At 37.7% G+C, this 144,179-nt stretch overlaps 1 protein-coding gene across 1 annotated transcript; it reads left to right on the forward strand.

Annotated features, from left to right (window-relative positions):
* Nucleotides 1–6,218: 6,218 nt before the first annotated feature.
* TCP-1 (T-complex protein 1 alpha subunit) lies at nt 6,219–88,607 on the forward strand. Its single transcript, XM_089419239.1, has 17 exons — nt 6,219–6,537; nt 6,693–6,757; nt 40,289–40,378; nt 40,570–40,656; nt 40,852–40,911; nt 41,088–41,138; nt 41,464–41,559; nt 43,853–43,918; nt 77,740–77,957; nt 78,310–78,406; nt 78,517–78,603; nt 86,454–86,588; nt 86,774–86,878; nt 87,026–87,154; nt 87,271–87,374; nt 87,919–88,009; nt 88,116–88,607. The coding sequence occupies exons 1-17, from the start codon at nt 6,465–6,467 to the stop codon at nt 88,197–88,199; spliced, it is 1,638 nt and encodes a 545-aa protein (XP_089275365.1). The 5' UTR covers nt 6,219–6,464; the 3' UTR covers nt 88,200–88,607.
* Nucleotides 88,608–144,179: the final 55,572 nt, after the last annotated feature.

Genomic DNA, 144,179 nt, shown 5'->3' on the forward strand with positions numbered 1-144,179 from the left:
GACGGTCATGGTTAGGCCTGGTTAGGTCAAGTTCTTATTCAAGTTTTGTATGAATAACTTTGTCATTATGCCATTTATCTATTTGAGAAGTTATAAACAGTTATGGGCAGTGGTTTGGAGGTTGGCCTTGAAAAGTGGCTTAGATCTTGGGACTGCACCCTTTGAAATGGAGATTTTGGGCTATAACCGCAGGGAAGGAGGCTTGTGCATCTGTTTGGAAGGCTATAACCACACCCTACCTTAGCCTTGTCATGCATGCGGTTATAGCCCCAGGTCAGTGAAAAAGCAATCCAACTTAGATATTGGGCACCTGGAGCATTTATTTAGCTCTTGGGTGGTCTGTAGCCCCTGAGGAAGGTTTAAGTTTGTAGGCTCCACTTCCTTAACTGGAAGTTAGATGTTGGGTCATGTCATAGTGGTGATTTGCTTCACATTTACCCTGAGGGCTTGCAAAAGCAGGTAAATGTGGGGTGGTAGTGTTACAAGAACGTTTTGAAAACTGGCTAGAAGTTGGTGCCTTCTATTGATAGGAAGTGCGCAATGATTTGAAGATGACTAGAAACTGATGAATCTTGGCTTTAAGGCTCGTCAATTCCTATAACATTTCTTGATTTAGCTAGAAGTTGATGTCTTCCACTAATTAGAGGTGCTCACAAATGATGATTTGAATATGATCACACACTGATGTCGATTTGAGGATAACCATAAACTAAATCATTCTCACGACTCTGACTCTGGCTACAACTTTGACTTTGGCTCATGCTTGAGGCTCTAGTTCTGGTTATGGCTTAGGCTCACTTGTGCATTCTTGTTTTATAGGGATTCAAAACTAGAAGCCTCACTGTCAATAACTTATATCATTCTCCCCATGTCACATTCAAGGTGTGAAGATGAATATTTTTCCACAATGTTCACATGGATAAAGATAGAAAAATTATGATCCTCCTTAAGGCAAACTCAATGAGGGTTTTAGCTTATATAAAAAAAATACACCCATTTATAATTCAATACAAGTAATTGAATCAATGGTTCCATAAAGCTATTGTGTCCTTCACACATGAAATTGGATTAGATTCCTTCTGTGATACTTCAAGTGTGAGTGGTTTTCTCCCTACATTCTTTGTAGCTACGTAGGGACTTACAAGTTAATTTGTTCTATCTGTCTTAGAAAAGGGCACTTACATTTGCTAGGTGTAAATACCACCACCTATTGTGCCAAACAGAGCCATGGAGAAACCGACAATGGCTTCAAAAAGACCCTCCCAATCATCTCTATGCTACAAATTGAAAAGGTTAATAACAACACAAAGCACCAACAATCCATTTGCAATAAGCAAAATAAAAGGCCATAACAACACTAGATTGAAATATGATGATAAAAGGTGAGGTTGATACAAATGGTGGCCTCGAGAAAAAGCTTTTATTTCAGTTCTTGGAATCATTCTGCAAGTGTCATGGTTTGGAGGACAAGAGTATCAAGCTAATGGTTCTTAAATCCCTACTTTTTCAAGGTTACATCTATGGCCTTAAGGATGCATGGGAATTTCCTGCTATAAGTTGTAAGGACCTACCATAATGTTTACTTGGGTAGCAAAAGCATGGTTAATTAGACCCCCACCAAGGCCTCTCTTACAAGTTTTTTATTATCATAGTTCATTCTCCTAGAGCCTTGTTGACGGTTCATATTCCACACCATAATCCTACTAGATTAGGTGTCCAACATTCCGCCCCCTTAATTTAAAGGAGTGTATATGAGTCTAAGTAAAGAGATCATGACAATTGCTAATGGTTGAATGTGTTCTTTGAATTTGGTTGTTTAAGGAAGACCAAAAACCAAATGGGCAGCAGAAGTTGAAGTCATCTACTAAATGGTGGTTTAAGGCTAACCAACAACTCTTGAAATCGACTCTAATGCTCGAAAATTCCAAGAACATTTCCAAATTTGGCTAGAAATTGATGTCTTATGTTGATTGGAAGTGCTCACAAATGGTGATTCGAAGATGACCAAAAATAGTTGGAACTCAACTTTAAGGCTTAACAGTTCCTAGAACATTTTTTTATTTACCTGGAAGTTAATGTCTTTTGTGAAGTGGAAGTGCTCACAAATGGTGATTTTAAAGATGACCGCAAATTGAATCATGCTCATTGCTTTGATTATGACTACAACTTTGACTATGGCTTAAGTTTGAGGCTCTCGTTCTAGCTATGGCTTAGGCTCGCATGTGTATTCTTAATTTATAGGGATTCAAAACTAGAAGCCTAATTTCCAATCACTTATATCATCCTCCACCTAACACATACAAGGTGAGAAAATGGATATCTTTCCATAATGCTCACATGGATGAAGATGCAAAATTGTGATCCTCCATGAAGCAAACTCGACGAGGGTGCCAACTTTTACTGAAATTGCACTCATTTGCAATTCAATACAAGTAACTAAGCCAAAGGTCCCACAAAGTTATTGAGACCTCCACACATGAAACCAAATTAGATTCCTTTTATGATACTTCAAGTGTGAGTGTTCCTGCCCCCCCTACATTCTTTGTAGTTGCATAGAGATTTGCGGGTTGATTTGTTTTATCTATCTCATAAAAGGGCAACTACATCTGTTGTTTTTGTGTAAATACCACAACCTACTCTACAAACAAAGCCATGGAGAAGCGAATAATGGCTTAAAAAAGACCCTCCCATTCATCTCCACTATATAAATTGAAATGGTCAATAACAACATAAAACAACAACAATCCATTTACCAAGCATAAAAAATCCCATAACAACACCAGATTGAAATGTGACGATAAAAGGTGAGGTTGATATAGTCGGTGGGCTCGAGAAAAATCTGTTGGCATTATTATACAGGTGTTGTCCTTGATGGCAACTCACATAGATGACAGTTCACAGTGCAACAGGTTAACATCAAAGGATTACAGACCAGACTTCAGAGATTGAAGAAATAGAGGTATACGCTGGTTCATTTTGTCTAAGTAGAGTGTACACGCAGGCACACAAAACAAAAAGAGCGTATACATATACACACACTCTCATAAGAGGAAAAGTGCGTACAGGTTGGAAAAACAAGGAAATTCAAGAGCAAAGAATACCAGGGGTCAATACCATGGTATTAGCCCACAATATTGAGTGGAGTAACGACTATTTGATCCCGTCCAAGAATACCACGGGTTGTAAGTGGTTTTGGTCTGAGGTATTGAGAAGGCCTAGAACTATATAAGGAGGAGAAGATCATTAGGCAAAGTTGTGCAAGTATTGAATATCTTATGAAGAGTTAGATAAAAAATGCAGGTTATGGGTTTCTGATGCTTTGCTTGATTTGAACTAAGGATGCACCTAAGTGGTTGATGATGGATCAGGATCAAAAGGCCTGAAATGAATTATCATTATGTGGTTTGATCATGTATAGTCTAGATCTAAATACTAATGCATGATTTACACTATAAATGTTATGATCTGGGTATGACTGAAGTCTGGAATAGTTGTGATGTTGTAGGTTAGTATTTGCAGATCTGTGCGTTGGTTTGCTTTGGTAAAAATGTGTATACACACCAATTCGGCACATCGAAGTAGCATATACATTATGAAATATGATGTTGCAGTTGGTTTTGGTTGTTGATGTCGAGTTCTGGGTTCTGCTTTGTGTTCTGGTGATTGTGTTTTGGTGACAGTGTTCTGAATGTTCAAAATGATTGATTGTGATTTGCTTCAGTGATAATGGGTTTTCAGTGATTGATTGATTTACTTGTGGTCAATTCAAATATTGACGATTGAGTTTTAGTGATTGGTTAATGCAGATGTATTTGATGGTTGTATTGCAGTGGTGATTAATTTTGAACTTCAATGTCACTGATGGGTCCAGTGTGGAAATTTGATGAAACGAGGCCTTCAGATTGTGGTGTTGTGTTCTAGGAGTATCCAGTCTGAAAATTTATGAAACGTGGTCCCTAGAGGATGCTTAGGGTTGGAGCCTTCAGTGAGGAAGTCAAAGCTTCCTAACAGTAGTGGTTGATGATTTGATCAGGGGGTTGGAGCTCCCTTCTAGTAGCAGCTGGAAAACAAGTGAAGGTTGGAGCCTTCTGTAGGCCAACACTTATGTACTAGTAAATGGATTGGCTAGTACAAGAGCCAGTGGGTTGGAGCTCCCTTCCAGTAGCAACTGGAAAACGAGTGAAGGTTGGAGCCTTTTGTAGGCTGGCGCTTACATACTAGTAAACAGATTGGTTAGTACAAGAGCTAGGGGGCTATAGCTCCCTTCCAATAGAAGCTGGAGAACGAGATAAGGTTGTAGCCTTCTGTAGGTGGGTGCCTGCGTATTGGTATGAGTTTTCACCAGTACAAGATTGTAAACAGGTTTTTCTTATATTAAAAGAAGACAACAACAGGTGGTTTTTGTCCCGCATTGGGTTTCCACCTTAAATCTTGGTGTTCATGTGTGTTGCTTATGTGTGATGGTTTATTTTGTTATTACTGCACATGGTTACTGTTTATATGGTTAATGAAGTACTGATGCACTGATTAAAGATCAACATATGATGAATTAACTTAATCATAAGTTTGATGGATATACGCTGGTTGCTTTAAAGACAGTTGCGTGTACACGTGAGTTACCTTCATTGAAGTAACATATATAAATCTAACTATGAAATGAAAAAGTAATTGATTTGATAATATTGATTCACCCCCCTCTCAATATTATTTCCAACACAATCTACTATTTTGGTTATTGGAATTGGTTGTAAATGCCATGATTTGGGGGACGAGAGTATTGAGCTAATGGTTTTGAAATCCCTACTTTCAGGGTTTACATCTACAACCTTAAGGATTCATGGGAATTGTTTGCTATAGGCTATAAGGACTTGTCCTAGTGTTTACTTGGGTAACTAGACCACCACTGAGGCCTCTCTTACACAAATGGTCATCATAGCTCATTATCCTCGGCAATTGGAATATTAAGAGCACTACAATCACCATTACAATCACCTCGCACAACCATCAATTAACATGTCACAGAACGAGAACGAAAAAGCCATGGATGGGTTAGACATGATGACATTAATAAGTACAAATTCAAAAAGATATGATTTAAAAGAGTTGCAATAGGCTCAAGCTTTGGTGTGTCGAACTTGTGAATGGTCAAACCAACATGTTCCTTCGCTTTATAGCCCAAACCCAAATGTTTCCACTACATTTTTTTCTTAAAAAGTAGCCCCATCATTCTACTTTCTTTACAATATTTGAAGAAAATTGAAAGCGAGGACTATTTTGACTTCTCAAGAGAGAGAAATGAGCAGAGGTGAATTACAAAGTCGAGTACCGAGAGAGAGTAGGAACAATAATAGAGAGATGATCCTATTTTGCATGGTAGAACACCACACTATACCAAAGGGGTTACATACTAGAGCAAGGGCACAAGGGTTTCTATGTGGAGACACCGAGGTTATAACAAAGAGACACAGGATCAAAGGATAATGTAGAGTAAAAAACGTGGTAGGAGGAGATTGCAACAACATGGAAGAGTGCATAGATAAATACCTCAAATGCAAAGACAAAGAAATGACTGAGGAGAAGAAATGCCTGATTTGACGGGGCATAGATTTGATAGGTTATGTGGCAAGGTCCAAGGCCACAAACTCGTGGCTCTGATACCACTGTTGACTACAAGCGAGAGATGAACGAATACTCATGAATTGCCATTTCATTAAGATGATACATATATAAGTACAATGTTCATGACCTAGATTCCTATTCCAAGGTTTCTTGGACTTTCAATGATAATTCATATTCCAAACCATAACCAAAACAGATTACGTGTCCAACACTTGCAATAATACATGTGCCTTTGCTAGATTATTGAGAAGCATTCCGAATTTCCAAACAAATTATCCTTCTAATGTTCTTTTAGGCGAAAAACTACCCCTCTCGCATCTCCCTCCCTTAAGCAACGATGAGCCTCTCTCCCTAATAAAGGTGTAAAATCTCTCCCTTCACGAGGTAGCAATAAAATGCCCGCCCTTATGTTAATATGGTTTATCTGGCGATATTAAGTAACATTTTAGCAATCTCCGTCATAGCCAATAGTATTAGTGAAAATGTTAAAAACTTTTTAATGGCTAGTAATGTTAATTTAGTAAATTCGTATTAATAGTTAAATGGCAAAAGATTATTCAAGGAGGGGTGAATTGGAAATCTACAAAAGCACTCGTTTTGTCACTACACAAAACAGCTTTTGGTAGAAACCCAGAGGCCTTAGGTCAAGCGGACTTTTGTCATTTCTAGATACTTCTTTCCCTCCATTACTGTGTTCTTATTTTCCCTCTTTGCTTTCCGTCGGTGGTGCTTCAGCAAAACTACATAGCAGAGAGCACCTCTGTGTCATAACATCACGCCGAAGCTGGTAAACACCTTTTGTATTTCGCATTTTCTGCCCCTGAAGCACTAAATCGGGGTCAGTAATGGCGGTCTCAGCACAGAATCTGGACCTCATGGGAGAACGCCAGTACGGCCAAGACGTTCGCACTCAAAATGGTTTGTTCTCGGCGATTCAATCATTTTAAGCTAAAATTTTAGGCGTTCTTTACTTTGTAACAGTCCGTGAGCTGCACTTCAAGCTGTATTAGTTTGATTTAGAGGCAAGTCTCGAGGTTGTTCAAGTTAACAACGACGCTTGTTTTTGGACTCAGTGATGGCGTGCCAAGCAGTTGCGAATATCGTCAAGACTTCTCTCGGACCCGTCGGTCTGGACAAGGTGCGTAAAATTAGGTTTATTCTGTGAAGAAGACGAAAATCGCTTTTAATGGGCTCAATATGCCATGCTTTAGCGAAGATCCGAAAGATCATGATCCCTAGTTAGGATGGATTCTCACGGATAGTTATTGTAAGACGAATTTCAATGTTAGTATATCCGAAAAGCTATGGTTTGAACTATTGCAGTAGTTCATTTTGAACATGAATACCTGCAGAAGAGAACATTCATTTGCTCTTAAATTTTTCAGCATTGGCCTTTTACAAGGGGAGTTTCCTACTGTTTTACATTTCAGAATGAAATGATGTAAATTAAACTCTTCAGAGCACCTTGAAATAAAGTAGAATATGATATCTTTTTCTGGGGAAGTAGGGAGGGATATCTTAAAGTAGATAGCGAGTTATAATATTAAAACTCTGGATGTTTCTCTCAAAGTTAATCGTTCGATTTTACTTTAAACAAATTCCCATAACAGAATGCTTTGCAAAACGGGAATAAATCCATCCTAAATTTACCTCAGTTTACCTGCCGGCTTATAACTGCCCTAGTTCAAGCTATTAGTTTTGCAGCACTTTTATTCAACGTCTGGGGCATTAATTCTATGAAATAGGTATTTGGTTCCTATTACGGAATAAATCCATCCTAATTTTACCTCAGTTTACCTGCCGGCTTATAACTGCCCTAGTTCAAGCTATTAGTTTTGCAGCACTTTTATTCAACGTCTGGAGCATTAATTCTATGAAATAGTTATTTGGTTCCTATTACTTCTCAGTGGTGCTTGACCTATGATTATGCCTTTGCAGCAATTTTTTTGCATGTTGTAGTTAGCTGATATGGTGCAAAAGTCCGGACATATTCTTGAATACTCGGGAAAGATTTGCAGGCGTTGAAATTCTCCTCTTTGCTCTTGTGGACAAAACCTCAGTGTGTATCGTTTCTTTGGTTAAAAGATGACTGTATCTGAAGTTTTATCAAACTCGTCTTGCACAAATACTGACATCATCCTTAGATTTCTGGCAGTGAAATGTTTTTGCTTGAATGTGAATATATTTAGTTATTTATTCTAAACATGTTTAGCAATCAAAATTATCCTCAATCAGATTTTGATTAATTTTTGAGGTGCAGGGCACTTCATTCTCCCTCTTGTCTTCAATTAAGAGGATCTACCAGTTTCTTCCAAAGCCACAGATGAGTGAAAACATTGACTACTTTCTTGAAATCGCTGACCTTTTAGTTAAAGCAGAATGGAGAATTTGAAGGGAGTGAGTTAAAGGAAGAATGGAGCTTTCCTTAAGGCTGAAAAAGGTCATAGAATTAAAAAAGATCTTAAGGATCAGTTTTCATGGGTGCATCTTCCGTTTATCCAATGGACCACGGACAAGATTGCAAGGATCCTGAAGAAGCATAAGGTTCCTTCGACATTTAGGCCCTTAAACACTATTCAAAGCTCACTAAGATCAGTGAAGGACCTTGTGAACCCTAAAGATGGGAAAGGTGTTTATGTCATCCCATGCTCTTGAGGGACTTCGTACATTGGTGAAACTGGCCGCTTAGTAAATCAAAGGATTTATGAGCACGTAGTTGACATTAAACATGGAATATCTCGCTTCTATGCTTTGGCAGAACATGCGGAAAAGACCAAAGTCATTGCAAGAATTGATCATTTTCATCACTGTAAGTTTAGGGAGGCCTTGGAAATTGAAAGGAGGCCTATCAATCTGAATAGAGAAGATGGTTGGAGTATTAACAGGTGTTGAATCCCTGCCTTGTCTTCCTAAGTTTTCTTTTATTTTAATCTTTTTTCTTTTTAATACATTTTTATTTAAGAGTTTTATTGTTTGGAACAATTAAGTTTGACCATATTATTCTATTTTAGTTATTTCTATAGGACCTTCCTTTTGATTTAAATATTAATGATAATAACAATAATAAGACTAATTTAATTCATTATTTCTATTTATTTTATTTTATTTTTAATTTTGTCTATATTTTAATTTAATTTTATTAATTTTATTTACTTTATTAGTTTGACCATATTATTATTTAATTTTAGTTATTTCTATATGACCTTCCTTTTGATTAAAATATTAATAATTATAATAATAAAATTAATTTAATTCATTATTTACAACTATTTGTCAATTGTTACTTTATTTATATAAATAAAAAAATTGTTTATTAATAAATAATAATTCTTTAGTCAAAACTAGCTGTTATATTCTAATGGCTAGAAAACATCTCTCTACATCTATTTAATTTGATGCCAAGATTTGGTTCTTCATCTTGTCCTGCAGATGAACCACACTAGATGGTTTGAAACGTGTCGATAAAATTTTCTCTTATGTGATTATCATCGAAAGTTTTCTTAGTATAGAAGTGAGTTAGCCTCAATCAACAAACATGCACTAGCATAATTAGTGCAAACGAAGGTCACTAAACTTGACTGGTACAATATTTGTTTTGTTTTGGTTGACTTGAAAAATAGAAAAATGAACAAAATTCACATAATTTCCAAAAGATTTAAGATTTGCCTTGAAATGAGATATGAAAGATTACATTGAATAGGATGCAAAAATAACACATTTGTAATCCCAATAAATATAAGTGCATCATATATCAAAATCATCATGGACCATTGCATGAAGTTAAGAATTAACTTGATGGGTTTGATTTTGATGCCTTTGATGGGTTTGATTTTGTTGTGCTTGATGTGTTACGTATCTTTGTGCCAAAAGGCAAAATCGGTAATGCAAAACCTTTGTCCAAAATCTATTCAAAGGAATGTGAAAAAGTCAAAGGAAAATGGCTTTTTCAACCTTTATAATAATATCGTTGTTTGATGATGGTTGACCTATAAACTAAATCAAGTTTTATCAAGAGTCTAATGGTTTGTCATAGTCTAGTTAGACTTCAATTGATTTGATTAGGTTAAAATTGTTTCATGGTTTTGACAACTTGGTTGGGTCTTATTTGAACCTACTTTTAAGATGGGTGAGGTCTACCAAACGAGCCTACTTAGAATTGGTTGGTTCTGCTTATTAAGGGGCAAACTCCAAATAAACATAAGGATTACTTAAATACGAGCAAACATGTCTGCCAATGCAAATTACATCTCATAAGATTATATTTACATAAAGGACTTATTATTTTTATTTTATTTCTTAGGGGTGTGGTAGCCATGAAAACTCTTGAACATAATAGCCTCCTTGTTGAATTGTTGGTATTTGTCTTTATAGCAAAGCTTCATTAGTGTGGATGTTGATGCTATACATGTAACCATTGTTGAGGGGGCCATATTCTCCACATGAATTGGTATTTGTCAAGTCGTACAAGAAAATTTAAAATTGCGACAAGGATTCAAATGGAAACATACCGTATTTCAAAGCCTCTAAATAAGAACTTTTAAACTATATAATAAACCAAACCTTCACAACTTTATGTTTGAATTCTATAATATTAATGATTAATTCCAATGATCAACTACTTCAATCAAGCATATGAGAATGTATGTCTCAACATATACTGGAAATTTGAATTACCAAGAACTATGAATAACTCAAGGTTGAATAACTACAAAGCTTTGTTTAAGATTTGTCGTCCATTTCCTTCCTTTCCTATGTTTTTGTTGTATTCTTTGACATAATTTTTATGAGTTTGTTTTACTGTGTTGCATTCGTTTTTAGTTTGATAATGCTTGGAGCAACAGAGTTTAGAGGTTTGTAATTGTATGATTAGGTAGGATTGGGTGGACCATCTAGCTCATAAAAGGCTAAATGTTTAATATAGGCTGGTTGGGAGGATGTTTGAATTAGGCTAGTCAATAAATTTCAATAAAATCAAGTTTTGCTTTATAATTAGATATATTATTTTGGGTTAAACATTTTTCAAGGTGGTTTGCTTTTTGGTTTTCGATCATACTTAAAAAGTATAAATGCAAGACTTTTTAAAGTTGAGAATAACATATTGGCATAACAAACAACTAGCTTAGGATCTTTATTGACATTATTAGGAGGCTTTAATCCACCTCTTGCAACTATTCAAATCAATAAATCTTCGTGAATAACAACCAAACCAAAATAACCATTCAAAGGAGTCTTTCTTTTGAAAAGATAATTTTTTGTCTTCTAATTTATAATGTAAAAAGCATAAGAGGTGAGAGAACTTGGTTTGGCTAAATTTCCCAAGAAATCAATTTATAATGTTGCTCATGAGGTATCTTTTGTTAAGGATATAATGTAGAAAAGGGGATGATACATGTGCAAAGAAAATTGAAGTTTCTTGAAACAAGGAAATGGCAAAAGTGCCCTCTAAAATGTCATTAAAATGAGCATTCTAAAATTTAGGAAATGGAGAAACAATAACACACACTCATATATTTGTATGTGTATGTCCCCAAATAAATATTGATGTGTTGTAATTTTTTTTGGAGGATGCAATTGTAGAGTCATATTAATATGTTGAATAGAATCAAGTACCAAATTTCACATCCACAGCCCACAACAATAATGTCCTTCAAGGTTTGTTCAGTGATCATCCATAGTGGAAATTTAAGGGTTTTGGATGAACAATATAATATTGGAATAAGAAAATACCAATGTTCCCTTAAGTTTTTTGGACACAAGAGGGTGGGGAGTGGGGAAATGCATGTTGGGAATATGTTGAGACACTTCCCAATTTCTGGGGAAATTCATGGTGTAGAGGGGAACGTTGGGGTCTCCATATCTAATATTATAAAAAAATTAACTCCAATGACAATGCATCCTATTCAAAATCATCATTGTGTAGTGTAAATATCAAATTCAAATTTATAAATGATAGAAGCATGATTCATCAATCACCATTATTAGTATCATATTTCACATTGAATCAATGATACTTTCACATCAAAAATTCAAACTTATAACTTATAGCAAAATGAAATACATAGTTTAAAATTTCAAATAAAAAGAAGTAATCACTATATAGTAGATTTTCAATTCCGAAATAGTAAATTAAAATTACTAATAGCATAGAATGACAAGTCTACTACTTGGTCATCAATATATAAAGTCAATTTTACAACTGAATCAGTAGTTACAACTAAAAGTTAGCAATGGATAGTGAAAACTAGAAGTAGCTTAAAGAAATCAACATGAAATGAGCATCAAGAAGTCAATGCCATTGATTGATCCTCGACATGGATCAATTAATCAACTATTGAACGATCATGGTGAGTCATATATTCTCCAAGCCTTATGCCACAGTCTAACAACATTGGCTTTTTGAGGAGTTGGAGCCCTGTTATCTTAGTGCTAGTGGATAAGCGGGTTTTTGCCCCAACTACTAGATGCTTGATCACATCTTCACACTCTGAGCCATTATTGAGGAGGTTTGTCATTGCTCTTCAAAGGTTTGTAATTGTTTTGTAAGCTTTCGGGAAACATTTGACATAGTGTTGAGGGAGGCATTATTCTAGAGACTTTGCGACATTGGCATATACGAGACCTTATTGGTTTGGTAGCCATTATGAGACTTTTTGAGTCAATATTGGGATACCTTAGTATGGGATATTTCCTTTCCGATTTCCTCTAGAGCACCATTGGGGTTAAACAAGGGTGCCCCCTCTCACCTCCCCTCTCGGGGATCTATATTTCTGAGCTAAATTCCTTCCTTCATCAACATATTTGAGATGGCATTGGCCGTCTTCTACATTAGGTGTTGATCTCCTTGTTCTTATTCGCTGATGACTTGGTCTTCTTGACCTTTATTTTGGAGGGCATTGGCCGTCTTCTACATTAGGTGTTGATCTCCTTGTTCCTATTCGCTGATGATTTGGTCTTGTTGACCTTTATTCTCGAGGGCTTTGTTGAGCTTTATGTTGAGGAGTGTAGCAAGAAAGTCTCAGTTTGACTTTGCCTTGGTTAAATTGAGAAAATTTGAATTTCCACATCAGCAGACAACTTGGAGGCAGTTATCTTGTGTGACATGGCTCTTGTGACTTAGTTAGCTCAGTATATTTGAGTTAGAGGGCTTGGAATTCAGTTAAACATGTGTGAGTTCAATTAAGCATGTGTGATTGCTAAGTTTTAGTAATCTAGTTCAGTTATATCAAGTTGTGTTCAGTTAAACTAGTTCTAACTATTGATAAAACTAGTGGAAGGTCAGTTGTGCAGTGGGACAACAATCTAACTCAATGATCATCCAATTAACTGATCAATCAACTCAAAATAGCTAGTGCATGCAAGGAATTCGAGTTCCTCAGCTATGGTGGAGATTCCAAGGCAGTGTAACAAGCAATTGTAAACTAGTTTGAGTGTACATGTGTTGCATGCAATCAAATGATTAATCCTTGGGAATTGTGCAATCAATTGGAGGAAAATTCTTAAAAAATATGGGTTAATTCTTTAGGAATTGCGCAAGGAAATAAGGGCCCAAGCAGAGGTAGAAATTGACTAAGCAGAGGTAGAAATTGATTAAGTCTGGGCCAGAGCTTCTCATTGAGCAGAGAGATAGGTTATTCACTTGTAGGTTGTGCTCAGAGCAAACAAGCAATTGTAATACATTCTCTATTCATTTGATTAATGCAAAGAGGCTTGAGGGTTTTTTCCCAGTTGGGTTCCCCTAGAAAAATACTGTGCATGTGTGGTTTTTCTTATTGCATGTTTGCGAATGTTGTTCTAAATTGTGAATTAAATTCCGCAGATCAATAGAGTAGAATTGTGTCTCTTGATTTTAGATAGAGTAGAATTGTGTCTCTTGATTTTAGATTAAACTTCTTAAGCAATTGCGATTCTATTACCATATTTCTAGATGGTATCAGAGCTGGATTCACATTAGAACAAAATTTTTGAAGTTGTTCCTCAGGAGATTCGAATTTGCAGCTTCAGTGTAATAAGATTTCTTCAGGATCAAGAAAATGACCTTCAATGGATTGAGATTAGAGTATGCCTTGGAAGGCAACTCGACTTTCATTACATGGAAGGATCACATGGAGGCAGTGCTTGTTGACAATGGATTGTTGGATTATGTCAAGACAAATATTCCAAAACGAGGATCAACTGATGCCTAGAACCTAACCCAATGGAAAAAAGATGTAACCAAGGTGAGGAGAATAATCTTGGAGGGAGTGCGAGACTACATTGTCTCAAATCTCCATGAGAAAGAAACTCCTTTTGCAATGTGGCAGGCACTAACACTATTCTGTAGTATCTCACCAGATTTACACAAGTTCGGGATGATCTTGGAGGGGTTGGTGTGAATGTTGCATAAGATGACCTGGTGAGCCTAGGTCTTCTAGGCCTTCCCAAAAGTTGGCAGAATTACCAGGACTCATTGAACAAGAGAGAGAAATTACTGAATTGGGAACGCTTAAGTTTTGATTTGGTACAACAAGAGATCGAGCAGAATACCAGAGATGGAACCTCATCCAAGGGAGAGGATGAAGAAAGTTTTGCATTGGTTGGAAAGGGAAAGAAGGGCAAAGGGAAGAAATCTCAAACCAAACCATAATTTAACCAAGGGGGCAAGAAGAAAGACTTGTCCAAAATAAAAAGCTTCAATTGTCATGAATTCATGCACTATGCGACAAAGTCTCCACACAAAATTTCAACAAAAAGAACTTAGGACGAGCAACAGGTGAAGCTTTGGCTTCACAGTTTGGGCTAAACTTCACCCTTATCACATGCATGGCCAACACTATGATGGGGAGTGTGTGGTACTTGGATTTAGGTGCCTCGTTCCACATGACAGGGTGTAGAGAGTTTTTCAGTGACCTTGAGGGGAAAGATCTCCAGATGCATATTAAGCTTGGGGATGGCAAAAGGTACAATGCTATCGGGTTTTGTACACTAACCTTTAAGAGGGAGTCAAGATCCCCTCTTTGCCTCAAATATGTCATGTTTGTTCTAGGCCTAAAGAAGAACCTCATCTCTGTAGCAGTTTTGGAAGACCGTGGCTATGATGTAATCTTCAGTAAAGGTAAAGCCTTTTTGAGGAACATAACTACTGGACAGGTGCAACAGATCGCAGTTCGTGTGAAGAACTTGTACAAGTTGGATGTGGAAGGTTGCACTGCATTAAGCAGTAAGGCAGAGAAAGTGCAGGGCCGCGATGTTGGTGAACTTTGGCACAGGAGATTGGGCCATTTGCATCATGGCACCTTGAAAATTATGCAGCAAATAACCACTGGCCTCTTGAAAGGAGCACTTGAGCCACAAGGTGTCTGCAAGGGTTGTACCTTGGGGAAGTATGTGAAATCCACATACCATGAACGAGACAACAAAGCACATGTAGTGTTGGAAAGAGTCCACTTTGATGTTTGTGGACCTTTCTCGACAACCTCCACTGTGAGACATAAGTATTTTGTTATTTTTATTGATGATTTCTTAAGGAAGTGCTAGATCTCCTTCATGCGGAAGAAGGATGAGACATTCTTAAAGTTTGTAGAGTTCAAGGCACTAGTTGAGAAAGAGACCGACATTGGAGGTGAGTATGTTTCAAATGACTTCAAGGACTTTTGTGCCAAAGAAAGAATTCGAAGAGAGTTGACAACACCCCATAACCCATAGCAGAATGGGGTAGCTTAGAGGAAGAACCGTAACATTGTGGGAGCTACGAGAGTTATGCTATATGACCAAGGCCTACCACTGCATTTGTGGGTAGAGGCATGTAACACAATAGTCCACTTGCGGAATCAGACTCCTCATCGAATTCTTGGTATGATTACAATGGAGGAGGCTTTCTTGGGGAGAAAGCCGGATGTGTCTCATTTCAGAATTTTGGAGCCTTTGTTTATTGCTATGTCTTCGAAGATTCAAGGAAGAAACTTGAGTCGATAGTAGAGTTGGGAGTTTTTGTGGGTTACACCAAAACTCCACACAATTACTGTGTGTACTTATCTTCCCTCAGAATGACATTTGTGCGAAGGGATGTAAATTTTGATGAGGAGGAAGTGATGCGGTGCTCTCCTGAGAGGGAGCAATCCCACCAGAAGAGGGGAGCTTTAGCTCCAAAGCAGGAGCCTTAGGAGGAGCCTCAAGAAGTTGTGGAGTAGCCACAAATGGAGGAACAAAGAGGAGGCAGAGTGGAGACATCCACTCAAGCATAAACATCCAGAGAAGGGAGAAAACGAACCAGGGAAGTTGATAGATTGGTGTAGGATGCGAGGGAAAATGTGGGAGCTCCTTTGCATAGGCAAAAGAGGTCACTTGAGAGGTACACTAGCTACATGGCTCTAATGACTGAGCTTGTAGAGACTGAGCCATCCTCTTTTGAGGAAGTAGTAGAGCAACCTGTTTGGGTTGATGCAATGGTGGAAGAATACAAATCCATCATGAAAAACAATGTTTGGGAAGTGGTCCCAAGACCAGTAGATAAATCAATTGTGGGTTCGAGATGGATTTTCAAGGTTAAACATGCAGAAGATGGAAGCGTAGAAAAGTATAAGGCTAGATTTGTGGCCAAAGGATTCTCTCAAGTTGAGGGAATTGACTATGAGGAAACCTTTTCTCCTGTAGCAAGGTATTCATCCATTAGATCAATTCTTGCATTGGCTGCGCAGATGGGGTGGAAGATCCACTAGATGGATGTAAAAACAACATTTCTCAATGGTGTTATTGAGGAGGAGGTGTACATAGAGCAACCATAAGGTTTTGAGACATTTGATTGAGAGTCTCATGTGTGCAGACTCAAGCGAGCATTGTACGGTCTCAAACAGGCACCCTGAGCTTGGTACACCAGGATCGACAGTTATCTCACTGGTTTGGGCTTCACCAAAAGTGAAGTAGATGCGAACCTCTATCATATTTTGGTAGAAGGTAAATTGCTTATCATTATTTTATATGTTGATGATTTAATATTGACATGTGATGAGCAACTGATCAGCTCTTGCAAGGAGGACCTTGCAAGGGAATTTGAGATGAAAGACATGGGTCTCATGCACTACTTCCTCGGACTGGAAGTATGGCAAGGCAATGGGGAATTGTTTGTGTCTCAAGGCAAGCATGCCAATGAGATACTGTAGAGATTTCACACGGAGAGTTGTAAGCCTATGGAGGCACCTATAACGACCAACTGGAGGAAGGAGAATGACACTTTAGGTGAAGAGGTTGATGCTACCATTTATCGACAACTAGTGGGTTCACTGATGTATCTTGTGAACACATGACCAAATATGTGCTATGCAGTCAACCAACTAAGCCAAGCTATGGTTAGGCCGACCAAATTGTATTGGAAGGCAGCGAAGCATGTTTTACGGTACCTCAGAGGCACTACCCAGTATGGATTATGGTATAGACAGACAAAGGGAGTGAAGCTGTGTGGCTTCACAGATGCAGATTGGGCAGGGAGTCCATCCGACCGAAAGAGTACATCAGGTGGAATTTTCAGTGTTGGGTAATTAGCAGTTTCCTAGTATAGCAGGAAGCAAAGGTCTGTGGCACTCAGCTCGGCAAAAGAAGAATACATCACTGTAAGTCGAGCAAAATGTGAGGCAATCTGGATGAGAAAAATACTTGTGGGACTATTTGGTCAGATGATGGATCTAATTGTGATCTATTGTGATAATCAGAGTTGCATTAAGCTCTCTGAGAATCTGGTATTTAATGATCAATCCAAGCATATAGATATCTGGTATTATCATTTAACAGATTGTGTGAATAGGAGGATAACGTTACTACAATACATTCTGATAGAGGAACAAGATGCTGACACCTTGACAAAGGCTTTGTTAAGAGGGAAGTTCGAATTCCACAGGTGTAGGATAAGGGTGGTTGATAATCCGTTTCTTGCTATGAGGGAGTGTTGAGAAGTGTAGCAAGAAAGTCTCGATTTGACTCTGCCTTTGTCAAATTGAGAAAATATGATTTTCCACATTAGCAGACAACTTGGAAGCAGTTGTCTTGTGTGACATGGCTCTTATCACTCAGTTAGTTCAGTAAATTCGAGTTAGAGGGCTTGGAGTTCAGTTAAGCATGTGTAATTGCTAAATTTTAGTAATCCAGTTCAGTTATATATAGTTGTGTTAAGTTAAACTAGTTCTAACTGTTTATAGAACTAGTGGAAGGTCAGTTGTGTAGTGGGACAACAGTCTAACTCGGTGATCATTTAGTTAACTGATCAATTAGCACAAAATAGCTAGTTCATGCAAGGAATTCGAGTTCCTCAACCGTGGTGGAGATTGCAAGGCAGTGTAACAAGCAATTGTAAACTAGTTTGAGTGTACATGTGTTGCATGCAGTCAGATGATCAATCCTTGGTAATTGCGCAATAAATTGGAGGAAAATTCCTAAAAAATAGGGGTCTAATTCTTTAGGAATTGTGCAAGGAAATAAGGGCTCAAGTAGAGGCAAAAATCGACTAAGTCTGGATTAGAGCTTCTCATTGGGTAGAGATAGGTTATTCACTTGCAGGTTGTGCTCAAAGCAAGCAAGCAATTGTAATACATTCTCTATTCATTTGATTAATGCAAAGAGGCCTGAGGGATTTTTTCCAGTTGGGTTCCCCTAGAAAAATATTGTGCATGTGTGGTTTTTCTTGTTGCATGTTTGCGAATGTTGTTATAAATTGTGAATTAAACTCTGCAGATCATTAGAGTAGAATTGTGTCTCTTGATTTTAGATTAAATTTCTTGAGCAACTGCATTTCTATCACCATATTTCTACGCTCTATAGCTTGAAAAGTACTTCTAGTCTTGTGTCTTGACTAGAAGGACCTTGATTTGCCTTGTTAGGAGCTTGCATGCGACACACAGAGTGTGCAAGTAAGTTGCACACACGTTGATGTGTTGCTTGTGACATGCATGAGATGTGCATGTAAGGCAAGCTAAATTTATGACTTGTACTTGAGTTAACACAAAGAAAGCTAAAGATAGGATAGTTAACTAAAGTAAAGTCAATTATATTCAGTTAACTTGACGAGTTAATTTTGGTTGCCAATTTTAGCTTAGGAAAGTTATAAATTGAGCCTGAAGTGAGGTCCTAAGGCACAACAATAGCAAAAGATTGAGAGAGGATTCTTAGTGTGCGTGTGCTGGGTTCGAGAGAGTGCAGTGAGTCTGGTGGTCAGTGTTGTATTTTCTCAGCTGGGCCATTATCCTTGGTATGGGAAGTAAGAACTAGTGTTTGGGCATAATTTTGTTTATGTGTGTGTGATTCAGACCAAGTAATTTTTTGCTTCTGCGATATATATTTATTTATTTTTTATGTTAGGAATTTGGCCGTGTATTTGTTCCACTTATTAATCGCTTGGAACCGAATACTAGGGGTTAGGTTCGAAAAATCTAACATGGTATCAAAGCCCCAACTTTGAATCGATCTCAAAATTACAGGTGTTGTGTTCGTGTCAGATTGTCGTGGCCAAGTTAGCTTGGATCATACGAACCAGTTTTTTATTTGTTTATGGCCGTAAGGAATTTTTTTTATGGGCAATTTTTGTTTGTTTGATTGTTTTTTTTGTTTGAGTTGAGAAAAGAAAAATATGATCAAAAAACAAAGTAAAAAATAAGTGCCCAAGTTAAAAAAAAAAAAGTTTCGCTGAGTGGTGGTCGATAGTCGGGCCAGTTGTCATCATGGCAACGTGAGGCTACCAAAAGTCAGGCTTGCATAGGTTAAGCAATTGTAGATAGTAAGAGAGTGCAGAGAGGTGACATGATTGTCGTCAAACAATAGCCAGGAATGGTTGCAGGAGATCGTGTCGCGAGTAGGATGCCATGCTGGGCATGATCGGAGAAACTGCAAGATCCAGTGGCCAACAAGAGTCACTGGGTAGGGGATCTGCTGCAACAGGCATGGGCCAACAATTGCTGGCAGGATTGGTAGTAACGAGCAGTAGGTACAAAGGACAATACCAACAACCAATAGGATTGGCAGAGGTCAAGCCTTAGAGGGAGAGAGGTAGATCGTACTAATCAAAGGATAGAGACAAACCCACAACCATGCTAGAAGGACTTAGCGCAGGGTTATGGCTAGTGAATAGTAGAGCGTCTAGTCATATGACGGGGATGAGGTCAGTGTTATGCAGTATTTTAGATATAGATTTAGACTACCATGTGAGTTGTGGAGTAGCACCATGCATGTAGTGGAGGAGGTTGGATGTGTTAGATTCTAGCTAGAGTTAGGAGGATTTTTTGAGGTAATAAGGATGTTGTTTATTCTAGGGGTGATGGTACATGTGCTCTTAGTATTAGCCTCGGAGGATGTTGGATATAGAGTTTTGTTTCGAGATGGACAGGTGCCTCTATATCCAGAGGGAGCAACCTTGGATGGAATTGTAGTGCTTGGCATCAGATAGGGGCAGTCATATAGGTTGATGGGACAAGCCGTGGGTATATCCAAGGGGATCTTGGATACATGATTAGTGTTAGTTGCGAAGTGGGAGCAACAGGTATGATATGACATTGGGGGATGCTCAAGTGCATGATCTTAAGAGAATGGTTGAATGTGGCAAGTTCTTAGCTCAGGTTTCAAATTAGGTAGCAAGACAGGCTTCAGTGCTTGAGGGAGCAACTATAGATACTGAGGTGGGCTTGGAGACATATTTAGGTGGAGGAGGTTCTTCCAGAAGTATTTCCCTCGCGAAGAGGGAGTGTTGAGCTTTGTAGCTCGAAAGGTACTTCGAGTTTTGTGTCTTGACTGGAAGGACCTTGATTTGTCTTGTTAGGAGCTTGGATGTGACACACAGAGTGTGCAAGTGAGTTGCACACATGTTGATGTGTTGCGTGTGACATGCATGTGATGTGCATGTAAGGCAAGCTTAATTTATGACTTGTACTTGAGTTAAAGTAGAGAAAGCTAAAGATAAGATAGTTAACTAAAGTAAAGTCACTTATATTCAGTTAACTTGAGCTAATTTTGGCCGTCAATCTTAGCTTGGGAAAGTTATAAATTGAGCCTAAAGTGAGGTGCTAAGGCACAAAAATAGCACAAGATTGAAAAAGGATTCTCAGTGAGCGTGTGTTGGGTCTGAGAGAGTGCAATGAAGCTGGTGATTAATATTGTATTTTCTTAGCTGGGCCATTATCCCTCATACAAGAGCTCAAGTAAGTTTCGTGCTTAATTTATTAATGAGGAACTGATATTTGGGCATAAATCTGTTTATACGTGTGTGTGTGATTTAGATTGAGTAATATTTTGCTTTTGCTATATTTTTTTATGTCTTAGGAATCTGGCCATGTATTTGTTCCGCTTATTAATTGTTGGGAATTGAATACCAGGTGCTGGGTTCTAAAATTCTAACAGGTTTTGCAGAAATAGATCGACACATTGGCCAGTTTTTGTGACCTTCAACAACTGATAGTTAACATGGGTAAAACCAAGGTTTTCATCTTCAATGCATTAAAGCATTCTCTTACAAATTTACATTTCTACTATTAAGGGATAGAAATTGAGATCACCACAACTTACACTTACTTCGGAGTACATTTCATGAGGCCTTGTTTTGGTTTGTGGTAGGCCCTTTAGCCTCGGTTAGTAAAGGGTATGGTTCCTTGGCCGTTATTGAGATAAAAGGCTTCTAGCGGTAGTTTCAGGACATCTCAACCAAACTCTATCTCATGGAGGTGATTAGTAGGCCCATAGCTCTCTATGGCTCCAAGATTTGGGGACTAAGCTTGTTGCAGGCAGATTGGATTAGACTAGAGAGAGTATAAGCTTTTCTTCTTAGGTGCATCATATGATGTAAGTGGATGGTTCCATAGCCCATCATTCAGGTAGAGTTTGGCATCTAACCTTTTCACCTTGAGGTCATTTTTTGCTTGCTTTCATTCCTTCATAGATTCCAATCTCTCGAAGACTTTCCCATTGGGGGAGAGAGGTATCCCTACCTTGTACTTTGCTCCTTGGAGGCTCTCGCCTTAGATCCTTTTGTAGGCCAAGCGTCTGTTTGGTTCTTAGAGGCGTCATCCACTTCTTCAAATGATTATTGTCTCCCTATTTCTCCTTTCCTGGTTTGGATTCTCCCTTGATGAGCCATTCCATCTCTCATTGAATAGATGGGTTATTAGAGAGGATATCTACAGATTGTACATTTAGGTCACTTGCATCTCACCCCCTACGAACCTTGGCTTGGAGATGCCTTTCTACATAGATCAATTTTTTGAGTTGTATAATGGCATGATTATTCACCCCGCTGTACACAGTAGACATTGAATGGACTTGCTCTGTTAGTTTTTGTTTGAGGTAACGATGGATGGGTGTTCTAGTCTCTATGGTGTTTAAGAGACTAAGGGACACGAGATCTCCAAAGCCCATAAAAGGTTATGCGAGATAAGACTTAGAGACACCTCAATTAAAATAATTAGCCATAATTAAATATTTCCCAAGTCTAACTTAGGAAAATTGGTTAATTAAAGTGAATTAATTGGAGTCCAAAGGAGATTTCCTCAGTGTTCTTTAGTGTCAGGGAGATAGGAAGAGGAGGCCGCATCAGCTGGTGCGAGTAGCCAGATTTTTCAGTTGCTAGAGGCCAAATCTATATTCTGGAGGCAAAGCAAGTGGGTTTCAGAGGCAGAGGGAGGTAGGATGACTTGCAGGAAGGTGATTCTGCGGTTGAATGAATTTCTAGAAAGCAATAGTGCGCATTTTCCAGAGGCACTCCTAATAGCCTGGGAGAGTGCGAGTTGTTGGGAGAGGGCCAAATCAAGTAGCAGAAGGAGACAATTAGTCTCCAGTAAATTTTGCCAATGATGATTAGTATTTGCCAAAGGTTTGCCAGTGAAAGGAAATCAATTGTAATTTCTCCTAAATCATTGAATAATAATAAAACCCTCATTTACTACACTGGTTTTCCTTTCAGGGTTTTTCCAAGGACAATTGTCCAAAAATAACAGTGTCATAATTTTACGTGTGTGTGCATATTTTTTAGTTCTAGTTTTTATATTTCGCAACATTTTTAATTGTGAAGATTACGATAGTGGTTTAATCATTATTTGCTGAATAATAATTCAGAAGACAAATAATCTACAATAGATAGAAGATTAAACTCTAGTTTATTGCGTTCGTGGAAATTTCACATTCTTAATATCCTTTTCGGGACAATTTTGGTCAACTCCCATCAATTCTAGATAGAGACAGGTCACCATATACCACAATCTAATGGGATTTGAAATGTATGCCACCTTCAAGAGCCAGAGACAAAGATGTACTTCATTTTTTGGTAACCCTTATACAATGATACTAGAGTATGTTATCATTGCCTCTATGGGGTTTCAAGCGGCTCCCACTTTACTATCTTTTGGTACCATGATTAGAGATGCTTGGCCCTCTTCATCAAGGAGATTTCTAGCCACAAATTTTAGCCGTTGCACTCCATGCCCCTCCCTGGGATGACCAAACTGATTACCTCATGCTTCCATGATCCATTAGATCAGAGCAACAAACGATAAGCAAAGTTCTAGAGCATGCCAAATAGCAGGATAGTGAGACCTCTAGTTTCTTTGCAACCTCCCCATATGGGAGATCACCTAATATTATTGAGACCAGTTTGGAGGCATTGGTTCGTACATTAGGCCACACATCCTCAAAGCATTAGAGAGATAATCTCTATACAAATCTAGAGTAGAGAATGCTTCACTTGTTAGAATACCGTCTAGATCGAGAGGAACAACCAAAGATCCATTTAGAGTTTACTTTTTTTGACCTTGAATGTTAGGAGTAACCTTCATTTGTACTTCTCCCCTAGATTGTGCAACCAAGCTCCTTGATGGTTCTAAATGACTTCGAAAGGGAGCTAGTGCCCAGTTCACCCCCCTTGCCGTCAACCATTAGATTCATGAGACGTTAACATCATTTGACCAATTGTCTGATCGCCCTCTTTGGCTTTCTCTCTTGATAGGTTGTTGGGTTGGGTTGTCCACCTTTTTGGCCGTGGGACAAACTCACTTATTGTTTTTTAACACTGTACATTTGTCATGGTTTTATACATATATTTATGTAGTTTTTTTTTGTATTATTTTTGGCATTTTCTAGGAGCTGTGCTGGCACTCCCACATTGTCTTTGTTGAGAAATGTAACTAGTTTCGGTCTTCATAATTGTTGAACTCATTTCAATATGTATCCTATGTAATATACAAGAAAGAAAAAGAAAAAAATATTATTATTAAAGCATGGGTTTCATGCTCATTATTGATGGCCTTCTAGGTAAAAGCATGTTCTTCATGCTTCCAGGGTTTGTTAGGTCTTAGGATTTATTGTCATGAGTCAATGGAGTCAACATAATATTTATAAGACCCCTTCAAACAATTTGTAATTATAAAAGGAATTATTTTTGAGTCTAGAAATTCCTGGAATCTCCAAGAGTACAAGTCGGCCAAAAGGAGGGAATTCAACCCCTTGAGAAGGCTATATAAAGAGTAGCTTGACTTCCTTTGGAGACACACACACACACAAGTTCGATATCTTGAGAAGACATCGATTTGTAGCTAGGAAGCTGGAAAAGGAGAGCGAAGGTCAAGAAGAAAGGAGGACAATATTTCTCTGTTTTTGGCCTTTATCTCGCTCACAAGTCCGAAAATCTAAGGTTTCTGGGTTGCGAGAAGAGGCCAAAGTTGCAGGGCCAAGTTGTAGTAGGATGAAATGCAGAAATTGGTAGCTGGAAGGAAGGAAAATTTGTCCAAATCTCGCTGACCTTAGGAAGAGTTGTCTTGCTCTTGGAAGGTCGCAGAAGGAGATCAAATTAGGGTTTCTTCAAGAGTTGTAGGGCTAAAGTTGCAAGTTGAAGTTGTAGGTCGAGTAGCATTGATGTAGCTGGCAGATTGAGTTGCAGTGTGTAGTAGTCTGGTGCAAATTCAAGAGGGACTTGAGGAAGAGCTGACTTGGTACTAGGTGAAGGACTTGGTTTAGGGATTGGGTCTTTGTATCTCATTTGAAGCAAATTCCAAGAAGAGAAGAGTTTCCGGGTTTTCCCCTTAGAGGGGTTTTGCCTTGGCCGAGAGCCTATATCTGTGTCCACTTTTGTTGTTATTGCTTCTTGATATTGTTTGATGAAACAAATCTAACTAAAAGAACATAAAGAAGATAACTACGATTCACAAGCAAGTATCAAGATCAAAGAAAATAAGTTTAATAAGTTGTCACTTTACATTTTCTAACATGGTATCAGAGCTAAGGTGAGCAAGGTAGGCAACGGAAAGGACACAAGAAAGAATTGTTGATCTAGGGAAAGGAAGCTCTCAAGGCCTAAAAGAAGTTTGTCTCTTGAAGGGATTTGGATAAAGGCTCGTTGGTAGAAGACCCTTCTAATATAGGGTTTCTACATTGAAGAAGATGAAAACTACATCCATCTTGCAATGAGGGTATTGATCTCGCAAAAACGAAAGTCTTTTTGCAAGGCATCAATCTTGGAAGCTATTAGTGGAGGAATCCCGGGGAACATCTTTCAAGGGCATCATCAAGAACTCTTTGAAGGTCTTGAAGTCATCAAGAAGGTTGGAGATATTAGTCAAAGAAGTATCACACTATCTCATAATGGCTGAATCTTCAAGTCATGTAGGTTCTCTCTGCAAGGAGAGCAATAAGCTCATTGGGGCTTCAAATTATTTAGCATGGAAGAAAAGGATTGACTTTGATACTCATAGAGTAAGATGTAATGGGATATGTTATCAGATAAGTTACCGAACCAAAGAAAGATAAGACACAAGAACTAGCAAACTACAAGAAAGGGGAAGTAAGAGCTCAAAGTGTCACATTTGAATCAATCAAGGATTATCGTTCCATTTGTGGCAAACCTGAAGACTTCCAAGGCCATGCACGACAAGCTAGTGAATTTCTACTCCAAGAAGGATTCAACTCCCTTTGATGAGTTGTGGGCACAATGCATACTAGAAGAATCAAGGATTAAGGTCAAGGGTGACACTGGATTAGATGAGCAGTCTCAAGCCTTTCTAGCTCAAGTCAAGAAGATGAAGAAAGGAAAGTTTGGCAAGTCCAAGAAGAAAGATATGTCCAAGGTGTGTTGCTTCAAGTGCAATGAGTTTGGACACTACAAGAGGGACTGTCCAAATCAACAGAGCAATAAGAGAAAGGATAGAAGTGAAGCCCATGTAGTCGAAGCAGTGGGAGAACTTGAGAAGAAGGCAAAGAAGGATGAATTGAAGGTTCTTTACTATTGAAAGAAGGTTCACTGACTTCTAGATTCTTTATGAATGTTGATTTCTCTTTAGATATGTTTTGCATAAGCATCATAGGATAGAAGCATATGACAATAGCATGTTTGTAATTTATTATGTTGCTTAGTAGAAATCATTTAGGATATAATAGTAGACCATTTGGCGTAATGTTCATCCAGACTATGTTAGAGATTGTCATATTGTTGAAATAGATCATTATGATCCGTGAAGGACCATCATCTTGGAAAGTCCTTGGGAAAGCATCATGACAGGGATAATATGTATTCTATGTAATGTGGAAACGTACTGGTAAAAAGAGATGAACGGTTGAAATGGGTTAGGATACAAACTTTTGTGAGATATATGGATATCTAGATGATTGAATGAAAGCATAGGAATGCATGTTGAAAAGTAAACTTTAGAGAAGATTCATATATGCAAGTATCTTACTAAATGAAGTTGGTTATAAAGATATGGTTAAGTACTAATGATGTTGGAAAATAATAGAATGTGACTTACTTAAGAATGTATAGAAGATTGGGACTTTATCTAGAATATGTATTTGATATTGATTAACATCTAGTATAATCTCTAGAAGAAAAGTTGTAACTTGGTAATCAAGTTTGATCCTTGGCCACTCTGATGCATGAAGGAAGTATCAAGTGGAGATGGTCAATGAGGATGTTGATGTTACAAGAAGCTCACCATGGTAAGGTAAGTCTATTTCGTTTATGGTTTGGTTATCTAGCTAACATATTATTTTTGGCTACTGGGAAAATAATGTTGAAGGAAAAATATGATGACAGTTTGGGCAAGTTCAACTGTATGAACGAAGAATGTTGAGAATGTTTGGTCCTTGGCAACTATAAAGTCAAGATGATTCCATCTTTGGATTGAAAGGGTAGCTGTACAAGAAGATAACCAAAAGTTCGAGGAAGTTCAGTTTTCAGATTGAAGATCAAGAAGGCTCAATGCAATGCCTTCATGATTGAAGAAGAAAGTGATGAGTGAGTAAAATGACCTGGATCTTGTCGTAAGAACAAAAGAGTCGAAATAGCTCTATGATACCTCGAAAGAAAACATGTGATGCAAAAGAAAGAGGGAGCCATGTAGCTATAAAAATCAAGTAGCTGTTACTTGTGAAAATTTTTGAATTGAACAAGTCAGAAATCCCACTGCAATAAATTGATTTGCATTACCTACTTTGGTTCTTCATTTGACAAGTTATTTTCAGAAATATTCGGAAAATATCAATGTAAATACACTGCAGCCTACACCAATATACAAATCAGGTACTGAAAAATAAATGAGACAAACACACAAAGGACACACTTATCTTTGGACTAAACGTCCTCGGAAAAACCCAATGCGGTAAAATTGGTGCAGCAGCTCTGAGGGTTTTCTATTATTAAGTAGAAGTTTTGAATACAAATGATGGTTGCCCTCCCGACAAACCAATGATAGAGAAATACAAGGGCGGAAAACCTGAGTGAGTTTTACCTCACTTCACTCGACAGATTCTGGCTGATCTAGTAACAAACTTGGTTGGCCCCGACTACAATTGCGCTGCCCCTTCACAATAACTGCGTGGATCTCTTTGAGGCTCTGAGTTAGCACTTTTTCCCACTGCGTCAGCTTCCCGACTATTCCGATAGTTCCCCGATTTTCTGCATGGAAGGCAACTCTTCCTCTATGCTAGCCCTTTTGGCTCTGCGTCAAGGCTGCGTGGGCCCAGACTGGCCCAATGTTAGCTCTCCTGGCTATTGTGCTACCTCCATAAGCTTCTCTTTGCCTCTCTGTTTGTATTCCCGAACTATCACTACCCCTCAACTGCAAGATCTCCATAATCGATTTCCCTCCTGAGAACTTCTCACCTCAGAAAATCGATTTCCTCAATCTCTTTGTGTGTCTTCTTTAATTGATCCCAAGCCTCCATTTATACTTTTCTTGTTGAGAAATCAACGACTGTGATCTAATCTCTAATCAACGACTAAGATTAAATTAGACTTGATCCATGTCTCTTAGAAGCTTCTCACCCATATTTTCATTTATACCCATTACTATTTTAATTTTCCTAACTAAGTTTAGACTTAGGAACCCCATTAAAAATATTAATTATTTTAATAAAATACAATCCGGGTGGAATTTCACCAAATGATCTCTGGGTCTTGGAGATCTCATGCGTTCTAGCCCCTCCACAATTTCGGAGCTAGAGCACATCCGATGCTACCCAAAAATCAACACTCCCTCTTAGCAAGGAATGTGCTCTAGCAATACTTCTCAGTAGAAGTATCACACTGATCCACGACATCGGTCCTTTGCTCTGCTGATGCTCGGCCTGTTGCCCCTCATCCACTGCGTTGTTGCCCATGACACTGCCACTGTCACTGCTACATCTATACTGCAACTCCCTCTCAATATGTTGCATCATGCTGCCCGTAGCACTGCCATCACTAATTGCTACACTGCAACTCAGTTGCTGAGAAGTAAGCAACTGAAAGATACCCAAAAGTTGACATGTTGGTCAATCTGGATACCCCGTGATGCTGAAGCTACCTCTGCTGCCAATCTTTGCTGACCATTTGATGCTACTGCGCTGTTGTTGTATTTGCTCTATGCCCCCCGCATTGCTGCAACACTCCACTACGTTGCTTCAGACTTTGGCACTCTAGCTTTGCCACTGTCGCTCCATCATCCCTCGCACCAACTGACTCTCGTCAATCTGCTAATGTCATTAAGGGCTCCCGTTGCCGTATGTGATCCAAGAGTTTGGCCACCTCAAGGATCTTGCGCTCACTGTAGTCCTCTCGACTACAACTCAATATCGCCCCACCTCTTCTCTAGAGGTGCATGAGCACTCATGGCGCAATCATCATCGTTGTCCTCTCCGCAAGCTTTTGCTGGGGCACCCTTTGGGTCAGACTTCTCTTCTTTGCCCTTTCGAGTGCACTGTGTGGCGAAATGACCCATTTCTGCACATTTGAAGCATCTGACTTTGGATGTCCTTTTTCTTCCTCTTCAGCTGCCCTTGTTGTCCCGCTGATGCGAGAGCTGCATCCTCCTCTTCCTCGTTCTTGACTCTGATCCCTTTGCTACTGGTTCCTGCTATGGTCAACCGTCTGATCTCTTCCTGTCGAAGAGCTGCCCACATCTCCTCCCAATTGGGAAGAGAAGCCTTGCCCAAGATGCTTTGGACAAAGGTTTCCTAGTCTTCAATTACTGCATTCAGGGCAATCCTGACCATAAATTTAGGATTTGGTGTGGCCCCTAAGGAAGTTAGCTGGTCACGGATCCCTTGCAACCTAAGAAGGAAGGGATTGATTTCTTCTCCCTTCTGCATCTGAATCTGTCTCAACTGACTCTCAAGCAACATCTTCCGCTGAATAGAAGTTCTCTTGTACAAAGTGGTCAAGGCCTCCCGCATTTCCCTCGCTGTGTCTTTCTCAGCAATATGTGGTATCATAGGATCTTTGACCTCGTCCAAGATCATGCACTTTGCTTTAACTTGAGCCTCATTGTACTTCTTGAGAGGATCAACATCAACCGTAACAACAACTGTCTTCAAAGCATAATCCTTGATGCCATTTTTGTCCAAAACTGCAAGGATCTTGGCCTTCCAGATGACGAAGTTGGATGCTCTGGCCAACTTGTCTTGATCCCTCAGTCCGTTAATTGCCATCTCTGCTAAGATGAATGTCGAACTAGTTCTCTTCTCCCTCTTTCGCTGTTGCCCCAACAAAACTCGGATCTGGATTTCTTTGGCGCTAGAAATCCTCTAAGGAACAAGCTCCGTCTGAATTTTGATTTCCCTCACGGAAATCGTTCTGCCAACTACCCCTCTCTGATCTCTCTTTGCTACTGCTCAGCACTAGATCTAGATTTCTTGGCAATAAATCTTTTGAGGAACTGATTCCCTCTACTTTTCTTCTGCCCCACTAGGTATTGTTTTGCACCAACAGAATCAGCGCCCCACCAGCAACTCTAGATGAAGTTTCCGCTGCATCTCTAGCCTCGGCAACCGAAAAAATGAGCCTCAACAGGCTCTGTGCTGCCCTTTGCAGCAACAACGCCACCTAATCAGGATGACGCAGGCTCTGCGTGAGCCTCCCTTGGTGACTGTGTCGCCCCTCCTTTGCTCTCTCGACCAGAAATTGTGCTGTCTCTTGGGACAACTGTCTTCAGCATAGATTTTCCTCTGTCCTTTTGCCGATGGCTTCAGTCCTCCTTGATCTGCAATCGCTCTGATACCATGTGAAAATTTCTGAATCGAACAAGTCAGAAATCCTACTGCAGTAAATTGATTTGCATTACCTACTTGTGTTCTTCATTTAACAAGTTATTTTCAGAAATATTCGGAAAATATTAATGTAAATACATTGCATCCTACACCAATATATAGATCAAGTACTGAAAAATAAATGAGACAAACACACAAAGGACACACTTATTTTTGGACTAAACGTCCCCGAGAAAACCCAATGCGGGAAAACTGGTGCAACAACTCTAAGGGTTTTCTATTATTAAGAAGAAGTTTTGAATACAAATGTTGGTTGCCCTCTCGACAAACCAGTGACAGAGAAATACAGTGGCAGAAAACTTGAGTGAGTTTTACGGTTTACCTCACTTCACCCGGTAGATTCTGGCTAATCCGACAACAAAACTAGCTGGCCCTGGCTACAATTGCGCTGCCCCTTTGCAGTAACTGCGTGGGCTTGCGTGGAGCTCTCTGAGGCTCTGTGTCAACACTTCTGCCCACTGCGTCAACTTTCCTGACTGTTCCGGCAGTTCCCCGACTTTTTGCGTGGAAGGCAACTCTTCCTCTGCGCTAGCCCTTCTGGCTCTACATCAAGGCTGCATGGGGCCAGATTGGCCCAACATCGGCTCTCCTGGCTATTGCGTTGCCTCCACAAGCTTCTTTTTGCTTCTTTGTCTGTATTCCCGAACTATCATTGCCCCTCAGTTGCAAGATCTCCCCAATCGATTTCTCTCCTGAGAACTTCTCACCTCAGAAAAATCGATTTCCTCAATCTCTCTGTGTGTCTTCTCCAATTGACCCCAAGCCTCCATTTATACTTTTCCTGTTGAGAAATCAACGATTGTGATCTAATCTCTAATCAACGGCTTAGATTAAATTAGATTTGATCCTCGTCTCTTAGAAGTTTCTCATCCATATTTTCATTAATACCCAAATCTTCCTAACTAAGTTTAGACTTAGGAACCCCATTAAAAATATGAATTATTTTTAATAAAATACAATCTGGGTGGAATTTCACTAGACGATTTCAGGGTCTTGGAGATCTCATGTGTTCTAGCCCCTCCACAAAATTTCAGAGCTAGAGCACATCCGATGCTACCCAAAAATCAACGTTACTCTCATGAAGACAAACAATGAGGCTTGTGTTGCTGGCTTCCATATTAGAAGGAAGGAATGTGTTGTTGGATTCCATTATTGGAAGGAAGGAATCTCCTCTGGTTTGCGAGGGAGCAAAAAGGAGTCTCCGTGAATAAGGAGCAAGGTTCTATTCTCAAGATTAAGAGAGAATATGAATGTACTCTCTGGTTGGGAGGGAGTGATGATGGACATCACATGTGCATTCTCCTCTTCAGGTGATGAAGATAAGATACGATAATTTTATTAATGTCCAACAAATGACTATAATAGGTCAACGGGACTGTCGGTTACAATGATTACGACATGCCAAGCCGGTGGGCCAAACGGTCCCCTTTAACATTTCTTTTTAAAGAGCAGAAAATACATCTATAAACTAAGTAAATGTAAATGTAGAAGCTAGAAGCTCTCGGCTTCGAAACAAAGCACTGCGATGAAGCAGAGAAGGAGAAGGAGAAAAAGTGAGTCTCCTGTCCAGTTCCTACTCCTAACATTCGAGGTCGAGAGAAGAACACAGAGAGAAGCTTATCAAAGTTTGCTGTCCTGTGGGCATACTGGGTTGTCGCTGCTTTCGCTTGGAGGTTCTAGGGCGCCTCAGAGAGAATGACAGAGGATTGGATAAACATTTGTGGTTTCCTTGATGATATAACATCCAAGAAAGGAAAGGGACCAACACTCTCTGAGGATGGGACAAGAATCCAAGAGAAGAGTGGTCGAAGAGGATTAATATTCTTTGAGGACTCAGGTATGGAGATCCAAGATAAGAATAGTCCTAAAAGGACATAACTTGTGGACATCCGGATGGGGTATGTACCTTAGAGAGGTAGTGCGATATCACACATAAAGTCTTCCAACTTAATGCTCTTGATTAAAAGTAGAGTTTGTCCAGTTAGGCCTCAAGGATAATGCTGGTTATAATGATGATGCGTACAGTATGGCTTGTCAATTTGACTCTTCTTGAGAACTCTTCAGTTTGAGATATGTTGTATTGGTTGTACAATTATGAATACCTCCCTAGTTACGAGGGAGTGTTCATAAATGTAACTAGTTTCGATCTTCATAATTGTGGTACTCATTTCAATATGTATCCTATGTAACAAGCAAGAAAAAGAAAAGATAAAATATTATTATTAAAGCATGGATTTCATGCTCATTATTGATGGTCTTCTAGGTAAAAGGATTTCATGGGAGCACACTATTAAAATTAGCAACTAGGGCCAAACTTCATGTGGGTCATATTATTCATGGCTGATAATATTTTCATTAGATTCCTCTTGTCGAGAGGTGTAGGATTGATATAAAGATCATCTGATTCCGATAAGTATTCATGGAGATATGAATTTATTTTGATTATGGAATTATTATCAAGCCGACCTACAACTCATGTAGGCTCAGAAGCCCAACAGTCGCATCTATTCAAACACCAACGTTGTGTATAAATACAGGAGGACTTTTCCTCATTTGGACTCACTCATCTCATCACATTTCTCTCCCTTTACTGCGTAGAAAAGAGTCTCCTCTACTGCGCAGAAAAGGGGCTCTCCCTCACACATGTGAAGCTGGAAGCTGCTGAAACTGAAGCTGCAACTGCAGAAGTAAAGTTTGACCTGCGTGGACTAGAAGATCTCCTCATCTGAACTGCGCTGTAGGTTCATTTGAACCTCCTTTGAAAGCCGCAACTTTTGGTGGTGGAATCAAGTCAATCCGACGGACGGTTTGCAAGATATCGACTGCCCTAGTTTGAAGGAAGTTGCTGAAACTCAAGCTGCAACTGCAGAAGTAAAGATTGACCTGAATGGACTAGAAGATCTCCTCATCTGAATTGTGCTATAGGTTCATCTGAACCTCCTCTGAAAGACACAACTTTTAGTGGTGGAATCAAGTCAATCCGACGGACGGTTTGCAAGATATCGACTGCCCTAGTTTGAAGGACGTTGTTGAAACTGAAGCTGCAACTGCAGCAGTAAAGTTTGACCTGCGTGGACTAGAAGATCTCCTCATCTGAACTGCGCTGTTGGTTCATCTGAACCTCCTCTAGAAGCCGCAACTTTTGGTGGTGGAATCAAGCCGATCCGACGGTCGGTTTGTGAAATATCGTCTGCCCTAGTATGATGATGAAGCCGCTAATGTTGATGCTGCTGATCTAGGGTTTGCTACTGCTGATATAAATTAGATTTATTGTACTGTTTCTCTTTGCTGAATTATTGAAGATAAAAGAAGTTTTGATCAAAGGGTTTCCCCACACATTGTGGGGTTTGTCCCTGGCTAGCTGCCACATCTTGTGTTTCTTGTCTTGGCTTGTTCTTTGTTGATCGTTTAATGTTCTATCTGCACTTTACTTTATGTACATGTGATTGCTAATCTGTGGAATATAATAAGAAAAGAAGTAAACTATTATAAGCATAGAACATACCATAACTCAACACACACCAACTCAAGCACACACAAAAGGCAATGTTGAGACACTTAATTTAGCATTTTCTAGTCAAACATTTGTGTTGGTAGACACATTCGACATAGGCCCTATTCACCAACTCACACATGTTTCAAAATGCTTCAAATGTCTTTTAGCATGATTTGCATCTACTCTTTAGTGTGGTCTCTCCACTAATGCACAAAGTAGATCATATAGATGAATAATGACCATTGGGTAAATGCACCCATAGAACTAAGGACTACATAATGACAACTCTATCTGATTGTTTTTTCATGTGAACCTTTACGCCAATCTATCATCATTAGTAACACCATGCTAATTGGAGATAACAACGACGTCATAGCAAAATGGGGATGCTTAGGCAACAACAGAGTATGCCCAAACAACACGGAGAGGATAAGTAATAAGCCTCTGCATATGTATTAAAATGGACATTTATATGTTCAAGAACAAATGCAATCAATTTCTAGGTCTTGGCTTTCAAGTTGAAGGTGTATATTCTCCATGCTTACACTCTCATGCCACATATCACATGAAAAGGATGACTTATTTTGCTGCTATACACCTTGTTTTCTTTCTCTACCACTTGTTAGTCACAACCCCTCCTCATGTTGCTTGGCCATTTCATGACATTTTTTTTGTATTAATTTTATGAGAAACATATTTAAAATGTTAACCTAGTCCATGGAAGGTCTCCTCCTCCTCACCAATGAAGGCCTATTCTTTCTCACTAAGGGAGGCCTCCCATGTTCGTTGAATGACCACAAAAGTGAACCCCTCCTCATGTTGCTTGGCCATTGCATGACATTTTTTTTTATATTAATTTTATGAGAAACATATTTAAAATGTTAACCTAGTCCTTTGAAGGTCTCCTCCTTCTCACCATTGAAGGCCTCTTCTTTCTCACTAAGGGAGGCCTCCTATGTTCGTTGAATGACCACAGAATTGGGTCAATGGGATTGAAGGGTACAATCAATATGAATATAATGTGGAAATGCAAGTACAACTCCTAGAAATGTCAAAAATAATATAAAGAAAGAAACCTAGTTGCAGTCCTTTGAGCCCCTGAGGGGGTTCGACTATATGATCTCGGGGAATGTATGAGGTCAAAAGAAGGAAAATTAAAATGTATATTTGGCTTCTCCTTTGGGTCTAGGAAGTAGTTTGATTGGTGAAAGGTGCACTACTTTGAGTTGTTTAGAGCTGATTTCTCCGGCGCTTTGAGAACATGTGGCCTGATGTATTGATTGATACTGTTGAACCGGTCTTGATAATATTCCCCCTTCCTAAAGGGGGAGGTTGAGGAGAAACTTGAGGTCACCATTTTGTTGTCTAGTCATTGATGCACTTGAGCTTTGTTGGTTGTTTGTTCCTTCGATTTGATGGATCAACATGGAAGTATGAGGTGATTGGTTTGGTCATCCTAGTGCGGGGCTTGGCATGTAAGAGCTAAGAACTACAGTAGAAGATCTCCCTGATGAAGAGGGATATAGAGGTAGTGATAACATCCTTTGATCTCATAGTTTAGGGGATACCAAAACATAAAGCACATCTTTGTCTTTGAATCTTGAAGGTGGCATATGTGGCAGATCCTATAAGATCATGGTATATGGCGATTTGTCTGCATTCAGAGTCGATGGGAGTTGCCTTGAAGCTGTCCCAAAGGGATCTTGAGCAAGTGCATCCAATGCTTGTGTTTGGGGGGGGGGGGTTCGGATGATGATGCCATCTTGCTGCTCCAAAAAGTGCTTTAGGTAGGACATCTACAAGCCTAGGCTCATCGAAGGTGAGGTCCAGGTGACTTGGATGTATAATTAATATATATCCTTTTTGATAGCTTGATTTAGTACTTGTCTAGTTGGCAAGAGATGGCTCGAGGCTTTAAGGGATAATCCGAACAGGGGAAGGCACTTTGGGGAGATAGTAATCGATTGGATAGAGTGGTTGAAGAAACACATGCAAAAATCCTCATTAGTCATAAAGAAGTGACAATATGGGATGGTAAGAAAATGGCATGTTGTTGAACCTTTGGATCTCCATTCCCATGCATCACCCACAAGCGAATGTTGCCTTAGGCTATGGTTTGTTGATCCTCCCTTGACTCTAACGTATTGAAAGAGTCATTGAATCTTATGAATGGCTCATATTGTAATTTGCTATGGATTCCCCTGTACTTGTGCTACAATGACCAACTTCATAACATCTACTTTGAAACAACCATTTAGTTCTAGATTGTTAATTATGGTGCCTCCTAATACTAGTTGGGGTTAATTGCAAAGTTTTCTATATATAAAGGTGCATTCATCTTATCCAACTTGTATGAACTGATGGATCAAATCTTCCTTGTAGAACTTTGACGTGGGATACCTTTCACACATATTGTCTCTTACATTGCCTGATATGCTATATAACATCTTGTATCTCTCCTATATAATATCTCCATATTTGCATAATCGATTATTTCTACTATTGGTGTAGTGGATGCAACTGCATAATTACATTTTCCCCACTAATCACCACTGGGTATCCTTTACTTCAAATTATCCTTTACTGTGAGGCAAAAGTTGATATGGATATGGGGATGGAAATGGACAGTGTTCCACGAGGATGCGTCCGCTAAGGTGGGGTGCACGCACCTCTCACACACCACGCACCTGGGACGTTTGAGGAAACATGGGGAGATGCAGGGGGAACGTTTCCCTAGTGTGGGGGACGCAACTCCCCAAAAAGGGTGCTTTTGGGCGACCTCCCTTAATTTTTCTTGAAAACAATAATTTATGAGTGGGGAAGCTTAATATTCAACCAAAGAGCCCTGATAATGCTTATGCAATTAATGGTAATGTTAAATTCTTAAATTTTTAACATTACCATGAAATGACTTGGGATGTTTGAGAGTGGTTCCAACCTCATTGGACTTCATATGGAGAAAATAGAATTTCATATCCCATTCAATGCTCATTGTCCATTTTTTAATTTTTAGTTTTAACTTTCGAGTCTTGACTCTAGATATCAACGACCTTAGATTGATTCTATGACTTGTCACTCTATATGATTTTTGAGTTTGAGTTATGTCAATTGACTATTCTAGTCATCAGACTTCAGTGTCTACTATAGTCTATTTTGCTTAGTACCAATTAGATTCTAGAATGATGAATTTAAATTTTAAATCGATTTAGAATGATGAATGATTAATTTAATTTTTAAATCAATGTAGATTCTAGAATGATGAATATGGATCAATGTATTTCATTATTGAATCTCATGGTGTATGGATGAATGATATATGCATCAATATGAATGATGATATGGATTAGTGTATTTCATTATTTAATTCAATTATGTATGGAATCTGGATCAATGAATTTATACTTTCATTATTGAATATGAATATATATATATATATATATATATATAAAATGTTGCACGGGTTCGTGAACCTCGGGGGTGGGGTTCTTGTATCCTTCCCCCATATATATATATATATATATATATATATATATATATGTTGCATGGGTTTGCGAACCCAGGGGTGGGGTTCTTGAACCCGTCTCGGGTTCTCGTCCCCAAGTACTAGATTCGGGTACGAGTGCTTATGAGAAGAACCCATAAGAACCGGGTTCTCCATTAAAAAAATTTGGTTTCTTTTGGCTTGACAGGTATGAAGAACCCTGATGATGGGTATTTGGAACCCCAAAATCGGGTTCTTTGGGGTTTATTATAGTTTTTATTTTAAAATTTTAATTAATTTAATGGGCTTCCCCTAATATTCCAATTAGTTAGTTCTTCATCTTGTGAGAGGAATTGGAGTACTTATGCCTTTATCCATTCAATAAAGAGAAATAGGTTGGGCTCAAAGAAGGTAGAGAACTTAGTATACATTCATAGCACACTTCGTCTCAGATCTCGAGAAGAACCTGGGTATAAGGAGGGTACTTTCAAGAGATGGGACCAATACACAAATGATGCTGTGTGTGGACGAGGAGATACAACCAGATGGCCTTATTGAGCTACCTCCAGTTGCTATGGATGAGCAACAACCTCAAGATGAGAGTGATTCCTACCTGGAGAGCATGCTAATTGAAGATCTGAGTGATGCTGATGGCATGGCTTGATGAAGCCATTGTTCACTATTAGCTATTTTTATTTTAGTATTTTAAAATTTCCTAGTTCTTGTTTGGAGTTGTATTAGGGAAAATTTTGATTGTAGTATGACAATGGACATATATCATGATTCTTATTAATATGTAAACTCCAATTTGCACTTGATATCAAACTAGAAATTTTGAAATTTCATTGTGAATGTTGAATGTTCAATGATGTGCATGTTTAAATCATAAATCTTTTAGTTTTCTTGTTTAAAGTTGAAAAATATACAAATTCATATATATTATAATTTATAAAATATAATATTTGTATATAGATTATAATATACCCCTGACGAACCCATGCACCATGTTTCAAAAAATGACATACCCATCCCCGTTCCTGTCCCTGAACCCACGTTTCCTGGCAACATATATATATATTTCTATGTTGCACGAAGCTTCTAGGAACCCGACGTTTTGGGTCATACGCGTACCCGAAACTTCAAAACTCGGCCGAAACTTGACCAAAACTCAACCATTATGGAATCATCTACGGGAGTTAGTATAGACCTGGTTTTCCTTCTAAATTGTCATCTGTAGGTCTTATTCCCTTTTTTCTTGCAAGATAATGTGTTATTCACTTGTTTATAAATTTATTTTTATATATTATTATAAACATATATGGCGTTTCAACCAACATTTCGGCAAACTGTTTCCATTTTTGGGAGGTGACGTTTCTAAACGTACACATTTCGGAAACTCCGAAACGTTTCGGCGTTTCGTGCAACTTATATATACACACACACACACACACACACAACCCGACATCCCCCCGTACCGGGTACTCCCACATGTCCCCCCTATGCGCCTTCCTACACCTGTGTCCCCCTTTTCCCGGAGTCTTGGTGGAACATATGATATGGATATGCACAGGGTAGCTGCCTTAAGCTGCTGTTCTCAGGGAAGAAAGCTGCCTTTATAACATCCCTGTATTCTTATGAATGTCTTTAGTCTTTATGATTGGGAATGAGCTGTCAGTACCATTTTTAATGCTGTCTCTGTTTATACATTGAACAATGAATGTTCAGTGCTGTTACAGTTTGAATTTCTACTTATACTGGAGAATGATTTTTTAACTGTCATGTTTATAACAGGTAGGTCCTCACCACGGGGCTTCACTAGGGGAGCAATACCATACCACGTGTGTTTATATTGGGGGATATATATTGAGGAAAAAATGGCATAATATATTGAGCATATAATAAGGGGTAAAGGGTTTTTATATTGGTGGGTATGAAAATGGAGCTCAAAATTAATGAAAAATATAAAAGGGGTATAAAAAAATGTAAATGAAAAATGGATACTTACAATATCTAGTGAAAGTAGGGGTTTTTTAAATTGGGAATGTGTATTGGGTTCATATTGGTAGGGGGTTAAATAATGTGATTTTTAGAGGTTTTCTTAATATATTGAGCATATAATAAGGGGTAAAGGGTTTTTATATTGGTGGGTATGAAAATGGAGCTCAAAATTAATGAAAAATATAAAGGGGTATAAAAAAATGTAAATGAAAAATGGATACCTACAATATCTAGTGAAAGTAGGGGTTTTTTAAATTGGGAATGTGTATTGGGTTCATATGGTAGGGGGTTAAATAATGTGATTTTTAGAGGTATTTTCCGATATGTAGTCAAAGTAAGCATATTGTTTAATATGCCACGAACGCACGTGATATGTCAGAAGTTCATTGAGTGAAGCCCCCATGGTCCTGACTATCTGACTTCCAAGTAGCATCGGTGAGGTCAACAATCTGTGAATTTTTGGTGGTTAATATTGATCTTCTATGGTTGCCTTTTGACTTGTTAATTTTAGATGAACATGAATTCTTTACAAGGTTCCTCAAATAGGGTGACTGGGGCACTTATATCTCTTCCCTCATTAATATATGTAGTACAATGGGTTGTTTATCATAATTGGATTTAGTATGCTGGGTGGTTCTTGACCTGATGTGACATACTTCAAAGTTCAAACCTAATTATGTTATATGCAAAATTGCAATAATCCGGCCTTTACAATTAGCTGCCATCTTGTGTCATTTGTAGATTATAATGACTGCAAAATGTTGCAACATTGCGTTATATTTCAACTATTCATTGGCCTTGTTTGGTTGCCAACTTGTAGTAGATGTTATGGAATTAGTGCATTTTGGATCCAAATGCTGCAATGTTTCTATTGTTCTGAAGTTGAAACTTTTATGTATTACTGTGGGATATTTCCTTGGTCGTTGTCTGCAGAAGGTATCAATATTGGTTCAGGGTTCCATTATTTATTAGGAAGCTGCCAAAATCTCATGCTAGGACTTTAGGCCATGGATAGTTAGACTTATACAATGGCATGGTATTAATAAATAATAAGTAGAATCTCTTTTGAGTATTTCTTTTAGTTCTGCTTCATGATGGAGGTGTGTAATGGCACAGTCTCTTCTACTACTATATGTAGGACCTTATTACTGGATTAATGCTCTAATTTGGACAAAATATAACAGATGTTGGTTGATGACATTGGAGATGTTACAATCACCAATGATGGAGCAACTATACTGAAGATGTTGGAGGTGGAGCATCCTGCTGCCAAGGTTGGATGAATTATGTTATAGTTAGAATATTAGATGTGTGACTGAAAAATCTATTATTTTGTTATAATTGGGCTTGTAAGTTGTTGTTGGTTTGTTCACTAATTTTCCTGTGCAAGTTTTTGTGTCTTGTGTCTTGTATCCTATTTTTATGTATTCTGGATGCTGCTGATTCTTGTGTATACTTTCTGTAGGTTTTAGTGGAACTTGCAGAATTGCAGGATCGAGAAGTTGGTGATGGCACAACCTCAGTTGTTATTATTGCTGCAGAGCTACTCAAGGTGTTTACTAAATATCAAAGCTGTTATTTATATTGTTTTTTTTGCTTTATTTAATTATGTATGCCATTTAATCTAGTGCTTTTGATTGTCTGATCTTAATCTTGATGAATATGCATCACAATCTGTCACTGACACGGTGTAGCTATGTGCCATTAATTTCCTTTTTGACAAATTTTGTGGCTTTTGTGTTTTCAGCGGGCCAATGACCTTGTTCGGAATAAGATTCACCCTACTTCTATCATCGGCGGTTACAGGGTGAGTCTCCTTATTAAATGCATTCGCATTTACATGATGCAAAATCCTACCAGTGCAAAATCCTAATAGGCATGGCTTGTGATAAATATATTTTGCTGTTTCAGATAATTTAGACTACTGTTTAGGAATTTTATGTTTTCAAACAATATTGATTTGTATTTGATTTCTTTTAACAGCTTGCAATGAGGGAAGCTTGCAAATACATTGATGATAAACTGGCTGTTAAGGTAAGTTCATGATTAGAGTTTTGATGATGACCTGTAAACTCAAATGGTTGCTTGATTGACCCCCTCATGCTTATTGCTTAGGTCCAATGGGTAGTGCGTATGGGATTGTCAGCCCTTGTATTACTCACCTTTTGCCTTGGGAATTTACATTGAATATTTTTGGATTTAATAATTCCAAGCAACATTTGCTATGGAAGCTTGTGTAACGTAATTATAAGTCTAATTCTAGCATGCTACGTTACTTAGATGAAATGCCTTTTTGCTCAATATTATTAAATTACAAGGATGATTGTGAATCTGAGGATGTGAATTTGTTGCATAACAGGTTGAGAAGCTTGGCAAGGATTCTCTTATTAATTGTGCAAAGACAAGCATGTCATCAAAAATCATTGGTACTGAGAATGATTTTTTTGCAAAAATGGTAAATCCAACCAGCTCCAACCAGCACATAAATTGAATGAAGATAATGTTATGTCACAAGGATAAATTTTACTGAGGAGATAACTGTATGCCATCATCTTTAGGTTCATAACTGTATTTAAAAAGAAGAGACTACAATTCACAACATTACTTGTTTTGTTTTCATTCACCTTTTGCTGAGATAACCAATGGAACTAGAAATCTAGAATTTGAAGCCTTTTCTGTTGTGAATATGTTTTTGTTATTGCATCAGCATTGTAATGTTTGATTTAGTCATAATTCTGCTAATTCTCCCTAGGATTTTACATGGATATTGTGGTACTATTTATCCCAAGTTCCTAACCTGTATAATCCTATGTTGGCTGAAACATGCCCCCACCTTGTATCAGTCATGTATCCATACTGAAATACTGAAATGCGACTGAAACACATTTGAAAGTTGAAACACATCTCAATTTTATGAAACGTATTTCACTTGCGGGAAACATGTTTCATATGGACTGAAAAACATTTCAGTGTCTGGACTCTGTACAACACGTTTCCAAAAAAAATTGTGTGATGTTTCCTTAATTTGATTGTTGCGACTGCAATTTTTGGTTTTAATGCTAATTAGTGGTAAATTATGAATTAATGAGAATTAGAGGAAATATCAAATCTTACTTAAATTTTTAACATTACCATTAACTGTTTCAGGATGTTTGAGAGTGGTTCCTACCTCATTGGATTTCATATGGAGAAAATAGAATTCCATATCTAATATGAAATTCAACAGACTTACAATTATCAGGATTTTAGGATTGGTAGGATCGCAACATTTTCATTAGATTCTATCGTGTCTGAGGGTATGTGATAGGCATTTAATCAAGATCAAGCCATTTATTTACCTTTATGTTTGTGAAATTGATTATTGGACTCCTATGTTGCGGCCTTAGCAAGAATCATTGGTTAAGCATGTTAAGCTTTTCCTACCATATTTTAAATCTTGGATTAGGTAGTTTCATAAAAATTGGGTAGTGTTGACTGATGTCCCTAGAGGATCGAGGTAAAGGCAAAGGGTGATACTAATGATGAGGATCCCAATATAGCGATGGATCATGGTGGAAGATTGCTCGACATTTATGACTGTCATTTAAATGTTCTTGCTCATTTATTTATAATTCTTTCTTTCCAAGTTTCAATATAATGTGCTATTTATAAAATAGCACATTATATATATATATATATATATATATATATATATATATATATATATATATATATATATATATATATATATATCATTTTCAAATTTTTTGGCGGTGATGTCTCCAGCACATTTCAGTTTTGGAAATGCGTACCTGTTTCACTGCATAATGCAACTTAGGTATAATATTTATTATGCATTAATAGCAGAGTTACCAGAACTCTTTCGAGTTAACTACCAAGTCTGATACTTCTCTTTGAGGAAGGCAAGCCAAGTCAGCTCATCTGTGTCATACTTGCAAGTTTGACTTGGGAGAGTAACCTGGGATCACAAGTCAAACATGAGTCAAACTCGGTCTTCTGTCTATGAAATACTGAAAAAAACACTTGAATTTTCTTTCTTTTCTGATCTTATTTCACATAAGACAAACAATATACCTGTCAGCCGTCCAGAATCCATGACATTTTATAGTAGGTAGTATCATAAATGTATTTCGAGAGAAAGATTGATTGAAAACTTGCTTTTAATGGGCATTGCAAACATGCATCTAAATCAAAATATCTTTTCCCTAAAATTTAGTGTTAAAAATTCCCCAGATCAACTCTTTTCTTTTTCCCGAGTCCCAGCCAACTCTTAGTTTTCTGCTTCAATGAGTAATTTTCCAAGTTGAGTCTGATTACTTTAATCTCTCAATGCTTACATGGATATTGGTGATGGTTAACATCAGCTGGAACCTTTCTCTCTGTGCCTTTATTTCTCGTGTCTTGAATTCATGACCAGATTTTTATTTCGTAGTCTGCTTCAATGTTTTCTTACTGAAGTGGTGTGTCTGATTCTATTTGTGTTTGGTCTGTGAGTCTGCATGTCTGCTGTCAAAAGCAATTTCCAATATCATTGCACAGTTGTTGCACCATTTGTGGATTGATGTTTGATGCCCTTAAACTGTAGTATGAAAGGTCTATTTCCCGCTATTGTAAAAAGCCTTAATATGAAGTTAGAGACTCTCATTCATGCACTGCTCTTTCTAAATGAACATTTCATTTCAACTGTCATTCACATGTCATCTCAGCATTGTAACGAAGGCTTTGGTTTTGTTGACCTTGATTTATAGGTTGTGGATGCCGTTCAAGCTGTCAAAACTACTAACAACAAGGGTGAAATAAAATATCCAATCAAGGTAGGTGGTTGTTTTGAGAATTGACATGGAGCAAAATAGTTGACAATTATTTGCTATTTTTGTGATACTGCTTACAATTTTTGTTATATTGTGAAGCCCCGGTTTAGCGACATGAAGTAATAGTTCATGAAAAATACCATTTACGTTTTGTAATGATATTTCCAAATTGAACTGAAGAAGTGCTTAACTGTTACTTTAATTATTGCACCTTGTTTTGAAATTTGGGTTATAAAATCCTATGACATTACAGGCAATTTTAGAGTGTAGATCATCATTGCTGAATGGATATCACAGTTTGAGTTGCTACTTCTTGGTAGCACCAAGTGTCTACGATTAATATTTTTAAAATGTTGTTTGTTGTCTCCACCTATACTATTTGCTTAGTCTATAGATAGATAAAACAACACATTAATTGAGTGATTGGCATGCAATCCTTTCAAATAAAGAAGAAATGATAGTTTTCAAGATTCATTTAAGATAGATTAGGTTTTTGATACTATGAGTTTAGTTAATGTTTCAATATCAAATGAGGATCTTGTTTTTTTTCTGTTTGTCATTTATTGAAATGTTGTGTTCTTTTATCCACATTTGTATGTGAATTTATTTTTTTATTGTTGCATGTGGCTCCCGTTGGCCATTTAATATAACTGTTTTATAAGCATCTAATATTCTTGGTACCCAACAACATCAGATTTTTAGTCTTGTTGACCAGCCTTTTTTCTAATATGCTTATGATTTTTGTGGTAAACCAATATGTACAATAAGTATATTACAAAACTATACAAGTGAGCTGTGACAAAACAAATTGACATGGTATTCAATTTTACCCCATAAGCTAAATTTGCAATAATTGTTCACATCATTAAAAATTACAAGCATATTAGAAAACACATGGTCAACAAGATTAAAATTCCAATCACCATTCTTAAAAGAGTGCCTTGGAAACTAAAAACGAGCTCCATAGGCCCTAGGGTGAGTTAGTACACATTGACATGGTATTTAATTGCACCCCATAAGCTAGATTTGCAATAATTGTTCACATCGTAAAAAAAATACTAGCATATTAGAAAAAACATGGTCAATAAGATTAAAACTCCAATCACCATTCTTAAAAGAGTGCCTTGGAAACTAAAACTGAGCTCCATAGGGTGAGTTAGTACATATTTAACTGCCAAATAGCAAAACATTCTAAATACAAATGAGTCAAATAACTTGCTAGCTTAGGAACTGCGTGCCACCATAGCAACATGGGTTGGGAACTCATAATCATTGCCTCTTGTGCACCAAGTTATGTCCTTGGAGTACCCTATCGACACTGTGGAATCTGAATTTGTGTCCAAGTTTTGTTGTGATGACTTGCCTTCGAAAATGTCAAGTTAGTTGCAAGGGAAATTATTATTTGATTGGTGTTGGAAATCATTGCTTTGACCTTATGTCAGTGTGGCTCCCTTAACTATTTTGATTTGATTTTTGTTGACATGGTTGCTTGAACTCCTAATGATGGTTGCCTGAACTCCTAACTAAATTACTTACCATGAAAGGTTGGAAGGTCTAGCAAACTTGATGTATGGCACATGGATCCACACTTGAAAATTTCAAGAGTAAGTGGAGGTGGTGAAGGCCTTTTGCCATCTAAACATTTGCTTAAGTTTTCAAAGACAAGTTCTACAACCATTTTGATGTTTAAGTGAAGTTTGAAATAATATCATTTCTACTAAATCTAGTATCATTGCAATATTTATGGAGACAAAAAGTAAATGCTAAGAATGTCCAATGTTAAATGGTCCAAAGATATTTATGTCTTAGGATGGTAGAGTTTCGAGAGGAAGTGTTGGAGGAAAATTGGTCACAAAAGTGGGTTGCTTTAGCTTTTTTACAATATTAAAAATGGTTTTTCAAGGACTTTGACCTTCCATAGGAGACATAGGCAAGTGTTAGTTCACTAAAATGGGATAGATGATGGACTCGAACTAAACTTATGCAAATTAGGAGCTAAGCAAATGCACCTCTTTTTGGTTCTAGGGTAGCCTTCCATATAGCTTTGGTTTTGAATAACTAGTTTGAAAGGTTGGTTTTGAACCAACCATTTTTGTATAGTCTATTGTGAATGGGGCCTAAGGCTCATCTATTTATAGGCATTATTGGTCTTTTAAAAAACAAGATTGCATAAGTCCAATTTCAATCTTCACCCTAATTGCATGAATGTTCTGTTTGCACAACTTGAATTAAAAGTAATTTGGAAATTGGAACTAGCCTTGATTTTATGCACAATGAAATTGTTTGAAGTGTTTGATGTGATTTTTTCCTTTTAATTATTTCCAAGGGATTTATTTCCTTTGGAAAATAGGATAAATGTCCTAAATTGTGTTGATAGCCTTCTTTAACATCATTAGGGTCAAAATCTATGGGTTGTTTGCTGAAGGTTTTTGATTATATCTATTGATAGGTTGTTACCATTGTAGGGAGTATTCATGAAAAGAGAGGTTGGATTTGAATTGGTCTCCCTTCCATCAAAGGTTAGGGATAACAATGCTTCAATCCTCTCTAGATTGTTGTGTCATTTAAGGAATCTTGATCTTAATTGGAGCTTTAGTATATATATATATATATATATTTTTTTTTTTTTTGTTTTTTGTTTTTTGTTTTTTTTTTCTCTCTCTTCCCCAGGAAAAATCGTAATTTTCATTAATATGTGGATGAAAATTACATGCTGTATATTTCAGTGTCATCAAAGACAAAATTTGCTGATTTTACTATCAGCTGCAAAAATTGCTGATTTTACTATATCAGCTGCTATTTGTCTGTGTCATCCATGATCATATATACGTCTGTAGAGAAAAGCTTTAGATACAAAAATACAGTCTGAGAGTAAAAAAAAAATATAGGAGCGTTTTCTCTGTCTGTGGGAATGTCTGTAATAATCCATAATCATTCCTGTGTAACCGTGGGAACCTGTATATCCTCAATAAAAGGTCGGTGGTAGTATTGAAAATGGTCCGCTTCAGTCACCTCCGTCACATGCCAAGTGCTAAATGATATATATATATATATATATATATATCATCTCAAGACTTCTATGAGATTTTTTTCTTAAAGTGACCTTGAGCTAATATAATTTCTTAGTAGAAATTTTCAAGGTTCAACCCCTCCTAGAAATCTTACATTCATTTGGCACTTATGTTGCACAAAACGTCTAGGAACCCAACGTTCTGTGCCATACTGGTACCCAAAACGTTGAAATGCGTGGGTGGTGTTTCTTGATTTAAAAATGTAGCCGAAACGTTTTGGCGACGTTTCGACCCAAATTCGTCTTGTTTCAGCCCAAATTTGCCCTATTTCCGTGACTTTTTTTCTTATGGGGGCTCACTCAAGCACCCAAGAAGGGTGTGGGGGCCTTCTATGGTAAAAAAAGAGCTAATCTACCACTAAATTTTATCTCTAATCACTCCACAAATTCATTTATCTTTAATCAATCCACACTCTAGTTATGCTTAAAAAACACCTTGTTCTATTTTTGCCAATGAAGATGAGGATGAGGATTATAAGATATGTAATTGTACTTGTCATTAGCTCATGTTTTATTTCTTTTTCAGTACATATAGCTACATATAAAGGCTGATTTTGGATGTAATACCTCATGTATAAAGGCTGATTTTGAATGTAAAGCCTCATGTATAAACACTGGTTTTCGAATCTTGGATGTACAACCTCATATAAAGGATAATTTTGGATTTTGAATCATGTAATCATCTTTGAGGGCTAATATAGACTGGGTTTTCCCTTTTAAAATGTCATTTATGTGTCCCATTCCTTTTTTTCTTGCAAAATAATGCATTATTAACTTGTTTGTAAAGAAAATTACATACATACATATATATTTGACGTTTTGCCCGACATTTAGATCGATGTTTCCATTTTTCGGGGGTCACGTTTCCAGTTATACCCATTTCAGAAACTTCCAGATGTTTTGATGTTTCGTGCAACTTAGTTTGCCACAAAGGGTGTAGCCTTTGGCGTGGACATCTATAATCCACAACCATCTTCTATGTTTGTAAAACACATGCTCTAGTTGAATTTGTGGAGGCCTTTTTCCCCTTTGAAGTTCACCCACATGCTTTTTCTTAGTCTTCTCTAGGCTCTTGTAAGTGGTCGTTGAAGGCACCCAGTATGAGTAATACATGCTAATGGTTGCAAGAATTTTTAAGTGCAAATTTGGTGAGTAGAGATCTTCATCCAAATATTTAAATCGACATCTTGCTAGAGCTCTTCAAGGGGTGTTTGAGTGCCAAATAGTACATTGAGGAAGTTGTAAATTTGGATTTGTAGGATATAAGACCAACCTAATTCAAAGGGTCTAATGTTCCAAATAGTTCAAAGAACTTTAAGACATAACAAATAATAAAATCCAAAGAAAGTGCTTAGAGCATCTCTTCCCTAAATTAAAAATAAAGGAATAAGCGAGATAACTTCATAGAAAATTGTTGGGGAATTCATAATGGATAAAGGTCAAATCCTTTGCAAAATTGCAAAAATGTATAACCATGGTGGTGAAGATGATTCAAATAAGTAATGCCACAAAATAAAGAGAGCTTTGCTAAATCACTAACAAAAATTTGAAACGCAAGAGCTTTCTATATTTGAGTTTGAGGAGGGTAATGTAGATGCATCTATTAATATGAAGTTATGGATTTTAGAATTCCTTATCATCAAAGGAGTGGCCTAAAATAAAAGGAGTTGATTGGGCTACCCTAAGTATTAACTAATAGTCACACCTAGAGCATCTCCTCCTTGAAGTAGAAATACAATAATAAATAACATTCCATTGTAGAAAAATGGAGGTGGATCCATAACAAATAGATGAAATTGCAAAAATCTACTACCATGACAGTGAAGACAATTCAAGCGAGCAATGCCACAAAGTAGGAGCTTTTTTGAATGACCAACAAAAATTTGAAATACAAGAGCTTCCCTTGGTCTATGTTTGAATTTGAGGAGCGTGGGGGGCTTGTAGATGTATCTATCATCGTGAAGTTGCCAATATTGAGATTTGATGCCCTTATAAGAGTGGGGCCTATAGTAAGAGTAGTTGATTAGTCTAGACTCTATAGTAGGTGTTGACTAGGAGTTATCATTGAAGATTGTTGTACTCCTTATAGAGGGAAAAACTGACAACGTGCTCCTATCCTCTAGATAATGGCTAGACGTGAGTAAAATGGGCTACCTTTCTACACCTGAAGTTGGTATTAGTATGATGATTTAGACGTGGGTAAATAAAGCATATTTGATGATGACAATGAAAAATTAAAAGGGGGCTTACTCAAGTATTTTCTGAGACAATGAAATCTCTCTCAGTACAAATAGGGTGCCTAAACATGAAATTCTTTTGAGCCCCAACCTGCTTTGCTGAACACAATATGCAAACCATATATTCCCAAGATTTGTAGTAATTTGTCTTAGCTTGTAGTTGGTGAGTTTACACTTAATTGGCCAAGGGCATCTCAATGCATATTGCTAGCTTCACCAAAAGTAATATGGGTGACAAATATGACCATCAATACTGTAGAAATGGCTTGCATAAAAGGTTAGCTTAAGACTAGGAGGTTAAGAAGGAGAAACCCAAGTAATCAATGGTAAACAATGAATAGTTGTATTCTCAATTGTCTTGTTAATTTCACCTTTAAAATTGAGAAGTTGAGAGGCCTTAAAATGCAAACATTGTCTTCGCTCTAAAGATTTAAGGAAGCAATCCCCATTGAGAAAAAAAATGCCAAGGATCTCTCTTGACCTAAGATTGAGTTTGAAAATGGTGGAAGTTTATGAAGATAAGACATGAGCTTGGATATGTTGTCAAGGTGGATGGGATGGCATCAAAACCTAATTTGCATGAAAAATGGGAATGTTTGGAAGTTTCTGATATGCATATGGCTAGAAATGTGACATCCAACAAAATAGAAATGTCTGCGGAAACATCTACACACAATCCTTTTACAAATAACACATTATCTTGAAAGAAAAAAAATGAGACACATAAATGATATTTTAGAAGGAAAACCATGCCCATTTTAACTCTCATAGATGAAGGGCCGAGGCTATACATTCAGGATTCCAAAATCAACCCTTATACATGATGCTATACATCCAAAATCAACCTTTATACATGAATGAATGAAACTGTAGGCGTTCCAATTCCATTGATGAAGAGCTTGCCGCCTATGATAGATTACAAGTGGCAAGGTTTCGCAAATAAACATCATTTGTGCCATGACAAGTCCATCATTTAACCGGTCCTCCTCTCATCCAAAGCTAATATGTTTGCAAAATATTCTAATCCAACAACAAAGCAAGAAAATTCCTCCCTTACATTATTTTGTAAGGAAGATGGAAAGAACCTGTCAAAGGCTCTCGTCATTTCATTGGCCACCTCCTTGCCCTTATGTGAGGTCTTCCTCTTCCCATTGCTTTGGGCAATGAAATCTGTGTCATAAAGTTTTGGATTTAGAGCACTTGCCAAAGTGTGCAATAGATTGTTAAATTCATTCTACCTCATAACAATGATTGGACCTCACATGCTTTTCAAAATCAATAGCAACAAAAGGAAGAGAATAGTCTCATGTGCAATAATTTCCGCAATTTTCTCAACCATGGTATCCATGCCATCATAAATATTTCCCAATAAACATTTATTTGTGTTTGCATCTCAGAGAAGATCGAATGCAAATAATGTGAACTTGAGCAGGAAACTAGTCTTGCTTCATTAATTTTTATCAATCATCACCCTCTATACCACACTTTCACTCTTGAATCTGCTTGTTCACACTAAGACAAAGTTGCACCCACCAAGATATTCATTAATGCAGATTTGACATCAATAAGGTGGTGCAACATGGTGAAGTTTGAGGCATATCTTGTCTCAACAACTTTGAGCAACTGTGATTTGGAGTATTCTCGATATATTGCTTATGATTGGTGGTGTTTATGATGAATTTTATAATAACCCTATCTTGCCATGTGACCCCCTTACTCCATGTAGTTTGCCTCCTTACACCATGTAGTTTTAGCCTCAATGTCTCTAAAAACAGATTTAGATTATAGAGAATGCAAGGAGTCCAAAATATATGATTATATCTACTCTTAACAATCAATGATGCAACTTTGCAAACATGTGCATTATTTGTGATAACTTGGACCACATTTTTCGGCCCTAATTGTTCAATAGTGACAATTAAAATTTCAGCAATGTAATTACTATCCTTTATCTCACAAGAACAATCTTATGCTTTCATGAACATGCCTCCCTTTGGTGATGATGTGGTGACATTAATTGATGGGCTACACATTGTATCAGTCCATCCATTCGAGATAATAGAGACCCATGTTCTACCCCATGGGCTATGAATTGGACTTGAAACATCTTCAAAAAGTTGCATCTCTTTCCTGAGCAACTATTATGAGTTTTTCATAGTTCGGCCCCTTGAAACCTTGAGGGGCTGTGTTAATTGTTCTCACTAAATTATGCCAATATGGAGACCGAACCACATTGAAAGTGATACCACAAACAAAGATGGCTCTTGCCACTATTGACTTAGCTTGTTCTCTCCCTTGATTGTTGTTCATTTTCGACAATCCACTATCTTTATGTGCATTTGAGGTCTTGGATATCTCTTCTTCTATTGCCATTGCCATCCTCTTCCTTGCTTCTTGAAAAATTCTTGGCTTGTTAGCACCTATGTTGCACTAGTTTTCAGATCCACACTTGGGGGGACGGCTAGGGGATGACAGGTTGGCGATGGCAATAATATATGTATATATATATATATATATATGAAAACTTTAGAATTCACCATAAACATTTGTATTTGCTTAAAGCTTGTAAATATAACAAGCTATACTATATAATATTATGCATGGCCCTTACACTTGCCAATTCTGAAAAGTGTCGAGTGACATTCTATTATTGGCTGTTAGACATGGGCAAATGAAACCTAGCTTTAGGAAACTTAAGTGTTTCCTAAAGGGCCTTCTAAGGTCCAATAAAGCCCATGAAGGGCCTTATGAGATAGAGAATTCTCTCTATAGTAGCTGTTCTTTCTCATATTTCTTATTATTGATGATTATGTTAAACCTTGAAAGGAATTGCCTTCTCAATAGATTTTGTAGACTTTTACAGATGTGTTGAAAACCACTATAAATCACTTTGTTTCTGTAAAGAGATTAAATCCATGTATCAAATTAAGAGTAGGAATCTATTCAAAAGTATAGTGCCCAATTCAAGTCATTACTATGTGATTGTTTTGAGAATGCTTGATGTTAGGATGGTGTTAGTAGTAGACTTTGAATGGCTCCTGGAAACCCATGTACAACATGTAAAAGTTGAGGTGTCCCAAAAAATGTGAAGAACAAGGGAAATAACCACAAGGAGATCAACCCTTTGAAATGTTGCATTTCCTATTTTCTTAATATGGAGGCTTTGTTTGTTGTAATGTTGTTGTCAAAAATACAATATTTATAATTGGCAAGGGTTCAGAAAACCAAAATATCGGAATAATCGGGAAAATATCAGTAAAAACCGGCAAACATCAGCAAAATTAAGATACCACCAAAATATCGTTTAAACTTGACAAACATCGGCTAGGCCAAAAAATTGTGATTTCGGGGGATGTTTGCAACACTGACTCAAATTGAAATCCATCACACAAAACCAATGTTGCAGTAATTGTTATTGGGATAATATCGGCAAGGGAAAAAATCGTAAAATACAAAAATATTCATTTTTTTTCAATTTTTTTAATATCTAAAGCATCTACAACATAAAATAAATACATTGACACATAAATATGATAAAAGAACTAATATATAAGATGTGTAATATCATTTTTAGTGCTACATCACACATAACAATGAATCATGTCCTGAATAGTAAGTCTCGACTCCTGAGTCCCAACTTAGCCTCAAAATATCAACAAAAAATATAATAATGTATCTCATATCATGAGTCATAATGTCATGTACAATGAAATGAACCAAACAACTAAAGTCTAATACTACTGATTTCCTCTGCCCCTCTTGCGAGAAAATGCAATAGATTTCCCTTTCCCTCTAGATGTAGAGGCCGGTGGAGTTGGCAGTGGACTCTGTTGTGCTCTAGAAGCTGAAGAACTAGGAGTACAAGCTACAGGAGGTAGACTACGTCCTCTACTGGTGGTAGGGGTAGCCCAGGTAGGTGGTGTCACCTCCTCCTACTCCCCCTCTACGCCTTCCACTACCTCTTGCTCTAACCAATCATTGGTAGACTCCATGAGAGGCCTCTCGACCTCAACCCTCCGTGCAACAGTGGTGTCAATCCCATCCAATGAGATGGCCTCCATTTCAGGTATCCTCTCAAGTTGCCTCACCCACAATCGAAGATTGTAGTAAACGTAGGCCATGTCATTAAGTTGCTGGGACTCCAACTTGTACAAAGATGATGAAATAATAATTATAAAAAAAATATTGTTTAATGAATTCAAAAAATTAATTGGAAATTTGCAATATTTTAAGTTTTAAGTTTAACTTGTTGCGCTTCTTGTTGTGTATTTTTTCAAATACACTCCAGTTGCGCTCGCATCCTGAGGAGCTACATGTTTGGCTGAGGATTCGAATGGCAAGCTTTTGCAGATGGGGTACCCTGGCACCATACATTCTCCACCATGCATCTACAACAAAATTACAAATAAAATTTTAAATAAACATAAGAAAAAAATAAAATTTGAAAGTTGAAGCAAAGTATGAAGTTATGATTTTGAAGAGACAATGAAATTTGAAACAAACTAAAAAATACCTAGCATTTTAGTCGTCCTATCAGTCACAGCCATCTCAAAGCCAAATGTGCCACCTGCCATCCTGTATGTCTCCATTTCTTTGGAGATTTCTGTACGTTCTGCTAGAGATCGCACCATCCTCTGAACACAGGTTAAGAATCCATCCATGATTTCAACATCAAATACGAACCCACATGGGTAAGAAAATGCGGGGTTCGGGTAGATCCATGCAGCTTCAGTGGGATGATGGAGTGTGTTGTTCCATCGTTCATCAATCACTTCCCATAGGAGGAGTTGTTTCTGAAACCTCTCATCTCCCTTATCATCATAGTAGGGATGAATGGATTCTTTGGCCTTGTCCATGGCCTCATACAAATAGCCCATTGCGGGATTCTCACCATCAACTAATCGAAGAACCTTTACCAAAGGTTCAGTAACGGTGCACACCTCCTGCACTCCCACCCAGAAGTCTTCTTGGTATAAAACTAATCTGCATATGGCCTCTCCCTCTGGTTTGTGGCTCATTGTCAAAGCACACTACTCTTCTGAAAGAAACATTCTCTTCACATATCACATAGAATTCAAGAGGGATTGAAGAGGTATGAAACTGGTGGCAAACCGTGTAATGGCGGGGTGCACCAACTCCTTGTTGTTGGTGAATTTTCTCATCAAGCTAAGCACAGATGTATGATTATATATAAATTTTGTAATGCTTTTTGATGAGTCAACAATATCTTTGACAAAGGAAATTTTTCCTATGTCCTCCAACATCAAATCAATGCAATGTGCAACACAAAGTGTCCAAAATAAAGTAGGATGCCTCTCCATAAGCATCTTGCCAACGACAACATAATTTGCAACATTGTCCGTTATGACTTGGACAACATGTTTTGCACCCACCTCCAAAATAAACACATCCAGCAAATCACATAAAGTTTTTGCATCTTTGATATGCGAAGATGCATCAACAAATTTCATAAACATTGTCCCCTTGGGACAACTAACCAAGAAGTTTATAAGGGTTCTCCCCTTTTGGTCAGTCCAACCATCTGACATCACAGTGCATCCTGTTTGTGCCCATGATGCCCTAAACTCCTCCAATTTTTTGGTGCAGTCAACTTTTTCATTTTGAAGAATCCGGCCTCTAAAGTCATCATAAGAACAGATTTTGTACCCTGGGCCAACATTTGCAATAACATCAATGACAGGCTGAAAAAATAGATTATTCTTTGCAACACTGAAAGGAATATCACTGCAAAGAAGAAATTTGGCCAACAACTTCTCAGCTTGTTCTTTCTCAGTTTTTTAAGCATTGAAGTGATAGATGGTTGTGAACTAGGTGTGGTTCTAGGAACAAAAAATGATGAGGCAGCTACCGGGTTGGTTGTAGATATTGATGCTGAAGTAGAACCAGTGCCACTTCCTTGTTCACCTGAGCCTAACACCCTCTTTGCTAGTTGCTTCTTCATTTCTGCTTTGGCCTCTCTCTCGTGCTCTAATTCTTCCAATGATCTCATGGCTCTTCGGATGATTTCCGGATTTGTATTTGTGCAAGGCCCTACATCAAATCCAGGGATTTGTGCAAGGTGATACTTCAATCTATAAAGCCCCCCTGACATATGATGCCCACACAACTTGCAACTCAAGTTTATTCTATCAAACCCTCCATCAGGTTCACCAAATTCCCACGAAGCGTCCAATTTCCTTGGCATGTTTGTAATTTGATTGAACTCTTGACTCTTGAGTTTTAAATTTTAATGTAAGATGAAGTTTGAATTTTGAAGTTGAACGGTGAATCTATGGCACAATAAGAATTGCAAGTTACAAAAATTTAAAATATTACATACATGAGTAACATGACACAACACATTGAATTTTTTACAATTTAACAAACAAAAACACCATCAAATCAACTCAAAAATATTTGATAAACAATGGGTTATCCAAACCCATGCAAAAAAAAAAAACAAAAACAAAACACATAAATTTGGTGCCCATACCGGTTTGCTAGAGAAATTTGATCCTCTCCTCCTCAACTCTCAATCCACCAGGGTTTTTGAGTCGTTTTTCTCCTCCTTAGCTCCCAATCCACCAAGGTTTTTCTCCTAGGTCACTCCCAATCCATGCCGCTGCCATTGTCTATCCAAATGAATTAAAAAAAAAAAAAACGTAAACCCGCTGTCCGCTGGCCCAACGATAATTACGGTCCGAATCGCGATAACAACGAAAAAATCTCGATTATTTCAATTTATCGCAATTTTTTGCGAAAAAAATCAACGTAAAAATCGGCCGATATTATTGCCAAAGTAAAAAAATTCGCGATTTTCCGGTATTATCGCGATTTTCGCAACACTGCACAAAACTCATGTTCTGAGCTGTAACTTGTAAAACAAAATTTATATTCACTGCAATACAAAAATAATGGATGGGAAAATGGATCATATTGTCCAATTATCAATGTCTATTGATTGTCAAAATGGAAGATACATGCTCAGAAAATCCCTGAAATCTGCCAGAAACATCCATGAAATCTGCCTGGACTGTCTTGGGGATGGCCAACAAGTCCCAGAGGCCTGGATAAAGTCCCTAGCACTTTGTGAACTCCTAATGGTCCCTAAGTCCTCAAAATGTGGGAATCCAGGGTACGTGGGTATTTTTTGGGGGAGGGGGGTATGGTTCCCCATGCAACATAGGTTAGCACCAAAGCCAGGATTGCTAGTGCCACCCCTACCAATTCTCCTTCTTGGATCCTTCAATCTTTGAGCATCGTCTTGGTCTCTCTTAAATGTAGCCGTTACCTCTGAAATTCTAATATGTGAATAAACTTTAACACCCTTTACCTCTTCATGCAAAATGTGAGCCTTAGACTCTTGTGTATGAGCCCTTGAAAGTTCTATTGATTTTACATAAATTGCACCTCCATTGCCATGAATTCCCACCGGGCCACCACCCATTTGATTGAGTTTTGGTAAAGATACTTCTGAAGAAGAAATTATTCTTACTGTTTGTTTGCTTGACAAACTCTAGGGGCACTAGAAATACCATTTTGAGAAGCCATGAATGCTGCAAAAACAGTCAATAAATTTACTTACCAAACATCTGTTGCCAGCACCCTTCATCCTGCTGCCCACAACTCTCCTCTTGCTGAAAATGCTCCAAAGTCTGCTCTCAATGCTCCAAAACACAAGTAAAATGCTTGCTACTGCTGTAGACAGGTCCTCTTGCTTAAGAATCTGTGATGAATGAGGAGGCTGTGCAGTTTTAGGGTTTCTAGAGGTTTTCTGTTTTTTATTTTTGAGATGAATGTAAAATTGGTTTATGGAGTGAATTAAAATAAAATCTAATGATAAATATAGCTGTTTTTGGAGATAGAACGTCCCCAAGCCCTTCTTGGTTGCTTGTAGGCTTGCAAAAACAAAACTGCCCTGGATTTGTGCTGAAATGTGATGGATTTCGGCTGAAACATTGTTGGCTGTACCGAACGGCATTTACAAATTGTGAAACATTATACAGTAGGGTTGGTGGTGTATCACCGTGTTTTTGATACGGATTCTCCGGGTTGGGGGCCGTTTCCTGCAATATAGGGATGTGTAGCTTCATGTTCAAAGGCTGCTTTTGGAATCTTGGATGTAGAGCCTCATCTGTACAACTTGAGTGGGCCTAATGGGTTTCCTTGTAAGAGGTCACAGGTTCAAAATCCAAAGGGGAATAGAGTATTGAAACCTCCGTAGACTCTAGCAGTCAAATCACTGGACAGAGTTGGGACCCTTGTTTAACAAACTAAGGGGTCTCATACACCAATTTGGTGTCTGGCTTGGCTGTGACCTTAACAATAGATTATTGTTATAATTATTATCATGATGATTATTATTATCATCATCATCATCATCATCATCATAGACATGGTTTTCCTTGTCATTTATGTGTAGTCTCTTTTTCTCCTACAAAATAATATGTTATTTGTAAAAGAAATTATATCTATGATATTTATGACGATGAATTTTCAATTTTATTTTTGGCCTTGGGGGGGTGGGGGGGTTCATCTTTTCAGCTGTACCTGTTTTGGAAACTTCCAGGTGTTTCCACGCTTTGTGCAACTTTTTGTTGACATCTCTCATGGATATCACCATGGAAGGTTGGTTTGGCTGCTGACTCGAGGTGCTCTGACTCAAGGATGAAGACCATGACTTTGGATTCCTTGGTGCACCAGCGTAGGATAAGGCTGTGCTTTGCCAGGATGGTGAAATTCATTGGATGAAAGCAGTGTCCATCAGGAATGGACACTGTCCTGCATTGGAAATGCACAAGAGACCATTGTACTTGAGAACTGATGTGCAGGAGACCTTGAAATAATGGATGACGAATCAACCACATACCACTTGTACATGTCATCTGAACCAAATGCAATTTGAGCTGAATAATTCCATCCAATCGAATTATTTCAGTATTTGAGCTGAATAATTCCGTCCAATCGAAAAATGTCAGAATTTGAGAATCATTTGCATGATTCGGCTGAATTTGGTTGCTAAGTAAAATAGCTGCACCCTCCATCCTAAAGGCCAAAACACATAATCTGAGTTTTTCATAGCAGTTAGTGTTTTTGAGTTTGTGAGAGCAATTTGGAGTGAAATGCGTTTGGAGATCTGACTTTTGTGTTTCATCTCCTTGGTGTTTTTTGGTTGTTGTTTCTATTTCTGTTTCTTGTATTCAGATTTTGACATTTTTAAAATTCCAGCAGATCTGCCTCCAGGAGGACACCTGAGTCCCATGTTGTTGCTTGATTTCATCCTTCAGCTCTCTGACCAGGATTCTAAACTTTTTCTTCCTCTCTTAAAGCCTTCAGATTTAACTCTATGCAAGTTGTTCTGTCATGAGGGTCTCAGTCTAGAACTGGGATTATATTACTTTCATGCTCAGGTTTGCTGGTTCTTCTGTGTTTCTGAATTACCATAATGTATCCATGCCCCCACATCCTGAATCCTCCTGGATCAGTTACTCTGACCCGTCTCCCGGATTTGTCAAGAAACTTTATCCGTATGGTATGTGGCACAGGTCTGTATAAGATTCATTTCAAATACTTCCAGGTTGGGATTCCACACAGTGCTAGAGAAAAATAATTTAAGGAGGAGTGAAAGAATGCCCCGAAACTAGAAATTAATTCCCAAAGTATCTTCATTGTTGAATAGCAACTTTATATATCGTGTTATTTTGTCACTAGTGAGATTTGACAGCCCAGCAGGATGGCATTCTTCAGACAGGGAGGATGATTAACTCTTGAGATGTTTAACTTTAGAGGACAATAATATTGCAGGATTTTTTTTTTTCTTAAATATAGCATTTTCCAGTTTTTGAGCGGAGGTCCCAACTTTCAACATTGGCTGGAATGTTTTTGTTGTTTTTGAAGACTGGCCCAGGACCAGGGACGAAATTTCTTTTTGGAAGAAGTGGACCCTTTTTTTCATTTCTGGACTCTCGTTTTTTGGACAGTGTAATGACAAGTGAGAACAGTGGTATTTTATTTGTTTTGTGGTTTTGCATGTGTGCTTGTGTGCATCTTTCTATATGGTAATCCATTTTAGATTTTTAAATAGACACATTAATATCTGTTCCTTTTTTCCAAAGGTAAAAGAAGAGAACTTAAAAAGTGCTATTTCTATTCATAGTATGAATTGAAATTATATTCTTTATGTGCCTTCAGCACTTGCATTCAAAAAGCACTGTTCTGTTGATAACTTTCAATAGGATCTGGACTACAAAATCTACAAGATCCTATTTCTTTAAATCTGGCGTATCACTACCAAAGTTTTGCCACCAAAGACCTAGAAAGTGGCAAGGGTCGTGAATAGTAAGTACAAAGTACATATTAAAGATGATAAATACTAAAAAGACAACAAAATTTAATAAAACATTTAACAAACAAAATAAACAATTTTAATGAATTGATGAAGCCTTCAAGCCTCGACGCGTACATGGCAACATCTTAGTTCTTTCACGTATAACACTGGTATAGGCAAATAATTTGGCTGGCGCCCTAAAATCATGTAGTTGGACAAAGACAGGGCTTTGAACTTCTTTATTAGGGAAGCACCTTTCAATGCATGTCGTAAGTCCTCTGCCAACTTGTAATGATCTAGTTAAATTTCGCCCTAGGATTTCTTGGAACACTAGGGTTTTACCAATAAAATTCTTTTGCAAATTTGGGAAGGAAATGAACAATCCAAGCAATAACACAATGTAATAATATTGCTATTTACTCAATAGTAAGTTACTGTTCATTCAACAACAATGCAACGGATCATAATTCAACCAACTGTATTAAAATTCATTAATCTAGTACCTAGTTCCAGGTTCAACAAGTGTACAACTACTGAATGATTTACAACTACTTGAATTGTATACAGACTAAGCAATTCACGTCTAATATATCCTTGAAATTGCCAACCCAAAACCCTACTAAACAGATTCAAAGAACTCCGACAGGAAGAATGTCTATTCTGTTTGGAACTTCAGATTTCTTCAGTAGATGAGGAGATGCCCCACCACCGAAGGGGTTTTGCACAAGGGGACAGGGAATTTGGCCCTATCCTCAACCTACAGTTCCAGTTGCTCAGATATGTCTCAAACCCGCGCACAAAATTTCAGAAATTCGGCCTGTGATGGACTTTTGCATCAGGAAACTCGTTCCGCTACTTTGGATGGCACTGGTCGATTTCAAGGAATCCTCGCACTGGGTCAATTTCCGATGATTCGACTTCTGTCACAGAAGATTTTCGGTGCTTCAGAGAACTCTGTTGCCAGCTACAGGAACTAGAACTTCAGAAATTATTCGATTTTTTCCCACAAGGAATCTGCTACTTGAAATGGCCTCGTTCCTGCCTTCAGACATCAATCATAGAACTCGATTCCTTCAAAAGATAACTTCTCTATTACAAGGCTGTCCGTGAGCCCAAATAAGCTTCAAAATGCATTCCATGATTGGTAGATGATTGAATGCTTCAGATAGAACTCCATTCCTTCAAAAGATAACTTCTCTATTACAAGGCTGTCCGTGAGCCCAAATAAGCTTCAAAATGCAATCCATGATTGGTAGATGATCGAATGCTTCAGAAATCAGTCCCAGATTCATGGTAATTACTCTAGGAAATTCGGGCCTGTTTCTAATCTTCTTTTATATACTTATGTTCATGCTTAATTCGGTGACGACAGAGCGGGTCCAACCACACTTGACCACAAATTATTAATGAGAAGTTAATATTACAGATTTTGACAGGTTTCGTTATGCCAGAATTGATCTCACAGGGAATCTGCTCAGCTGGAAAAACTTGCTCTGTCCAAAACTACTCTCAGAGAGGATCTGCTTAGCTGGTATATGATTCGATTTTCCTTTGTCTTAGGCTGTTCCCACAATTACTTCACTGTGCCTTGTAGAGAGACCGCTGTTGCTAGAACACATAAACAAAGGAAAATGGGACTAACTAGGGTGGAATCTTTCACCATCGAAGTTAATAGAAGGGAAGGGGTCTTGAAACCCTCAGAATCTCAGGGTCAAAGAAAAACAGAGACAAAATAATCCAATCAATGATGCTTCTAAATGAATTCAATCCTATTGTATTTATAGATTTCCTAGAGGGGTCTCTTCTTTTGAATTGATTGAGTAAATTTTATTGCAAACCCCAATTTTGGGTTTCTTTGCCCAACAGCCTCAAAACTTGCCTAACATAGGATAGGATATTTTGGGGTTTTTCCCCCTTTATTGAGGACTATAGCGTACGAGAGTTGATAGGGTATTTTTTCCAGGCGATTAATTTCTCGGGTACATTACAGTCCCCCTTTTCCGACATTGCTTGTCCTCAAGCAATGGTAAGTTTTGCTGTTGGCCCCTTTGTCTCCCTTCGTTTAATAACTTTCAAAACAGTGCCACCGCTTGTAAATAAATAGTATTTGATATTGTTCAATGCAACTTCATACAAGGTGGGATAAAGGCTTTTAGAAGTCTGAAGGGTATCACCACCTCCAAAGAATTTTGAGCAGAATGATTTTTATCAATGACCTCATCCATTTTGCTTGTACCATGCCAAGAATGTGGCACGAGTCCCATCACAACATTAACAAATATTGTCTTATTAGCTGAGCCCATTGCTTGTTTAACATCATCTCTCTCAAATGAGACAGGGTCAACATCAACACCATACTTATATGTTTGGCCAGGAGCAAAGTCCTTGACATCAATCGCTCTAAATTTCCCTTCAAATCTACCGTCTAGATTATCAATTTCAACCAGAATCTGCAACTCAAGAATTTTTGTGTGCACCTTATCCTGTTCTACCAGCTCTTTTGCAAGTTTAATATCTGATCCCTCATCACCAACAATTTTAAGTACTTATTTAGCACATGGATAAGTATTGTAAATGAGACCACCTAGAACTGACTTATCATCTTTCTTGTATATCTATTTTATTGGACCAATCTTAGTATCATACTTTGCACCAATAACAATTGCAACAAATGGCTTGCTAGGATTCAAGAAAGATTGCACATGATAAAGTTCGCCTTGCATGCATAGTCGTGCATATGAGGGAAGTTATTTCACAATATGATATGTGGAACCATGAGGTTGCCATAAGCCAAATGCATAATTAACATATACATCAGCAAGGGCAGAGAGTTGAATGACAAATCTGTTAAGCTTCTCTCCTTTGTCTTTCTCCCTTGCAAACCACCGAGTATTTGGCAGGTAGATTTCACCAATCTCCCGACTCTTAAGGTCATGGATTAGCCAGTTGATGGAGGTTTCAATATCCAGAATTCCATTTTTCTCCGTTGTATTGAGGCGGGGAACTGCAAATTTGATGGACAGAGTTGCCTTCACAGGGCGGAGTAAAGTTTCTTCTTCATAACGTTGATTTACAAAGGACCAGTGAAGGCAATGTCGCATGGGTGCATGACCTTCATCCTTATGTTTAAGGCAACTTATCATACCAAAGCCGACAACTCGGAAGCTTGATCCCAATTTTTCCTCCAACTTTTTGCCTTTGATTCATCATCCTCTTTATATGCATTATTTTCCCTGCTGGCTTGATCATCATCTTTAATTCCATCCACTTCATGATGATGAGAAGCACGAATAACATCAGCTAGACCTCTAGAGGCATCCGTCACTGAATCAACAAGCTGTTGCATGCCATCATTCACTGTAACCCGCTTTTCAAGAGACAGTTGATCAGGACACAAAGTCATTGCGTTCTGTGGGAGAATGTTTGGCATTGAATCAATTTCATCATGACTTGTTTCTTGTACTGTCTTCTTCCCAGCCGTCTGATCTAAAATGGGCACAGATTGAGTAGTTGGGAAAACATCCATCATTGTTTCATTTGCAGATGTTAAAGCAATTTCGGTAGCTACATTGATTTTGCTTCCTGTAGCACTTTCAGTAGTTTCAAATATTCCTCCAGGGAACCTGTTTCAGAAACTATGTGAATATTTCCAGCACCTTCATGTGTCCTTGGAATGCATTTATCAACATGATGCAGACCAAAATGTCCTTCAACATGATCGCCTTAAGATATTTTGTACATCTCCATTTTTGCTTGAACTAGTGATGCCTTCGTCCTTTTTGAGAAGATTCACATTGGCATTCATTGATGCATGTCTGGGATAGCTGTCTATTCCCTGACCCTCTACAACAACAACTGTTGTAGGAATTTCCAGCTCATCTAAACAAGTTTTGGCTTTGAGACTTAAGTAACCCTCATGATTTGGATGCAAATCTTCAAGCTGAGAATCATATTGCCATTTAGGAAGCCTCAATGTGGCAGTTTCATCCACTCTTTGAATATGCATACCTAGCAGTACTTCACTTTCACCTTGAGATTTGGTATCGGATATCTTCACTCTCTCTTTCCATTGCTTCAATGCATCACCATTACCGTGCAAAGGATTTGCATTCATTCTTTTTAATGTTTGCAATTCTTTGGCAGATGAAGAGGACAATTTAGGATTAGAACTAGGATTTGTTTCTATGCCATCATAATGCATTGTCAGTGGCTGAGAAATACTTTCACTAAATGCACTTTTCATAAAATCACGCCCTATTTATGATCATTTCCAAGGATAATATCATCCTGCATATCCAAAATAACACAATCTGCTAAGGCCTGGTTCACTGGATTTAGATTTTCATAGCTTTTATCTGAATTTGGAGCATATTGAGGATATGGTAGTGTATGATTAATATCCACTTGTGAGGCTATTTCATCAGATTCAATTGAGTGGTGATCTCCTCCACATGGATCTTCATAAATAGGTTCCTCTTGTTGTAGCTCTCCACCAGACTCTTGCTCACCAACGTCCCTATCAATTCTTCTAAAACTGAATATTCCTTGTTTTCTTTGTTAGTATCCTCAGTAGTCTTATCATCCAGATTAGAGCCCAAGTTCAGAAATTCAACATCCATATTTTCTTGATGTTTTTCTCCATTCAGTGGTCCATCCTCTGATCCAACAGAAGATTCACTTGCAACTGTACCACTTTAACTGTCAAGATACTTTATATTTTCACAATCAAGGGGTGCACTAGCTGTGACAGCTAAAGTTGGCATTCCATCTTTCAGTTGACGATTGGACAATCCGTCACAAACACTATCTTCATTTTTTTTTCAAATAATTCTGGCTGATCGCTTACCTTCTCTTTAGGGGGATACAACCATGTCCATGCTTTTGGCTTTGCTTCAACTTTTCTTACACTTTGTCTTTCAGGCTTGGGCTTATGATCAGTATAGCTCAATTTGTTTTTTCTTGTAGCTAGCCCAAAAATCATTCTATTTACTTGCTTTTTGATGTGTGCCCTCATTCTTTAATTTTGATGTTTGATCAATCTTGAAAGTCACAGTTATGGTAGCCATTATATTCTGCTGAGTGGGTTGCCCAATGGTGCCTTGCCCTAAAACTGGAATTGATATGCCATCGAAACCACTAGAAGCAACTTCTTGTGCCTGATTAAAATTGCCAAAAGCAAATACACCTTGTGTCTAGGCATGATTTGGTGATTGAAGGCCATTGAACATGGAAGGAGTTGATTGTGCAAGGCTTGCTAGCTTTCTTTGCGAAAACATTGTTGGCGTGCTGCTAGAGAACAAGTTGCTCTCAAAAGTAGGAGTGCTTCCGCCAAATTTTGGTGTTGAAGATTGATTCATTCCAAATTATTGAGTACTTCTAAGGGGCGTGCTCTTATCATTAGGTTCAGAAGATTGATCTCTTTTATTCTTTGCCTCCAACTTTTTTAATGCTTCAAAATCCCATCTATTCTAGGATTGCAATGCTTTCATGGCTCTTGCTTGTTGCTTTTCCAACTTCCGCCAAGGTTCTACATACTCCTTACTGAGTATTGTTTCCCTTGGTTTCATCTTTAAACACCCCCCATGTTGGTAGGAGAGCCAACTCTGATACCACTGTAATCATCTAGGACAATTTTGCCCTAGGATTTCTTGGAACACTAGGGTTTTACTAGTAAAATTCTTTTGCAAATTTAGGAAGGAAATGAACAATCCAATCAATGACACAATGTAATAATATTTCTATTTACTCAATAGTAAGTGACTGTTCATTCAATAACAATGCCACTGATCATAATTCAACCCACTGTATTAAAATTTAGTGATCCAATTCCTAGTTCCAATTTCAACAAGTATACAACTACTGAACAATTTACACATACTAAACAATGCATGCTCTATATCTGCTTGAAATTGTTGACCTGGAACCCTACCAAATAGATTCAAAGAACTACGATGTGAAGAATGTTTATTCTGTTCAGAACCTTGAATTTCTTTAGCAAATGAGGAGTTGTCTTGCCATAGAGGGGGTTTCACACAAGGGGACAGGGAATTCGACCCTATCCTCAACCTACAGCTCTAGTTGCTCATTCTGACTCAAACCCACACAATTTCCAAAATTTGGCCTATTATGGACATCGGTGCCTCAGGCAACTTATTTGGCTACTTTGGATGGCACTAGTTAATTTCGAGGGATCCTCCCATTGGGTCAACCTTTGATGACTCTACTTATGTCACAAAAGATTCTCGGTGCTTCAAAGATCTCTTTTGCTAGCTACAAGAACTAGAACTTCAAAAATTCTTTGATTTTTGCCCACAAGGAATCTGCTGCTTCAGATGGTGTCGATCTTGCCTTCAAACTTCAATCATAGATCTCGATTCCTTCAGAAGATAACTTCTCTACTACAAGGTTGTCCGTGAGTCCAATTAAGCTTCAAAATGCAATTTGTGATTGGTAGATGATTGAATGCTTCAAAAACTGATCCCAAATCCGCGATATTTACTCTAGGAAATTCGGGCTTGTTCCTAATCGTTGTCTATATACTTTTGTTCATGCTTCATTCAGTGACCACAAAGTGGGTTTGACCACACTTGACCACAAATTATTAATGAGAAGCTGACGTTACGAATTTTGACAAGCTTTGTTCTGTGAGAATTGATCGCGCAGGGAATCCACTCAATTGGAATATGATTCAATCTTCCTTGTCATAGGTTGTTCGCGCAATTACTTCACTATGGCTTGTAGAGAGAACCTTGTTGCTTGAACATAGAAACAAAGGAAAATAGGACTAACTAGGGTGGAATCTTTAACCATCAAAATCAATAGAAGAGAAGGGGTCGTAAAAGTTAGAACCCTCAGAGCCTTAGGCTCAAAGAAAAAACAAGGATAAAATAATCCAATCAATGATGCTCCTAAAATGAATTCAATCCTATTGTATGTATAGATTTCCTAGAGGGGTCTCTTCTTCTGAATTGATTGAGTAAATTTTAGTCCAAATCCCAATTTTGGGTTTCTTTGCCCAACAGCCCCAAAACTTGTCCAACATCGAATATTTTGGGTTTTTCCCCTTTATTGAGGACTATTGCCTACAAGGATTGATAGTGTATTTCATCCCTTAGGCAATTAATTTCCGGTAACATTACACAACTTCCCCATCCTCGTTAAATTTGTTCTTATCATAAAATTACTGTGGGTTTAAGAAGTACCCAACAACATGTAAGGGGGAATGCAATTGCCTACCCCAACGTGCATTAATAATGTCCCAAAGAGGCATATACTTGGCCTCCTGATACCCATATCTTCTTTTAATGGCCTCTTTTGCGAGATCCATCACCTCATAAATGTAACCCATAGCGAGTTTGTCACCATCAACCATCCTGAAAGTTGAAAATTTCAAATTCAATGAAATATGAAACTTTGAAAATGAAATGAAATTTAAAAAATGAAAAAGTTAAAAGCCTTAAAGTACTTGAGAACTCTGGCAAGGGACTTTGTCATAGTAATAATCTCTTTAGCATCTTTCTAGAAATTGTCATTAAACACAAGTGGAATAATTTCAATGCCTTCGAGGGCTTTGGAATGTTTAAATGCCATCCACTCACGTCCCAAGAACATACTCTTTCAGATTTATCTTTTGCTCAACCACAGATTGCAAAGATATGAAATCTGTTGCAAATTTGGTCACTGCAGGTTGAACAATTTCTTTACCTTTAGTGTATTTTCTCATGGTGTTTAGGACAATAGTGTGATTGCATAGGGATTTGGTTATGGATTGTGCCTTCTCGACAACCTCATGTATCTAAGGAAGTTTACCACTGTTCTCAAGCATTAAATCTATGCTATGGGCAGCACAAGAGGTCTAGAATATAGTGGGGTGCCTAAGCTCAAAAAGTCTACAAGCAACCATATAATTAGCTGCATTTTTAGTGACAATTTGTACAACATGTTCTTATCCCACTGCTTGAACGACTTCCTCCATCATTTCACAAATAAGTTGGGCAGTCTTAACCTTGTCTGAGGCATCCACCGATTTTAGAAACACTGTGCCTGCAGGACAAGATACAAGGAAATTTATCAAAGTTTTATTCCTCCAATTTGTCCACCCATCACTCATGATGGTGCACCCTATTTCTACCAATGATGAATGAAACTCAGATAACACAAGCATGACAACTTCAACACTCTTTAACAACAAATTTGTCCTAAGGTTCTCACATGAAGGGGCTTTGAACCCTGGACCTGCGATAGCAACTGCATCAATCATAATTTGCCAATAATAATTTCTGGCATAGTGGAAAGGTACGTTGGAATAGTACCAAAAGTTAGCAATGGCCTTTCTTGCCTGACTATGGACATTTTTTTTCCAACTAGTGGCACCCAAGGTAGGTTGGGAACCTTGGAGGAAATAGTCCCAATATGCAAGACCCATCGTGACATATACTGACGAATTAGAGAAAGAACTCAGCATGATGCTCTGAGAGCAACGCCGTTATGAGATAAATGAAAAGGAAAGGGAATTGAACCTGTACCAAAGTGGAAGTGTGCGACCAACAGTGTTAGGATTGCTCGTTGTGGTTGTGGGCCTCTTCAATCGTAATGGCGTCCTTGAATCCACAGCTTCTGAGAACAACATATATTAGGATATCACGACTTCATGTATCTATGGCTCCTAAACCCTAGACTCCCCCCTCCAATACTCTCCAAGGTAGATTATGCAAACTCCAGATTCCAGGCGCGACGACAAGTGAAATGATGATCATTCTTGTAGATGAAAAACATCTGTGCGCATTGTGAACCCGTTTAAACTAAAAATCAGAGTGCTTGCCGAGTTGAGATCTAAAAATTGCAGGAATCACGTTTAATCTCAAAGTCGCAAGTTAAACTTGTTAGATAATCAGAAAGGAAAAAAGATTCTCTTATATTGATATTTACTTGTGATATTCTTGTAGTCTTATTCTCTTCTCTTTATGTTCTTTTATCTTTGTTTCATCAAGCAATCATAAAAAACAAAACATGAAGATCAGCGATGCCAGATGTAAGCACTTAGCCAGGACTAAAACCCCTCTCTAGGGGAAAACCCAGTCAAACTCTTCCACTAATCAAATTGAGATAGACCAAGACCTTATACTTGACCAAAAGACCTTCCTCCTCCACCAAGTGGGCTTTCTAATGCGATTCAACAAACTTCAATAGTCTCTTCTAGTCCAATAGCTATAGAGCAACAACAATCCAAAATTTCGGCCCAACTACTCCAAAATTTCATCCTAACAACTCTAGAATTTTGGCCTAGCTACAATATTGCAATTCCAACCCTTTCAACAACCCAATAACTTCGCATGTGTGAGATGAAGAGAGAGAAAATTCGACTTCTTATGCTTGAGAAAGCTTTCCTTTTCCTTCGCTAGGGTTTCCTTCCTCTTCCTTGAATTTCACACCCTTTTTTGCCTCCAACAACTGTAGATCGAACTTGTTGTGAATATGCTCCAAATATGGTCGAGTTGCCACCTTTATATAGTGAATCTGTGAGGTCAAATTCCCTTGATGAGGCAGACTTCATGGAGGAGACCTAAAAGAGCTATTTTACATTAAAATAAATTTCTTTCTTGATAGATGAAGCCCAAGAAGGGCCTTTTACATGATGACAAGGACTAGGACTTTTGACATATACCCTAGAAAAGCCTACAATGGAGGCTTTGAACTAAGAACCATTGACCCAAGCATGAAACCCATGTTTTAATAAGTCAATTTCTTTTATAATAAAATTTCTTTTACTTTCTTTTGACAAATACATTACATCATGATTCAAATACAATTATGACGACCGAGACTAGTTACATTTTTCAACACTCCCTCTTAACTAGGGAAGTATTCATAATTACATATATACGAAGGTACATGGAAGATCTCAAAGTGATATACTCTATGAAGACTCACAACACACGCAATGCTAAAGATTAGATACCTGACCTGGGTACTCTAATCGAGTGGAACTAAGGTGTACTCAAGCTTTAGCCATTTTAGGTACCATCAGGCTTTTAAGCTCTAACACCAACCCAAGGATCTGGGTGCATATCTAAGGTTGGAGCTTCATGACCAATGCCACCCTCCCTACTTCAGGATCTAGACATCAACACATAGGCCACAAGATGTCCTCCCAAACATCTTGTTGCCACAAGATGCTTCATCTCTCCTTATCAACTAAATTAGAAATATATCTACCACTGCAAGCATGCTTCAATCGCTCAATCTTTTTACGGAGATATCCTGCACAATCGCAACGCCAATCAGTGATAAACCTTTAAATATATGCAAGTAAATACAAACATTCAGGCGCGACGACAAGTGAAATGATGATCATTCTTGTAGATGAAAAACATCTGTGCGCATTGTGAACCCGTTTAACCTAAAAATCAGAGTGCTTGCCGAGTTGAGATCTAAAAATTGCAGGAATCACGTTTAATCTCAAAGTCGCAAGTTAAACTTGTTAGATAATCAGAAAGGAAAAAAGATTCTCTTATATTGATATTTACTTGTGATATTCTTGTAGTCTTATTCTCTTCTCTTTATGTTCTTTTATCTTTGTTTCATCAAGCAATCATAAAAAACAAAACATGAAGATCAGCGACGCCAGATGTAAGCACTTAGCCAGGGCTAAAACCCCTCTCTAGGGGAAAACCCAGTTAAACTCTTCCACTAATCAAATTGAGATAGACCAAGACCTTATACTTGACCAAAAGACCTTCCTCCTCCACCAAGTGGGCTTTCTAACGCGATTCAACAAACTTCAATAGTCTCTTCTAGTCCAATAGCTATAGAGAAACAACAATCCAAGATTTCGGCCCAACTACTCCAAAATTTCATCCTAACAACTCTAGAATTTTGGCCTAGCTACAATATTGCAATTCCAACCCTTTCAACAACCCAATAACTTCGCATGTGTGAGATGAAGAGAGAGAAAATTCGACTTATGCTTGAGAAAGCTTTCTTTTTCCTTCGCTAGGGTTTCCTTCCTCTTCCTTGAATTTCACACCCTTTTTTGCCTCCAACAACTGTAGATCGAACTTGTTGTGAATATGCTCCAAATATGGTCGAGTTGCCACCTTTATATAGTGAATCTGTGAGGTCAAATTCCCTTGATGAGGCCGACTTCATGGAGGAGACCTAAAAGAGCTATTTTACATTAAAATAAATTTCTTTCTTGATAGATGAAGCCCAAGAAGGGCCTTTTACATGATGACAAGGACTAGGATTTTTGACATATACCCTAGAAGCCTACAATGGAGGCTTTGAACTAAGAACCATTGACCCAAGCATGAAACCCATGTTTTAATAAGTCAATTTCTTTTATAATAAAATTTCTTTTACTTTCTTTTGACAAATACATTACATCATGATTCAAATACAATTATGAAGACCGAGACTAGTTACATTTTTCAACACTCCCTCTTAACTAGGGAAGTATTCATAATTACATATATACGAAGGTACATGGAAGATCTCAAAGTGATATACTCTATGAAGACTCACAACACACGCAATGCTAAAGATTAGATACCTGACCTGGGTACTCTAATCGAGTGGAACTTAGGTGTACTCAAGCTTTAGCCATTTTAGGTACCATCAGGCTTTTAAGCTCTAACACCAACCCAAGGATCTGGGTGCATATCTAAGGTTGGAGCTTCATGACCAATGCCACCCTCCCTACTTCAGGATCTAGACATCAACACATAGGCCACAAGATGTCCTCCCAAACATCTTGTTGCCACAAGATGCTTCATCTCTCCTTATCAACTAAATTAGAAATATATCTACCACTGCAAGCATGCTTCAATCGCTCAATCTTTTTACGGAGATATCCTGCACAATCGCAACGCCAATCAGTGATAAACCTTTAAATATATGCAAGTAAACACAAACATTCAGGGTCCTCAATTATTTTGATGCTGTTTATATCATCATCAAGTTATCTAGATATAACTTTGTCAAAAGCTTTCTTCTCTCATTTCTTTAGTAGCACCAAATACACCCTCAGAACTTCACAAGTATTTTGTTTACAAATCCATCTGTAGTGCTTTCATTCATTCCTCGGTTTCTTTCTTTCTTCAAGGCATTTGCTATGACTGTGATATTATGCCCTCCCTCTCAACTTAGGGAGATCAACAACTATCTTCTTTTATAACATTGAAGAAACTTCAACCTTTCAAGGCTTCATTCTTTCTCATGGCATCAAGGTCATCTTGATCATCATCATTCTTATAGCTTCCTTCATCATGCTCATCATTATTATCATCTTCAATTATGAACATTTTCAACATCTTGAAGATAATGTACCTGCAAAACTTTAATAGCAAGTACAATCAAATACAAATATATAGAAGCATGAAGTTAACTATATCAAAATCATATTATTACAATGGGATCATCAAAACATTCTAATTTTAGACATCAAATACCTAAACCTAGTTACGTTAACAATGGTCACATTTATTATATTCTAAACTTCAACAACTTGCTAGGGTTTTGTCATAAACCCTAGACTCCATATTTTGAGACACAAAGCCTTCGATATTAGCAAATCAAATAAAAATCCAATAATAGTACTATACATCTAAGGTTTTAACAATATACTTTTAGAATTACATGTCAGACTCTACTAGGGTTTGTTGCAAACCCTATATTTTATCATGAAAGCTAAATCATATCAATAATTGAAAACTTTACAAGCCCTAGATTTCACAAACTAAAACCCGAGTACCAACAATTAAGTTAGCATGCTCGCATATACATATTTAGGATGCACTAGCATTTCACATCAATATCTACTAGATAAACCCAAGATCAATACATTGAACAATTTTGACTAGGCTAGGGTTTCGATTATATGAATATATACCTAGGGTTTCATTCCTAGGATATTACTTTAGTTATTAGAAGGGTTTGTTCATAAACCCTAATTCACCAAACCCTAAAAATCAAGGGTTTCATTATATAATATAGACATTAACAACAAACCCTAAGGGACTAAGGTTTTTACCACGATATTATCAAAACCCAAACTTCAAAAGAATAGGATTTCTAGACTTTATCAACAACCCTAAGTAGACTAGGGTTTCATTATTAACATTGTCATACCCTTAGCTTTGAAAGGCTAGGGTTTTATAGTGAACCCTAAGGGTTAGGGTTTCACAAGAATGGTCAACTAACAAGAGACAATATAACAAGGGTAGATTCAATCTAATGATTAATCACCCTAACAAGAATCTTTGTAATTCAAAACCCTAGACATAAAGATGTTAGTTATCATAAGAAGAAGAATGATCATACCTTTTGCATGACGAGAGCCTTGTAACAAAACTTGTAGTCTAAGACATACCTTGCAGGACTTAAGTTCTTGAATGGCTTCCTTTGCAACAGGATTTCTTTCATGTTTCAAGTCTTTTGTTTGAAGTCTCCTCCATAAGCTTTGTGCATTTTGCAAGCTTTCCTGACCAAGGAAAATATAAGGGAAAGGTTATTAGTATACAATACAAATAAATCTCGATGTGAGAAGGAAATGAAACATAAAAGAGGAAACAAGGAACAAGATAATTATCTTTTGGTAAAATGGTGAAGGCTCCCTCTTAATTTAATCTTTCTGATTATTCCTACAACTTATCAAAACAATTCAAAAATTTCTAAAAGGATATATTAGATCTACAAACTCCAAAGATCAAAACATAAAAGAAAACATTGCAAAACTTAAAGTAGAAGGATATGCAAGGGATAATATCCCTAAGAGTCTCTAGAAAATAGATCTTTGACTTCAACTTCTTTTGTCTTGTTCTTCTTGGGTGGAGCTTCATCAACAACATTTGCACGTTCTCTTTCTATCTTCTTGTTTCTTGGATTTTTAGGATATTGGCTTTTGTAGTTTCCCATCTTATGACAATTGTAGCATTCGATCTTTGATAGATCAACCTTTTTTTCTTTGTTACCTTCTTCTTGTGATGAACAAAGCATTAAAAGTGTTGTCCTTTTCGTCCTCCTTGTTACTTACTAATGATAAGTGAGCTTCTTCTTGAATATATGCATTCCACATTTTTTTCAAAGGTTGGAGTATCTTTCCAATTGCTAATTCCTGATGCAAAATAACTCCAAGACTTTGATAGACCTAGTAGTGTAGCAATCACGAGTTCTTTCTCAGGTATAACTTCATCAATCGCTTGGAGTTCATCTCTTATTCTAGAGATCCTTAAAAAGTATGATGAACGATATCATCTTTTGTCATCTTTATTGTTTTTAGTTCATTCTTGAGACTAGCTATCTGATCAATATTCTTAATGGTGAACAACTTGGAGAGGGCTTCATACATTTCTTGAGCAAAATCTATGTTGGATATGTATGGGTTTAGATTGTATTTTACTCCATGTACTGTCAAATTCATGGCCAAGATTTCAGCTTCTCCGAATTTCTCCTTTCTTGCATCATCTGTAGGTTTCTTGACTTTTCCTTGAACAAGATCCAAAACTTTATGCTTAGCGAGAATAAGATCTATCCTCTTTTTCCATGCCATGTAGTTGAAGCCTCCTTCTAGCTTGTTTTCAAACTTTATTGTCATCTCGCCTTTTCTTGATATAATAGTAGACCTTTCTCTTATATGATTATTTCTTTTGACCATTTCAGTAGATCTTCAAGCTTCCTTTCTCTTCCTTCTTCACCTTAGCTCTGATACCATGTTAGAAAATCAGAAAGGCAGAAAGATTCTTTTATATTGATAATTGCTTGTGATATTCTTGTACTCTTATTATCTTCCCTTTATGTTCTTCTTTTATCTTTGTTTGATCAAGCAATCATCAAAAACAAAACATGAAGATCAACGACACCAGATGTAGGCATTTAGCTCGGGCTAAAACCTCTCTTTAAGGGAAAACTTAGTCAAACTCTTCCACTAATGAAATTGAGATAAACCAAGACCTTAGTCTTGAGCAAAAAACCTTCCTCTTCCACCAAGTCAACCTTCCAATATGATTCAACAAACTCCAGTAGTTTCTTCTGTCCAACAGCTACAACCCAACAACAATCCAGAATTTCGGCCCAACAACTCCAGAATTTTGGCCCAGCTATAGTACTGCAATTTCGGCCCTTCCGGCAACCCACCAACTTGGCATGTGTGAGACATAGAGAGAGAATTCGACTTCTTATGGTTGACAAAGACATGCTTCTCCTTCACTATGGTTTCCTTCCTCTTCCTTGAATTTCACACATTTTTCTGCCTCCAACAACTGCTTGTGAATGTGCTCCAAATGGGGTCGAGTTGTTGCATTTATATAGTGAATTTGTGAGGTCAAATTCCCTTGCTGAGGCCGACTTGTCCTTATTGAGGCCAACTTGGTGGAGGAAACTTAAAATACCTGTTTTACATTAAAATAAATTTCTTTCTTGATAGATGAAGCCCAAGAAGGGTCTTTGACTCTTTTACATGATGACAAGGACTAGGGCTATTGACATAAATCCCAAAAGCCTACAATGGAGGCTTTGACCTAAGAACCATTGACCCAAGCATGCTTTAATGAAACCCATGCTTTAATAAGTCAATTTCTTTTATAATAAAGTCTCTTTCTTTCTTTTGACAAATACATTACATCATGATTCAAATACAATTATGAAGACCGACACTAGTTACATTTTTCAACAAAACTTGTGTTGACCACTAGTCAAACTTGGTCAACGCTAGTTTGACTCACCCATATTTGAATCTGATCGTTTGTTGGCTGAGCTGACTTGGACTAGCGAGTGCTTGTTGAGTCTGCTAACACTGATTTCAACTTCCTTAAGATTTCAACACTCTATTGAAACAACTTATAACATCGTTGCCTAGAGATTTCTCATACACACTATGGATATGCTTCATCTATGCTAGTATATTTAATGCTGGTCTTATTTTCTTTTGGCAATCTTGGTTCCCAGATTGAGTACTTCTAAATTTAGATTTTGTGTAATGCAGAGGTCCAGAGACAGTTCGATGCCATGAATTATAGTTGCGGTTTAAACAATATTACTAGTGATCTCGTCTAGGCTTATTTTGTAGGGCAGAGAATAACTTGGTCTTTGTGATTATCTGCTTCTGCTTATCTGGCTTTTCTCAGATTCTCTATGAGGTCCACTCACCTTTATGTACATGGCCTTGGTGCGTATGGTCTCTAGGCTTGATGTTGGTTTGTCTTCTTGGAGTTTGTCCTTTTAATTATATAAAAGAGTAAGCTATATAAGGATCCAAAGGGCTGCAGAATTAAATGTTGATTTGTTGTTACTTCAAGGTTTTTACAAGGATTCAGAGTGATACCTAGAAATTCACTTATAGGATTGGAGTCTATAGTGTTGAGTGGTATAGGATATGATATTGTGGTGGAAACATATTTTCAGCTCATTTTACATTTTGGATATTTACTATACAAACCTATATGAACTGTGTCCAGGCATGGTCATACGTGCATATGGATAGTTGCAATGTTCCATGGGGACATGTCCCCCAGGGTAGCGGGCGTGCTCCCCACGTTTCCCGTGCTCTTCTGGGATGGGGGAATGCCTGGGAAACATTTTCCCATGTCTCCCTTTTGTGGAACATGGGAAATGTTTCTCGAACGTGGGGATGCATTTCCCCAAAAGGGGTGTGTGTGGGCATCCACGCTTAAAAGGGGATGCTTGTGGGCATTCCCCTTCAAAATGGGGGGCTCCGGGGCATCTCTCCTCTCAAATTTTTAACATTACCATTAATTGTTTCAGGGTGTTTGAGATGGATTTTTTTTTATTTTTTTTTGTTTTTATTTTTTAATTTTATTGTTGGTTGTAAAATGCAACTCAAAATACAACAGACTTAACAGTTTTCAGGATTCCAGGAATGGGGTAATTGCAGCGTTTCCATTGGATTCTATCCTATATGATGGAACTAGCATTTAATCGAGAGCACCAAGCCCTCTATGTACCTCGATGTTGAACTCCTCTGTCATGGCCCTTGTAAAAATGTACCCATCACTCAGACAAAATCTCTAGTTGACATGTTAAGCTTTTCTTTTTATTTTAATGCATAGAGGGTGATATTGAATCTTGGTAATGAGAATCCCAATATGGGCATTGATTTTGATGATATGTTGGTATTTGTTGTAGCATGAATTTTTTAGGACTATAGAGGCCATCTAGAGCCTCTTTGTTGATGTATTTTTTTCTTTTTCAAAGATGGATTGCACTTGGTGCTATTTTGGTTATATTCACCCTTGATATATATGTATATATATGAGAATTTTTCATATTTGTGTATAATGACTTGGATTCATATGGATGTACATGAATATTTATGTATTTTTTGGTCTTTTTTTTTGGTTCCCGGTTTTGGGGTCAATGAGTTTGATGACCAGTCCGGTTTTGATGACATTGATTCATTGTTTATTATTCATTTTCAGTTTTAACTTTTGAGTCCTGAGTCTAGATATTGATGACCTCAGACCGAGTATCTGACCCATCACTCTACTATTTTGAGTTTGAGTAATTTCAATTTACTATTCCAGTCTTCAAACTTTAGTCTCTACTATTTTGCTTAGTTCTGTACAGATTTTAGAATAACAAATGATGAATTATAATCATTGTATACAATATTTTACTATTTCTATTTCATCGAATCATATATGATGTATGAATCAATATATTTTATTATTGAATTTAAATTTGAATCGTATTTACATACATACCCCAAATTTCCCTAAAATTTGTGTATGCTCCCACACATGCCCTCCTGTGTGACTCCCCGTTCCTGTGTCCCCTTGTCCTGGAAACTTGGTGGAACATTGGATAGATGTGAGCCATTGAGGAGCAAGTTCATGTATTATACTTTTCCATTGCATCCTGCACCATAATAAAGAAATATACACAGAAATGAGTTTGGATGTCTGTGTGGTTGGCAAGCACTGTTTCTGGAAACTTTACAGAAAAAAATATGGGAGTGCATTATTCTGGATTGATGTGGTTGAGACTGCACTGTTTGCCTAAGCTTTTTCATGGCTCTTATAGTTTTATATTATTGTCAATGCAAGGAAATTTATATCAGTGGAAACAATCTGGCAGTTGGTTTGACCTCATGAGAAACTAATGGATAGATTTTTTTATTGCATAGGACAAATGGTAATACTGTTAAGGATATGATGCTTTGATTTTTATTACTCAGGGCGTCAATATTTTGAAGGCACACGGGCAAAGTTCAAAAGATAGTTATCTATTGAATGGGTATGCTTTAAATACTGGTCGTGCAGCTCAAGGAATGCCTACAAGAGTGGCACCGGCAAAAATTGCATGTTTGGATTTCAATCTTCAGAGGACTAAATTGCAGATGGGAGTGCAGGTTCTTGTGAGTGATCCAAGGGAGCTTGATAAAATTCGTGAAAGGTAGTAGACATAAACTAACTAATATATAACTTTTTTTGCTCCACTTGCATGTGAAGCCACTCATACAGCTAGACCTTTAACTTCTGCAAAATATTATATGCAAATATTTGTGAATGATATTAGAAAGGTGTGAAATATCATGGTTTTCAATGGCAATGCTTTGATTAGCCTTGCTTTTGGGGAGCTAGGGTATAAATTGGTTGTTTTCAGACCAGAGTGCTATGCATGGATTTCAATGGTGCAACCTTAGCCTGGTTTAGATGTTTGCAGATCAGTAGGCCACATTCTACACCTGTTGAGATAGGCTCTTTATGGTTATTATTGACATACCATAGTGAACATTTTTTTACAGAGAATCGGATATAACAAAGGAACGTATTGAGAAGCTCTTGAAAGCTGGTGCAAATGTCATATTGACAACAAAAGGAATAGATGACATGGCTCTTAAGGTGCATTTTTCTGTTGTGTACGTTTATAGTGTTTGCAATAAAGAAATTTGAAACTATCACTAATATCTGGATCAGTGAGCTAATTCATTTTTCTGACTATCCATGTGCAGTACTTTGTAGAAGCTGGGGCTATTGCTGTTCGCCGTGTACGCAAGGAAGACTTGCGTCATGTAGCCAAGGCAACTGGTGCTACTCAGGTACGGTTATTGCACAATGGTGCCAGTAGGGACAAGGGAAAGTGATGTTAAAAGTATTCTGAAAAGTGTTGGAAAGGTAACTAGTTTCGGTCTTCATAACTGTCTTTGTACTCGTGTCATTATGTATATCTTTTGTAATAAGCAAAAGAAGAAGAAGAAATATTATTTTCAAGCATGGGTTTCATGCTTCTTTTTGGTCAACTAGGCTAAGCATATTCTTCATGCTTTTAGGGTTTGTCATGTCATAAGAATAAGTGTCATGAGTCAAGAGAGTCAATATTAATTGTATAAGACCCATTTGGGCAAATTGTAACATGTAAAAGAATTTATTTTTGAGTCTAGAAAGTCAAGGAGACCTCCAAGACCAAGTCGGCTCAAGTCAAGATCAAGTCGGCCTAAGAAAAGGAATATTTGACCTATTGTGAAGACTATATAAAGAAAGAAAGGTTCGATTCATTTGGAGAGAAAGTAAGTTCGATCTGCACCAAGAACGTAAGTAAAAACAAGAGTGAGGGCAAGGAAACGAGAAGAGAATCCAAGTGAAGAAGTAGAAGTCTGAAATCTGATCTAATTTAGCTCACATGTGCGAGGGTTTGTCATGTCATAAGAATAATTGTCATGAGTCCTGTAACAAGTGGCTGAGACTTTGACTTGTACTGTTTGGAAGGACTTTGACTCTAGTTGACCTTGGTGGACTTGGACTCTTTTGGAGGATATATTTTGTGAGGGTTGACTTGGTGCTTGGAGGAGGTTTGACTTTAGTCTTTGGGTCTTGAAGGTTTCATTTTGATATGATTCTATAAGAAGAGGATTGTTCGGGGTTTCCCCAAGTTGTGGGGTTTTGCCCTGGTGTGGAGCTTGTATCTTGCGTTCTTTGTGTTTTGTGATCTTCATGTTTTGATAATTGCTTCATGAAGAAGAAAAATAAAAATTAATAAAATGCCAACAACTATCACAAGTAATTATCATGAAAGGAAAATTAATTCTAATCTACAAACTCTTTGATTTTCCAACAAAAAGTAGCTAAAATATAAGGTCTGGTCAATATTTTTTGGTCAATAATTTCATGGATGGGTATTGACCTTTGATTACTTTATATATGTTTTCATTTTTCTGTACTTGAGGCATTATATTGAATGCCTACAACACTTGTTTTCCCCTCTAAGTTGTAGGGTGAAATGTATTTGAATAATTTGAGGGCCCTAGTTTTTTCAGACACTGAAATAATTCCCAAGTAGCTGCTTGGTTGCAACTAGTGGTTTATTTTCAAGGGTTGCCCATGTTACTTGTACTTGTACCAATGTCTATGGTGTTGCAATTAGTTTCTAACTGGTGTGAATTAGACAATAATTGTTGTGGCAGTGGTAGTTGTTGAAAAGTGTAATTAGGTTCGGTCTTCATAATGACATGTGTAATTGTGATTTTGCAAAGAAGGAAGAGGATTTTTGCTGCAGAAAGAATCCAGAGAAATTACAGTCCTCTTAGGCAGCTGAGTTGGATGTAGGACAAGTCTAAGAGGAAGCCGAGGCAAGCTAGAAGGAGTCCCTATACAAAGAAGGCCTAATTCTAGAAGGCCGAAACTAGTGAAGATCTGAAGTAGAAGGTAGCCAAAGTTGAAGGGAAGTTGAGAAGAAGGAAGAAGCAGAATGTTAACTATCATTGACTAAAGTTCTCATCAAGGAGGCTTTGTGTCTTGGTCTTGGAGTGGCAAATAGGTCAAGGGTCTTGGTCTTGGTATTCGTCAATTGAAGTCTCTATAAGAAGAAGAATTTGTTCGGGCTTTCCTCTCAAGAAGGAGTGGTTTTGGCCCTGGTTGATATCCTATATTCCGTGTCTCTTGTCTCTTTATGGTTTATGCATTGGTCGCTGTTTGATGAAAAAGAACACTAATAATCTAAGTAAAGGAAGATCCTAATCTAAGAAAGTAAAAAGCATTCACAAGTAGTTACTAATAGAAGACAAATCACTTGATTTCAATGCCCTAGATTTCTCAACATGGTATTAGAGCTAAGGTGACTAAGTCAAGGAAGGGCATCTTATCAAGGGACACTCAAGGATCAAATCTGAAGGAAGACATCAAAGCGAAGATAATCTTGAAGTCAAGATCTACAAAGAAAGCATCAAAAATCCTAGATTCCTACCATTGAAGACATCATCAAGAAGTCTTTGTTCTTCATCAACAAGACTTCACTACAAAAGGGATCTCCCTCTTTGTGAGATCAAGGATCATTATTGAAGAAAACTACCTTCATCATGGAGAAATTTTCTATTCTTTATATCATTATCAACATCAAGGAAGTAGAAAGGAGAAGGAGCATCCTATCAAGTAAGTATATTTATGTCCACATTTGAATATGTCAAAATGTCTTTTTGCAAGGAAAGTAACAAATTGGTTGGGGCTTCAAACTATATTGCATGGAAGAAAATGACAGATGCAAATCTCATTGAAAACGAGGTTATGGAACATGTTAAAGGATCTATCACTAAACCAAGAGAGGAAGATGCTCAAGCTCTTGCCAAGTATATGAAGGGGGAGTTAGGGCTCAAAGGATTCTCATAGAATCCATCAAGGATCCCCTCATCCCATATGTATCTAAACTTGAAACTTCAAAAGAAATCTATGACAAACTGGTAAAGTTGTATTCCGTAAGCACTACTGGAGAAGTCATCTCATTAAGGTAAGAACTCTACAAGATGATGTCAAGAGAAGAAATAATAACCTCATACTTTATGAGGATATCTAAAATCTGGGATCAACTACAAGATCTGGGAGAAGTCATGTTTGATAGAGAAATGACTACAATTGTACTAAATGCACTACTGGAGGAGTGGGGTAACTTTACTTCAAGTATTTATGGGAAGAAAGAAGCTACTCCATTCCAAGATCTATGGTCACTGTGCAAGATTGAAGAATCTAGACTAAAGGCCAAATTTGATGTGGGAGCAGGTGAGCAAAATCAAGCTTATGCTACAATGACAAGGAGAAAGGGTGGAAAGTTTGGTTCTTGGAAAAAGAAAAGGGACATGGCTAAGATTCAATGCTATGGGTGTCAAGAATATGGACACTACAAAAGAGATTGTCCTAAGACCAAGAAGGACAATAACAAAAGAGGAAGAGAAGAAGCCCATATCACCAAAGAAGTAGAGGAAGTTGAAAAGAAGAAGTCCAAGAAAGAGGAAGTAAGAGATCTCTATTACTGAGATAGTCTTCCTCACATAAGATCTTTTCAAGTTCCTAAGTCTTCTGTTGAAATATATGACTATTATGATTCACTAAGAAAATGATGGGATGCATCAAGGCATCATAAAAGCATTAAAAGCAAGAGCTCGTGACATCAACATAGAAAAGGCATGAAAGATGGTTGAAGTATGGCAGTCAACTATGGAAGGATATAGCTCTTGGAAACCTCATTTGTAACATAGGTGGCACTTATGGAAGAGAAGGAAAAAGGTCATCTAGTACAAGGCTCATCATACATCTATCAAAAGGAAACATTTGCTGGATGGGGATACTCTAGATCCTTAAGATTCTTTGATGGAATCTTCATTGAAAGGTTCACCGATCAAGAGAGGAAGCAAGTGTTTCATCAAGAATTCCAAACTTGTGGATTTCATGGGATGATGGTATGACATAAAAGGTGAAGTAAATCAAGGGATTGAAGCTCTTTCAATCAAGGATGCTTTGTAGGAAGTCTGGATGACCCAAAGGAAAATGAGGTATGTATGCTTACATTCGATATTGTAGAATCATCTCATATGGTTGCAGGTAACAAGGATCAATGCTCTATCTTGAGAGCATAATCAAAAGGAAGGATCTCCTCCCTCGAAGGGATGCAAGAATGCATGGGTCACACATTCATTAGATGAAATCAACATAATATGTCCTCATATGTAAATATGTAATATGAGGTGGTTGACATTAATTGGAGGAATTCTGATTGGAAATTCCTAGGAATGAAATGTATGAAGAAAGGAAGGAAGAGATTGTGGGATATGCAACCATGGAAAAAGGCAATCAACATCCAAAGACCAAGAGATCTGATTAGGATATTTCCAAGAAAGATATGTAGACTTTGATGAAGTTTGAAAAGGAAAGAGACCCTTGACAATATATATATATATCTTTGGGAGACGTGTCGATATGTATGGAGGATGTTGATGCAAACTAGAAGATGTCATGATGAAAGACCATCACAAAGGTAATTTTGATTAAATGTTCATTTCTTATTTTTGAACAAATATTTGGATGGGCTTATGCAGGGTTGCCAAGGGAAGAGCTATGGATATCTTCCACCACCAATGCCCATGTAGTAGGATGAAAGATCCTTAAGGAAATATGGCATGAAGAAGGCAACATGGCATGAAGGAAGCCAAATATAGGCTGACGAATCACTTTCTGATGATGACATGACGGACTCATGGATGAAAGTGATGGTTGGTCTATGTCCTATGAAAAAGTCCCAAAACATGAACACTCATGAATAACGAAAAGAAGTTAATGACATCGTGAGGAGTTTTTCACGCAGGTGATTGCCCCATCATCTCCATTTGAGGAGTTGCTGTAGGTCCCTAATTAAGAGGGAGCTTGGAAACAAGTTCTCTTGGAAGAAATTTGGCAACAAAAGTTCCTAAGCCAGGAGGGAGCTTAGGTACATTTCTTCTGTAAGAATGAGTACATTCCTTTATTGGAATATATACGTCCTCCCTAATTAAGATGGAGAGATAGACACATCATTCTTGTCTTCGCTTTGGAAGACATAATGGAGGATTGGGTGAACATCTGACATCCGATGCTCTTTGAGGATGTGTTAGGGCATCCAAGATAAGAGTGGTAGTAGAGGACCAATATTCTTTGAGGACTCGAAATCCAAGATAAGAATAGTCTTGGTGGAACACACCCTAAGAACCCGGGTGGGGTATGTTTTGAGAGAGACAATGATGAGGGTGTCTATACATCATTGGTCTCGCCAACATTGTGCTCAGATCTCGTGGAGAGATAGAGCTATTAGTCAAGGCCTTGCTATGTGACAATGTTGGTTGATATGATGCTAAACAGATGGGTTACCAATCCGACTCTTCTTATGAGAAATTCTTCAGATTGAGAATGACCAAGTACCATTATGAATACCTCCCTAGTTAAGAGGGAGTGTTGAAAAGTGTAACTAGGTTTGGTCTTCATAATGACACGTGTAATTGTGATTTTATGTAATTGATGAAAAGAAGAAAAATAAAATTATTATTGTAATGCTTGTCTCATGGGTTTCATGAGCAAGGAATTTTATTTTTAGTGATGGCTCCCATTGTGAGCCTTTAGGATTTGTCATCTAGTCATAAAAGTCAATTTGAGTCTATGTCATGTATGAAAGACCCTTCTTGGGCATGCTACATTTTGTATGAGTCATTAGAGAAGTGTAAATAGCGCTCCAAGACAAGCACACGCATCTCCCTTCAAGTCGGGTTCAAAAGGAATAATAATATCCCTCCAAAGGACATGTTGGCTTATCTCCAAGTCATGTCGGCTCATCTCCAAGTCATGTCGGCTTATTATCATGGCAAATAACTATAAATAGGCCACTCGGCCTCATTTCAGAGCAAGGATTTTTGGTCAAGTTCTGAAGTTAGTAAGTGGTGCGAAGATCAGTGAAAGGGTCAAGAAAGACAGTCCTATAGCCAATGAAGTGAAGCAAAGGGAGAGCGAGGTCTGTGGTATTATTTGGATCTGTTTTGGGACACGTGCGAAGAAGGAAGAGGATTTTTGCTGCAGAAAGAACCAAGAGGAATTACAGTCCTCTTAGGCAGCCGAGTTGGAAGTAGGACAAGTCTAAGAGGAAGTCGAGGCAACCTAGAAGGAGTCCCTATGCAACGAAGGCCTAATTCTAGAAAGTCGAAATTGGTGAAGATCTGAAGCAAAAGGTAGCCGAAGTTGAAGGGAAGCCGAGAAGAAGGAAGAAGCAGAAGGTTGACTATCGTTGACTAAGGATCTCATCAAGGAGGCTTTGTGTCTTGGTCTTGTAGTGGCAAATAGGTCAAGGGTCTTGGTCTTGGTATTTGTCAATTGAAGTCTCTATAAGAAGAATAATTTGTTCGGGTTTTCCTCTCAAGGAGAGGTTTTGGCTCTGGCTGATAGACTATATTCTGTCTCTTCTCTCTTTATGGTTTATGCATTGGTAGCTCTTTGATGAAAAGGAACACTAATAATCTAAGTAAAGGAAGATCTTAATCTAAGAAAGTAAAAAGTATTCACAAGTAGTTACTAGTAGAAGAGAAATCATGTGATCTCGATGCCCTAGATTTCTCAACAGTTGCAAGATGCCTATATTTATATTTATGGTTTGTATTTCATCGCACAGTTGGCATTTTATCTCTGTTTTGTACCCATTATGCATGATAGGTTGTTCCGCTGTACAATGTTTTTATTTTTTTATTTTTTATTTTCATTTGGTAAATTGGTTTGGATGGTTTGTATTTCATCGCACAGTTGGCATTTTATCTCTGTTTTGTACCCCATTATGCATGATAGCTTGTTCCGCTGTACAATGTTTTTTTTTAATTGGTTTGGTGGGTGGGCGGGGTGGCAGGGTGTGGGGAGGCTTGGGTTGCATAGCAATGAGGAAGCCCTACTCTCCTACCATTTAAGGTTGAAGAAAGGAAACTTTGGATAGAGCCTTGGTTGCTTGATTAAATTTGAAGAATAGTTTGATGTATAACTTGGAATCTCCTTGCTCTAGTATCTGTTTGGAGTTCGTCTATTTGTCACTTTAATGTGTGTTCACATCTCCAAAATAGTATCAAACAGGTTGGTCAGTCAATGAAGGTTAAGGGAGGAGGTCAAGATGACCTTAGGTCTGACGGCTCTGTAATCTAAGAATCTCTGTTGGCTTCTTGTTACTTCGATTTGTTGGGGCAGCATGAAAGTATGAGGTGATTGGACAACATCTGTGATGTGTTGACTGCAAAAACTGGGATATTTCATATTTGGCTAAGTATCTCTCTGATGAAGAAGGCTAGGTATCTTTGGTCACAGTACTGAAAGAAATTAGAGAGGCTGTTGCTTGAGTCTACTGTCTCCGTCTCCTGTATGTGAACATTTGAACCCAAGAGTTAAGGGTTTGTTGCTGTGTCTCACTTTCCTGTTTAAACAGAGTTTTCTGTGATCTTGTCTTTCTTGTAGTTTTTTGATGTTTTGAGGTCTGTAGCCTTCGAATGAAGCTTGCAAGAAATTCCATTTGATCAATTAGTTTTTTAATCTGTGATGTCCAGTGTGGGAATTGCTGCAAGGCTATGCTGGCGGGAGTTTAAATTGATCTCTGTTTGCTGTTATAGCATCTATTGGCCTTTACTTGTTTCTTCTTGTTGTTTTTATCAGTCTTTTGTTGTGTATTGTTGGACGATCCACCTTTAGAGAGGATATGCAAGGTTGGAAAGACTTGGGGATATGGTCGTGTGTGGGTTGGTCGTGGTATCTTGTTATGGGTTGAGTGGTGAGGTTTTATTTTTTAAATAATATAATTTGGTTGTGTTGTGGGGGGTGCGGGGGGGAGGGTGGGGGGTGGTGGTCTGGTATTTGAAGTTAATGTTCATAAATAGATAACGTTTTGCTTGCAAAGCAATTGATTTAAACTAAAGCACTAGGCATTACTATTTAAGTATATATGATGTAGGGTAATGAATTGCTATCATCATAATCTGCCTTGTGATAATTAATCAGAGGGATTTACTTACCATCTTTGTACAGTGTTACAGTTTATTCTTACATTTAGTATATTATTTTCTGGAAGATGCTTCTAGGTAATGCATGCTGTTTTTACTCATTCGCGAGTTTTTTCTCCACTTTTGGATTCGCTTTGTAGGTTCTTACATTTGCTGATATGGAAGGGGGTGAAACATTTGATCCATCATTCCTTGGTTATGCGGATGAGGTTGTAGAGGAACGCATTGCTGATGATGATGCCATTTTGATCAAAGGAGCTAAGAGTTCAAGAGCAGTAAGTAAAGTTGGTTCTGCTCTTAAGCATTGCAGTTGTAATTCTGCACTGGAAAGAGTTGTTATCTGCTTGGTGCTTGCCTTCTCTCTGGTTTTGTGTGAGAGATTTTAAAAGTAGTTCCAACTATATTTAATCAGGTTGGTTCAGAATTGCCTTGAGATCATTTGTTTTGTGTGATGAATCAGGTTTCCATAATATTAAGAGGTGCTAATGATTACATGTTGGATGAGATGGAACGGTCTATGCACGATGCCTTGTCCATTGTGAAAAGGACATTGGAGTCTAACATGGTATACAAGCTTTTATATAGAGTTCTATTTTGGTTTGCTTGGATTTTTGCCTTATTAATTGGCTTGTTATTATATTAATGTGTGGTTTCTTTTTCTTCTTTTGCCTACAAGCTCATCATTTAGGTGGTATCCTTGTTTTCTTGGCAGGTAGTTGCTGGTGGTGGTGCTGTTGAAGCAGCTTTATCAGTCTACTTGGAGAACTTGGCAACCACTTTAGGTTCTAGGGAACAACTTGCTATTGCGGAGTTTGCAGAATCTCTTTTGATCATACCAAAGGTGAGGGCATAATTCCTGAATCTGCTGAATGTTTTTTCAGTTTGGCAACCTTTTTGGTTCAGAGTCTTAATCCTGTTTTTAGTTGTATGGATCTTTATTTTGTTTGTGGAATGCAGGTTCTTGCTGTAAATGCTGCAAAAGATGCTACAGAGCTAGTTGCTAAACTGCGTGCTTACCATCACAGTGCTCAGACAAAGGCTGACAGAAAACATCTCTCGAAGTATGAAGAAAGCCATAATTTGTTTGTCTTAATTATTGTTTTTGTGTTTGCAAGGAAAACTTCTGCTTGTTTAGGTTCCTGGTAACTTTCAAAACTAGTAATGAATTAATGGGCAGGATAACCTTTTATACATCCCTTTTTCTTTTTACATTTAGATTTTTCTCCCAAGATGGCAATGCTATGTTCATTCATAATGAGAGCCAGAACATCGAAGTGTTGAAACCCAAAATCCCTTGAACATAATTACTTTTAAAACTCTGAAAACATTGTTTAGCTGTAGAAATGCATAAAAATGCAAACGAGTTCTATTGAAACCTATGATGGAAAAGTAGAGAGAATAATTGAATGTAATCTAGTGTTTTGAAATTTGGCAATTGTTTTAGCCTATTGCATGAATGATTGTGCATTGCGTTATTACTTTCTTCTAAAACTATCATTGATATATTTTTGTAGCATGGGACTTGATCTTGCAAAAGGAACTGTCAAATGATTGTGCATTGCGTTATTACTTTATTCTAAAACTATCTTTGATATATTTTTGTAGCATGGGACTTGATCTTGCAAAAGGAACTGTCAGGAACAATCTCGAAGCAGGTGTCCTCGAACCAGCCATGAGTAAAGTGAAAATTATACAGGTGTGACTTATAAGACAAAATTTCAGGGCTTGTGTGTTTCTTTGCTTGTTCATATTTATAACGTTTTTTTCTTTTCTTTAATAACTTTCTAACTTTTCTTTAACAGTTTGCGACTGAGGCTGCTATAACAATTATGCGAATTGATGACATGATAAAGCTTTACAAGGAGGACCAAAATGAAGAGGACTAGAGATGTGAGGAATGGAAGTAGTTCCATATCCAGAATTAAGTAGCTACAACTCGGTGAGGAATTCAATTTAGTAAATTGAGGCTGGATTATGTGAGATATCAAAGCTGAGTTTATTTCGCAAATTGCCCTCCTAATATTTATAGCATTTCAAGCATATGTAATGCTTTCAAGTTATGATTTGCAACCGACACCACATGAGCTCTCTTGTGGGTTTTTCTTTTGAATATATACTGTTTAGTGCAGCACTGCCTGCATTGATAGTTTTGTTTCTTTTCTGAGCTAGTTTGGTCAAAAGCTCCTTATCAAAGGTATTTGAAATTGATGGTAGGAATTATTTGGCATTTGTCTTCATATTTCTACCATGTTGTGTATGCTTTGTTTCTTTTCAATTATTGCAATTCCAAACCACACTGAGGAAGATTTTTGTTGCCACCAACAATGCACGTTGGTCTTGGGAGATATTTTGTTGTAGAATTTTGGCATCTATAGATAATCTTGGTTTCTTTTGGCAGCAAGTTTTTGTCAGCCCTTCGAATTTGCGAGTGGTATTTTTTGGGGCTTGCCTTGACAAATTTCGCTGCATCTGGAAAGATTTATTTATATTGGTGTTTTTCTATGCTTCATACCATTAAAACGATGTTGGACTCGTTGCAGATTACTCTCTTGATTAATTTTAGTTATCAGTCTTCAAATTGTAGTATTGGCAATATCATGCAGTCCTATGCATTGTTCATTTCGTAAGGCACATTAAAAACACTATTGTAAGTATCAGTTTCTGTTATGGTGTCTTCGTTCAACAGGATAAGGATTTCGTTATGCGCTATTGACATAAATGTGCTTGATTTTTGAAATTGAGACATACCATTTAAGATCAGTGCCTTAATACAGGACTCACCAAAACTTCAACATTATTTCCGTGTTCGGATAGTATTAGTGTGTCTAGGTGATTAGTTTTGGTTGCAGTTTCTGGTATTGATTTTAACAGACATCTACGAATTTACACTGCACCTCAGTCACTTTAAAACATTCACGTTTCTAAAACATGACCATGTGTTAGTGGTATCATTGTATTATGTCATTTTGAGTTTACATACAAGATATTTTGACAACTCCACAAGTGAAAAAATTGCAATTGGGTTCAAAATTAAAAACTGCTGATTCTGTTTTAAACTTTTGTTAACAATAAATGATATGATGTTCTGGAAAATACCGCAAGAGGTAGAGTAATAGAGAGGGTCAAGTATGATGATAACACTGAAATCAAGTGTCCAAAATCGATATGGTTGTGCCCGTTGGGAATCTCGTCATGCAGGATGTGTAACTGTTAAACCTGAACAGAATTTTTAAATCACCGCTTGAAATTGTTTTGTTCATCTCCTGTTTAATGCTTAAAAAGATTTGCTCCACTGCATTCCTTGAGGTGCTGTTGGACACCACATATTTCTATGTGAACAGACATAAAATGAAATAGTTGGGAACATTTTTTGGTCTGTTACGTTCGTAGATAACTAATTTGTGACCTTACTAATGAGAACAGGAATTTATTGATACATTTGGATGTGTAATTAAAGGGGAGATTACGGAGGTTCACTTGTAATTTATTAAAAAGTTTACTGAGATTTTTAAATAGATGGCTCAAATTACGACTCTTTCAGCTATGTAGGAGTTATACTATGATTCTCTATGAAGGATTGGTCGTTTGTTCACTATATGTAGGAGTTATACTATGATTCTCTATGAAGGATCGGTGGTTTGTTCACTATATGAAGTTTTAAACATATGTAAGGATAAAATAATGATTGAGTCAGTCGTGAAAGGGGACTACCATGATCTCCATGCCAGGGACTATCACAACCGCAACGTCATCTCCTTGGCGGTAGTGTTGCAGGAGAAAAATACTGTTTTCCAGAGAAAAACATTGACAGAAATAATGATGTTTCTTTCTGCATGTCTCTTAGTACCTGCCTCTTATCACAAAGATAATTGATAGTAAAATAATTCTCTGGTGGAAGATAATTGATAGCAAAATAATTCTCGAGAATAATTACAAGATACTCTAAGATAATTGATAGTAAAATAATTCTCGAGAATAATTACAAGATACTCTAATATGGAGGTATTATATTAAGAAAATTGGAATATAAATTAGTCATTTTCTTTTATAGAGTTGACATATTTTGATTTTGAAATGAGTTATGGTTTTTGGGTAAAAGGAGAAGGAAAATATTAAATTAAAAATGTGAAAAAGGAGAAGGAAAATATTAAATTAAAAATGTGAATGGTAAAATATATAAAAAAGTGAATAATAGAAAATAAAATATATATTAAAAAATGATGTATAAAAATGCTATTAGGAAAATTTTAAAATATGAATTAATTTTTATCTAGATAATATTAATGGATATAAAAAGATGAAAGTATGCTTATATCTGAATTCTAATATCTTGAATTGAGAAAATAAAAAATAACACAAAACTAAGAACTAATTCATATAAAAAAATAAAAATAAAGTATTATAAAAATATAAAATAAAAATATGCAAAATAAAGTATCATATTAAATATGTAGAAATATGGAAATAAATATTGAACAATAGTAACATACACGTACTTGTATAATAAATAGTAACATACAAGTACTTGCATAAGAAGAAAAGTTAAATATACAAATAAAATTTTAAATCAATATTTAAAAGCCAGTACTTGTATAAGAAATAGTAACATACAAGTACTTGTATAAGAAGAGAAGTTAAATATAGAAATAAAATTGTAAATCAAAATTTAAAAGTTTTAAAATAAAATATGCACCATAAAATTAATTAAAAAAACAAACAAAACAAATTACACATCAATATTTTATAATATTTTATTTAATACTACTTGTATAATAATAAAATCAATAAAATCATTTAAATATTTAATTATCTTAAAGTGGTCAATAATAAAAACATTTGATTTTAATTTGTTTTTGAGAATTAGTTTAAGGTGTCAAGTACTATCGGTATTCAATACTGTACATTTGATTTTTTTTTTTTTTTTAAAACTAGTTAATGTATTTATCTTAATGTGTTGAGCGCTATCTATGTGTTAAGTATTAAATAATGTACAATAATAAAAACATTTGATTTTTAATTTATTTTTGAGATTTAGTTTAATGTCAGTATTAAATAATGTACAATAATAAAAACATTTGATTTTTAATTTATTTTTGAGATTTAGTTTAATGTGTCAAATACTATCGGTATTCAATAATGTACATTTCATTTTTAAATTTCTTTTGAAACTAGTTAGTGTATTTAGCTTAATGTGTTAAGCACTATCTATGTGTTAAGTATTAAATAATGTAAAATAATAAGAACATTTGATTTTTAATTTATTTTTTGAGATTTAGTTTAATGACATTTGATTTTTAATTTATTTTTGAGATTTAGTTTGTGTCAAATACTATCCGTATTCAATAATGTACATTTGATTTTTAAATTTCTTTTGAAAATTAGTTAATTTCTTTTGAAAATTAGTTAATGTATTTAGCTTAATGTGTTAAGTACTATCTATGTGTTAAGTATTAAATAATGTACAATCTATGAATATGTGGTATGTACTATTTGTATTAAATGTACAATATATGAATAGGTGGTATGTACTATTTGTATTAAATGTACAATATATGAATAGGTGACATTTTCTGTTTTTTTAAAATTTTAAAATTATATATTTTAGGTTTACAATTCCAATTAAGTCTCCATAAAAATTGTCATTTCATGAATTCCATAAGTACAAAATATATTTTTATTTAAAAAAATAGAATTAATATGATAATTTTTAAAAACTTTAGAAAACTTTATTACAAAACAGAAAATTATTAAAAGTCATATTAGTTTGACTAGCAACCATTACAATATAATTAGAAGTCATATTAGTTTGACTAGCAACCAATTACGATGGCAAAAAATGTGGAGGGATTTAAAATGATGTATATGAGAAGCTATGTTTCTTTTGGTGATTGAAACTCTTATAATTTCCGAGAACCGTACGAAATAATATTTATTTGATTTCCAAAAATTGCTTGACATAATAATTATTTGATTTCCAAAAGTGCGAGATAATAATTATTTGATTTCCAAAAATTGTAGGGGATGGATTCTATGTAATATTTAAACTTTTTTCTGAATGTATAATTTCAAAAATCTCAAATTCTTAAAAACACATTTAAAATATGCATGTAAACATTTCACGTTTAATGTGGTTTATTATTTATTATATATTTGCTGTTGATTGGTTTAATGTTTTCTAAATTAAAATGTTGATTAATTCATAAATTAAAATGCACATTGAAATGTCCATTCGTTTCATTTTCTTTGTGGAATTTGTGAAAATGAATTTATAATAATTATAAGGTATGTTAAATAGTCATTTTTGTAAGGAGTTTAATATAAATTGTAAAAAAATAGTAGGATAAGTTAGTGTTTGACAAAATCATTAATATGAACATATATTGTACAAAATTAGTAAGATGCGTTAGTGGTTAAAAAATTATAGATATTAGGGGTGGCATGAGAGGGAAGGGTTGGGGTTTTGTATAGCCTTGATGGTAATTTGAACACAAGGTATGCTTGGGGTCTGGGGTCCATGACAAACAACTAAGTTGAATTGCATGGCCTCTTGTAAGTGAGACATGTGAATATTCAACATAGTCATAATGGGACATTCTCTCCTTGTCATTGTTGAATTTTTGTAGCTATGGTTGGTGCTCATAACTAATATTTTAGCGCTTGATGTATTTGTAACGATAAATATAAAGCATGGTCTTCATGCTATTGTAAAAAGAGAAATTTCAAGGCATGTTTTTGATATGCTTTTTAAAAAGAAAATTTGAATTTTGAAAATTGAATTTTTGGCTCCAACTAGTCCAAGTCGGCCTAGTCAAAAGAGGGGCACCCATTTGACCTCCTCCTCAAGCAAAAAATTTGATCATCTAAGGTAGAAAGAGAAAGACAAATATGACGCAAAAGATAGGACAAATTTGAAGCTTGTTGAAGGATGAATTTGAAGCTCAAATGTAGGACCGAATCTCTAAGGTAACAACTTATCTAAATCTTTGAGGAAGCACTGAATCTTCGAGGACCAAAATTTTATGAAAGGTGGTAGGACCGAGCTTTTTAAGGCACAACATGAGGTTGAAATTTGGCTCTAGTAGGCATAACCAAACTGAGTTAAGTGGGTAGACTTATGACTTGACTAGGAGGCAGTTGGACCAAGTTTGACCAAGTCTTCTTTGTTGGTTAGTTTGACCTTGTGATTGACTAGAGGATCTAGGTGTGTCTCTTGTTGAATTGGAGAATCTCTCTAAGGAAAAGGTTGTTGGTATTTTCCCCCAAGTGGGTTTTCTTAGGGTAAATGTTTGTGTTCTTGTTTGGCTGCTTCTTTACAATTTGAGATCTTTTGTCTTATTCCTTTATGATGAATTTGAATGCATGAAAATACTAAAAGTAAAAAATCATAAGTAATTATTAGTTAGAAGATCCTATGAAAAATCAACATGGTTTCAAAGCTAGGTTATACAAGTAGCCTTGAAGAAGCTAGTTTTTTCAAGCACTACAAATCTTATTCTATTTCTGAGAAGGAAGGAGTATATAAGATTTGTCTCTTTGTTTATGCTCTAGACGAAGGATGGAGAAACCTTCCTCTATGATTAAATCACAGATCACAAGTCTAAATTGTGACAAGAAATTGAATTGCCTTAGTCTTACCACAAGTAGGTCGAAGGGAAGCTTTAGTCTAGTTTCAAGAACGCTGAGAAGGCCTCAGGAAGTCCTCAAGTAGGTCGTAAAGTCTCAACATAACATTCAAAACGAAAAACCTTAGATGCAAGGTCATATAATTGAAGTAGGGATTGCATTTGTCGTTGAATCATACCACAAAGAAATCTTTGTGTGAGCATTTGGAAGAAGAACAAATTGTTGTTACAATGATTCTAAAGAAGTTGAGGTTGTTGAAAGATTCGGTCATTTCCAGAATTGAAGACTATTTTGTCTTAAAAGGCCGAGTCCCTTAAATTCTTGAGGAACCAAGATGGTGTCACATCGAAGTTAGAGGAATTGAGATCATATACTTGGTAGATCTGGTTATCATATTGGAGTCTGAATTCCTATTGTTTGGGTAGCCAAGATCGAGTCATTCTCTCTTAGCGATCTGAGTTTTTTATTATTCCCAGATTGTCTTTTGGGAAGCCTTTAGGTAAGATCAACCAATTGCATTGCAAATACTTGGTTTGAAGAGGTCATTCATAGTTCTAGGTGTTGCAATAGAACTAGGGGATTCTTTATTCCTTAACAAGCACTGATAAAGAGGCCAACAAGATTGAAAGAAGGCTGCTATAGTCTATAAGGTTTGATGCTTCGTTGAATCCTTAATATGCGAGTATGCCTTGAAGGAAAAAGTTTAAAGTTTGTCTCAAATGTTTCATCAAATAACACTAGAGCATGTTCTTTAGTCAGATTAAAGGACCTTGTCAAAATTGTTTGGATTATTGCATTACAAAAGATACAAAGGGAACCTTGAATGGACAACCATCAATGGTTCTCGTGCAAAATGTTACTAAACACTCGTGTATACCTTAAAAGTCATTTTGATATCTTAATAAGGACAATTAAGGGAGATGGATCAAATGAGCTGAAAATATTTTGATGTCTTAATAAGGACAATTAAGGGAGATGGATCAAATGAGCTGAAAATATTCAGACTTCCTGAAGATTGATGTGACTTGAAATTAGTAAGGCAATTTCTTTGATATACAAGCCGCCTTGAAGTTGCAAAGATCGAAGTCTCTAATGCCATCTTGTATGATCAAATAAGGGTTATTATGTAAGAACATGTCACCTCTGTGAAATATCATGTCAAGTACGCAAAAGATGTCTTGCATTATGTATCATTACCTATATGACAAAAAAATGTGGTAATCTAGTCTCTGAAGTTCCTTGCTAGAGTTAATAAGGTCATTTGCAAGAAGTTATTCAACTGTTGAGAAGCTTGGTTATCAATTTTGAAGCAAATCTCTTAAAGACTCTTGTAAGTGTTGATGGCATTGGATCCACCAACATTAAGGGGATCTCCCAAATATGAGGTCCCAATTAGACCTCACATTGTTTGATGTAGGAGTCCCATCCGGTATAATGACCAGGTTGCCAAATACTTAGGGACACACGTGAACTAGGAAGGTCTGTCCAACATCCAACAGAATAGTCCATAATGGATGCGACGATTGTTACAACCAAAGAACAGGGAAAGAGCTGTCTACCATCTAGCAGAGTAGTCCACAACGGATGTGATGGTCGTTACAACCGATGAGTAAGGAAAGATCTATCTAGTATCCTGTGGAATAGTTCACAAGGATGAGACATCAGTGTCAACCATTACAACACATTTCCAACAAGATAAGCACTAAAACAATCGAAATAGTTCAACTAACTTAGTACATGTGGAAGCAAACATGAAATACAAATGCCCACATAATAGTCTTAGAAACATCCATAAGTCATGCATGAAAACGTGCTGGCCTAAAGAGGCTTCTGTATTACGCAAAAGTTCCAAGAGACATATTTACATCATACATCACTAGCCCCAGTAGTGGGACATTGGAGCCACTCCTTTCTCCTCAAAAAACTGACTGAAACTCTCTATGCTTTGTTGGAGGAGCTAAGGTGAAAAGTATTTTACTTATACAATGAGGGGGTATATATAACTAAGGGGTGATGCTTGACCCTTGTGACTCTTTGACTTCCCTCATGACTATTCAACTTCTTATGAATTTTTAATTGACATGACTCTCCATATTCATGTGTGTCCTTTGGATTTCCACTTTACATTACATTTGATTTACAATATACATGGCTCATAATAGCAATGTGGCCTTTGACAACTCATGACACGACTTGACATGACATTGCTGACATGGACTGGCTTGCTGAGGTGGCAATGTCAAGCCGTTGTTGTTGCTGAGTGATGGATGTGTTCTTGGATGTGCTTTCTCTTCTCCTCTGCATAGCTTGATGATGCAGGGTCTTCAATGATATTTTTTCTTGAGAGGTGGTTGCATGCATGTGTTCCCTTTGCTTTTTCTTGATAAGCTCCTTTGCCATCCAGCTGCAAGTGAGTCTTCTAACATGTTCGCTCCTTTTTTTCCTTCTTTATCGTCTCACCATGATCTAACAATGTACCTATTCCTACAATTCACTCATGATGGGACGATATCAATCGAAAAAATCCTTAGTCTAAGATGATACATTGTTATCCATGGATTGGGCCCGAGACAGGGGACATGCTGGGAAAGAGGGCCCAACCCAGTAACTCCGTATTACGCAGTTCAATGTGAAAGGGAGAGAGGTTGGTCACTTACACTGCACAGAGAGGATCTCATGGTTGGCTGGGGAACTTCTGAGCATAATCCTCACCGAGAGGAAAAATTGCGTATGGGCCATTGGGAGATAGGATTGTGCAGTTGAGACAGTGAGTGGCTGATGCATGATGGGACCATGGGAGGCGGGTTTGCACAATTTTCAGGGGCAAGACAGGATAGGGCAGCAGAGGGACCTGGAAGACAGATTTGCGCAGTTCATGAGGTCAGTGAGCTTCGGCTGAGGGAGGACATTGGGGGACACTTTTGCACAGTTCTGGGAGGCAAGGCATGCTGGGTTCTCTGCGCATTGTGGGGTTTTAGTAGGAAAGGGGGAGAAGCTTGAGGATTGATCTTGTGAAATACGTAGTTCAGGTCAGGCTGGGAGGAGTTACTACACATTTTTGGGGATGAAGGGAGGCTAATCAACTTTGGAATTGCACAGAGAAACTGCCTTTGGGGACAGTGACTGCGCACTGCGCAGTTCCAAGCAACAAGGTTGCATCAATGAGGGCTGAGATTGCACAGTGTGCAGTTCAGTCGGGGCCCGGTGAAACTGAGTTGCTCGGTTGGGAGGTTTTTCGAAACAAGGCTAAGTATGAGAAAAGATAAATTTGTGAAGAACTTGAACTTGTGATATCACACAACATACTTCGACAACACGACAACATTGACATCCGGAAAACAAGACAAAGCATTACCCTCTATGTGGCTGTCCTACAACAAAAAGCGACAAGTGCAACACTTGAGATAGGCTTTAGGACAACCATGACGACACTTGTGTGACAATGGTTAAAACTTTGTGTATGAGTGCGACTGATGTTTACATAGCTAGGACCACTTGAATACACAAAGACCAACCTTCAAAACCACTTGAAAAGGTCCGCAAGCACGGTAAAACAATCAAACATGCCAAAAGACGACAGTTGATCAAACAAGAAAAATGAGTGAAAAGACTCTAAGAAAGCTCATGAAATGAGCTCAAGTGTTTGCAACAATAAAGGGAAAGGCCAAGGAAGGCTTCCATTAGGGGAAGTTTGAGGTCTAAAATGGGCCTCTTAAGGAAACTATAAAATAATAGTGGAAATAATAAAATAAGATTAGATTACATCATCAAATTTTAAAGGGAAAAAAGAAAAAAACTAAATTTTCAACTCGTATTTTCAACTTATCTCCCTATGGGTTTACTCAAATTTCAAGCGGAAACACTTGTTGGATGAAAAATTTGATTCCTCATCCAAGGAGTACCCATGTTACATACTTTTGATGGACCCTCCTAGACGAAAAATGAGAAATACATGAAAAATGTGATTACAATAACTTTTTTTCATGTATTTCTCATTTTTCGTGTCGTAAGGTCCATCGAAAGTATGCAACATGGGTGGTCCTTGGATGAGGAATTAAATTTTTCATCCAGCGAGTATTCCCACTTGAAATTTGAGTAAAACCTTAGGGAGACAAATTGAAAATACGAATTGAAAACATAGTTTTATTATTTTTTAATCTTTTTACTTTTTTAATCCAAAAATGGTGAATCATTCCCCATGGTTGACATCATCATATTAAATCCTATTGGTTCTTATAAACTTTATTTTGGTTGTACATTTTTCTTAAGAGGCCCATTTTAGACCTCAAAATTCCCCTAATGAAAATTTGAGTGCAAGCTAAAATTTTGGAGGGTGTTGCAGCCGCTACAACACTTGGCGATACACTAGTTGAATTTCAGCTTCTTTGTCTTGGTTCATTTTTAAGTGCATGACCTTAGTCCTTCAGGAAGTATGCATTCATCGTGCAGATTACATTGGCTTCCCCCCCTACCCCATGTGTAGACATGGTCTCCCTTGTACCTTCTCAGTTGAACACAACACAAGATTCATCCAGATCATAGTGTTTCGAATTGGTAAGGGTAGCTTAGCTCGCGAGCTTATGATTTTCAGAGTATAGTTTTCATCTCTAGTGTTGCTTCGCTGACAGCAGGCCTGAATAGTACCCCGATGGAGTCACGCAGGAACATAAGCATTGCTCCACTGCGAACGAGCCAGGACAGTACCCCGGTGAAGTTTCCTGCTTCACCTCTCTGTGCAGGAAGCCTTTCTCTTCTTTCATCTTTATTTATTTATTTCAAGATAATTGTGCATTGACACTTACTTATTTTTGGGTAGAAGAGGGATCCGGACTTATTGAGTGTAGGAGAGGTTGTTCCTTTAGAGAAGCATATAAGGACCTTTGATATAGATTTGCTCGTTTATATTTCCCCTTCTCCATTTCTACTAGTTGGATAAGCTTGAAAACACCAAAGAAAAAAAATGAATATAGGCATGAGGTTCCCAGACTGGGCACAAGTTCATGGTTGGACCAAAAATCTCTTTACAGACAGATCGTATTTTTCGCCAGAACTTCTTCGGCCAAAAGGTATAACCAATACAAGGAAGACAGACACAAGACTGGCCAAGGGCTGTAGTGTCACAAGACTCTTTGAACTTCAACCACACACACACTTGGAAGCCACAACACAGTAAGGCACAACACTTATTTACATGAGAAAAACAACAAAAAACCAAAGAAAACATAACATTAAACAACAAAAGACTATGTACATAGTGTGGGGCGCAACCCCAGATTTTCATTGAAAATAATATTTTAAGTCTTGGCCATTGACAGGGAGAGAGTCAATCTTCCTATCAAGTGATTGAAGACGATACATGTATTGGCCAAACTTTTCATGGACTGTGTAAGGACCAATCCACAAGGATTGAAACTTAGTGTGCTTGCCTTTGTCCTCGTGGGCTTTGTCCCACTTCAAGACTAAGTCACCCACACTGAAGCTAGTCTTCCCTACAAAATTTCTGTCAAACCATCTCTTGATACAGTTCTGATGGAGTGAAAATTTTTCTTTTGCTTTCAACCTTTCTTCCTGTAGCTTGTGCAAAGTGTCCATCCTATGCTGAACTAAGAGACATGGCTTGCCCTGGGATTCTTGGGAAAATTGGAGAGTAGGCAAGTATATGTTCAGTGGGAGGATGGCTTCCTTTCCGTACACCAGGAAGTAAGGGGAAGTATTCAGGGAAGGTTTAGGTGTGACTCAGTTATCCGATAAAGCATTCACTAAAGCGGAGTGCCAGTTTCACTACTAAGAGAATATTGTATTTTTCATAATATGAATAAGGTTCTTATTATGGATTCGACAAGATTATTCCCTTGTGGATAATAGCTATAAGAATGATTCAAGACAATACCATTTTTCAATGCAAAATCATAAATATTTAACGAAGAAAATTATGTTACATTGTAAAAAAAAGTGACGTAGGAATGCCGAACCTGGAAATGATATTCTGCTGCAGAAAGATGATGACTTCTTGGTCTTTCACTTGTTTCAGCGGAACTACCTCTGTCCACCGCGTGAAATAATATGTAGCAGTCAAAATATAGTGGTGCTGCTTCAGTGAATGAGGGAAAATTTCCCCAATGATATCCAAGCCCCACTGTTGGAACGATTCTTCCATTGCAACGAGCTACAGTGGTGCTGCTAACTTCCGATTTCTGCCGGTGCACCTTTGAAAGAACAAACACTTGCTGGCATAGGCATGGAAATCCTTGAATAATGTAGGCTAGTAGAAACCGACCCGCATGACCTTGGGTGTTGTGGTGTTGCCTGCGAATTGTCCCTTGGCTGGTCCATCGTGGAGATCACGTAGAACCTTGTTTGAATCCTATGCCTCTAGGCACCTGAGCAATATCCCATTGTGGTGATTTCTGTACAACACCTCATGCACCAACTGATATCATATGCTTTGAGTCGGAGTGCCCTCTTCTGCCGCATAAAAAAATGAGAGGGCACGATGCCATGCTCAAGGTACTAACACACGTCTGTGTACCAAGAGTTTCCGTCTAAAGTGGGAGAGGATCGTTCAACATTGTACATTTCGATTTCTTGCTCCTAGCCTGTGAGCTCTTCTTCTTCCTCTTTCATGTTTCCTACTTTTGTTGCTAACTTGAAAATACCATGACCCTTTATGGTGTGAATTGGTTTGATGTCAAAATCCTATTCTTGTAATCTGGTCATCTAGTTTGCCCTTCTCTTACCCAGCTCTTGTTGAACAAGCAATGATCTAACTGTTGGGTGTGGGACAAAGATAATACAATTATTTTTCAATAGGTAGGGTCTAAAGTGCTTCACCACCTTGTATACCGCATAAGCTTGCTTGTCCATGGTGGGGTAGTTGAGCTCTGGTCCTTATAGGCTCGCGCTCATGAAGGAGATAGGTCGTTCATTGTTCAACTCATCCTTCTGAGTGAGCACAACAACAAGAGAAGTGTCAGAAGTGAAAGTGTAGAGCAAGAAGTATTTGCTGAAGTCTGGGTTGTACAACGTTGGTGCTTCTGCTATTGCTTGCTTTATACGAGTGAACACATCCTTTTCCCTTTTGCCCCAGTTATAGACTGCATCCTTCTTGATCATCTCCTGTATAGGTTTGACGATCTGAGCATAGTCAGAGATGAACTTTCTGAGGAAGTTGATCTTCCCCAAGAAAGACTGCATAGCTTTCTTGTTCATTGGGTGGGGAATCTGCATGATGGTCCAAACCCTGTCCAGATCTACCTTGATCCCACTTTTAGCAATAATGTGTCCAAGCAGGTTACCCTCAGACACTGCGAAGATACTCTTCTTGGGATTCAAGGATATCTTGTATTTTCGACATCGCTCAAAATTTTTCTTGAGGTGGTGTAGGTGATCTGACTGTTGTCTTGAAAACACTGTTACATCATCAAGGTAGACCACTACTCTCTATCTGATAAGCCCACGGAAGGCGATGTCAATTGCATTTTGAAACGCTGCACCTGCATTAACCAACCCAAACGACAGTCGGCGAAACGAGAACGTACCTCACTTAGTACGGAACGTAGTATTTAGCCTGTCAGGATCTGCTACCAGAACCTAGTTTTAGCCCAAGAAACCCTCGAACAAAGAAAAAATTTCTGCCCTAGATACTGTTTGCAATATGTGTTCCATGGACGACACTGGGTAATTGTCCTTCTCTGAGGCGCAGTTAAGATTGCATAAATCCACACATAGGTAGAAATCCTCGGACTTCTTCCTTACAAGGACTAAGTTAGACACTCACGTGGAATGTCACACCTTGTCAATGATCTGAGCATTCAAAATTTTTCGTAATTCCTTCTATATGAGGGGCTTAAGTGTTGGATAAACTTTCCTTAATTTCTGCTAAAAAGTCTTGGCCCCTTCCTTGATTGGTATCACGTGTTGAATTATTCAGGTGTCATTTGTCTTGAGATCATCGTACGTCCATGCGAATACATCATGGTACAACTTGAATAGGTGGATGAAAGCTTGCCGCTCTTGTGGTATAAAACAAGTACTGAGATTCATATACTTCTGATCTTTTTCTATTCCCATATTGATCTTCTCATGCGATAATGTAGAGCTGTGGGTCTTAGCATTCACAAGTCCCTGGAAATGGTTCTGAAGGTCATGCAACTTTTCCAGTGATACCACACCCTTGGGGATGAGGTTTCCTTTTCTTGTACTAGCTACGTCCTATAGAGTTTGCTCATTCTCTTCCTCATCTATCGTTGCATCTTTGAATACATCAACGTTGGCTATAAAATGTAATATTTGCTGATCATCATAAAAAACGCGTAAATTAGTGATGTTGTTTGGGACGGATGGTTTATAAATTTTTTTAATAGTAAAACTATCCCTTAATGGTAACCTCCTAGCAACTATGTTTTCTAAGGCATCTGCAACTGCATTACACATTCTTGGTACTAAAATAATATTGAAAGCTTGGAAATGAGAAATGAATCGCTATACTTCTTGTTGATAACTCTTAATATGAGGTGACACACAATGTGTAGTGATATGTACTTGTCACACCATGATTTCAGAGTCACCTATGACTTTTAGGACAACAACATTGAGGTCAATAGCTTTCTGTAAGTCCAAGAAGAGTGCTTCATACTCCGCGGTGTTGTTCGTGCACTCAAATTCTAAGCAACTAGAGATTAAGCATTTTCTCTGCAGCGGGTCTATTAAAACACAACCAACTCCAGAGCCCTCCTGTGTTTTGGATCCGTTGAAGTACATGGTCCACATATCATCTGTATAGGGACCGCTTATTGCACTAGTACTACTACTACTACTACTACTAGTACTTATTGTACAAGGTTAATTTTTGCTAGTTGAACATGGAAGGAAGTCCAACTGTGTGTCTGGTGGGATTGGGGATGGCTTTGTAAGATAACACCCCAACTGTGTCTCTAGAAAGTAATTTCCGAAAACAAGTTCCGCGAAAGCCAATGACTTGTTATGTCCATTCAAGGGAGTTACATTGTGCTTCATGTATCTTTCTGACAGTACTTGAATATGGTTTTTCCTACCCTTATATGGAATCCATAAGTGTGACCAGTCAGTGGAAAAGTATTCTTGCAGCTTGCTTGACCAGTCTCTGCTCAACAATACCCCATATGCTTCCAGGATGTCCACAATTACAATGTTGATGCATTGATGAAATCGTTCGTCAAATGATAGCCAAATGATCACATCCTTGAGTTCACCAATTGCTGGAACACAAGTTCTATCCAATTGGATGATCTGTGCATCCGTCTTACTCCATTGAGCATTAATCTTCTTAGCCACAGAGAGTGGCATGACATTAACCGATGCACTGGAATCAACCAAGCAATTATGAACATTGAAGTTAAAGATTTCAAATGACAACAATAATGGTGGGCAAAGTGAGTTTTCCTCCAGGCGGAGCACATTAAGCACAAATGCGAGAGCGTCAGGAGACTTACTAAATCCCTTGTCTGAAGAGGTGGCATCACCAGTAGAATTTTTCCCAAGTGCTCGTAGAAGAATGTCCTGCTGGTTCGTGATTTTTGTAAGTTCAAATAGAGAAATATTTGCACGAGCCTTCTTCATGTCTTCTACAATGTCATACTCTATTGCAGGAGGACTCACTGAAGTGTCCGAGGATGGAACTAAATTATGGTTTTCGGTGGGATGGTTCTGTCTTTACTGCTTGTGGAAATACTTTTTATTGAAGCTGTCTTACCAGACTTTCTCTGAGTGTTTTGTGTTGAGTTAAGCAGAGGAATCATTTTCCTGAACAAATTTTATCTGAATTTATGTTTTGGTACCTCAACCACAGTGGTGTCCCCTTTACTTCTCAAGTTGTAACGATTATTTTGCTTCTGGGCCGGACCATCACTCGGAGGCTCCTTAACGGTGGTGCTTTTCTGGGCTGCAAGAACATACTGATACATGTTTACTACATGCCCAATGCTTGGAGCTTCATCATATGTAGCAAGTTTTTCTTCTTCATCAGGATCCAGTTGTTCATTAACCATGACCATGTCACACAATTTTGTAACATGACTACTAATTCCATGGTTCCATTCTCGACATGTTTTTTTTCTTTTTTTCTTTTCCGAATGATGTGCGTGGTGGAACCTACAATATGTATCCATGTCGATTTTCTCAATTTTCATAAGCATGTTGGAGCTCTGCAAATATTTGGCTGGCTGATTGCTGCTGCTACTGGAAGCTACATTCTTATTTTGTGGGTTCCTGGGGGGCCTGCTGCTCACAATGGTCTCATTTGTCCTCTGTTTAAGTTAAGCCATTTCGGCGGTCAGGGACTTGACGAGATGAGTAAGACTTTTGATATCATTCATTTCCTTTTCCGTGGCCTTGGTCACGGAGGTCTAAGACCTCTTACCCACGTCTTTGGAGTCCTTAGTGGGTTCATCATCTGTTATGACTCCAATAGCGCGCAGGTACTTCTCTACGATAATAACCTTTTCATAGTTTTCTCTTAAAGTTGGTTTCACAGCTTGCTTGACGAAGTGCACAATACTAGTTGGCAAGCCAAAAGTGTAGTAGTCGATAGTGATGGAGTCATGAGGTTTTGTGTCATCTGAGAACTTGTTCAAAATACGGTTGAACCTCTTATTGAAATATTTGACCTTTTCTTTCTGCTCCATCTTGAGACTACCCAACTCCTTCAGTAACATGGAAGGGGTTTTATCTTCAGCAAATTTCTCAAGAAAGATCCTTTTGAATGCCCTCCAATTCTGGATGGAGTTTGGAGGAAGGCTATGGTACCATACAACTTCTCTACCATCCAAGGTACATGGAAACAATCTACATGCAACGTCATCATAACGTACCTCGAGTGTTTGCAAATGTAGGTAGAAATTGTCTAAGTGATCTTCCACCTTCACTGTCTTATTAGGGTCATATTTCGTTAAGAGCTTTTCCGCGTGTCTTGGCATTTTGTGCAGGACACCCGGAAGTACCAATGGGCCTTGTGTCATCGAATCCAAATTTTGGTCGCCATATTGTCTTCTTCGTTGTCTTCCTCTTCCTCTTTTGAATCTGATGGTTCCTCTTCTGAATCTGTTGGTTCCTCTTCTTCTTCTCCTCCTCCTTCATTTCCTTCCCCTCCGCCTCCTCTGCCAGAACTTGAACCCAAGAGTAAGGGGTTGCCTCCTTCTCCTCCTTGAAAGAGTGGAGGTTCTTCTTCCTTCTCCACAACTTCTGTTAGGTCTTTAAGAGTGGCAAGGATCGTTTCTTCAATAGATGTAACTACTACTATTGTGGGGGTAGTCTTGTTCTTCTTTTGAGAATAGGGAAGAGCGAACACTCCCAGAAGCAATCCAACAACTTTTGCAAATTGACTGGTGATGGGACAAAGTGCTCGGATTTGATGGTACGATATTTCACGTTCAGGCCTGAGAGTTGAGGAATTACCAACTTTAGAATTGCGGGTAGGGGAGAGAGAGTGAGTGTTACTGCCTTGATCAAAATATGGATGAGTGGGGTAGGTGGGACAATCAACCATAAAATACTGGGGACCCTCCTTCTAGCACCTAAAATGTTGACGGTGCTGGATCCGCCAACCTTCATGGGATCTCCCCGATATGAGGTCCCAATTAGATGTCACACCATTTGGTGTAGGAGTCTATTTGGTATAATGGCCTGGTTTCCAAATACTTATAGATTTTCCTTGGCTCTAGTTGTCAGCACATGAGAGTGTTGCAATGGTATCTTTGAAAAACAAGGTGAGTGTGCAACGTAACTATGTCTAGGTTCTCTTACTACAAAAATGGGGGGAGAAAAATGAGCCTCTAAGTGAGAGGTAATAGTACCACCCAGGAAGAGACACACGTGAACCAGGAAAGAATTTCCAACATCTAGCGGAATAGTCCACAACGGATGCAACAATCGTTACAACCAAAGAACAAGGAAAGATCTGTCTACCATCCAACGGAGTAGTCCACAATAGATGTGACGGTTGTTAGAACTGATGAGTAAGGAAAGATTTGTCTAGTATGCCGTGGAATAGTCCACAAGGATGAGATAGCAGTAGCAACCATTATGGCACATTCCCAACACGATAAGCAGTAAAACAACTGAAATAGTTCAACTATCTTAGTACACGTGGAAGAAAACATGAAATAAAAATGCTCACATAATAGTCTTACAAACATCCATAAGTCATGCATGGAAACGTGATGGCCTGAAGAGGCTTCTGTATTAAGAAAAAGTTCCAAGACATATATTTACATCATACATCACTAGCCTCAATAGTGGGGCATTGGAGCCACTCCTTGCTCCTTAAAGAAATGACTAAAACTCTTTATGCTTTGCGGGAGGAGCCAAGGTGAAAAGTCCTTTGCTCATACAATGTGGGGGTATATATAACCAAGGGGTGATGCTTGACCCTTGTGACTCTTTGACTTCCCTCATGACTATTCAACGTCCTATGAATTTTCAACAGACATGACTCTCCATATTCATGTGTGTCCATTGGACTTCCACTTTAAATTACATTTGATTTACAATATACATGGCTCATAATAGTGATGCGGCCTTTAAAAACTCATGACACGACTTGACATGACACTGATCACATGGACTGGCTTACTGAGGTGGCAATGTCAAGTTATTATTACTGCTGAGTGATGGATGTCTTCTTGGATGTGCTTTCTCTTCTCCTCCACATAGCTTGATGATGTGAAGTATTCAATGATCTTTGGTCTTGAGAGGTGGTTGCATGCATGTGTTCCCTTTTCTTGTTCTTGATAAGCACCTTTGCACGTCGAGTTGCAAGTGAGTCTTCTAATATGTTCACTCCTTTTCCTTCTTTATCGTCTCGCCATGATATAACAGTGTACCTGTTCCCGCAATTCATTCATGACGGTATGATATCAATCGCGAAAATCCCTAGTCTAAGATGATAAATTGTTATCCATGGACTGGGCCTGAGATAGGTGACAAGGTGGGAAAGAGGGCCCAGTAACTGTGCATTGCGCAATTCGTGGTGACAGGGAGAGAGGTTGGTCACTTAGACTACACAGAGTGCAACTCAGGATTGGTTGAGGAACTTTTGAGGACAATCCTCTTTGAGGGGAAAAATTGTGTAGGGGCCACTGGGAGACAAGATTACATAATTGAGATAGTCACTAGCTAATGTAAGATGGGACCCTGGGAGGTAATTTTGTGCAGTTTTTAGGGGCAAGGCAGGACTGGGCAGCAAAGGGACCTAGAAGACAGATCTGCGCAGTTCATGAGGTCAGTGAGCTCCGGCTGAGGGAGGAAAATGGGGGAAACTTTTGCACAGTTATAGGAGGCAAGGAAGGCTAGGTTCTCTGCACATTGTGGGGTTCCAACAGGCAAGGGGGAAGATTAAGGACTGATCTTGCAAAATGCGCAGTTCAGGTCAGGTTGGGGGGATTTATTGCATAATTTTGGGGATTAAGGGAGGTTGCTCAACTCTGGAATTGTACAATGCAATTGCCTTGGGGGACAATGACTGCACACTGTGCAGTTCCAGGAAGCAAGGTTGCATCATCGAGGGCTGAGATTGCGCAGTTTATTTGGGGTCTGGTGAAACTGAGTTGCTCGGTTGGGAGGATTTTCGGAGAAATGGCTAAGTGCGGGAAAAGATAAAATTGTGAAGAACTTGAACTTGTGATAGCACACTTAACATACTTCGATGAGACAAAAACATTGACCTATGGAAAAAAAGACAATGCATTACCCTCTATGTGAATGTCCTGTAATAGAAAGTGCCAAGTGCGACAATTATTTAAAATTTGTGTATGAGTGCGAAGAATGTTTACATAGCTAGGACCACTCAAATACACAAATACCAACCTTCGAAGCCACCAGAAAAGGTCCATAAGCATGGTAAGACAATCAAACATGCCAAAAGACGACAATTGATCAAACTAGAAAAAGGGTTTAAAATACTCTAAGAAAGCTCAAGAAATAAGCTCAAGTGTTTGCAACAATAAAGGGAAAGACCAAGGAAGGCTCCAAAATTTGAGTGCATGCCAAAATTTTGGAGGGTGTTGCAGCCGCTACAACATTAAGGTAGAATGCATCTTGGATACACTTGCTTTAAGTGTCATCAATTGATAATACACTTTGATGATTTGAATTTAAATCATGCTAAAGAGCTGATGGTTTTTGAGGAGGTAGAGTTACTTGATTGTAAATAATCAAGGAGGCATTTCATTTATTACCATTAGTTAATTATGACACCATTGTTTTGAAACATAAGATCTAGTCTCTCGAAGGGTTTTCACCACTTATTCTGTACTATATATATTTTCTGCAATAAACTTTAGTGTTAAGGATTTATTCACTTGGAGAAATAATCGACATAGAAAATAGGTGATTTAATGGATTCATTACAATGTTTGAAAGGACCATGACAATTATACATTTTTCAGAATTTTTTCTGATAAGTCTTACAAAAATTAATCATTGATCTAGAATCTACCCCAAAATATAGAATCTCAAAAGAAAAAAAAACATTTTAATTGGAACATGGATAATTGGTATTTTGGTTAAAAAAATCTATTTCTAGTACAATTGATGAGCCTCAATATTGCAACAAGAATTTTGTAACTCCTAAGACTACCAACTTAAATTATCAACTCGAGATTTGTACAAACTTAAAGGTGCTGACACTATATGTGCAACATGCCATGCGTCTTTTCGTTGATCTGATGCAATGAAGTGAATATCATGAAATCAAACATTAGCCTAATTGCAGAATGTAAAAGTTGCATTGAAAAGGAAACCTAATCTATGGAATGGAAATAATAGTACTTGAAATAGAAACCCTAGCTTAAGAATAAAGAAAATAAACTAATCTAACATGCATGGATGAAAGAGAATGGAATCAATCATTGCATTCCAAAGAGGTTAGGTCCATTGACAAAGTTCATTAGATACTTCATGTGGAAATCAAGGAAATCATTATTGTGCTATCCAATTCATAAATCTTTCCATTAACTCAAATTGTTGAGATGTGTTATAGGGGTAAAAAAAAGGGTTCTAAGTGGTTTTTGGTCTTCCTCAACCGTGGATTTAGAACCCAGGGGTCATTATTCAAGCCTAAGAGACAAAAACCAAGCTTTTGGAGCAGATCTGGTCAAGTTTACACGTGCTACAAGAGTGAGATAACTTGTTGAATACCTAAGTAAATCAAATGCAAATGAGATGGGAAAATTTTTGTTATTAAGTAGGATGTCCTAGGACTTTGTTCAAAGTGGAATCACTCCAAAATACCCATGTTAACACGTGCTAAAAATAGCAGAAAATTAATAACAAATTTTTTTTATTTGTTTTATTTTTTTATTTTTATTTTTAAATTTAACTTATATATATATATAGGCCTATTAGCTGCCTTAATGAGGTTTTCAACTAGTAGGTCTGCCTAGGCGCCTCAAAGGATGTTTTAACCTAGGATCTTTTATTTTTCTCCTTTTTTCCAACCCATTAATTGCCTCATGGAGGTTTTCAATCAATGAGCCAATATCAGGTGTCTCAAAGGAGGTTTTCACTTGAGATTTTGTTTTTCTTCTTTTATTTTGTTTTCCTCTTTTTCATTTTTTCTTTTATTCCTCTATCCTATCCTACTTGAAAAAAAATAAGATCTCTTTCAAGTATAGGACTACTTCTAATGGAACCATGTGCATAACAAGATGGTAGATAAACTCATGTGTAGGCTCGGAACATATGCTTTGACATGTACCTGAATATTAGAGATCAACATCTTAGACTTTGATGATATCAGGCACTGTTGAAGAAGAGAGTGATGCTCCATCTTGTTGATTTTTTGGAACCAAACCTCAATATAACTTTGATGCCCTTGGTTCTCTTGTTGATTTAGATCATCCCATATGTCTTCTTCTTCCATGAAATTTAGATATTCTTTTTGTTGATTACTCTCTTAAGCACATGAAGGCTCTGATGGTAAACATGATAGAACTTTCTCAATCTTCGATTATGATGTCTACTCTCCATCAAGTGAAAACCATGATTCATTGGTCTCCTCATTTGAATCTTCTTTTCTCTGAATGTTGTTCAATGGAATCAAGATAATCTCTTTATTGCAATATAATTTCCAATCTAAGGTGAATACTATTCACATCAAGAGGAGTTGTTTGGAAGTATTGTACCTTAACATTGTAAGTGGGTTGAGTTACTTCGTTGTTTGGATTAAAAAATGGTGGTATACGTAGTTTAGTGGGAGTGGATCTTTGAGATGAATTTAGTTGGGGTTGTGGTTGTGGTGAAGGTGGATGGTAGGGATAACATGGAGTTGAGTATGGAGGATATTGAGGATATTGTGGATTTCTCCCATAAGGTCCTTGCCAACCTTGTTGCCAAGATTGGTTTTCAGGTTGAGATGATCAAGGTTGCCAAGGAAAGAGTTTGTTCCAATTACTTTGAGATGGATGTGCATAACCTTGAAATTGTGAATTAGGTTCTTACATCATACCAGGTTGACTAGGCTGCCATGGTCCTCTTCGAGCTACATAACATAGCTACTTTGGTGATTGACCTGCTTCATTGTCTTCTTGGTAAAATTCCTTCAACCTTGGTAATGATGGGAAATATTTACTAGCATGTTATTTTGCATGGATAACACAAATGCCAGTATTAGGCATCCACATAACTAATAATTCAAAAATTATAGCTTAAGATGTGGCATGAGTATTCAGATTAAATCAATGACCTAAATTCATAGCAACCCCCCTCGCCTCTCAACATCAATTAACATATGGTTCTATATCCCTCCTTTTGTCAACATTAGAGAAATTTTGAGGTCTAAAATGGGCCTCCTAAGGAATATTATAAAAGAATAGTGGAAATAATAAAACAAGATTAGATTCCATCATCAAAGTTTAGAAGGAAAAAATAAAAAAACTACTTTTTTCAACTCGTATTTTCAACTTATCTCCTAATGGTTTTACTCAAATTTCGAGCAATAGAACTTGTTGGGTGCAGAATTTAATTGCTCATCCAAGGAGTACCCATTTTTCATACATTTTATGGAACTTACTACACAAAAAATGAGAAATACATGAAAGCATGCAACATGGGTATCACATTTTTCATGTATTTCTCATTTTTCGTGTAGCAGGATCCATCAAAAGTATGAAACATGGCTAGTCCTTGGATGGGGAATTAAATTACACATCCAAAGAGTGTTCCCACTCAAAATTTTTAGTAATACCATAGGGAGATAAGTTGAACATACGAGTTGAAAAAGTAATTTTATGTTTTATTTTTTTAATCTTTTTACTTTTTTACTCCAAAAATGGTGAATCATCCCACATGGTTGACATCATCATCTTGAATCCTATTGGTTCTTATAAATTTTATTTTGGTTTTATATTTTTGTTTTGAGGCCCATTTTAGACTTCAAAATTGCTCTAATTCCATGCTCATATTTAGGGAAGGCTCATTTGTACCTGGCACTAGACGGAAAGCATGAACGAGAACTTTATCATCCTTGAACACCAACTTTGACATCACACTTTCTCTCTATCCCGTCAAGGTGCAAAGGGGAAAACCTTAACACTTTTTGATAAGAATAGGTTTGAGATGACGTGATATAACTTGTGGCACCACCTAGGCATCCACATAGCCACGTAGAGTCCACACAATCTAATTCCATGTCATCCTACCTCCATTGTGTATTGCTAATGTCACATTGATGTCAAGGTGACATCACCCTACAACGTGGAATCCTCTAGTGGTGCCACATGTCACTCAAAAACCAACCCCTTGGATTTCCAAGAAGGCCATTCCTGACTGCCAAATGTTACACTGATAGTGTACCATGTAAGCGGTCTTGCCATGCTATCTGATCCATGTCCTCTTGAATTCTCATGTGGCATCCACGTAACCTTATCTGGTCTTCGTGGAATATTTGACCTCATCTTGAATTAGGCGTTCCACAAGGATGATCCCTTCATTAAAATTGATGATTTTCCATTTATGGATGGAAGGTAATCCCATCATGCTCTTTGGAAACTGTGCTCAAGTTTGGAAAAGGACTCAACCAAAGCCTAATGCTAGATGGAAGGTGTTGTCATAAATTTTCTTGTCTACAAATGCCCATATTGTCTGTTGTGCCTTTTGTCTATCACACCCAGTTTAAGTAATTATCGCTCAACGAAGAGAAATGGACGTGATATTAAGCACTAAACATTTAGGTTGATGACAAAATCCACTATTAAGGATAATCATGGTGATTAGCACTAGTACAAAGTGCCCGACCTGAATATAGTTTTTCTCTACATGAATATGACTTAGAAATTCTAAAGAATTTCTAAGGAATTCACCCTAGCTTTCCTTAAATCCCAGTGTTGTTAAGAAAACTAACATTTATAGTACTAAATCCCCTTATTACAACTCGATCATTTCGAATGTTATAACTCGCCTTGACATAATAAAGGATACTATCAACATGCCTAGTAATAAGCACTGTGAGAAGGTAAACCTTTGTCATTCCACATAATAACCAAATATCAATAACTTCATATTAAGCCACATGATGCATCCCAAATATTCTCCATCAGAACTACTGATGTATCATGCCATACACAACACCAACCACAAAATTCCAATAGTTTGTAAGCAATAGGGATCCATGATATTCATTGCATAACAAAGAATGGGATTTACACACAATAAAAGTTAACCGAGCACATCAAACATTTATTCATACTATGAAAATATCTTTGTAACTCAGTAAAACACCAACAAACCTAGAGGCCTCCCAAACCCTCATAACCATGAGAACATATGAATAAGAATTCATCAGATACAAATAGGAATAGTAGAGCTGAAACATTCACTATTATAACACATAACAATATCATTATGTATTCATAGTGCTACACGTGTACACATATATATACTTATTTGATTCACTTAAGTGACTGGAAATTGAACGAGGGACTTCAACTCTGCAACCAACTATAGGACCACTAAACTATAGTATTTCTTGTAGCTAAACAACCCTAAGCTAGATTTAGAGTCCGAGGAGTTAAGTTCTCAAGGGAATTACACCAATAATAAACCAACATCTAATCAAGGAAAGGAGTCCACTGTCTAGGTGGTTTATCAACTACCACCAAAAGCCAAAACCAGAATGGAATTTTAATCAAACTAAAATGAAATACAGGGATTCACCCAAGGCTCAATGATCTATTATTTAGTTTTAGGAGTATGAATACACTATGTGGGTGGTTTATCAACTGATTTTTGTTTTTAAGGAAAGCATTGAATTAGTTAATATCCCACTATCTAGGTGTTTTATCAACCTATTGAATAAGCACATAAGTGGTTTATAAGCCCCAAGGAAAGATCTTAGTGGTTTATTAGATTCTTTCGGCAAGCACTTGTGTGTCTTGACCTTCCAATTGGTTTATAAGCCCCAACGAAAGCACTGAGTGATTCAACTCCCCTAAAATCTCACTGGCCAGCGAATTCATTGATCTAGGTGGATATTGGTGGCCACCTGCCAAGTCCACCTTGACCCCCACCATTTTTTCTCTCAGCATTTTCAGTTTCCTTAATTGTAGCACAACTTATTTTTAGCAGTTTTTTGGGTCCTGAACTTCTGGAGCCGTTTTGAGGCCCTAAACGACGTTTTTTGGGAAATCTGGGGGCAACATGGGTCCATGGACCGATGTTGCCCTTCCCAAAGTGGTAGTGCTTGGATAGATCTTTCTAAAGAGCTATTGTACGCGTCAAATGGAGATCGTATGCCAAAGTTACGACCCCGGGAAGTTGATGTACCAATTTACCCAAACGGGGCCCACAGTTTGGCGTTTCATCTCCTAGGGTTAGGTTTTGGAATGTTAAGGGTTTTCCATTGTTTCTCAACAATAAATAGGCCTTCGAGCCTCATTGTAAGACAGTTCAGAGGCATGTAGCCACCACATCTCTTCTCAGAGATAAGCTACCATCGCCCTAGCTGGTTTATTTCCATTTCTGGTTGTAAGCATATTTCAGTATTTTCCATTAATGAAATGAAGTATTATTTCCGCTGCATCTTTGTGTATATGGTTATCTCTGTAATTTGTTGCGTTCCTGTTTAAATCCGGATCAGTGGTATCAGAGCGGTCTGCTTTTTCTCTGTTTTTCTTTGCATGTCCCCAACAAGGTCGGGATATAAGGAGTTAGGGCTTGAACTGGTCGAACCTTTGCAAGACGAGCCTCGCAAATCCCGACAGCCTCCCATGGCGGATGAGAAGAAAGACGAGGGGACAGGAGATCCCATCAAAATCTTGCTCGAAGAAGCCCTCGAGCGACAACGGAACGCGATGATGGACAACTTTGCCCAGATCCTTCAGCGGCTACCCAGATGCGACGCACCGACTTCCAGCAGCTACTCTGGAAACGCCACGCCCTTTAAGGTACAAGTTAATTTTGAAATCCCCATATTCGAGGGTCAGATAGACGCAGATGCCGTAGATAAATGGTTAAATCTGCTAGAGGGTTATTTTTCTGTTCATGAATTTTCGAGTCGGGAAAAGATTGTTTTCGCTCTTCTCAAAGCAGCCCCCCACGTCAAGGACTGGTGGGAAACCTACTGCGAGCAGAAGGATGAAAGTACTGGCTCACTATTTTCAGCCGCACCCACCTGGAATTCATTCCGGGATGCCATCAAGGAGCAGTACTACCCTGTCGGAAGCTATGAGGATGAATACATAAAGTGGACCACGCTGCGGCAGGGAAGGGACCAAGACGTGCCGGAGTTCACCAATCTTTTCCATACCCTTCGCACAAAGTTGGGTATCAAGGATTCGGAGCAACATTTGATAATCAAATACCGTGGCTGCCTGCACAAGTACATCCAGGAAGAAATACAATTCCTGAACATCTCCTCGCTCGGCGCAGCATACCAATATGCCGTCAAGGTCGAGCAGAAGTTTAAACAAAAGAAGCGAGACTTTGGATCTGCGAATCCAAAGCAGGGGAAAGGTGCCCCTAAACCACAGAACAAAGGACAAAGCCAAGGCGAGACAACCCAAGACAACCTGCCGAAGCTGCAAGCAAAGAACAACGTCGCGAAGCCGAAAAAGGACACTGGAAAATGGTGTGAGTTCCATAAGAGCTCCACTCACAACACAAGTGAGTGTCGGGCCAAGCAGTCACTGGTGGCTGAGCTAAAGGTTTCAGAATCAGATGCATGTTCCGACTCTGAGTCAGAACCCGATAAGGGGAATGACAAAGGGAAGCAGATCATTGATGCGGATCCCAACGCTACTGTTGCTACCGCCAAGATCCAGAAAAATGAACCCGAAGATCCAGAGGAGGAGGAGCATCTCTTCCACTCCCAGATGTGGGTAAAGGGCTCCCCGATACAGTTCATTGTTGATAGCGGGAGTCAAAAGAACCTCATTTCGGCAGAGGTCGTGAAGCGGTTGGGCTTACCGACCACAGCACATCCACAACCATACACCATTGGGTGGCTTCACCAAGGACGAGATCTTCGCGTGAGCCAGCAGTGTCGCCTTCCATACAACATCAAGCCCTTCACGGATGAGGTATTGTGTGACATTGCTCCCCTTGAAGTTTGTGATGTATTATTAGGACAACCATACTTGTGGAAGCGACATGCTGTGTATGAATCAAGGCCCCGTGCTGTTATTATTACATTGGGAAATAAGTTGTACAGGATACCAGAGGTAGCACCACCTACCGTCATCTCTTTGATTACTACAAAACAATGCAGTAAGATCATTTCCAATACCAGGAAATTTGTTTTCCTGATGATACGCCCTCAAGGAAAGAAGAAGACGGTGGCCGCGGCCTCCAGACGGGGTCCCTCTGCACGACAACTATAGATGGACAAGGTTGTGGAGGAGTATGAGGACATCTTCACCTCCCCTGCAGGGGTTTCTCTGCACTGTCAGGGCAAGCACTCCATCGATCTGACCCCAGATGCGCCGCTACCCAATGGACCAATTTATTGGCGCTCTGTTCTGGAGAACAATGAAATCAAGAGGCAGATTCAGGAGCTCCTGCAGAAAGGTCACATCCGTCTGAGTTCATCGCCTTGTGGGAGCCCGATCGTGTTGGTACAGAAGAAGGATGGGACATGGAGACTTTGTATTGACTATCGGGCGCTGAACAAGATCACTGTCCGTAATAGGTACCCGATCCCGCAGATTGATGACCTCCTGGACCAACTAAAGGGGGAAAAATATTTCAGCAAGATCGATCTGAAGTCAAGATATCACCAGGTACCAATCGAACCCTCTGATGTGTGGAAGACTGCCTTCATATCCAAGGAGGGCCTTTTTGAATGGTTGGTTATGCCTTTCGGATTGACGAATGCTCCTACAACCTTCATGAGGCTAATGGATGACATCTTGCGACCATTCACCAACTCCTTTGTAGTAGTATACTTGGATGACATTCTGATCTTCAGCCAGAGTTGGGAAGAGCACCTCCACCACATCCGACAGGTTCTCCAAACACTGCGGAAACACAAGCTATGTGCCAATTTAGAGAAATGCACTTTTGGCATGACCCAGGTTCAGTATCTGGGATACATCATTGATGAACAAGGGGTGCATGTCGATCCAACCAAGATCCAAGTCATTTGGGATTGGCCATCTCCAACCACTCTAACAGAGCTCCGCAGCTTTCTAGGTCTTGCCAACTTCTACCGCAGGTTCGTGTTGGGGTTTTCTCATATTACTTGGCCCTTGAGTCAAGTCACCAAGGGAGGGGCGAAAGAAAAATTCTTTTGGTCTGAATCTCAACAGAAGGCATTCATGGATTTGAAGGATCACCTCTGCATGGCACCAGTGCTCGCGTTACCAGATTTACAACAACCATTTGAGGTCGAGACAGATGCCTCTGACTATGCTATTGGGGCAGTCCTTACTCAACATGGACATCCAGTGGCATATCACAGTGAAACACTTTCAGACACAGTCCGGAAGTACCCCACTTATGATAAAGAGATGTATTCCATTGTACAGGCCTGCCGACAATGGAAGCATTACATTTTGGGGAAGGAAACGGTCATCCACACAGACCACCGATCCCTGCAGTTCATACAGACCCAAGGGAAATTGCAGAATGATCGCCATCAGAAGTGGTCTACATACCTGCAACAGTTCCACTTGAATATCAAGTATAAGAAGGGCAGCACCAATAATGTTGCAGATTGCCTCAGTCGACCACCGATCATGGTGTTAACCACCGTGCTCAACTCTTGTGGGCACGAGACTTCTGATTGGCCACTTCTCTACAAAAGCGACCCAGAATTCGGCCACACATACCAGACACTCTTGGAGGGTCGGCATGTTCCAGATTTTCACCTCCAGGATGCCCTGTTATGCCACCTGGGTCACCTTTGTGTTCCTTCAAGCGAGCGTGCCAAGATGATTTGGGAAGCACACTACAGTCGGGCTGCTGGGCATTTCGGGGTCGAGAAAACAGTGGCAGTATTGCAAAATTATTTCTATTGGCAGAATCTTCGACAGGACGTTGGGAAGTACATCAGATCATGTACTGCCTGTGCCATTGCCAAACCGACCATTAAGAAGCACGACCTCTATACCCCGTTGCCTACCCCTAGTCGACCTTGGGAATCCATCTCCATGGATTACATGTCAGGCCTTCCTTCCACTAAGCATGGAAATGAATGTGTTTTTGTGGTCGTCGACAGGTTCTCGAAGATGGCCATTATGGCAGCCTGCAAGAAGAATACCATAGCAGAAGCCACTGCTAAACTCTTCTTTGAACGAGTGTGGGTGCACTTTGGGATCCCACAGTCTATCATCTCAGATCGGGACAGTCGGTTTCTCAGCACATTTTGGTCCAGTCTCTGGTCAATGCTGGACACCAAACTCACGAAGTCCACAGCCTTCCATCCTCAAACTGATGGCCAGACAGAGGTTGTCAATAGGATGATTGTGCACATTCTACGCATGTATAACTCAAAGCATCCACGCACATGGGACGAGAGCCTCCCCTATGTTCAGCACAGCTACAACCGAGCTCTTCACAGCTCCACTGGCCATAGCCCTTTTCAGGTGGGTTTGGGATTCCAGCCACTATGCCCCATTGATGTGGCCATGCCACTTGCAGCTACTCACATAAATTCAGCTCATGTCCAGTCCGAAACAGATAAGGCCACCAGATTCATTGAGCGCATCCAACATATTCGCCAGCAAGTCCATGACATTCTGGAGAAATCAAATGCCAAGTACAAGCAGCGACATGATCAACATCGGGTGCCACACAAGTTTCAGGTGGGCGACAAAGTCTGGTTGCATTTGCAAAAGGAACGCCTTACTGGAGCCTATCAGAAACTGAGACCACTCCGATATGGTCCTTACACCATTACTAAGGCTATGGGAGACAATGCATTTGAGCTCAGCATTCCCCCATTCCTTGGCCTGCACCCAGTGTTCAATGTGGACCACCTTCGGCCATACTTTCCACCATTGCTAGACACATCCGACATTGCAGAAAAGCTCAAACCCACAGAATTAAATCCAGATTGCATGGAACAAGCTGCAACTGATCGGATCATGGACACACAGATCAAGAACACTCGCCAACAGAATATCCAACTGTATCGAGTTGTCAAAGCAGGGCAACTCCTTCAGCAGGGCAAGTGGCTCACCAGGGAACAAGTTCAGCAAAAGTTTCCTCATCTCATGGAGGAACTCAACGCAATGGGGACCATTGCTTCCTAAGGGGAGAGGAATGATCCAGGTGGATATTGGTGGCCACCTGCCAAGTCCACCTGGACCCCCACCATTGTTTCTCTCAGCATTTTCAGTTTCCTTAATTGTAGCACAACTTACTATTTTTAGTAGTTTTTCGGGTCCTGAACTTCTGGAGTCGTTTTGAGGCCCTAAACGACGTTTTTTGGGAAATCTGGGGGCAACATGGGTCCATGGACCGATGTTGCCCTTCCCAAAGTGGTAGTGCTCGAATAGATCTTTCTAACGAGCTATTGTACGCGTTAAACGGAGATCGTATGCCAAAGTTACAACCCCGGGAAGTTGATGTACCAATTTACCCAAACGGGGCCCACAGTTTGGCATTTCATCTCCTAGGGTTAGGTTTTGGAATGTTAAGGGTTTTCCATTGTTTCTCAACAATAAATAGGCCTTCGAGCCTCATTGTAAGACAGTTCAGAGGCATGTAGCCACCACATCTCTTCTCAGAGATAAGCTACCATCGCCCTGGCTGGTTTATTTCCATTTCTGGTTGTAAGCATATTTCAGTATTTTCCATTAATGAAATGAAGTATTATTTCCCTGCATCTTTGTGTATATGGTTATCTCTGTAATTTGTTGCGTTCCTGTTTAAATCCGGATCATTCATAGGAACAAATACCACCAACCTTAGCAAAATAGGGGGGACACTATCCCAATCATAGAGCATGGGCTAGAGAATGCCACTTCTTCTTTGCAGCTCCATGTCTGCAGCTAATCATGTGCTCTGCCCTATTCTCATTCTACGTTCACTATCCTTTCCTTTGCGAGCTCTCTTGATACTAGAACACATTGTGTGTTCACCCATGACTCAGCATACTCACATACTAATTTGTATACTATCCTTTTATGTCATCCCTTGCTTCACATCCATTCCTTTCGTGTTGATCACACTAACACATCTCATGAGAACAAGGACTGTATGGGCTTGTCCTTTGCTTAGAAATCCCATACACCACTTCATTACTTGCACCAACAAAGCCATAAATTAATCAGGGAGATAGGTGGTAAAATAAATGCAGTGGCTTGGGTTTACACTCAACACAAACAACTCCTCCTCGTTAGGCTCTAAATCTGTGTCCACTCCTCAACCCAGTCATTATTTACATTTTTACATAAATTGATATAAATAGTTCATACAATGATATTTACATGCGGGGTGACAAAAATGGTTGTTACACTTCTCTCCAAATTCATCAACAATAGGCTTCACATTACAACCAAGTTTCTCAAGACTAAGGCCATTAAAAAATGAAGCTAGAGTTTGAAAAAGGAAAATATCCTTGTACATGATATGTTCAATTTATGGTCTCTGGACTTTATGGATATCTCTTCAACTAAGCCATGAAGAGTGGCATGATAAACCTTTTCTAAACCTATAACTTGTATAGTATGAGAATATATTTTGCTAAATATTTGTTCAATGGGTGCACCTTCTTCTTCTTCTATGATTGTAAAAGTAATCTGATTTGGAAATAAAGGAAAATCATCTTGGAGAATGTAATTTTCATTCGTATAATATTTATGAACAACATAATGTTCATTTTCCAAAACTTGGCCAACCTCAATGAATGAAGGTTCCAAATCACTTAGAAAATCCCCGAGTTACTCTACATTGGTGTCGATTGGGGTTAACATACGTTGAAGCAATTTTTCACACAAGTTTCTTAGTTATGATGGTGTATCCATTGGAGACATGTTTATTTGCGCTATTCTTGCTTCCATTAGGTTTGGTGCTATTGAAATAATAATGGCTTCTTCACTACCCTTAAGTGATGACATAAGTTTAGCTCATGCAATACGCTCCTCTGCTAGTCCCTTGCTTCTGAGAGATCTAATGATACGATTGAGCAAGTTATTAGTGTAAGTAAGAATATAAGGTTTGAGGTGGTAAATAGCTACAAAAATAATATGTAGGAAGGCTGCTCTCATTTGTGATTCATCACTCCCCTAAAAAAATCAATAAGAACATGCATAGTAAAATCTATAAAAGAATATGGTGTTACATTTGGAAGTAATGATTTTTGTATGAGAGTTATATTTTGACAAACGCCGATGGTAACATTTTCCATGGATAGACATAATGATATTTCCACACATGTCTTTTTGTAATATTTTAGGATACTAGAATGGGAAACTAATTCCTTGGACATGGGAAATGGGAAAGTCTACTGCTAACTTGTTAGACCTTCAACAATAGAATAAATGATAGCCTCTTGTACATTACTCGAGAGCGAAGGATGCTCAAATTGATCCATGACTTAAACTAATTTGAATTTCTTTTGCACTATATTAACATCACTTAATTGGCTACTTGAATTAAATATTTGCAATTCAACATAGATCATTAAAGCTAGATAATCGATGCATCCATGTTGCATTTTTGCAACTTCATTTGACTCCAAGGATGGCCATAACAAAACAATTGTAATTAAATGTCAAAATTTAATCATTATAGGTTAGATAGTAAATTCCTTGCCTCTTATCATTGGCAAATTACAAATAGAAAACCAACATGACTTCAACTTCAATATATCTCGATTATGTCTAACATGCTCCAAATGAGATCTAATGAGGGGCAACACCACCTAGGGATGAAGTTGCTCTATGCTAGTGGCTCCTATATAGAATGTTTGTGCTTGATTTACCGCTGCATGTAAGGAGTATGGTTGAGTTAGTGAACTTAATTGAGGGCTAACCTTTGCTATAAGCTAATTCATTGGGTCTGACCAACAAAATTAATCAAATTTGAAGTTCGCTGAATTTCATTCCTAGACGAATTTATTCCAAGGTGCATATATTTCATGGGGTTCACAAATCTCAAGCTAAACTGGAACAAGCCAAACACGAACACAAATAATTTCATGAAATTCGTTTCATGTACATCATGAAATCATAGGAAATTAAAAGAGGTTCGTAATAAAAAAACAAAAAAAAACAATAAAGCCCTAAAGGCTAAAACATACAAGGGAGAGACCAATAAATGTTAAGTTAGCATTGAGAGGATGTTAAGAATATGACTTCTTTGACTTCTTATTTTTTAAATAATATTTTTTACTTATATTTGTTTATCTTTAGCTTCAAAATTTGATATGTTTATTTTTTATTTATACCATACACTCATAAATTATATAAATTTATATATTTAAAAATAAAAATAATTATAATAATAATGTAATATTTCAATAAAATATAAAAGTTAAATATGTAAAATAAATATATCTAAATTAAAAAAATATTTTAATTTTTAACGTTTTGTTGTATATATATTATTTATGCAATATACTTTTAAATTGTTTAATTTTGTATATTTGTAAATAATTATAAAAAACTATAATATTTTAATAAAATATAAAACTTAAATATATAAAAGAAACATAAGTATATTAAAAAAAATTAATCTTTAAATTTTATTGTCATTTATTATCTATTATATGTGTTACTTTTTTTATTTATATTCTATACATTTCAATTATATAAATTAATATATTATAAACTAGTTATAATAGTAATGCAATATTATAATAAAATATGAAAGTTAAATATATAAAAGAAACATATTTAAATTAAAAATGTTTTATATTCAAATTTGGTTATTAATTTTTTATTTATACCATATATATTTAAAAATATAAATTTATATATTTATAAACAATTATAATAGCAGTGTGATATTTTAACAAAATACAAAAAAAAAAAAATAAAAATTTATATATTTATAAACAATTATAATAGCAATGTAATATTTTAACAAAATACAAAAAATAAATATATAAAAAAAGATTTGTTAAAAAAAAAAATCTTCAAAATTTGTTATTAATATTTTATTTATATCATATACACTTAAATTATATACATAAATAGTCATAATAGAAGTATGATATATATATAAAGAATTATTGTCTTTTATATATATATATAATTATAATAGACGTGTAATATTCAAATAAAATTTTAAAGTTAAATATATAAAAAATATAAATATATTAAAAAAATATTTTAAATTTTGAATTTATTAAATTTATTATTTTGGAATATATATTTGTGTGTTAATTTTTTATTTATACCATTTACACTTAAACTATATAAATTTATAAATAATTATAATAGAAGTATAATATTTCAATAATATATAAAAATTAAATCTATAAAAGAAACATATGTATATCTAAAAATATTTTATTCTTTAAATTTTGTTGTCATTTAAGAGTTGTAACAATTTTTAAAATTATATATGAAAGAGTTACAATAAGTTTTAGCATTTTATATATATTATAGTTTTCAAATTTTTTAGTATGTTGAACTTAATACCATTTTTTATTTTCAAAATTTTTATTTTCGAATTTTAGTCAAACTCTAAAGTCATCGGAATTGAACACAGACCCGAAATATGTGACTTGGGCCATAAGTTTCCATTCTCCGGCGTTACCTGTGGTTGTATTTCTTGCTGAGATGATTTATTCAAATAATTATTAATCACTGGAGATAGTTTATCTGAATACGTGGGTGAAGTTGGCCCTTCCACATTTGGACTCTGAGAGTTACTAATGATCATAAATTCAACTGAATTTCTATGCTAAAAAAGGACAAGACATTATTCCAAAAGGTTGAAAAAGATCCTTGTTCTATCAAGTCTATTGCCATGCCTTACTGAGAGATGCCTCATCCAAATTATGGATTATTTGCATAAGACATATTAAATCTTCCCACTTCTTCAGTGTGCTGAGGTTGTATTGACATCTCATCTTGTAATAGTCCAATCATCGAGAAATATAGTTGTGTAATATATAGTTGGTCCTTAAGATTTTGATACTACATCAAATTTATGCTTACATATGAGAACCATTTCTCTCAAATACTCTGGGTTGCTTGCCAGTTGGTCTAAAATCGAGATATCCTCAAATGTTAGATTTCCACTTCTCTGGATCCACACAAGCTCCAATACATTGCGAATCCCAATTATTATTTGATTGCGTTCATTGCCCTCAGTAGAAATTTCTTGTAGCAATCCAATGGGTACACCTACCAACCCATCACCATGAAATTCCATCAATAATGCTAATCTAAGGTATTGCAGGGCTTGCAAACTAGTGACTGACGACACAAGCATATCTGATGATGAAGAGGAATGAATATTTTGAGAAAAATGACTATGTTTCTAATGCCTGGAAATAGATGATGATAAGCCTTGTCGTTGAGAAGAACCACCACTTCTCCTAGGTGCTTGTCATGTGAAAGGAATATGATGTGATCTCCAAGGCTTATATGGTAATGAAAGTAGCGTCAAAGAAGAAATATACTGAGGTCCATTTGGATTTTGGTTCATTGGAACCCAATTTATAGATTCATGGTTGGTTGCTCTATCCTCTGAACCTGCACCAAACCAGATATTACTAGCAATACCCAACATCATGTTTCTTGAACTACTTCTTGCTAGGAAGATGAATGTTCCCTAGGACCAACATTAGAGTTGAAAGCATTTCCAATTCTACGTATCAAACAAATTTTATTCCATGTAATTGAATGCAAACTCCTATTTATACCAAATTACATATGAAACATACTGAGTTGGTGTAGTTGGGCACTAGTTCTCACACCTGCTGGACTTGTGTCTACAGACTGATCACCTAGAAATAGTCTCCTGGAATGTGAAAAATTTGGTTGAAAGTTTGGTATATACCTTCCAGCATTTCCAGATAGCCATATTTGAGGTAAACTTTGTTCCTATTGATGTGGAGGATATTCTACTAAATTTTATTTCCTGTAAATGAAATTAGTAGATTGTGTAATATGCATCTCAAAATCATGATGACCCACTTAACCTTCATTCTATATAAGGCTAATGATATTGCTTATCAATGTTACTTTAAATATTTCCAACTTGAGCATGCACATGTTCAACTATGATTGGTATTATCCTGACTATATCACCTTGTAGAGAAATAACCTGATTGTCCCCTAAATATTTACCCTCTTTTTCAGAAGTTTTCACATGATCCAGGACCTTCAAAGTGTCATATCTCCATGGCGGAAATAAATTTAGCCCGTGCTTCTCAATACTCTCCTTATTAGGTGTAAACATGATGTCATATTCAAATGAATTAACATGTCATTTGAGCCCATTAATAGGTTGGTGTTGTAAATAAACTTCCATAGATTATGACTGAGCATGCATCATATGATATTTTCCTTCCTCAATAGACTCTGCTCTTGATCCAGATTGGATCATTATATTTATTTTCATCCATCTCAATGCATTTGGAGTGGAAAAAGTGGAGGAATCAACTCACAAGATGTAACAACCTTGGTGAAAATTCGATGTAATAAAAGTTAATAAAGGAAAAAACAATAACCACGGTTGATGGGACACTTATTCCAAGCTGAATGTTGGGCAAGACATCCTAGTGGGTGCTCATTTGGTTGTTTATGGCTAAGGAAATTGACAAAGGCAATGGTTAAGGCTTTGGAAAGGAAAAATGAAAATTTTGGCACAATTATTTATGATAATAATGGAAATTAGGAGAAAAGCGAGGTGATAGGTTAGAGTTTGAATGTGAGGAGGAAATGGAAGAAAATAGAGGCCTCATTCATAAAAAGGCTTTTGAGGATCAGGTGGTAACCTTTTGTTAGTTCAATTTTGGAGCTTTCTCATTATTTTCTCTCTCTCTCACTCTTGGACACTTAGAGTTATCTTGGAGCATTTTGGCATTGGAGCAAGAAAGGCAAAGAAGGAAAGAGGAAGAAAAGATCAAGAAGGGAAAGGTAGGATCAAGCAACTACAACAGGCTTCATTACAGGTATCGAATTGCATGTGTATTTCCCTTGCTATGTTTGGCATGCATGGTATTTCATGTGGTTATTTCCTACCATGGCATGGGTTTTTATAGTTGTAACAATGTTTTTAGCCTAGCCTTGCCATTTCTGGATAGCCATGTTGTGATGGGGTTCTCATGTTTTGGTTGAGTTGGATTACTGGATGGATTCGAAGCTGAGTAGGGGTGGATCTCCGAATGATAGAGCACATGGCATAGTGGTCCCTGAACCAAACTATGGATCACAATAAATCCACTGGTTTAGTGACCCCTGAGCTAGACTGTGGGTTGTGGTAAAGCCAGGATTGTGTTGCCTCGGTGAGCCTAAGAATCCTTGTAAGTGAATGGCGGGATATATAGTAAATCCAGGAGGTGGTTTGCTCTCCGTTGGGCCTATTAATCCTAGGTTTGGGATATGCGGTAAAGCCTGGAGAGTGGGTCTCAGTTTAGGGCCTAGTGTTTCGGGTTTGGATTGTGGTAAAGCCTGAGAGATTAGGAGATAGGAAATTCCTCACGGTGTAGGTGGATAAATCTGGTGGCATCCATGCTTGTTTGACCTAGTGATCAGGAGTCACGGTAAAGACTGTTATGATGTGTTCATTGTGTTGGCCTAGTAATCTCGGATGGATTACGATAAAGCCTGGTTTTTATTGATGAGAGTGAGGTGGTTAAACCTCAGTATGCCATGGTTGGTTCTCTTGTTTTGAGTCCCACATTCATGCTTGGAATATGGCACAGGGGTGAATGGTTGAAGAAAGATTTGGCTAAGCCATTCTATGGTTGGGTGGAATGTGGAAGTCCCATCTTGGGTTTGGATTTTGCATCATTAATGAAAGGTTGTTTCTTCTTGTATTTCTATGAGAATTTTGATGGATTATATGTGGTCTATATGGCTATACTTTCATGAGTATTTATGCTGTTATTATGCTGGTTGTATGTGTGTTTTATGTTAACAAATATGTATGGCTCTCAACACTTTTTTACTTGTAAATGAATGGATAATGTATCTATGGCCTATTGTATGATAATGCAGCAAAGGACATGAGGGAGCAATGGTTGATAGCGATTCCCAAATAATTATGAGATCCCTACACTTAATTATGTTGTTTACACCTATAGGTTACATGTTGATGATATGTTTGATGAAATGCCTGACATGGCTAGTAGGGGTCTGATTAAGGTCTTATTCAAATTATTGCTTTTTCATCATTGTTTCTTTGTTATTTTACTCTTCCCGAGTTATCATTCCATTCTAGGTAGTGACTTGGGCTCTGGGCCTGAAAAGTGGCTCAAATCCCGGGGTCACTGACATAGCACTAGAAAATTTAGTCTCTAGTCGCTGGCACGCAAGCCTGCGAGAGTAACTTTGGGTTTCTGGATGCTCTCTTTCCTATAGAATGGGAGCCACTGAGGATTAAGATGCCCATAACATCAGTGGGACCCAGGGACAGGATGTCTGAGTGGCTGACATGTCTCCTAAGGGTTCTGTTGCTGATGTGGATAGGTTGCTTGATGTGTTCCGCTGATTCCACTTCCTTAAGGTCACATAGGAGGTCGAATCCAATCATAGTAGCCTCTCATCACATGTTTACCCTAGTTGGCTAGTTACTTGGGTAGATGTGTGAGGAGGGTGTTATGTGTGACCGTTTTTACTTGCGAGACCTATTTTGGTAAAATGGGGTCTGAAACCTTCCGGGAGAATTTTGAGGATCAAACGAAGTTTTTTGGGGGTAAAAATTTACCACTTCAATGTGGTACCATTTCATGCTATTCTAGACAAAAATATCTTTCCAACAACAGAAGAAGCACGTCAATCAGAGTCCGTATGAAAAAATTATGCCACTCAGAATTTAACCTTCCTGTTTTCACACCTATAGTTCGGGAGGATTCCACGTCAACCCCCATTATTTATGGAAAAGGGGCTAGCCACATGATTTTGATGTAAAATACTCTAGAAGGGTTTATATGGTAACTCTAGTTAAGAGTTTATGTAATCAAAATTAACCACTAGCAGGCTATCGAGCTGTGTTATAACCGAGCCACTAGGAGGAAGACGCATTCCATTCTTTCGAGAGAATTTTTTTCCATAGCTAAGAAAATATATCCAAGAGAGTTAGGAGGTATAACACACAAAGTAGATTTGTGCACTATAGCAGCCCACATGCCACAAACGTTACTTCTTTTTACCTGTAGCCATATTTCTAGACAGATAAAGAGAGGAAAGCGACCACACCTTCCAATTGGGTTTTCTCCCTAAATGGTTTCCAAAGATCATATCTTCTGTCTTATGTGTGTGTGTGTGATTACTTTGTCATTCTCTACCTTTTTTCCTAATTTCCATTCACATGCATCCACTAATTACAATTAAATCTACATATCTTGAAGTTTAATAAAACTGTAATAGTGTATAATGTTTTTTTTTTTTTTCTCCGTAAGACTATGCTATTTATATTACAAAAAATTCAAAAATTACAGCAAAATTTACATCAGGGCCGTGGCCCTGCATCTCCAGAGAGATTTTCCCCATAATGGACCTTTCAGAGCAACACCATTACAAAATTGGATCATCTTTCCATCCTTCCGACATAACCAACATCTAAATCGGCACAGTAGACATATAAACCGCCACGGTGGACACATAAACCTACACGGTGGACACATAAACTGACACGGTGGACATATAAACCGTCATGGTGGACACATAAACAAACAGACAAAGAGAGCAGAAGAGACGAACAGAGAGTTGCGTTCCTGGCAGCGAAAGACAGAGTGATGGTTGAGCTATTCCTCATGAGTTGTGTGAGGCTCATCCTCCGTTTGACCTTTGAGCTTCTAAGATTCCTCCATGTCCGAGCGCAACGACCTCTGTACCGGCTCACTGGGGCCAGCATCAGCAGCTTGTGTGGCTTGGGGAGTGTCTGCTCTGGTTGGCCGCCTCATATCTACCATAGGAACTTGCATGTCAACCACTGGCACATTCAGGTCTTCCAATTGCCCCCTGAGACTGCTGCAATGTTCCACCGAGACTGAGACAATGAGAGTGTTGTTCTCCAGAGTGCAGGGGATCCGGTAGCGAACAGCCGGATGCTCCACATGACCACAGTCCATAATTTCTCCCCATCCACGCACATTGCTGCGGCCTGCAAGTCTGCTCGGGTTTCTGTTCTGCTCAGAAGTGATTTCCACCGAGGAGGAAGGCGAAATGACTGGCCGCTGAGTAGCAGAACGACCCCTGGAACCGCCACGACGACTGCTCATTCTGGGCCTTTCTCTCTGCATCTTCCGATTATCCTCCAGACAAGAATTCCTCTGAGAAATCTTACACTGAACCAGAGAATGTTCCGTCTCTGCCAGCGTCTGCTCGGACCGCTTGAAGGAATGTAGAAAAGCGGCATGGAGTTCGAGTTTATTGAGCGCCATGCTCCTCGTTCTTTGCTGCACATTGAATGCCGACTGGACCAGCCTTAAAACCCAAATGACTTCACCTTCCGTCGAATTTATTGCGCCAGCGTCCTGGTAAGTCGTGGCTCGTCCGGGCTGACACCTGCCCATGTGACGAGCCACCTGCCTTTCATGCATCGAAGTCACCCGCATCCGGGAGTAATAGTGTATAATGTTAGATGTTTAAAATAATATTATTAGATATGTTGTGACGAATTGTCCAATGGAATATCCACGATAATTTACAGATCATATTTAGTAGAATTAACATTATTGGTTGCTAATGAATCAGACAATGTTAGCAACTCCATTAATCCAACACCTTCTTTCATATATTTTGGATTTTCTATGAATTTCGAGGTAGGCATTTTATTATTATCTTGTATCTGGGATGTGTCCTTATCCTCTATTACCAACTGTAGCAAGTCCAAAACTTGACTCCTTTTTAGAGATGGGCAACCCCTTTTAACTGGGATACTGCAACCTTTCTTTTCAATTGTATATCTTCCCTTGCCTTGATAAAAAACTATAGTTGTGTTGTTAATCAATGGAGTAGAAGGTTTTTGATTATAATTATCAGCCATCAATGACGCTAAATCATTTCAGACGGAGAATGTTGGGCCACTTTCGCTGCTTACAACTCCATATTTTTCCTCAATAGGCGCTTCTAATTTTTTTTATGAAATAGTGTTTCGATTACAAATATGTTGCCCAATGTAGCCAAAAACCTTTAATCCATCATGGGGCATATCCATCTCAACAAATTATTCTTCGATATTTTTAGTTGAATCATTATTTACCTTTGGGATCACTTCAATTTTTCTTTATGATTTTTAGCTTCCGATTTTTCATCTACAAATATGAAACTTCCTTTTTCTTTATATACCATATATAATGCCCATGCTTCAGTTTGATCTAGTATTCTTGCAAGATTCCTGTTAGATTCTTCAATTTTTCTGTTAAAATGTTTAGATAATTTTTTTCTATAATCTTCTCATTTTCTGTTAAAATATTGATTTTTTTGAAATACTTCTATGAATAGTTTCTCTTGCTGATTCAAAAGAAATTTTCAAATAAACCCTTCAGGTTGGAAATAAAACTAGCTTTGATACCACTGTAATATCCCTCGATATTATTTAAATAATTGTTTTAGGAATTTACTTTAGAAAAGTACCCCACTATTTGTTTTTCCAAAAACAAAATAACTTGCACAATTTTGCATAATAAAATTACTGGCATAAAGAACAATTTGCAAATCTAGAAGTTAGGAAAAAGTTGCAACTTGGAATATATTTATTTTTATGGAAATTTACATGAATACGTTGAAGCAAAACCTAGGGGATTGACACATGAAACTACTTGCACCTGATATTCTTGACAACTTTCCCCTTGAAGCACCACAAATTTGTTCTCGACAAATATGTAATCGACCTCTTAGAATAGAATAAATTCAACCTCCACCAAGTTGTATATTAATTCATTGCGGCTCAAGGATTTTGGCAGCTTCTTTGACAATTCAACTCTATTTCTTTGTAAATATCACAATGACTATATAGGGTGGTTTTACAACCACGAAAACTAATTTCCACTAGCTAGGGTGTATATTTCAACACCGAAAATGGAAAATATATTGAGGGTTTCTTCCTCACATCGTAAGCTACTAGAAATCTCAGAAAATTATGAAAATATCATGACTCATTCATATCCAAATGAACTCCCATATATATATATATATATATATATATATATATATATATATATAGCTTTTCCTTTTAAAATACCATGGGTCACTAAAATACCATGGGCCACTGAAATACCATAGCCAATACAATGGTCATAAAAAATATCATGGATTTTTCTCTTTATAACCCCCTTTTAATTTAGTTTTTTTTCCTCTACAAGTGAAAATTAATGATTAATTTGATCCTCTTGGAAAGGGACATTACATTTATCTAACAACCTAAATACTAGAATTTATGAAAGAAATAGGAGTATCAACGATATTTCTCTCAAATCCAAAGGAGACTCATGTGAATGTAATAAACAAGATTTTCATGTACCTGCAAGAAACCATAGATTTTGGCTTATGGTATCCAAGGGGAACACATTTCACTCTCAAAATTTTCATAGATGTATATTAGATTGGTAGTGTTGATGATGGAAAAAGAATCAATGGGGAAGCATTCTTTCTTGCTATTTGTTTTGTCTCTTGGCTCAACGTGAAACTAACTTCAATTTCCCTATCCATCACTGAAGCAAAGTATATTGCAACAACATCATGCTGTACTCAGGTTTTATGGATGAATAAAAATCTGAAGGATCTACAGGAATATTGTGATCAACCTATGCATGCTATGTGTGATAACACCAGTGCTATTAACATATCTAAACATCCTATTATTGTAACAACCTTGGTGAAAATTCCATGTAAAAATATATAAATACCACAGATGATGGGACATGTATTCCAAGATGAATGGTGGGTAAGACATCCTAGTGGGTGTTCATTTGGTTGTTTATAGCTAAGGAAATTGGCAAAGGAAATGGTTAAGGAATTAAAGAGGCAAAAAGGCTTTTTTGGCACATTTATTTATGAAAATAATGGAAATTAGGAGAAAAGGAAGGTGAGAGGTCATAGGTTGCATGTGAGGAGGAAAATGAAGGAAAATAATGGAAAATGAAGAAAATAGAGGCCTCATTAATAAAAAGGCTTCTGAGGATTAGTTGGCAAGCTTTTTCTTTTCAGTATGAACGTTTTTCCAGTTCAGTTTTGGAGCTCTCTCATTATTCTCTCTCTCTCATACTCTTGGATACTTAGAGTTTTCTTGGAGCACTCTTAGAGGGTGTGGCTTACTTGGATTCTTGGAGCAAGAAGGCAAAGGAAGAGCAGGAAAGCACAAGAAGGCATCGACATTAGCAACTATATCAGATTTGATTGCAAGTATCGAGTTGCATGTATGATTTCTTCACTATTTTGGCATGCATGGAACATGCATGTGGTCTCTTGGTTGTGATTTGTCATTGGCATGGAGGATTGCCTGGATCGACAGTGGATTGCCTAGCCTTGCCATTTCCTGGATAGCCATGGTGATTGTGGGTTTACTTTCATTGCTTTGTTTTGGTTGGTTCTCATGTTTCCTTAGCTTGGGCTGAGTTACTAGTCTTGGAAGCCCTGGTTGAACAAATACTCTGGAAGCCTTGTAACAACTTGGGTTGAGTTACTAGTCCTGGAAGCCTTGTTTGGAAAAATGCTCTGGAGGCCCTTGGTGGGTTGAGTTGCTAGTTCTGGAAGCCTTGGTTGGACAAACAATCTGGAAGCCCTGTATAAGTTGTGGGTCGATTTACTAGTTCTGGAAGCCTTGGTTGGACAAACACTCTGGAAGCCCTGGAAGGCTTGGATGGAGACCGATCTGATGATGGTTTTTGGTGATGTCCGACCGTAAGGTTGAATCACTGTTTGATGGGTTGAGGTGAGTGGCCTCTAGAAGCCTTGGATGAGTTTTGATTCATGTCTTCTATGCCATACCACATTCATACTTGGAATATGGCACAGGGGTGATTGGCTGAAGAGAGACTTGGCTCAGCCAATCTATGGTCGGGTGGAATGTGGTAGTCCCATCTCTAGTTGTTTCATTGCATTCATTAATGAGAAATCCATTCCCTTGATTTTCATGTGTAAAGGTATTGATGTATTTATGGATTTGATGGCTAATATGTTTATTGTATTTTTGTTCCTATTATGCTAGTTATATGCACATTTCATGACAACAGCTATGTATGGCTCTCAACATGTTTTTACTTTTATATGAATGGATAATGTGTTTGTGAGTTAATGGAGGATAATGCAACAAATGACATGAGGGAATGATGGTTCCTATCGATTATCAGATAAGTATGTGATCCCTACACTTAATTCTATTATTTACGCCTGTAGCTTACATGTTGATGATATGTTTGACGAAATTCCTATCATGGCTAGTAGGGGTCTGGTGATGATCTTGTTCATATTATTGATTTTGAATCATTGTTTCCTTGCACCCTCATTAATTCTAAGTGATCATTCCATTTTGGGCAGTGTCCTGGGCTCTGGGCCGAAGAAGGTGCCTCAAATCTCTGAATTCTATCATTAGTGCCGAGACTAACTTGCTTGGGCAGTGTTTGGGAAGTTTTATAAAGCACCTGGGAAGTGTCTGGGGAGCATTAGTCCTGAAGCTAACTCACCTGGGCAATGTCTAGGGAGAATTATCCTCCCTTCAGTCTCTCAAACAACAGTGGGACCCAGGGATAGGCAATCTGAGTGGCTAAATTGTCTTTTGAAGGTTATGTGGATGATGTTGGATGATTGTTGTGATGTTCTGTAGATTCCATTTCATTAAAGTCACCAAGGAGGTTGAATCTTATCATAGTGGCCTCTTGTCACATGTTTACCTCGACTGACCGGTTGCTTGGGTAGATGTTGGAGGAGGGTGTTACAGAGTGGTAACAGAGCATGGTTCAACTCTAGGACTAGATGGGTTGAATGTGTTAGTCATGCATGCATTTCAGTTGCATGTGTGTCTCCTACGTTTGCATTTCATGTGCCTGTTTCATTTTCTTGATGATTTATTATGGTTGTAGTATGGTTTTTATGGAGAATTTGATGTTAATTTCATGAAATGTGTGGTTCATGAGTATGTGACTGGTTGCATATGGTTTATATGTCTCTTACATGTTGAATTCATGTCGCCTACTTACATCGTTGTATGTAAGGTTACATTTTTGAATATTTTGGATGACATGGATTAGCCTTGTAGGTTGATTACAAGATTTGATCTCTTATGTTCGACTACACGTGTTTATGCGTAGGTGTAGTTTATTTGGCATTGCTTATGCATACTGCTTGTTGCATGTGGAAATGTGTACAATGGAGTAATGATTGTTGTCATGCATGAGGTAATGGTTTTTGTAGTTGATATGGTCATGCATTGATGATTGGACTCTAGCTAGAATGGCGTGTATATGGTTTTGCACTCATGTGTTATAGGTCTATATGTAGTTGTTATGCATGTATGGTGTTAGTTATAGTTATGCATGAATAGTAGGTCAAAAATGCCTTGTAAAGTCATTGTATGCAATTTAGGTCATCATGCTGCTATTGGCTGTTATGATGCTAATGTGTTGGCTGAGATAGAGGAGGAGACGCAGATCATCATATTAAGGTTGCAACATTGGACTTTGGGGTAAGAGAAGATCGTGATACATGTACTGTATGTTCAGCATGCAGGTATGTAAGTTAAGGATTTTTATATGCATTAGGTTTATATACATTAGGTTTATGTACAGGTCTTTTGATGTTATGGTTACATTCATGATAGATGTTGGTTGATTAGTGTAGTTATATGCGCATGTGTAGGATAGTCAAGAATGATAGTAGCCTGTAGTTGTATGCATTTCTATTGTTGTTTTATATTAGATAACCTGATGATTATGCTATATGTTGTTGATGAGTATGTTATAGGTTAACATGTTAATTGTTATATGCAATTTAACTTGATGATTCAGTTTTATGTTGTTGTTGAGCATGATATATAGCTTACTGTTGTTACATGATATCAACTTGATGATTAGAGTTATTTCATTGAGATCTTGATGTTGTAATTTGGATTGGTCGTATGTGTGATGGTTATGTTCATTTCATTGAAGATCTTGATGTTATATGTATTGTGTTAACCTGGTTTGACCTATGCAGATGGTTATGGTTGCGATACTCAGGTATGAGATGACATATTTGTGATGTGGTGTCGTACTAATTTAGACTGATCATACATATGTGATTATTATGCATGAATGACAGATGCTTATGAGCTTGTAATATGAACATGTTAGTTAGTTATTGTTATTGATATCATGATTTATGTTGACATGTTTTAAAGTTATATCTCGCTAACTAGATTGATTATGCAGACAAGATAGCCTCCCTAGAGGTACACTAAGGTATGAGTTTTCTTATGTATCATACTTGGTGTTTCATATTTGATTATGTCCTCTATTTATATTTGAGTGTTTGCCTTATTATGTCATCTAATTGATTTATTTAACATGGTATGTTTGCAAGTGGTTGAATGATTGATGAATTTCTTAATATGAGTATGTGTTCAAATGATTTTGTTTCAAGATGATTGTATGAACATGTATGTGTTGAGATAGTTGATATGTACTTGAATGTAGGTGATAGTTGTAGTATTATGACTAATGACTATGAGTTGACTATGGATTATGGAATGATTGTTAGTCTTGGTAATGGTCGATTTCAAATTGATAGATATTATTGTCTTGATATTTGGAACATTTGGTTGACATGTGTGGGAAGTTGTAGGGAACATGCTTGGTATTAGCGTGACATGGTAATAATTGATGTGTTTATATAACTAAGAATTGTGTGATGTGACAGTACATGGTAAGACTCACTTGCAGCAAGGTAAAAAGGTAAAAGAAAGGAATTGGACAAGAATTCCTTTGGCTATTTTTGGAAACCCTAATTCCAAACGAATGAGTTCTTTGCCTACAGGAAGTCTTCTTAACCTTAATCTAGTCTGACATTATGTGGATACATGTTATATTCGTCAACATGTACTTGACAAGTATATTAGCTAGTCTTTAGCTACATGTGGATATGTTAGAGGATTGGAGTCCCTTGAGAGATGGAGTGGATGGGTTCAGTTGAAATTAGCATGCTTGGCACAATTAGATGAGGTAACTGGTGTATTATTATGCTTAATTATACATTGATAGTTATGTGTTTATGGCAGCATGATGTAGGGAGTTGCATGGCAAGACAGGTTGCCATGAAATCTTGAAGATGGCTCAGGTTGAGCTTTCCTTGGGAACCATGGGGATTGAGTCATGGTGTCAGTCTTGTGCTTTTGGTCTTTTGAGCTTGATTTGTGGTTTTGTTTATGTCTGGTGCAAGGCCTTGCCACTTTTTTGTAGTGTCATATCGTTATGGGCTTTCGTGGTCTTCTTCTTGGTTTTTTCTTGTCTTCTCTTTTATTGTTTTGAGTCTTGGGAATTGGTTGGGAAAGAGGAAAGTTGATGGAGCTTGGGGAGAGATGTGCGGTACCCAACCGATGATATTAGACCCAGATGAAGATTTTTGCATGAGTAAGTGTAGTGGAAGGTAAGACTATGAAAGTTGGTTGGACTGGTTCGGTCCATTGTGGTAAATGGACAATATCAATGCAAACACAAGAAATGTAACCAGAAAAGGTAAAGTAAATGGATTAGAGGTGCCATATGATTTGGCTATGTTGGGAATTATTTCTCTCAATTCCCATGCATAAATAAAGAAGTTCTCTTAACCTAGACATTATGTTATCTGGTAATTATTTTATGATCATGATTATGTTGAAGTTTATATATGTATACATGTATGTATGTATGTCGTTGTCTGACATGATCATGATTGTTTTATGCTAACATTTATATTGTATGTATGTATCCATGTATCTATGTTAATATCTGAATGGGTTTTCAGCGATCATTCTTGTGGATGAATGATTTCTTATGTAGGAGAACGACATGAAGAGGTTCTTGGTCTTACGAGGAATCAATTGGGAAGAATAGTCACGACAAATATACAGAGTCAGTGTCATTTGGATATGATTTGATATTGTATACTTGTAATATGCCTATGTCTATGTCATTACAGGTAATGTTGGAGGATACATCAATAAAGTGAAAGCAGTGTGGTTTGCGGCATGCTAGGATAAGCATGGATGAGATACCAGAAGTAAGGTTTCTTGGTAAGGACAGTGTGGTTTTGGATGCATGGTACTACTGTTGTGCATATGTTGTATATGTTGTACATGCTTCATATATGATATGTGCACATGCATTGTTGTGTATATATAGTGTGTGTACATGTTGTTTATGCAGTGTTATGTACAGGATGGTACAAATAGTGTTGTATGAATGTTACATATTCAATGCTGGGTATAGATGGTGATATGTACATGTTGGATGTGCATTATTGTGTACATATTGTATTGTGTGCATGATGGATATGTGGTGTTGTGTACATATGGTGCTATGCGCATGTTGGATATGCAGTGCTGTGTATGGATGATGATATGTACATGTTGGATATGCAGTGCTATGTACACATGGTGTTGCCTGCATGTTGTATATATGGTGCTATGTACATATGGTGTTGGGTGCATGATGGTAAAAGTGGTACTGTGAGCATGTGGTGCCGTGTACATGTTGTACATAGGGTGCTATGAGCATGCGGTGCCATGTACATGTCATGCATGTGATGCTATGTACATATGGCGTCGCGTACACATTGTGCGTGTGGTACTGTGTACATGTGGTATTGTGTACACATTGTACAATGGTGTAGTGTACATGTGGCGTTGTGTACACGTTGTGTAGGTGGTGCCATGTACATGTGATGTTCTGCACATGTTGTGCAAGTGGTGCGAGGTACCAATGGTACTATGTACATGTTGTACATATAGTACTGGTGTACGTATGGTATTGTGTGCATGTCATCCATGTTGTGTTATGGGCATGCGGTATTATGTATGTGCATCATGTAGTCGTGGTATTGTAGTGTGTATACTCGTTGTGTTGTACTCTGTGTAGGTACATGTATTGGGTGGTATTGCACATCGGGTATAAATGGATGCACTGTGTTGTACACTGGCTATAGGTGTATGTGTTGTACGTCAAGTGTAGGTGCATGTATTGCATGGTGTTGTGTATCAGGTGTAGTTGTATGTGTGTGATGCACACTATGTGTATGTGCACCTGGTAGAGGAGAAGGCACTGGGTGTTTGCTGGGTGTGGAAACCAACGTTTATACAAAAGAACAAATGCATAAGTAAGGATCGATGAAGGATAGGTATTAGTATTGTATTTCAGTTTTATTATGCATGTGCTTTATGATTCTGGTATATGATGATTACATGTGAATTATGATTTCGGTTTATGATTTATGATTCTGATTTATGATCTATGATTCTAGTTTATGATATATGATTTTGGTTTATGATGGTTACATGTGATTTATGATTTTGGTCTATGATGGTTGTGTTTGAGCTAACCTGATGTGATAACTTTATACATGTTGATTTGGTCAAATATGCTAGTTTGACTTGTTGTGACAGGAAGCGAACAAGATTGAAAATATACCTTATTGACGAGCTACCAATGAGGTATGATGTGAATTTATTTCAATTTATTCTAAATCTAATGGAAGTTATTTGCTTGGTACATGAATGCATGAAAATGCCCAATTAGGTGATTGAAATCGACTGCAATAATTAGCAACAACATCAAAGGAATTGAAAAATGCAGTAGTATGTTGGTAAAGAACTTTAGGAGTAGGGCCATTGTGGGACACTGGTACCCAATAGTGTCCATTGATTGCGATGAACATGCTATCACTGGTATGGTGTGTTGAGGCAGGTATATGTCTTGGTTTTTGTATCTTCCGATGAGAGGAAGCCTTGCCAAGGGATGGACTGCCCGGGATGGGGGTGCTAGCGGAACTTGGAAGGTGAGTGACTGCACGGAAGAGGTGACTAGATTCCCGAGGGAGTCTAACAGAGAAGGGAAGATCACAGATGAATTTGTTTTGGTCATTAGCATTTCTAGATGGAATCAAATGCACATTGGGAATGTGCCCTAGAACAATGAGTCAGTAAATGTTCACTGAGAGGACAAGTGGCACAGGATTATAACGTTGGACATTGGATGCATATTTAACTTTGTAGTGGATTCTGGACTTCTTGGGAAGGAGGTGAAGCCTGGTATTACTTTGAGGGTTGAGGTGTGAGCCTCTGGATTCCCTTGTTGATTGATACAAGCATCGTATCCTTTATTTGTTGGTTAAGAAAATGTACATGTGTATATGTGTATATCATTGTAAATACCGTAATGGGTTGTGTTATAAAGCTCCAATATGCGGTATGGTTTTTATCTGGCCCTACTGTGATGATGTTTTTCTTTTGAGCGGGTCATTCATTGTAAATACTCCAACCAACTGTGTTATAAATCTCCATGGGCAGTATGTTTTTTTTTTAGCAGTCATCTTGGTTATAGGTGTCACTGAACATCGAGGACGGTGTTCCCCCAAGGGGGAGGGTTCTATAACAACCCTGGTGAAAATTCCATGTAAAAACATATAAATACCACAGATGATGGGACACATATTCCAAGCTGAATGGTGGGCAAGACATCCTAGTGGGTGTTCATTTGGTTGTTTGTGGCTAAGGAAATTGGCAAAGGCAATGGCTAAGGCATTAAAGAGGCAAAAAGGAATTTTTGGCACATTTATTTATGAAAATAATGGAAATTAGGAGAAAAGGAAGGTGAAAGGTCACATGTTGCATGTGAGGAGGAAAATGAAGGAAAATAATGGAAAATGAAGAAAATAGAGGCCTAATTAATAAAAAGGCTTATGAGGATCAGTTGGAAAGATTCTTCTTTTCAATATGAACCTTTTGTCAGTTCAGTTTTGGAGCTCTCTCATTATTCTCTCTCTCTTTCATAATCTTGGATACTTAGAGTTTTCTTGGAGCACCCTTGGAGGGTGTGGCTTACTTGGATTCTTGGAGCAAGAAGGCAAAGGAAGAGCAGGAAAGTGTAAGAAGGCATCGACATTAGTAGCTACATCAGATTTGCTTGCAGGTACCGAGTTGCATATATGATTTCTTCACTATTTTGGCATGCATGGCACATGCATGTGGTCTCTTGGTTGTGATCTGTCATTAGCATGGAAGATTTCCTGGATCAATAGTGGATTTCCTAGCCTTTCCATTTCCTGGATAGCCATGGTGATTGTGGGTTTCCTTTCATTGCTTTGTTTTGGTTGGTTCTCATGTTTCCTTAGCTTGGGTTGAGTTACTAGTCTTGGAAGCCCTGGTTGAACAAATGATCTGGAAGCCCTGTAATAGTTTGGGTTGAGTTACTAGTCCTGGAAGCCTTGGTTGGACAAATGCTCTGGAATCCCTTGGTGGGTTGAGTTGCTAGTTCTGGAAGCCTTGGTTGGACAAACGCTCTGGAAGCCTTGTATAAGTTGTGGGTTGACTTACTAGTTCTGGAAGCCTTGGTCGGATAAACACTCTGGAAGCCCTGGAAGGCTTGGATGGAGACCCATCTGATGATGGTTTTTGGTGATGTCTGACTGTAAGGTGGAATCACTATTTGATGGGTTGAGGTGGGTGGCCTTTGGAAGCCTTGGATGAGTTTTGATTTATGTGTTCTATGAGATCCCACATTCATGCTTGGAATATGGCATGGGGGTGATTGGCTGAAGAGAGACTTGGCTTAGCCAATCTATGGTCGGGTGGAATGTGGCAGTCCCATCTCCGATTGGTTCATTGCATTCATTAATGATAAATCCATTCCCTTGATTTTCATGTGTAAAGGTATTGATGTATTTATAGATTTGATGGCTAATATGTTTATTGTATTTTTGTTCCTATTATGCTGGTTATATGCACATTTCATGATAGCAGCTACGTATGGATCTTAGCATATTTTTACTTTTATATGAATGGATAATGTGTTTATGAGTTAATGGAGGATAATGCAGCAAATGGCATGAAGGAACAATGGTTCATAGTGATTCTGAGATAAGTATGAGATCCCTACACTTAATTCTATTATTTACACCTGTAGGTCACTTGTTGATGATATGTTTGATGAAATGCCTATCATGGATAGTAGGGGTCTGGTGATAATCTTGTTCATATTATTGCTTTTGCACCATTGTTTCCTTGCATCCTCATTAATTATAAGTGATCATTCCATTCTGGGCAATGTCTTGGGCTCTAGGCTGAAAAAGGTGGCTCAAATCCTGGAATGCTAGCATTAGTGTTGAGACTAAATTGCCTGGGAAGTGTCTGGGAAGCATTATAAAGCACCTGGGCAGTGTCTGGGGAGCATTAGTCCTGAAAATAACTCACTTGGGCAGTGTCTAGGGAGCGTTATCCTTCCCTAAGTCTCTCAAACAATAGTGGGACCCAAGGATAAGCAGTCTGAGTGGCTGACTTGTCTTCTGAAGGTTATGTGGATGATGTTGGATGATTGTGTGTGATGTTCCATAGATTCTATTTCCTTAAAGTCACCAAGGAGGTTGAATCTTATCATAATGGCCTCTCGTCGCATGTTTACCTCGGTTGGCCGGTTGCTTGGGTAGATGTTGGAGGAGGGTGTTACAATTATGCACTGAAATGCTAAACATATTCCCATAAAATATCACTTTCTTAGAGAACATGTTGCATATCAGACTGTTAAATTGGAATACATTCTAGTATACGAGTAAGTTGCAGACATATTAAGCAAACCTCTTTCCAGAGAGTCTTTTTCATTTATTATAAATAGGTTGGGATTGATATCTTCTTTATAAAGAGGATAAAACGACTAATTTTACTCACTTAGTTCTCTGGTTTTTAGGCAAGATATGTTGTTGACAAGTGAAGTAGTCTATCACTGAGACAAAATTGTAGAAACATAGTATTTGATGCCAAATAAAATCATGTTTATGATCATGGGAATCATGTTGCAGTCAAAGGAAAGAAAAAGAAAGCATAATAACAAGGGGAAAAGTCTAAAACACAGAGCATAAGAAGAGGAAATGTTGCATGCTAAGACAGATAGAAACAACCTTAATCAAGGAGCCTAGATGCAATGAAAAGAGAAGCTAGAAATTAGAGGAAGTAAATTTTTTGTTATGCCAGTAGAAGATATTGCAGCTAGAAGTAAAATCCATTTTTGTTCACTAATATCAAAGGGGGGAATATGCAGAGATAAGACCCAGATTGCAGACATGGGAAGTACTCAGCCTAAAAAATATGTATCCATGTAGCCATGTACTCCTTTTCCATTGATGTCAAAGGGGGAGAATTAATAAAACACAGTGAGAACATAAGTAACTAATTATACATGAGAAGATCCAAGAAATAAGGGGAGTTCTTAGATGAATTACATCAATGAATGGACTATGTCTAGTGTTTCCATCAATCACAAAGGGGAATATTGTTGAACAATGTGTTGTCATTGATGTCAAAGCTAAGGAGCATGATGACAATATGTTGTCATTGATGTTAGGTGGATGTTTTCCCAAGATAGAACAACAAAGGACTAAGTAGTAAAGTAATGTGTAAATAAGGAAATATGGAAAACCCCAAATGTTGAATGAGAGGAGCACACCCCAAATTTGGTGCAAACCCCAAATTCACTAAATTCTGAGCAAGTTTGAAAAGAGGATTTGAAAGGGAAGAAATTTTGATGGCCATGATTCATTTTGGGATTCCTAAAACATGTGGAAGTTAATTAAGGCATGTCATATTTGGGTATTCAGGCCCACACAAGATCACTTGTTTCCAAAGGCATGCCATATCCAACTATTTGGGTCCCTACAAGATCACTTGTTTCCGAAGGAATGTCATATTTCAGTATTCAAATATCTAGTCAAATAAAAAAGTAACCATTTTTCTAATGACCTAAAGTTTTGGATTCTTTCCCTGGAAAAAAGGTGTACAGGTCACCCCCAGTCAACAAACAAGTGAAAAAATGACACAAGGTAGGTGGAATTAATATAACATAACTAATGATGTGGTGGTCTTAGGAAATGACATGTGGTAGAGAGACTTAATGTTTTTGACTAACCAACAGGGAATTTGGGAGGTGATATGTGGCATTGTCAAAGAGTGACACATGGGAGATGATAGATGGATCACGTGACAGATGGTGATTGGTTCATAGTGGAATAACCTAGATTTTGGATTCAGCTTGGAAGTCATGATCCAGGTATTTTCCGAGAAGCCTAAAGTCTACGAGGATAATTATTAAGAAGTATAACGATGGAATATTACGAGGATTTCTTGAGTGTATGAAGCCTATCTATGAAACAAGGTGCAAAAATCAGAGTGACAAAGTGTTGCTACTAGTACGTGGAATAATATTTGAAGAACAAAGTGCATGATGATGTTTGTAGTGTGAAGTATGCAATAATACTATTTGAGGTGCAAATGATGAGAGTAATGTGTTTGTAATTGAGAATGTTACTTACTGAAGTTCACAACAATGAAGATCAACACAACTATGGATGAAGAAGAAGTTGATTAAAGCTCAGGAATAGAATTTGATCAATGTTGAATAGACTTGTTATGGACTCCTGATATGTGTAGAAGATGTTGTGATCGACATAGATGAATGTTGAAAGAGTGTTCAAGAACATATTAGATTAACATAATTGATTTAGATTAAATAAGGGGATTGGTGTCTCCTTTAGGTTGATGCCTATAAATTAGGTAATTGGTTGAAGGGAAAGTACCCCTAGAGTCCTTTGGGCTGAGACTCTACCAGACTGAAAATTGCTTATACAAAGAAACACACACACACAGCCATCTTTTTTACTTTTAAGCAAATTCTAATGTTTAGGGTACATACCTAAGGTCCTACGTTCGAGAAGACCGTTAGGGTGCAAACCCTTCTTGGAGTTCCCTTCTTCTTTCTCTGACCTGCAAGACAAACAAATCAAAGAACACAACAGTACATGTATAGAAGTTTATGTATAAATCATCTTTATGCTATAAAGTTAGTTATAAAAAATCTTTAAGTAACCACTTTCATAAGAATTCAACACAAGAATCTCATAAGCATAAAGAAAGATTATTCGGGAACAAAGACGTGTTTCTTTATATATAAAGGCAAATAAAGTACATATATCGGAAAGATATCACCTGAACACCTTCAGCAGGCTCCAAGCAAGCTTCCTCCCGGATTCGTTCCAGCCTCCAGCCTCCAGCAAGAGCTCCTTCCAAGTCTTGCTCAATGATGATGTCAAGGATGAATGATCACCAATACACATGGAAACAAGGGTTTCCTATGCAAAATGAGGGAAGTGCAGAATGCACCAAGGACTTCAGACCTGGTCTAAGGGAAAAATCTCAGCATAATAATCTTGCTCTCCTTTCTCTCTCCCCTTGGCCTTCCCTTTGATGTCTTTTTATACCCTCTCCAAAGTAGTTTTTTAGTTAGGAGTTGGTTGGGAACAGTTGGGCCACGGGCACTAACAGGTGATCCAGCAGGTAAACCCGCGATCACCGCCCGAAAAAGAGGAAATTATATTTTTTTAAGTGTTTTAATAGATACACGCGGGTTGGGTATGACATACCCGCGTGTACACGCGTTTAACACAGGGCAAAGTCGCGTATAGGGAATAAAACACTGTTTTTTAAATTTTTGG

Source organism: Pinus tabuliformis, chromosome 6 (assembly GCF_031772625.1).
Source record: "Pinus tabuliformis cultivar Carrire ecotype Pingquan chromosome 6, CPIR1, whole genome shotgun sequence".
NCBI lineage: Eukaryota > Viridiplantae > Streptophyta > Pinopsida > Pinales > Pinaceae > Pinus > Pinus tabuliformis.

What these genes read in the sequence shown, in the direction of transcription:
- TCP-1 (XM_089419239.1), top strand. Translation starts at nt 6,465, where the DNA reads ATGGCGGTCTCAGCACAGAATCTGGACCTCATGGGAGAACGCCAGTAC. An exon ending in CTATCATCGGCGGTTACAGG is followed by an intron (nt 40,912 to 41,087) that starts GTGAGTCTCCTT and finishes TTCTTTTAACAG; the next exon opens with CTTGCAATGAGGGAAGCTTG. An exon ending in TAGATGACATGGCTCTTAAG is followed by an intron (nt 78,407 to 78,516) that starts GTGCATTTTTCT and finishes ATCCATGTGCAG; the next exon opens with TACTTTGTAGAAGCTGGGGC.